Source organism: Carassius carassius, chromosome 45 (assembly GCF_963082965.1).
Source record: "Carassius carassius chromosome 45, fCarCar2.1, whole genome shotgun sequence".
NCBI lineage: Eukaryota > Metazoa > Chordata > Actinopteri > Cypriniformes > Cyprinidae > Carassius > Carassius carassius.
The window spans coordinates 21,745,581-21,864,304 of record NC_081799.1 but is presented as its reverse complement, the minus strand read 5'-3'; the positions used below and the strand labels follow the sequence as shown (position 1 = coordinate 21,864,304).

At 36.7% G+C, this 118,724-nt stretch overlaps 5 protein-coding genes and 1 long non-coding RNA gene across 8 annotated transcripts; 4 read left to right on the top strand and 2 right to left on the bottom strand.

Annotated features, from left to right (window-relative positions):
* Window positions 1–2,886: 2,886 nt before the first annotated feature.
* LOC132127094 (single-stranded DNA-binding protein 2) lies at window positions 2,887–71,364 on the top strand. The gene is made up of 17 exons (XM_059538723.1): window positions 2,887–3,045; window positions 23,967–24,039; window positions 25,485–25,546; window positions 25,631–25,715; window positions 51,495–51,584; window positions 63,047–63,106; window positions 63,463–63,529; window positions 64,668–64,738; window positions 65,739–65,806; window positions 65,913–65,958; window positions 66,096–66,131; window positions 67,415–67,469; window positions 68,119–68,189; window positions 68,336–68,414; window positions 68,703–68,731; window positions 68,953–69,051; window positions 69,882–71,364. Exons 1-17 carry the CDS (start codon window positions 2,990–2,992, stop codon window positions 69,909–69,911), a joined length of 1,077 nt encoding a protein of 358 aa, XP_059394706.1. The 5' UTR covers window positions 2,887–2,989; the 3' UTR covers window positions 69,912–71,364.
* A 1,257-nt stretch (window positions 71,365–72,621) lies between these two features.
* LOC132127589 (uncharacterized) lies at window positions 72,622–82,312 on the bottom strand. Of its 3 annotated transcripts, none has more exons than XR_009427550.1 (3): window positions 82,167–82,312; window positions 81,941–82,052; window positions 72,622–72,874 (listed from the first exon to the last, which is right to left on the bottom strand). It is a non-coding gene; the product is annotated as an uncharacterized LOC132127589 (long non-coding RNA). The 3 variants fall into 3 exon arrangements; XR_009427551.1 differs by lacking the exon at window positions 72,622–72,874 and adding an exon at window positions 80,959–81,134; XR_009427552.1 differs by lacking the exon at window positions 72,622–72,874 and adding an exon at window positions 81,244–81,519.
* Window positions 82,313–86,244: 3,932 nt separating this feature from the next.
* Window positions 86,245–88,177, top strand: LOC132127287 (alpha-2B adrenergic receptor-like). Its single transcript, XM_059539084.1, has 2 exons — window positions 86,245–86,365; window positions 86,512–88,177. Exon 2 carries the CDS (start codon window positions 86,692–86,694, stop codon window positions 88,069–88,071), a length of 1,380 nt encoding a protein of 459 aa, XP_059395067.1. The 5' UTR covers window positions 86,245–86,365; window positions 86,512–86,691; the 3' UTR covers window positions 88,072–88,177.
* A 14,002-nt stretch (window positions 88,178–102,179) lies between these two features.
* LOC132127539 (zinc finger CCHC domain-containing protein 9-like) lies at window positions 102,180–104,502 on the bottom strand. Its single transcript, XM_059539443.1, has 6 exons — window positions 104,357–104,502; window positions 103,526–103,872; window positions 102,747–102,897; window positions 102,557–102,649; window positions 102,406–102,474; window positions 102,180–102,330 (listed from the first exon to the last, which is right to left on the bottom strand). Exons 2-6 carry the CDS (start codon window positions 103,862–103,864, stop codon window positions 102,218–102,220), a joined length of 765 nt encoding a protein of 254 aa, XP_059395426.1. The 5' UTR covers window positions 103,865–103,872; window positions 104,357–104,502; the 3' UTR covers window positions 102,180–102,217.
* A 393-nt stretch (window positions 104,503–104,895) lies between these two features.
* Window positions 104,896–107,262, top strand: LOC132127540 (zinc metalloproteinase nas-14-like). The gene is made up of 7 exons (XM_059539444.1): window positions 104,896–105,000; window positions 105,084–105,130; window positions 105,698–105,779; window positions 105,957–106,071; window positions 106,230–106,402; window positions 106,801–106,882; window positions 106,996–107,262. The coding sequence occupies exons 2-7, from the start codon at window positions 105,119–105,121 to the stop codon at window positions 107,207–107,209; spliced, it is 678 nt and encodes a 225-aa protein (XP_059395427.1). The 5' UTR covers window positions 104,896–105,000; window positions 105,084–105,118; the 3' UTR covers window positions 107,210–107,262.
* Window positions 107,263–107,951: 689 nt separating this feature from the next.
* LOC132127528 (alpha-2B adrenergic receptor-like) lies at window positions 107,952–112,409 on the top strand. The gene has a single exon (XM_059539434.1). The coding sequence runs from the start codon at window positions 109,568–109,570 to the stop codon at window positions 110,936–110,938; it is 1,371 nt and encodes a 456-aa protein (XP_059395417.1). The 5' UTR covers window positions 107,952–109,567; the 3' UTR covers window positions 110,939–112,409.
* Window positions 112,410–118,724: the final 6,315 nt, after the last annotated feature.

Here is a 118,724-nt window from a genome sequence, read left to right as displayed (position 1 = left end):
TAAGTTTTAGGTCACCAGCTTGCATTCCCACAAACACAGTAAAATGTCTGTGATTAACATCATTTCGAGAAGACACTGTGTCCTACGCTGTGAGAGTAAATTTGTTTGATCACATCTCATAATTACTACAAACTTGTCAACACTTGACACTTACCACTGAAACTTCCTGCTCCAGTTGTGCTTGTGAATCAGTCTCTTGTCAATCAACCGTTTAATCATAAGACTCTGGCTCAAGTTGGTAAGCTACAATCCATACAATCATTTCTTTGTAATTCACAAGTCTCCAGGGCTGTCATTCTGTCATAGCAATTGGCGTTTCGTTTCCGACACGCGCTGTACGTGGCAGACCAATCTCTCTACGGCTCTGGACCAATCACAAAGGACCATCTGACCAACAACAGCAGTGAGGGCCCACGGAAAGGAGGGGTTTAGAGAGACTAATTCTTTGAACTGCTTTGCACGAGTCGTTTATGAATTCTTTAGAAATGAGGGCAAATTAAATCTATTTTCTGAGAAAACTAACATGTTTTTTGACCTTGAAAAGAAACCTGTTTTAGGAGACTCATAAAACAATATTAGCAACCTTAAAAATGGCATAATGGGGCACTTTAAGGCCCGATTACAGCTCTAATTCAAACGTGAGTTTTGAGAAGTCTACGATCACAAAAGCAGACATGGTTTTATGTTTATGCTGCGCGATATGCAACGCAATGCTTAAAAAACACAATATAAGTCATTATAATCAGTAATTATGTCCCCAACTGGATGCAGCAAATTCCTTGTTTATAATGGGTTTTATTGTTTTTGTTTTGTCGCGCCCGGGACACACAGCATCACAGTATTGTAAGGTGCGTAATGTTTCCTTCACACGCTTGAGGTATTCGGCCAATCACAACACACAGGATAGTTGGCCAATTAGAGCACACCTCACTTTTTTTTCAGAGCAATGAGTTCAATTGGGGAAGTCGTGGCCTAATGGTTAGAGAGTCAGACTCCCAATCGAAAGGTTGTGAGTTCGAGTCCCGGGCCGGCAGGAATTGTGGGTGGGGGGAGTCCATGTACAGTTCTCTCTCCACCTTCAATACCACGACTTAGGTGCCCTTGAGCAAGGCATCGAACCCCCAACTGCTCCCCGGGCGCCGCAGCATAAATGGCTGCCCACTGCTCCGGGTGTGTGCTCACAGTGTGTGTGTGTGTTCACTGCTCTGTGTGTGTGCATTTCGGATGGGTTAAATGCAGAGCACAAATTCTGAGTATGGGTCACCATACTTGGCTGAATGTCACTTCACTTCACTTCAATTCAATTCAAGTTTATTTGTATAGCGCTTTTTACAATACAAATCGTTACAAAGCAACTTTACAGAAAATTATGTTCCTACAATATTTAGTAGTAGCTTATGGTGGTGACTGTCAGTTTGTGCACGTTTGACAGGATTTTTAGAAAAAATTAATACGTAGTAATACGTTAAGACGTAGTCAGCTAGACGATGAACATTATTAATATTATTGCTTAATTATTATTATATGATGCAGTCACACATGTAGCAATAATTGTTAGTTCTGTTGATTCAGGGTTAGCATCATCTGAGGTCCTCTGAGGGTCAGCATCATCTCTTCTCAGGTGTTCTGGATCCAGACTGAAGCTTGTGTAAATCCTAGTTACCCCGTATATAGAAACAAAATAGAGACATCATTAGCATAGCTGTTGATCCAACAAAGTAAAATTAGTTTTTGATTCACATTTGATCAGATGCAACTACACTCACAATTTAAGAGATACATTATTCGAATGCTTGGCGAAAGAGATGCGTTTTTAATCTAGATTTAAACAGAGAGAGTGTGTCTGAACCCCGAACATTATCAGGAAGGCTATTCCAGAGTTTGTGAGCTAAATGTGAGAAAGCTCTACCTCCTTTAGTGGACTTTGCTATCCTAGGAACTACCAAAAGTCCAGCGTTTTGTGACCTTAGGGTGCGTGATGGGTTGTAGCGTGGTAGAAGGCTAGTTAGGTACGCAGGAGCTAAACCATTTAGGGCCTTATACTGTAGGTAAGTAATGATAATTTGTAACTGATACGGAACTTAATAGGTAGCCAATGAGCTTTATAAAAATCTACATGTTTCAGAAAGGCGGGGCAAAGAGGAGCAACAATGATGTACATTATGTGGAAAATAATCAGTTTAAGGAACCTTAAACCACATAAATGCATTTCGTTAAACAAAATACACAAACAAATTTTATTTTTAACAACGTCATATGACCCCTTTAAGGATCTACTTTAGTTTAACATTATGTAAAATCAATTTGTCTGGAAATATAAAAGTAATCAATTATTATTTTCATTAAAAGCATGTTTTTCAGAAAAAATAAATGATATAAAAATAATCACAGATGTACAGATTTGACTTTGGACTGTACCACACAGTCGTTAATCATTTTAGGTAGCTAGTGTTTTTCTGTCTAAACTGCTGTAGTGCCATTTATCAACTTTTTAGAAGATAAAACAAATTTGATGCAAAACCACTGGTTATCTCTGTACTTCAAACAGAGATGTAATCCCGCACTACCCAAATAATCTTACTTCATTCACCAGTACAAGCACAAACTGAATAATCCGCTCCACATTTGCCATTTCACTTTAAATTTGGCCAGTGACAGTAGAGGGTGTGATTGCTTGTGAGGGGAACAGCCAGTTGTTTAAAATCCCTCTCAGTACGGTTTCAAATTCCCCTCAGTGCTGGGTAAAACGGTGTGTGTGTGTGTGTATGTTCCACAGACAGAGCGCTGGAGATAAGAAAAGGGTTGTGCTTCTGTTGGGGCGGGGCCGAGTAACTGTCACTCACGCGAGTTACCCAACAAAATGGGCGTTCCTTCTCTGCGTTCGATCCAATGAGAGACACCGCTGCTGTAGTCACCATGGTGACGGGGTTGTGTCCGGGGAGGCTGTGATGGGTTGACAGGTGCGTGACAATCGGAGCTCTCTGCAAGCATGTACGCCAAAGGCAAGAGTAACAACGTACCGTCCGACAGCCAAGCGAGGGAAAAGTAAGTTTTATTTATGAGGGGGGAAATCTCTATAATGGAAACAGCGCACGGCCAGACTTTTAACAAGCGGAGGAAACGCTCTGTTCTTCGGATGCTGTGTTGTTGTCTCTGACAGCGCTTCTAGTTCATGCAAGAAAGTTGTGTCAGTTGTCAGTTAACTTACGCGCTGGTAAAATTTCTTGCGTCTAATTAACGCAAACATAAATTAAGATATAAGAAGGCAACTTTATATGTGGACTGTCGATAAAAAAGTACATTTCTGCATCAGTAATTATTTATATATGCATGCAAAGTTGCTGTGTAGCTAATTTCTAGGATTTCTACACCTCAATTTTGTATTGGAATAAGGTGAGTACACAAGTTTGTTTGGCTTTAAAAGAAAAGTGTATGGGAAATACGGTACGTACCCGTTTACGAGTTTAAAAAACAATATCGGCTAGCCAGGTGAGCTGCATTTCCGGAGGGGAATTGTTATTGTTCTTGTTAGCCATCCGTTGTTAATAGAACGACCGCCGTTGCTGTGTTCCATGCGCTCGCGGGAGAGAGTATGTTTGGCGTGAAAAGTTCCATCGCGCGAAAGAGTATGATTGACGTTTCAGCATGAAAGTTCCGAGTATTACTGACCTGCGGGAGATGGAAGTTTTCGTGCGGGGAACGTCAATCATACTCTCTCGCGCGCTGTATGTGCTGTAGTATACTGTACTGTACTATTCTTGCGCTCGCGTGAAGCGCGTCGCGCGCTGAATCTTCTTGTTTAGCTGAGCGCGAATCTCGGATATGAATGGTTGTTAGGAGCCTCCAAAATGACCTCTGTCATGATGATATTTAGGGGCTTTTGTATTTTGTTGTATTAGTGTATTTAGCTTGTCATTGTGGGGATTTTGGAGCATCATCGCTGATGAGATGAGGTTATGGACATGGGCTTATTTAACAAGTGTCAATCCATCAGAAAGTGTCACCTCAACCATAATTTCCTGTTGTCAAAAACTGCTTTATTATCCCCATATCTGCCTTTGATGTCAGCTTGAACGCGCACAGTTTTTTCTTCCTGCTATGAGGCCTTGTCTTGAAATAATTAGCAATTATTGCACTTTCATTCAGGCCAATGTCTTATGGGACATGTGTGGACTTGTTTCAATGAAAACTCTCCAGCATTAGATTTGAGCTTGAGAAAGCAGTTCTGCTGGTTATCAGATTTTCTTACAGCTTCTTGTGCCTTTGAAATGAATTTTTCTGCTGTTTGTGGTTCTTAACTTGTGCTTGGAAAGCTTCAGGATTTCCAAAAAATAATCACCAGTGTGCAACTTTTTGTTAATTTCCAATGTTTTCAAATTTTGGGGTTTTGTCATTTTTATTTAAAGTGACAGTGTAAAATAGAGAGACAATTAAATTAAGAGAAGGAAGGAATGGGCAAGTGACACATCGACTCAAACCCACGTCTCCCATTTGAGCATGACAGAAAACATGCACTAACAGCCGCATCATGGCTCCTATATTGACATTTGTTTTGTCTCGGATTTTGATCTAAAATCCTAGCAGGGCTCCCACTGCCATAGAAATCCTAGAATCAGCATGAATTCCATGCTTAGAAAGCTTGTGAATTGTAACAAAATATTGAGAAATCTTGGAATCTTTTGTTAGAAATATATATTTATTTAGCTATGCTCAGATTTAAAAAAAAATGTTTGTCCAGTGATAATAAATAAAAAAACATCTTAAAATCACATTAGTTATTGGTAAAAAGATTTGGGAACTCTAGCTATTTGATCAGTGTGAATGAACACAATAGCACGTCTGTGTTCTTTTTTTTATGAATGGCCCGTCATTTAATGCATTGGTTAAAAGTGCGGGAAAGGAAAGATGAAATCCCTATGGAAGTTTGACTCATACTGTATGTGATTTTTAATTGCATATTCAGTGTGAATGAAAAGCTTTCCCTGGATCCCAAGGATTAAACTGATATTTAGTAGACAGTTACATGTTTTCCGAGATCTCACAAGCTGGTTAAATCATCTGATAGAACGTCTTTTTGGAAAGCAAATCTCAGCATCAAAAGGATACAAGTGTGATGTTAAGTGACAAAAGAAGCTTTTGACATAATGTTTTATTTGATAGGACGAGCAGAATCAGTCAGTTCTATTTTAACTCTAAAACTGTTTGAATTTGACAACCGCTAGACTGTATGGTTTTGTAGCCACTGCAGGTTTAAAGAGGTGACTGCTTTGAGAAGATAACAGTACCTTTTATCTATTTTCTTGAAAGAAAAGTGTCAAAGAGGATGGTTTGTGTTATATGATAAAGGGAAAAAAGCTTGAAAAGCATGCAAAGCACATAATTAATCTGTTCCATTGTAGATGGAAGCTTTTTTTTTTACTTAAAAAATCAGCAAAACTGATGACCTGTTGATGAAGTTGTTTGCATATTTTAGAACTGATAACCTCAATATGGCCACATATTGGCGTATTAATTGAACTAGCGACTATTTTTGGTCTATGACTGCTATTGAGGTTTGTTACGGTGTTCTATTGATTTGTCCTAGTCTGTCAGATTTTCTTACCTCCAACTAAAACAGTGGGTAGTACAATTCGACAACGAAAAGTGCTACTGTAAAGTTATGGTTTATTAACGTCTACACCTACCACAACCCTAAACCTACTAGAGCTGAAACAACGAATCGATTTAATCGATTAAAATCGATTATTAAAATAGTTGTCAACAAATTTAGTCATCGATTCGTTGCTAAATAACTTTTATTTGCCGTAAGCGGCTCATTTCGTGCATATTTCAAATCTGCGGTGACCAAAGTGTGGCAGTAATGAGCCACCGGAGGTTTTACTCAGCCAGTACAACAGGAGAAGTAGCGAATAGCCAATAGCTGGCCTTGTTTTATGTCACGTGCTTCCCGAACAGCGTCTCTGCAGCCATAGACATCATATGATGTCTATGTCTGCAGCATTCAGCGTGATGTGGGAGTACTTTACATTGAGCCTTTAAAAAAGAAGAGTAACCTGTAAACTCTGCACTACTGCACTGTTTAAGGGGACGTTCACATATCGCGTCTTTTGCGCGCTCAATTTCGTTATTTCCAACACCGCACCGCATCGAGTTAAAAACATTTAAACTTTTCAGAATGCCGCAACCGCACAGCGGGTCATGTGACAAGAACTAACCAATCAGCTTCATCCTTTCCCGTAACAACGTTAAAAGCTCAGTCAAGATGAAGGGAACCGCTGATCATAGTTGTATATGGATTTCCATTTTGAAATAAATTTAGTAGCAGAGCTACTGCAAGCGATTTTTTGAGCTGCAAATCCATTTATCCTTTGCTGAAATATCTGCGTCTTCAAGGAGAGAGCACGTCATGGTTGCTTAGCAAAGGCAGACGCCTCGGGCGCTTCTGCGCGAGCGCTTTGGAAAGAAGGAGAAAGCGGTGCGCCTAGCGTTTTCCACGCGTTTTTAGGCGCGATTTGTGAACGGCCCCTAAGACTTTCATTTGTGCAGATTCTCCAGTACAATGTTGTTTGAAAATGTTTAGTCGTAAAAGCTGATAACATTGCTTTTTAACAGTTAACATTTCAAGCTTTACAAACATGTTCTGTGATCACTTTGTCGTTTACCAGTTCAAAATTCAGTCGTGCAGCCTAATTATGACTGAATGAGAGAGGTAAATGTAGATATTTGAAATGCACTTTTTTTTCTAAGTATTATTCACTGCTCTTTTTCACACAGCAGGTTTTTTGTGTGTGTCCTATTTTTTTTTTCTGGACAACCTTCTGATGGATTTTACTTTAAATTGTGAGTTCCATTCAGGTTTCATGCCATTGGCACTTTTTTTGAAGGATTGTTTACAATTTCACAGCAAAAGCTATAAAGCTTTTTCCCAGTAAATAATAAAATACAATGCACTGCAATTTTATTCTGTTTTATCCTTATTCTTCGTGAAAATATGTTCTGAAAGATTCCTTAATAAGCTTTGTTCAGGATGTTAAACTACTTTAGGAGCTCTAAGGACTGCCATGGTGAAAACATTATTTGAAATCTCCTTGTGAAATTTGCTAGAGTATGGGTCAGTGTTCTGATTGCAGAAGAGTTCGACAAAGGATTACTAACACAATAAAACAACTCCAGGTATATTTTTGATGAGGATATGACAGTGCAAAATGGTTAAAATCTCTTAAAAATCTATGCTGAAGGATAAAGACCATTTATTAATAATTTACTTGGGGAAAAAATGGAATAAAACTCAAATATAAGTACATAAACCGATTAATCGATTAATCGTAAAAATAATCGACAGATTAATCGATTATCAAAATAATCGTTAGTTGCAGCCCTAAAACCTACCCTTACAGTACTGCAAATACAGTAATTATGTGTTATATTCGCAGTTGTAGCTAGAAGGGATACAGCTACAGGAAATAATACATTTTATTTTCTACCAATTAGATTGCGTTTTTATTAAAGTCTACACCTACCCCAATCCTAAACCTACCCTTACAGTAATGCAGATACATTAAATATCATTGTTTATCATGAGAAAAAGGACGCAATATTGATTTGCGCATGCGCAGAAAACCCGGGTAGGAAAATCTGACGGGTAGGACAATGGCCACAGATACTAACAACAACACAAAACTATTTTTTTGTAGTTTTTTTTATGTTTCCCATTTTTGACAACAAAAGAGATGTTTTGTAAGCACTTCTCACATTTAAGGTGGAAGTGGTTCATATATATTGCCAAATGTATGTTATAAGAGACTGAAATTTGGAAAACATAGAGAGATTTACTGCCAACCGAGAGATTATGAGCTGCTTGTGTGTAAAAGGACATAGTGCTGCGCTTTACTCTGAAACATGCAGCGCATGTGTTTGCTCAATTAAGTCACATCCTTTGCAATTTCACAATTGTCATGAGTCATATTTAGGTTTTATTTTGATTCATTGTCCAGCCACATATGTACCACCTAACTCAAATGTTATGTGCAGGATTTGTCTTTGCAGTCTTTCAATCTGTACGCTTCTGGAAACATCCAGGTGTGTTTCAGAATGCAGTTTGTGGTTTCACAGTTTGTCTGCCTGCTGTGGGTATATAGCTGGGTATGTTAGTGTTTGCGTATCTGTCTTTGGTTTTGTGTCTCTCTCTGTCTCTCTCCTCTGCTGATTCTCGGGAGAGCAGACCTCTCTAATATCTCCACGCATTAATATGCAAACAGTGTGGTCCACACAGCAGCACAAGGTTAAGCATGCATGACGAGAGGAGAGAGAAAGTACCTCAGATGCTGTTGGGGAACTTTTGTTTCTCTCCTCCCTGTCACTGCGTGTTCATTACGGGAGACTATTGCATGGTGGAGGAACCAGGCTGTGACATGTTATCTTTTCATCATTGAGACAGGCTATTGAACTGACCTGCTGTCACAGAAGAGTGCAAAGGGGTGTTTTTGTTCTTGCACAGGTTCAGTCCTGAGTGTCCTTTGTGCCTAGGGGTGTGCACAACTAAATATTGACTACTTTCTTGAACGTCTAATCAGTTTTAATAATCCTCTGTAAAATTAGGCTGGTTTTCGGTTTGCCAAACTAATTTCATTGGAACAAAAATATTTATATATTTATAAATTTAAAGTAATATATAATTCTTAAATGTTTTACATTTACATTTAGTCATTTAGCAGACGCTTTTATCCAAAGCGACTTACAAATTAGGACAATGGAAGCAATCAAAAACAACAAAAGAGCAATGATATATAGGTGCTATAACAAGTCTCAGTTAGCTTAAATGCAGTACACGTAGCAAGGGCTTTTTAATAATATAATAAACAAAAGGAAAACAGATAGAATAGAAAAAGAATAGAGCAAGCTAGTGTTAGAGTTTTTTAAATAATTGTATAATAAATAAAAAGAAAATAGATAGATAGAATACAAAAAGATTAGAAAGGTAGTTTTTTTGTTTTTTTTTTAGGAATAGAATTAGAATGGTGAGTGCTAAAGTTAGAGAGTCAAATAAAGTTTGTAGAGATGTGTTTGAAGCCGATTCTTGAAGATGGCTAAGCACTCGGATTGAGTTGGGGAGGTCATTCCACCAGGAGGGAACATTTAATTTAAAAGTCCGTAAAAGTGACTTTGTGTTTCTTTGGGATGGCACAATTAAGCGACGTTCACTTGTAGAACGCAAGCTTCTAGAGGGCACATAAGTCTGAAGTAATGAATTTAGGTAAAGGGGTGCAGAGCCAGTGGTAGTTTTGTAGGCAAACATCAAATGCCTTGAATTTTATGCAAGCAGCTATTGGTAGCCAGTGCAAATTGATAAATAGAGGTGTGACATAGAGGTGTGTTTTTTACTATAAAGTCATTTTTAAATTGTTATAATATTTAAAATAAACATTAAATAATGCATCTAAAAATAATATAATTACAATTAGAAAATGTACATGTAAAATTATGAATTTATTTTAAATTATGTTGGCAAGGCAAGTAAGATTTAAACGCAGCATGCAGTACTAAATTTTACAAACAAATAGCTCTTCTGAGCCAGTATTTAAATCTATCAAAAACATACTGCGGAACAGTAATTTAGTGTGATTCAGCTGGTTCTTTTTTGTGAAGCTTAGGTTGTGTTCACACCTGTCTTGTTTGGTTCGATTAAAGCGAACTCAAGTTCGTTTAACTCTTGTTGTGGATGTTTTGGTCAGGTGTGAATACAGCAATCACATTCGGGTGCGGACCAAAAAAACCATACTAAGTCCCAGCTGAAGAGATGTTCTCGGTCTGGTTCCAAACAAACTCTTGTTTGGTTGAATTGATAACCATAGAATATGTGCGGTTTTGTTTACAGTTTCTGTTTCACTTGCAAAAAGGGCAATGTGAAAGCAAACCAAACAAAAAAAAATCACCAATGTATTTGGTCCAGATCAAAGCAAGTGAACTAGCAGACCTTCCTGGTGTGAATACACCCTAAAACGTATGCTGACACCAGTTAAGTCTGATTCATTAACAAATGACTCTTGTGACCTGGTCCTTTTAATGAATCTTTAAAGGTGCTCTAAGCGATGCCGGGAGTCGTAACTTCTTGTTGACATTCAAATTGTTGTCAAACAAAACGGAGGCTAGCTAGACCCTCCCTCCTCCTCATCCGTGCACTAACCCCCCAAACCCCACCCCCAAATCTTTCTTGTCGGTTATTGGCTGGAACAGTTTGTTATGTTTTGTGGTGCGGGTGAGCCCAGTTTGTGGAGCCTGTGGTGTCTAGAGAGACCCTGTTTTTTTACAGTGTGTTCAGGGGACAAGCAGCTAGCGGATAGTGAGGAGATGTTTGCTGGATGTGACAAAAATGTTTTGGCCTAAAAAATGTGTGACATCACTTAGAGCACCTTTAAAATGCTCTCAAATGTGTCTTTAAACAAATAGCAGATGGATAATATCAAATTGAAAGTCTGTGAATTTGAACTGAATTTAATCATAAATATTTGTAATTACCCATACCCTAATAGCGAAGCTGTCATTTTGTTTCTTGAAAATTCATATCTTGTTTTGTCCCATGAGCCTCTCAGTTGTTCTTTAAAAAATCTGACCACGAGTTGTAAAGTTGTCAGTGGTTGACCTCTCCTCGCACTTTACTATGTGAAAGGTCATTTCTCTGCTGTTGTGCAAGACTTTTCCTTATCATCTAATGTTATGGCGTTGACAGTTTTACTTCCGGATAAAACTCGAAGCGTATCTCATCTGGTCAAGTTTGTACTGCCTTTCTGCACTATTTAAAATGGGATGCCTAAAACTTCTGCTCTTCCGGTGTTATTTTAACAAACCAAGTCATTAGGATGTTTCCTTTTATCTCATCAAGAAGAGTTATTGTTTTGACCTCTTCTCATACAGGCATGATTGAGGAAACCACCTCTTGGTTTTTTGAACCAAACTTGATGGTTTTCCTAGCCCATTCATCATAAAAGATTAATGGTTTTAAGTAATTTTGTCTGTGTTGTCCATCTGATCAGCTTCCTGTTATGTTTATGAACTGTAACTTTCAGAATAAGCCAGAGGGCAAGTCCTGAGTATGTAGTTTTTCATCAAAGAGGCACATGAGATGTCACGGGACGTCACATAGTATGTTGTCTATAGGCACAGCTAAATTTTTATTTATGGCTGTTTTGGATTTTACTGTATAATAATAACACCCGTAAAAGTTCTTGAAAATTGTATTTGAAAAGTAAATCTTGATGTTAAAAAAATATATGTACACTACCGTTCAGAAGTTTGAGGTTGTTAAGACTTTTAAATGAAAAGTCTTATGTTCACCAAGGAAAGGATGCATTTATTTGATAAATACAGTAAAAATTATTTTGTGTAATATTATTACAATAACTGTTTTATTTTGTTAAATATGTTTTAAAATGTAAATTATTTTTGTGATGCAAAGCTGACTTTTAAACATCATTACTTCAGTGTAACATGATCCTTCAGAAATCATTCTGATTTGCTGATTTACTGTTCAAGAAACATTTATTATATAAAAAATAAGGACTTTTTACTGATCAAGAAACATTAATTATTAAAAATGGGATTTTCTGAGTAGAAAGTTGAAAGGAAGAACATTTGTAAGAAGTCTTTTCTAACATTATAAATATCTTAACTGTTAATGTGCATAGTGCGTTCTTGCAAAATTAAAAAAAAAATTCATAAACTGATAGTGTAGGTATTTATAAATGTACATTTATATGAAAGAATAATAAAAAAAAGTTTAAACATGCATTATATTTATTATTATTATTTTTTAAAAATGTTTTATATAATTAAAATAAATATTAGGTAAATTAAATAATGTTAAAGGGTTAGTTCACCCAGATAGCAAAATTATGTAATTAATAACTTACCCTCATGTTGTTTCAAACCCGTAAGACCTCTGTTTATCTTCGGAACACAGTTTAAGATATTTTAGATTTAGTCCGAGAGCTCTCAGTCCCTCCATTGAAACTGTGTGTACAGTCTTCTGTCCATGTCCAGAAAGGTAAGAAAAACATCATCAAAGTAGTCCATGTGACATCAGATGGTCAGTTAGAATTTTTTGAAGCATCGAAAATACATTTTGATCCAAAAATAGAAAAAACTACGACTTTATTCAGCATTGTCTTCTCTTCTGTGTCTGTTGTGTGAGAAAGTTCAAAACAAAGCAGTCTGGATATCCTTACAGTGTCTCACTGTAAGTGAGTAAACAAGATGATTTTCACATAATTTAGAAAGAAAAATTCTAGGCTACAAGCTCCAGTTCTCAAAAATCCCGGGAACCAATGTTCTCTATGTGTTTTTTTTTGCCTTTTTCAAGTGTTTTAACATTTTTAGTTTTTCACTAACCACATAATATTTTTTTTCTCAAAAACACAATCATGTACATACATGCATTTTACATATTATTATAGCCCAGTTTGTGCTGTTTACAGTGAGATTAGACTTTACCCATTCAGATATTGATAAGAAACTGAAAAAAGCACAAATGTCAGGGCATGACAAAACTTCTCCAGGCCCAAAAAATACCCTTAGACTCCAGAGGGTTAAACTGTGTTCCAAAGATAAACGGAGGTCTTACGGGTTTGGAACAACATGAGGGTAAGTTATTAACTATATAATTTTGCTATCTGGGTGAACTAACCCTTTAAATATGAAATAAGTAAATGTTAAATTGAGTAAAAATTTGATTTTTAAAAAAATTAGAAATCAGCTTCATTGTCACATCGATTTGTTGCATTAGTCTTGATGTGAATGATCTTTCACTCGATTTATTAGTGCTTCATTTTATGAATGGATCTGCTATAGTTTTTATTCAATTCATAATAAAGCACCACTTGAATTTAAAGAATGCCACTTTGAAGCAGCAGATACATATGCTCTCGCTTTCGAAAGCATCCTGTTGGATGTGGTTGAGCCAGACACTTCCCTGGATCCTGCCTCGGGGGACATGCTGATGAAACTGTTTGTTTTTGCCTGTATGTCAGTGGCGTCCTCAGAACATTCGGTCTCTTCTCTGCTCCTCCCAGACGAAGGCCCTCCAAGATCCACATCAGTGGGCTTTCAGGCAGCAATGGCCTCTTGCCCCGCTCTCTCGGGGAGGCTGCAAGAGTCTGGCTGTAGAAGATAATGGCAGACCAGGAATATTTTCAGGGAGGGCAATTGTAAATTGGCATAAGCTTTGCCTTTTGCACAGGTGTGACTCAGCTGAATTCTTCCAGACGTCTCACGCTCCCTAAACACAGCGCTGCTACAGTCCCTGAACTCCCAACAGAGTCTCAGAACTTCTTTTGGCGCTGATGTGATTAACTTGTTTAATATTTTACCGAACAGGGACACTATTGCCTAGCAACGGTGGTTTATTTCCTTATTTCCGTCTCCAGGGCACAATCTATTATCTGTGTTCATAACAAAGCTTGACAGGTACTAAATGTAAACCGGGTTGCCAGATTGATCTGGTTTGTCTGGCTGGATCTGTTGGCCAAGAATGGATGGCAAACTTGTGTACGATATGTGGGCTGTACATGATCGAGTCTGTTTTTTCAAACATAGCTTTTCATCATATTCATTTTTGTTAAATGAATATGATTCAGAGCAGCATTGAATGAGCCATCTTGTTTTTTTCCCCTCTTTTTGGAGTCTCATAGTAGATTTGGAAACAAATTTTGTAAAGGATTCCAACTTCTAGTGTGAACTTCTGGTGTGAATTTATAAGGAATCAGTAGAGTTATAGCTGCTCGATGAATCGAAATGAGATTGCAATCGCGATTAGGCAAAAACTGTGATTGTCATGCACATCTTGTCAGTTAAGCACCTTTCTGAGATCAGTAGTAAATGTCCATCTGAAGGCTAGATGGCGCTCTCGGGCAGAAACTTCAAATATGTCTGGCAGAAGAAATCCAGGAAATCCTTATACTGGTAGCTGAATAAACAAGATTTAACTTAATTTATTTAAGTTTGTCTTATTATCATTTTAATTATAACAAAGTAATCGACATAGCCTTTATAACTGCTTATGAAACATGTATGCGTGCCTTACACCCGACTGACGTTATGAAGTAAGTTTGTGTAACTTGAGTAAATTTTTGATGTTTTGTCATTTGGTTAAATTAGTTTTATTAGGTGTTGTTGTTGTTTTATTTGTCTGTTGGCCTATTAGCTAACTTTTTTACATTTTATTTAGTTTGAGCTATTTTAGTACTTTTTAAACAAAACAACAAAAAAAAGAGAGAAATGTTGCCTTGGCAGCTAGCTAAACGAATGTTTTAATATTTAATTATTATTTAGCTAATGTTTATTTAGTTATAAGTAACAAATGTTTTTTGTAGGGATGCACAGAATGTTCGGCAACCAAAGTTATTTGGCCGAAAATAGCAAAATTATGAGCAAAATCTGTGCTGGAACAGTGTTACTCGTCAGTTGCTCATTAAAACTTTTTAGATAAAAATTTTAAAGGCATGTGACAATGCGATATTTGTGACAAACATCTTCCCAAATAATGAGAATCATTAATAAATCTGCTTTTGTCAACAAAAAGAAACAAAGAAATCTTCCTGCAGGTTTCTGCCAAAATAAAAGCTGAGAAAAAGCAATCCATTGATCCATCGACATACCAAACGTTGTTCTAAAAGCAATCCGAAATCCATCTACATTCAGAAATGTTAAAGGGGTCGATGCTGCTTAAAAGAACATTATTTGGTGTAATGTAATTTGTTTATGCGGAGTGTGCTCTGATTGGCCAGATATCCAGTGCATTGTGATTGGTCGAATACCTCAAGCGTGTGACAGAAATGTTTACATATTTGTATGCCCTGTCCAGCCGGAGCTACGAGACATAAGCATAAAACCAATTATAACATGATATAAACATGATTTCTAGTTGTGTCTTCTTTTGGAAGGCCAAACAAAGTAGTTTCGCGTTCTCAACAAAACACTCACCACAGCCTTGAGTGAGCAGAGACAGGCGGTGGGCTTTAGAACAGCGCGGCCAGGGGATTCTACAAAGGAGCGTCGGTTGGGCTTGCGGCAATTATGTGAAGACCCCTGGAATCTGCTTTGTCCACGGTGAATGCCGATCTGGTGATCCACAGTGCAAATTTGATGTATTTCCTCAGCGACTAGCACGGATCAGCTCCAGGCATGACGAAGCGGATATCGTCCTCTTTTGGAAGGCCAAACCAAGTAGTTTCGCTTTCACAGTGAAACACACAGCGTCTATATGACATGACAGCAGTGGCAACAACAATACTACAACAAGAATAAAAGGTACACCTTCTTTGCATGAACATCTGAGTGGTGTTATGCAAATCTTCCCACATAGTGATGTAGATATGTGGGGGCGTGTTAGAACAAGCTGCTTTAGGGGGGTGTGGACGAGTCTCTTTGGGTTTGAGACTTTAGTCTTTGTATCTTTACAGATCTTCTTTATGCATCAAGAGCTTGTAATAATACTTCAAAGAGAAAGGAAAAATTGAAATCGCATCATATGACCCCTTTAATATTGTAATTTTACTGTGTAATTTTTACCTTATTTTGTGTCTATTTGACCGTTTAAGCACCATTAACAGTAAAACACAACTAAATTCGGTACTTGTGAGCTGCTGGAGAAGCGTCTCAAGCACACAGTTATCTTGAAAAGGGAAGATGCAGTAGCACTGAATCATGATGAAATTACAGTTTCACAAAGTTTTCAAAATACTTTGATCAGATAATCTGTATGGACTAATGCTAATTCAACCTACATGCTTTAAAGGGATCCACGGGTATTAAGACATGTATAGCTTAATATACCATAAATGATGTCTCTTACTGAAATATGTAATAGAAAACCCACAAAAGATGTTATGTTATTTTTTTAAAATCTCATAGTTTTATACATATTTTGGACTATGAGGTGTGCCATTATTCTGATGACATAAAATGGTTGCACTCAATGAGCTACTGCTGCTAGCTGATGCTGCTTTTACCGCAACACAAGTCAGAATAGACAACTCGGAAAATAAAATACTGATATGATGACTGCAGCTACTGAAAGAGCTTACAGGTGGTGATGGATATAAGTATAGGCTTAAACCAAATGCCGTACCATCGATTTTTTCCCACAAGGAGTCTAAACACCTCGGATCTCGAGGGAAATCCACTCTGAGAAACTCCTCCAGCGGCCGCAGCATCATGATTAGCGTCAAAATGTTTCAGTAGCTGAGGTCCAGTAAAAGATTTAAAGGCATCGGGCTGAAGTGAAGAAAAAAAGCGGGTCTTTAGAACGTTTTAGTCGTCCAGATGCATCTTCCCATTCTTTTCTCCTCTACTTATCGCTAGGAAATCAGTGAAGTAAAATATTTCTTCTTTTGTTGCCCTCCAAATTACATCCAAAAGCCACACAATGTGGTTTTATTTCAGTATTTTATTTTCTTGTGTTTATTTTCTGAGTTGTTGCAGTAAAAAGCGCCAGAAGCTTACCGAGTGCAACCATTTGACGTCATCAACGCAGAATGCACTGTGCACATAAAATAATGGCGCCCCCCACATTGTAAACATGATGTTGATTTCTTTAAATAACATACATCTTTCACAGGTTTTCTGTTACATATTTCAATAAGAGACATCATATGTGTTATATTAAGCTACACATGTCTTAACCCTTGTGCATTGTTCAAATTCACTACCCTTTCGTTATGTTCGTTAAAAATGTGTCAGATTCATATTTTTTCTCAATTTTTTGGCCTAAATCTGTTAATCAACTTCAGTCCTTATAACAAATGTTACCTCTTCCCAACAGGGAAAACCACCAACAATCAAGAATCTCACACACAAACACTATAATTTGCTGTTATACTCCATATAACTCCATATTCAAGCCAGAAACTAAGCCTTTTTTTGCACAGGCCTTTCTAAAGGGTTAATGGTCCCACCTAGTGATCAACTGTAAAAATAACAAATGTTACCTCTTCCCAACAGGGAAAACCACCAACAATCAAGAATCTCACACACACACAAACACTATAATTTGCTGTTATACTCCATATAACTCAATATACAAGCCAGAAACTAAGCCTTTTTTTGCACAGGCATATCTAAAGGGTTAATGGTCCCACCTAGTGATCAACTGTAAAAATAAAATTTTTTACCTCTTCCCAAAAGGGAAAACCACAAACTTTAAATCTAATGCTGCACAAAAACTAACAATGCATCAAAGCCAATCTTGTTACTAATCTTTGACATGCCCAAGACTGTGATAAAAGGTAAAAAAATATCCAGTCCACAATCACTTTTTAAATTGAAAATATGTAATTTTGTGTTTGTTTTTTTCCCAAATCAGTGACATCATTTATGAACTTGGTAATTAAAGAGTTAAAATCTTGGATTTTTTAAAAACATTTGGTAGTTTTGATCAGGACTGAGGTTGATTAATAGATTTATGCAAAAAAAATTGAAAAAAATATTTATCTGATACATTTTTACCGCAGTTTAATTTAGTGGTTTGGACAAATGTTTAATTTCAATCTAATTGTTGAGCGCTGAGGCATTGGGCATTTCAAACAGGGCAATGTGGAAGTGCCACAGTGTCTTCACTCCAACTACGAATGCCTTACTTTAAGTCATCTCATATACAGTAAGATAGTGTTTAAAGGGGTGGTTGATTGGGATTTCTCTTTTTTTAACAATAGTTAGTGTGTAATGTTGCTCTTTGAGCATAAACGATATCTGCAAAGTTACGACGAAGTTAATGCAAACAGAGATATCGTCTTTTAAAATTATGGCTTTAAAATGTAATAGCTAAAAAATGGCTCATAAGGACTACAAGAAGTTACTTCCCAGATTTGTGACGTCACAAACCCTGATAAACCCTGACCCTAGGAACATGCAGCAAAGTGGGCGGGGCCATGCTGCGCTGCTTTAGAGAAGAGGAAAAGTTGTTGCTATGCACACTAGAGGCTATTAAGTGAATTACGGCATACTGGGCCAGCTAACCAATCTGAGCCCACCGTGTATTTCTGTGGGAGGGGCTTCATAAAAACAGGAAATCATAAGCGTGTTTATAGGAGAAGGGACAGAGTGAGGAATAAAGGTAAATGTGCTAATGTGCGGTCACTGGTGAACAAAATGGATGAGTTACGACTTCGCATCACCCACAGTAAGAGACTTTTGGACTGCAATGTCATGGTTTTCACAGAAACATGGCTACACAGCGACGTACCCAATAATGCTATTGAGCTAGCTGGACGCTACACGTTCCGGGCAGATAGAACGGCAGATGAGATGAGGTGGTGGATTGTGCATTTGTGTCAACAAAGCTTGGTGTACAAACACTGTCATTGTTGGAAGACACTGCTCAGCTAACCTAGAGTTTCTCATGGTTAAATGTAGACCTTTTTATCTGCCACAGGAGTTCACTTCCACCATAATAACCGCAGTCTATATTCCACCGGATGCTAATGCCAAGCTTGCTTTGAACGAACTTCATGCAGCCATTAGTAAACAACATACTGCTCACCCGGAGGCTGCTTTTATTGTCGCGGGTGATTTTAATCACTGCAAATTAAAAACAGTAGAGCATCCTGACCAGTTGCATCACAGTCTGGTATGGGAACTGCTCAGTGGCTGATCTCAAGGCACTGCAGAGGGTGGTGAAAACTGCCCAACGCATCACAGGGACACCACTTCCTGCTCTTGAGGACATCCAGAGGAAACGTCGAGCTCACAGCATTCTCAAGGACTCCTCTCACCCTGACCATGGACTGTTTAATCTCCTGCCCTCCGGGAGGCGCTTCAGGAGCCTCCGGACAAGGACCACAAGATTCAGGAACAGCTTTTTCCCTAAAGCTGTCTCCTTGCTGAACTCTGCCCTCTGACACCCCTCAACACCCCCCACACCACACACACAGACTCCTCCCCCTCTTCAACACTCTGACTGATTTATTTATTTATTCACAACAAGCAAAAAACAGTAACTTGTTATTACTTGCACTACTGTCTGTTCATCCAGGAACACTGAATAATCCATTTGCACACTGAAATATTTTCTATGCACTTTACTGTCCATTGCAATAGTGTAATTATGTTCATATGTTCATAGTTCTGCCTATAGTGTACATACACTTTTACATAATTCATCTGTATAGTATGTTCATAGTACACCTATCTGTATATCATGCTAATAGTATTTAAAATCTGTAAATTATGTCCATAATACTTATCTGTATAGTTATTGTACATATTATAGACCTTGTATATTCTGTACTTACTGCTTATTGCACTTCTGGTTAGATGCTAACTGCATTTCGTTGCCTTGAAGTTGAATCTAATCTAATCTAAATTATTTACAAATTTTACATATACGTGTGTTTTTTAAAAACGAAAGCATTAACAGGTACTGCAGCCCATAAACACAATCAAGCTTAGAAAAAACAGTCAGCCAACCCTTTAGCATTAAAAATATTACCCACAGCACCTATAAAGAAGGATTCCTCATGAGAAATGTACATGATGTGTTTGTGGAAGATTGTCGCACACCTGCCGTCATCCTCGAGTGACCTGATGGAGGAACTCGGCAGGCTTTGTTTGGCTGCTGATCGTCTCAGAGCAGAGAGTTCATTGATGTTTTCCTCGTTTCTCTCATTACTCCGTTCACCCAAACACTCCTTTCATCTCCTGTCCTAATCTGGACCTCCCCACCGTTATGAAAAAAACGTGAAAAAAAGAAATCATGTTTCTCTGTCTGGTGTGTTTGTCTTGAGTTGCATCAGGAAGTGTCTAGGCATAGCTCATCAATATGCTATGTTGGATTGTTTGCCCACTTCCCAACTTTGGGAATACTTTACAAGACCTTTTTATCACACAGTGATGGATATATTTTTTTCTCACACACTGGGAAGATTTTGTGACTCATCCTTTTAAGGCTGAACAGTTTGGGGAAACTTCGGTGTTCAAACGTATACACTTTTATAAGAATCTGTCAGTAACAATAAACAAAAAAAAACAAAAAAACAGTCCTAATATTTAAATCCTAATTTCTTCATTTTTTTTTCAAATGTTAAACTTATATTCTTCTTCTATCTTTTATTTTGGTGGTTTACTGTTAAATAAATATAGGCTTTAGGTTTCAAAGTGAAGCATGGCATTATTTACACACATGTACTATTTTATTATTATTTTAATTTATATAATATATTGTTGTTGTTGTTGTTGTTGTTAGTCACAAAAAGAGAGAAAAAAATAAATAAACCCGTGCTGCATAATTTTTATTATGGTGGACTAAATTAAATGTTTTATTAATTTAAATAATGATCAACTTGTTAAAGTTTAATTCCTTAAATTAGGTTTGTTCAAATCTCAATTTTTGTTCAATATATACTAATGTGTGCTTACAAATACATACACATAAAATATACGTATAGATAGATTGATAGAAAGATATAGATATCTGGCTCATCCAATCAAATATATTGTAATAATGTCTTTATATATAAGCCTGTATGCTTATATATAAAGAAACAGGACTGTGTATTTGATGATTAACATTCTGTTAGCTTCTCTGTTCAGTGTTTCGCAGGGAGACGATGAGTTTTCTATGGAGTTCATTCTGCAGCCCTGCTAGGGGGTATTTTCACTGCGCTTCTCCCCCCGTTATTCCCATCACCATGACATTACCAAAGTTTCTAGACCTCTGGAGTATTAATTGCAACCCACTTTTCCACCCGCCCAACTCCTTTCATCTTCGCTGCTGTTTGCGTCAGTATCCGTAGTTATTATCCTCACCACATAGCCCTGCTCATGCTCCTTTGTTCCCCTGATATTCCTTCTCTCTTTATTCATTTCTATACCTGCGATCGGTCACATTCCACATGATGATAAGAGGACACACATCTCTTTGTGTAAGCTCTGTGCTGGTCGTTCATTGGAATTAGTTTGGTGGCATATTAGTGGCCAGACTCTGTGTGTACGAGGCTCTGGTAATGACAGAAAGGGCAAACTGCTCGTGAAGCTCATTTGCATTTGTACTAAAAAGATGCGCAGTGGACTGTTGGGCTTCTGCATTCACTCACTGTCATTATTGCTGCCTTCATACTGAGATGTTGAGACATCAAAGTTTCTTGATGGTTTGGGATGGATTAATTAGATAAATAAATCCAATAAATCAGCTTTTATTGGTCTTGTCTCTTAATCAGTATCTGACACTCAGGGTTAAGGGGGGTGTTTGATGAACTGTTTGAAATCGAATGCAACAATCACTACTAGTCAGAACTGGCTGAACTCACCTGATCTTAGAGCTGTTCTCGGGTTTTACATGCTGTATTGATTGTCCATTTGATTGTGAAGCATGTTCAAATTAGATTATATGCATAATAGTATATATTGTACAAAAATGATGAAAAAATTTAAATGTAATATGTGTAAATGTAAAATGTTATGAATGTATTGTTCTACATTAGGCCTCAGATATTGATATTTGCTTTTGAACAGTGACAACAAAAGTTTTAATGTTAATTTGTAGATTTAAGACTGCAAGTCCAAAATCATTCGAAACTATTCATCTGCATTTGCATTGTTTTTTTTCAAATATCTGAATAGATTGGACTAGACCAAAATGTTTGTTTGAGCATTATCTAATGAATTATACCACAAATCATGCAACACTGAAAGTGCTGAAACTTTACATTTCCGCACGCCAAGATCATAAATTAGATGAAGAATCTCATAGATTTACATATAAAGGAGGGCCCTGAGCCACATCTATTGATCATAGAGACTTCATTGGACCAGTCAATAAGCAACCTAGCAACCTCATAGCAACAGACCTTAGCAACCACCTGGCAATGTCTTAGCTGTTATATTAACTCATCATCTGGTGCTTGAGATATACGTCTCGCTGAGGTTTAGGATGGGTGTGAATAATTGACATTGAAACACAGAGATGCAGTGGCCTCAGATGAACCGTGCTGAGTAAAGTGATCAAATCTGAAAACGCAGATCGATGAATGAACGTGGACGTCTCTCTCTTCTCCCAGTCACCATGTTCATCATTCAAAGGAAATGGTACTTTTTGGCCTATGCTGACAGGCAAAGTGATGCTTCTGAAGCCTCATTTTGTTTGATAGATTGTTCGGCATCAGGAAAGCTGATCTGCATCTCAAGTTTGTCTTTCTGTGGTGTTCACTGTTCGAGTGCAATCTCTAGCATGACCTTTTCTACACGGGTTTCCTCATTTTTATGACTGCTAGAGAGAAGTGTCACTACGGCTATTAGGTTAAAATAAAATTGTTTTCTTTATGGGTAAAACTTGGCATTTGTTGATTTTGGAAACTTTGACTCCATGTTCATACTTCTGTCTGTGTGATCCAAATTGTTTTCCTCATCACGTATTTTTTCACAGTGTGAACGTCAAAAATCACAATAAATCTTTGTCAATTCTAACATCAAATTTTTTCGAATATCTAGAATGTTTAAAACATAATCTTATGTGAATGAACTTAGTCCCCCATTATCTGCGCTATACCTCAAATCATGCAACACTGTTTTACGTGTTTAAACTTTCAAAAAGTACACAGAATTTGACATTTCTGTCATTTATTTATGGAAATAACTAATTAATAAATCTGTATTAATTCAAACTCAGATTATACCACCATTTACTCACTCAAAAGTGGTTTTTAAACCTGAATGAGTTTTTCTTCTTTTGAACATGATATTTTGAGGAACGTGGAAAACCAAACAGTTGCTAGTTCACAGTGACTTCCAGAGTATTTTTTGCTACCATCAAATTCAATGTGGACCAGCAACTGTTTGGTTACCCACATTCTTCAAAATATCTTCTTTTGTGTTCAGCACAAGACAGAAATTAATACAGGTTTGGGACAACGTGACAGTGAGTAAATAATGACAGAAATTAAATTTCAGGGTGATCTATCCCTGTAATGCATGTTTAATAGGCCTACTGTCCCTTTAAGACTTGCACGCATCTAATAAACAGGCACGTATAAGTATTTCCTTCTACTGTTTACTTTCATTTTAGACATAACCAACTGAGTCTACATGTAAACCTTTGACAGTGTTACCACAAAAGATAACTTTGTTCAATATTCAGGCGCTGTTTGACAGGCTTTAGCGTGCATGCTTCGGGTGTTCGGGTTCCACACATCACACACCCCTATTTTAAATAAAGTACCATATTATTATTCAAAGATTATTGCAAAAATAATAGTAATTATTATTATTATATTGCCACTCATTTAAAAAAAAAGCTTATATGTGAGCATTTCCAACCATAAAATATATTTTTTAATAATATTGTTTTGTTTAGTCTGCATTGATTTGGGGATTTAATGTGTTAAGGCCCATTCACACCAAGCACTATAACTATAAAGATAACGATAAAGACATAGTTCTAAAAATCGTTCTCAATATTAAAGAATAGCAGTCCTCACCACAGCTATAACGATAAAGACACAGAGAAACGATATCATTGAAATCACTTTCAGAACGATCTTTTTTCAGCTTATTCAATGATAAATACATTGACAACCAATCAGAATCAGTCCTGCTGTAACGAGTTTGAGAATTTAGCAGCAGACGGGTGTGCGCTTACAGACGATAACGTTCGCTGATGTGGACGCTAATATCGTAATCTTTAAAGTTATCGTTCTTGGTGTGAACTGAGCTTTATGCTATGTGAAAACTGTGAGTTTTATCATTTATTCATTCATTATTTATTATATTCGCATATTTAATTGTAATAATTGCGTTTGAACAGTGAGACGTTTTAATTAAAAAAAAATTCTATTTAAGACTGTAAATCAAAAGTATGAAGCCTTTGAAACAATTGAGCTAAATTTTTTGGGATTATTAGCATTATTTTCTTAATATCTGAAGAGAAGAGAAGAGAAGAGAAGAGAATTAATGAGATTGTTTGTGTGTTTCTCTGTGTTTTACAGGCTAGCGCTCTACGTGTACGAGTACTTGTTACATGTAGGAGCCCAGAAGTCGGCACAGACCTTCCTGTCAGAGGTGAGCCAGCGGGGGGTTTATTTAAGCTCCTTCTTATCGATGTGCCATCCAGGCACGCGGCCTTGTAAGCATCGGCCCGCCCCCCTGGGGCTCCGGCTAATTTAATTACACGCAAATGATTTGCTGAGCAAGCAGGACACATTAGATGTTTGGTGTCCACTTAATGGGATTGGAGGAGAGTCAGGAAATCACTGTAAAAACGGCCAAATTGTTTCAGCAGAAAGGATGGAGCGGTGCTTGCATGTTGATGTTCATCACCTCTTCCTGCTTTTATGAAGAAAAGCACATGTTCGCTTTGTTATATCAGCTGCTCACAATCCTGTGTTTTATTTGCGATGTAAGGCTTTTAAGGAAGATCACAGTCATTTATGCCTGAATGAGTTTATTTCAGTGTCACTGAGGCATTGTGGGATGGATCTATGTGAAGGAAACCATGACATTTCGAAGTACCAATTTTTTATTTATAGTCTCACCATTATTTGCATATGAGTCATACACACTTAAGAGTACAAGCCATCTGAGAAAATACAATAATACACATTTAGCACACCATTTCTGATTGTCATACTAATTCCAAGGCTGTGCCTATCACAAGAATGGCAGAAGTTGCCTGATATATATTCAGATTTGCAAGGTTAACTTGTCCACACGTATCAGACTAGACTATTTTAAGTGAGCTATTTGTATCTAGAAATGAGAAGTGTGTTTAAAGCACAAAATAAAACAGCAGGTTTGTTCCAGTTTATATGTAGTACAAGTAATGTAAAACATACACTAGTTCGGCACTAGTGGGTGAATGTAGTTGAAATTATTATTTTTATTCAGAAAAAGGACACACTGAATTGATTGAAAGTGACAGTAAATTTCAAATAAATGCTGTTTTGAATTTTCTCTTCATCAAAGAATCCTGAAACAAGTATCACGGTTTCCACAAACATATTGAGCAGCATAACTGTTTTAACACTGATAATATTAAATGTTTTGAGCAGCAAATCAGCATTTAAAAATGATTTCTGAATTATATATTCAAATAGAAAACTAAAAATATTTCACAATATTGCTGTTTTTAAAGTATTTGTTTTATTAAATAAATGCAGCTTTGGCGAGCAGAAAAAACTTCTTGACCCCAGTAATTAAAAAAAAAAAAATCTAGAAATTAAAATCCCATTTAAACCTGGAAATAAACAATTTCAAAAATAAAAATTTTGCTTATGGTATAATTTGGTTTAAATTTGACCCGAGTTGGTATTCATTTGAACTCCACTGTGTTGCTAACATTAAATTAAACACAGATTTGTGGACTAAAATTGGACTTGCCAAATTTTGACCAATTAATTAGCTTGGCTGACTACAAAACACATTCTGGTGGACATTTAGCCTAATGAAGGGAATGTAGTCTTACTGTGAATCGAGTCTTACAGTGTATTTCTCACATCTCTATCCAGATAAGATGGGAGAAGAACATAACGCTAGGAGAACCTCCAGGATTCTTACATTCATGGTGGTGGTAAGATTCACATTGTTAAATGTTTGTCATGTGCTGATGTGTTATTCATGGCAACTGCTTCATTCACCTCTATGTGATTTGCAGTGTATTCTGGGATTTATATTGTGCGGCACCTGAAAGGAGAGAAACCTGTGAGCATTCCAGTGAAGCCAAGGCATTCCACGACTATGTAAGTTACTCTTACAGTGCATAGATGGATAAATGTGTGGTATAGTAGTTCAGCTCAGAGCCGGGACTGACTGACGGATGGATGGATGGAATGTTAGAACGCTAGAAAGATCGATGCATGGATAGATCGATAGAACAGTAGATAGATAGATAGATAGATAGATAGATAATAGATAGATAGATAGATAGATAGATAGATAGATAGATAGATAGATAGATAGATAGATAGATAGATAGATAGATAGATAGATAGATAGATAGATAGAACACTAGAAAGTTAGACTGATGATGGATGTTAGAATGCTAGAAAGATAGAAAGATGAATGAATGACAGATGGATAGAATGCTAGAAAGATGGATAGATGGAATACTAGAAAGATGAATGGATGTTGAATGGATAGATAGATGAATGGATGGATGGATAGATAGATAGATAGATAGAACACAAGAAAGATGGAAGGATGGATGGTTGGATGGATAAAACAATAGAAAGATGGATGGATAGATTGATAGAACACTAAAAAAGTTAGATTGATGATGGATGGTTAGTAAAATGAATGGATGATAGATGGATAAAATGCTAGTAAGATTGAACTCTAGAAAAGTGGATGGATGGATAGGAAGATGAATGGATAAAACACAAAAAAAGAACACTGGAAAGATGGATGATGTATAAAATGCTAGAAAGATGAATGGATGATTGATTAAAAGATGGTTAAAGGAATAGAATGCTATAAAGCTGGAAAGACAGCACACTATAAAGATGCATAGATGGATATAACACCAGTGTTACAGTATATCCATCTATGCATCTATCCATCTGGATGGATGGAGCACTAGAAAGATGGATGAATGGATAGAAAATGGATGGATGGCACACTAGAAAGATAAGGGGTGGATGGATGAATGGACAGATGGATAGAATGCTAGAAAGATAGATGGAGAGATGGATGGATTTATGAATTTTGACCAAGCGGATGTTCATCAGCTCATTTGAGATTTGCAACACAATGCAAATGGTATTTCCCATGAGGCCTCAGTTTATCAGAGCAATGATGTTGTGGCTTCATTCAGTGCACTGCAGTATTCTGAGTAAGACTAAATGCTGCTGGGACTTACAGGAAGGAAGCGTGATTCAATTTCCTGTGTACCTCGGGCTGCTGGTCACCTTACGTCTCATAAACAAGAGCGCAGAGGATCTCAAGTTTTGCTCGTGTCACCTCAGAGGGTGATGTAAACGTTCAATTATAGACCCGACTGCTTTCCCCTAAATGTTCTGTCTGCTGTTGTGTGCATCTCAAAAGCGCAGTTTAGAAGACTAGTAAAGAGCACCGCTATGCCGAAGATCACTGGTTTGGCCCCGAACTCATTTCTCTTTCCAGCACCAATTAGCTGAATTTCCTCTGAGAGCGTCTGGAGTGTAGGCACAACAGGAGTAATTACAGAGAGCTCGAGATTCTCAAACGAGAACATCTCTGTCCCATACATCGCCTGCTTTCTGTGACTAATTGCCAATGTACAGCAAATTCGCTTTAAAGCTGTGATGCACCATACCACATGACTAAGGTTTTAAAAACTCAAAATTGAGTATTGCTTTATAAATACAAATTTCTGTTTTTTATTGTTAATAATTCAGCATTGTGCACACATTACTCCTAAAGAGAAAAAATATATATATATTTTTATCATAATGTAAAGACTTTTCATATGATGTCATAAATCCTTTTTCTGACTCTATACTCTATACTTTTATTATACTGTAATACCTAATAGACTTTTTACAGTTTATATACACCCACTAGGCCATTACTTTTCAAAAGTTTGGTTTCTGTTGCTAGACACACACATTCAAAAACACACATACACACAAAAGTAAATACAGTAAAACACTCATTCTGTGAAATATTATTACGATTTAATTTGCTGTTAAAAAGAAATTATTATCAGTGTTGAAAATATTTAATAATTGTTTGGAAACTGAGATTCCTTTTTTTCAGGATTATTTGATTTTTTTTTTTTTTTTTTTTTTGGAAATATACATTTATGTATCATTATAAATATATTTACTGTCACTTTTGATCAATTTATTTCATCCTTGCTAAATAAAAGTTTTATTTATTTATTTATTTATTTATTTTTTTTTTTACAAAAAAATAATCCTACTGAACCCAAACTTTTGAACAGTAGTGCAATTGTCAGTCCTCCAAAGCAATTTTTCTTACTAAATATCCTATTTAATTCCAAAATATGTAACGTTTGAAATAAAATAGGTTGTGAATGCAGTTTCATGTCGACTTGCAGATGTTGCTTGATTTAGTTTGGTCTGGGTTGCACATATGCTTTGTTTTTCCAGCAGTGTAATAAAGTTGCACGGGGGAATTGTTCTCATCCTGATTTGGAGGATATCAGAGGCTCAGGCAGACGTGCAATGCCGTCCTACGTGCCAGAGTCAGCGCCGTGGCTTTTGTGCTAAGAATAAAAGCCACAGCAAGGGGGAATAAAGCCCTCATCTCTTCCCTCTCACCTCTCCTCATCCTCCCTCAGGGAGTGAGAACACATCCAAAGAGAGCTTCCTAGAGGTCACTTTCTAAGAAAAGGTCAAAATGTCACCTCTCTCTGTGAGTGTGATGGGACGCTTCTCTCTCTGGCTGTGTTTTCAGTGCCAGAGTAGCATACTGCTGTTTGGGAAGTGTGTACTGTATACTGCCTACTGATTCTTTGCAATTATGCATTTGGCAGATGCTTTTATCTAAAGTGACGTACATTGCATTCAAGGGAACACATGCACATTTTACCAGTATTTGCTTTCTCTGGGAATTGATCCCATGATCTTGGAGATGCCAGTGACATGCAGTACTGTTTAAACTACAGGAAAGTTTTTTTAACAGATTATATAATTTCAAACCGATTACAGTCCACTTATATTTCAGATATAACCAAAATAGTATTTTTTTCTTTCTTTTTTTATGCAGTTTTGTTTTAAAATGATACATTTTGTCATAATTATTTGTTTAAACTTTCCTAAACACATGCATTACATGTAATTTTAACTGTCACATATATAGTTATGAACTAATGATGAAAAATACTTTTAAAGCATTTATTCATCTCAGTTAAAAGTAATTATAACATTTACTAATGCATTATTTAAACCCAAAGTTATATTTAATATTATAATCTCAAATGTCTCTCAAATGTCTTATTTCACATAAAACTACTGATTTTTAAACTCTATTGTAAAAATTAATTGTGAATTCTTAAGGGTTTCGCAGACGTTTAATGTTAACTATCTTTTAATCAAAACATAAAATTGTATCTCCGAGGCGTCCGTTACAAATTTTCCTTGTGTGTTAACGTAATTATGACTGTCGAATGTCTGACTTGACTCTTGGTAATGTATTTTGCCCCACCCCCAAAATATATGATTCGACTATCAGTCGAATATCGGCAAGATTCGAAAATTCCTATTTGACTATGAAAATCCTTAGTCAGGGACACCCCTAATAAGTAGTAGGACATTTTGAACTCTGAATTTTTAATTCATAGTGTGTAGTTCACGTTTATATCAGATATGCACTAATTTTTTTTTTTTTTGTCATTCAAATTAATATGATTTTCTTTTTACATTTTCTTAAAAACTTTTTTTAACGATGCATATAGAAAACTTTTAGTATGTGATACTAAAACACACACACACACACACACACACACACACACACACACACACACACACATATATATATGTATATGATTTTCATATGCAGATATTTAGCAAGATGCTGTTGTTGTTTTTTCCAGTGCATATTGAAAACATGGTATGCAAAAATATTATGGTTAGTATGGTGGTATGGCATTTTTGCACTTGAAGTCACAGGGTGGCTTCTGCTTTTTGGCCTCGGATGGCTTCCTCCATAGCTGCGGTCTTTGACCTGGCCCCGGCATTAGCTTGCCTTGCATCAGTTCATTTTCAGCATAATGATTTCTCTGTCGGTGGTCACGTTAATGGAGTTAGTATAAAACCATACATGGACACGCCGGCCGAGTCTGTTTTCCCTTCATTACACCATGTCACTGTGTTCGTTTGGGCTGTCGGGGAGTTCTAATGCACTCCAAGGGCCCTGCGAGTGCTGTTGAATGCAATGCTAATTGATCCTTAGGCAGATATAAGGGTTTAATGCGATCAAGACTAATGTCCCATAAGGACGCTGGCGCTGGTTTCCTTTTTTGCGATAAGAGCCAAGTGTGTGGTTGTCATATGTAGAAACAGGCTCTAGGATGCTCCTGATACTGTTGTTGCTCGTGGGTGTGCATCACGCGAGCTAGCAGAAGACATGTCATGTGCCGAGGCCAAACCAGACAGAAAAGGAGCCTGGCATCCCCCGTTTCATTCATTATAAGCACATTAATATAACCTATATTCATCCTGGTGTCCATTCCCGTGGTTATATCATGATAGTAAAGTCGATTGGGATATGTAACATGAACTTGCTAATGCTCAAAATAGAAACGGTTTTTACTTCCAACCCCAACCAAATGTGATCTTTGGAAACCTAATTTGGTTTTCCATTGATTGACCACAATCATATAACCGATAGGGGAGCTCATTTCTTAAGTGACGGTGGATCATCTGAAATAAGTGTTTATGTCACCACGGCCATTGACTTTGTATGCAAAGAAAATACTATAGAAGCCAATGGCTACCATCAGTTCTCTGGATACCTACATTTTGTGTTCAACAGAAGAAAGAAACAACTTGAGGGTGAGCAAATGATGAATTTACATTTTTTGGTGAACTTTCCCTTAAATTTAAATTCAGTTTGCAAGTCTGCATCTTTTTTGCTACCTTAATACAAATTAAATTCAAATTCAAGAGCTGAATTTAAAACAGTCTCAGTCCAATTCTGAATGACACAATCTTGATAAGCTTAAATACATTGTGACTAGGGGTGGCACGGTTCAACTTTTTCGGTTTGTTTCACGGTTTTCGGTACAGTTCGGTATGTGCTTATGGAAAAACTATACATTCTAATAAAAAAAAAAGAAGAAGAATATTCTATCCAACTACAAGCAACAGCAAAGATACAAACAATAAACTGTGATTTTCAGTTTTTTTTTTTTTTTTGGCAGGTCTAGCATAAGTTTTTAGGTACAGAAATGTAATAAAGTAATCAAATGTAAAACAGCATTGCATATTGGACAAGATTATTCTTTATTAAAGTTATAAAAGCTTTTTAATCAAGAGCAGTGAGTGATTTCTTTGTTGTTGCTGTTCAATTAATATAAAGACTGATACAATGGCCTCCGTTCTGCCGGCTATGTCTGCTGTAGGATACTTACCAAGACAGGCAGTTTTACATAATTTTGGTCTGAATTTGTCCATTTAAACACAATACTTCAGAGAGATCTTATATTTGCGCGCGTTCTGAGGCGTGGGTTTGCGCGCTTCGGATGAGCGCATGCACAAATCTTCTCACTGTGCGCGCGAGCTCGCGTCTTTGGCTCTTAAATGTTTAAACTGACAAAGCTTAAATGAGTTTTGTTTAAAAACATATTAACGTGTGCTGTTCAAGTCTCATCTGTGCGCGTGCGCTTTCAGCACCCTGATGATGACTGCTCATATTCATTCACATTGAACAAGAGTGAATGGTTTGTCCAGAGTTTTTTTTCTCATCGCTATTGTTGTAATGTCTGGGAATCCAGAATGCGCATCCATCAACAGAAACATATATTAACTGCTATTTATAGCAAACCATATTACAGATGCTTTGGATTTAAGTTGAACCGCGGTCCCAGCGAGTACCGAACCGTGTGTGGTGAACCGAACGGTACAGGTTTTTTTCAGCGAACCGTGCCACCCCTAATTGTGACCAAACAATTTGCTACAAATAATCATTATACATCCTTTAAGCAAGCGGCATGTTATATTTCAATCTGTCTTTAGTTTTTGTCTGTTTTCTTTTCCCAGACCACCATGTATGAATCATACTAGCAGTGCCAGAATGGTGTTGGATCTGTGGCGTGACAGTTCAGGACACATTGAGCTGCGGTGCTCATGTGGGAAATCCTCTCTTTGGTTTCCTATTATTTTCTGTCCTCCTCCTTCTGTTCTGTAGATAAAAAGTGTCCCAAAGTGTCAGGAGTGTGCAAGCCGTGGGGATTTGATGCTTGTCACACATTTATGCAGACTGTGTCTGGATTTGGACGAATAGAGTGCGTGTTAAACCTCTTACGATCTGCTTTTGAAGTATGTAAATCATATATGGTTTGGATCGGCACCATCACTTCTGAGTTTTCAGCATCCTTTTGAGTTTAGAGTCTGGGAGGTTTCCTCCCATCTTAAACAGCTGGCTGCTCAAACCACAGAGAGACGGCAAGCTTTCAAAAACCCCCACAATAAAGTCAACTTCTCCACAGATCAAAGTCGACGTGCCGCCTCTTTGCCCCAAGCATCCTCATCGGGTTTTTTCTCCACAGATTAAAGTCTGGCAGGAAAATCGGCCTCCACAGTATTCACGGCTGCTTTCTTTGTCGTGGGCTTTGGGAAAGGGACAGACGAGACTTTGGGATAAGCTTTGGCATTTTCTCTTTCCGCACCTCCAATCTGGAGCTACTTGAAGGAGACTGTTCATCGTCGATGTTTACCCAGCATTCAGCCCACCGTCTCTGGGTTCGGCTGTTTGTGCGGCCCTGTTCTCTGGTGCATCACTAAGCTCTACGCTAGCCAGCACTCAGCTTCCTAATAAGCAGGAGAATTGAAGATTGAATTGCTCCCGGTTTCCTGTCGGGCTCATGTTGCTGTGATTTTAACTGGATTAAGACTAAAAAAATGGCCTGTTCCGAGCCACGCGTTTCGGACACATTTGCTTTGAGTGCACGGCCACCCTTGTAATACGATTTCCGAATGGCCTCACTTTCTTTTGATTGTTGTTAAAATGCTTTCTGCATTACAAATGTTTTTCCTGTCTTGGCATTATGCATCAGATGTTATTGTCACACACAATCCCAGATATGCATTTCGTCTTTGTCTGATCGCACGCTCTGAAATTCAGCATATGCTCAGCTTCATGAAAAAGGGTGACTGCTAAATGGCTTAAATTTTACTCAAACTATGCCACAAAAACTTGTAATTTAAAAATGTTTGGATACTTTGGCACAGATCAATACTAAAATAGTATTGCTTAGAGTAAAAGTTTTTTTCCCCATAGCATTGTAATGTTTGTGTAAATATTCAGAAATTGAGGTCCTTTATATTTTTATTTAATTTTATTTTCCATGAATTTTTACATGAATACTTGATTTTGCCTAAATAAGAATACCTATAAAACCTTATAGATTAATACATTTTAGCCAATTTTATTTATCTTAATGATTTCCTGGTCTTTTAATAATTTTGGACTAAATGCCAAATTTGAATATTTAATATTTCTATTCATTGGTAACTTCAATAATATTTCTATTCATTTGTAACTTCAATAATAATATATATATAATATATAATAAAATGAGTCATATTGGTATGATTTATCTATAGTATTATTTTAGTGATTTATTTATTTAAAGTATATATAATATAGTATTTAATAATGTTGAATTAGTTCTTGAATTTTTATTAATTTTAAATTAGCTTGTAGTTTTTTATTTAGTTGTTTTCATTTTAATCTTAGTTCTAGTAATGTTATGTTTTCAAACTCTTTTCAAACTTTTTTAATCTAATTGTTTTATATTTAATTGTATTTTTCATTTACCTCAATTCTTTTTTTTTAACAATAGCAACACTGATTTAAATCTATATTAGATGACTTTGTGGTACCCAAATTTGTATTTAGAATGGCAACAACTCCACTTGCTCTATTTTAAATGAATGATTTTGAACTTTCTGGAGTTTTAGTTTGTTGCTTTAATGTTTTCTAAGCAGAAGAAGCTCTGAAACTTTTGCTGCAGTGCTGTATGAGTGGTGTAGGTTGGCAGTACGAGGCAGCGAGTCAGTATTTGAGCTTCAGCTGCCTCTGCCTGTGTAAATGATGAATGAGCAGCGAGTCGGCAGGCTGAGGAAGAGGAGGCAGGCGGCCATTTGCTGCCTGACAAGCTCCTTCATAATGCAGGATAGGGATGCCGAATGGGATTTGGGAGATGCAGGTGGTCTTTTCTTCCCTCTCTAATTTTTTTCTTCTTCTTTCAGCAGTGAAGAAGATTCATTTTTAATGTATCGGGAGCATGAGCTCCCCCAGAAATGGAGAATTAAGGCAAAATATGAAAAATAAAATCCCCACTTCACTGAATCTTCTCTGGCTACACCTCCTAACGTGAGCTGAAGTGGAATAGAGAGATGAGAAGCCGATAGATGGGAGTTCATAATTTTGCATATGCTTTGAATAAATTTGCATCCAATAACACCATTGGTTCCTCTAAGACTCACTTTCTATAATTAAATACTTTCAATATGATACAGTCCTTAAAACCAAAAGGCAGTTTTGATGCAGTTTGTTTTGACTTAACCTCGCTTTTGAAGAGTTATTTAGTACTTTTTAGTCTTGTTTGTTCATACTTAGGATTAGAGATTCGAACAAACCCCAAATCATCATGTTTTATCAGAAACCAATTACTTTTTAAAATCTAGTTTGATTATTTTTAAGCATATTAAGTATTTATCAACATTTAATGTTTTGAATTTGTGTGTTTGAAATGACTTTTACATCCTTCGGCTCTCTGGGATTCAGTGACGGTGCATCTGACAGCATGCGTCGCCCCAAAACATCTCCAGGAGGCCCTGCTGAATTAATTAGGCATCCAATTAGTGAGGTTCTGCATATTAATCAAAGCAGGATATGACACTGAACAGATTTCCATTGATGAGTGTTATGATTGTGACATGAACGATCATAATGACATCAGTACGTTGCCGCACTTTGAGTCGCAGGAGTCGTAGCATGACGCACAGGCACAAAAATGCCTTTAAACAATCCATAACTGCTGCTTTATTGACATGCATTTACTAAGTCTGCATCAATGATGCTTTCTTTTTTTAGTCGAATGATTAAATCAAGTGCTTATTGTTGTACTTGAACATAAACATATAATAGTATATGTTTGGGGATGTCCATATTTTTATGCACTCTTTTGTTTAAATGTCACCTTTGACTGGGTCTGCACCACGCCAGGGTTATTACAGAGTCTGTCGGATACACCTCGGATCAGCAGAGCCTCATGGGAGGGATTGGGAGAGACGTGGATGTAATGATTGTGTATTTCTGAGGATATGCTCTCTTTGATGGATGCATCTGTCTGAATCTCGGGCCAATGACACAGCGATTTTTCTTTTTTTCCCTTTCTCCTCAAACATCCTCAGAGAGAAAAAAAAGAAAGAAAGAAATTCAATCAATCAGTCAGAAGGAACTGGAAGCCTGTTTCCACCACAGTATAAAAATAAATTAATTGTCACTTTTTGTCATTCTATTCTGAGTTTCTATCTCACAATTTAGACTTTTCTCTCACAGTTCAGAGAAAAACAACAACTCATAATTGCAAAATCTGAGAAAAAAATATCAAATGTAAATAGTGATGTATAAACTCGCCATTGTGAGAAAAAAAAGTCATTAGCAAATTAGCAATTAGCTTTTAGCGGAAATAAAAAAAAACTTACATTTACATTTAGCAGATGCTTTTGTCCAAAGCGACTTACAAATTAGGAAATTGAAGTAATCAAAATCAACAAAAGAGCAATGATACGCAAGTTCTATAACAAGTACTTGTTAAGAACAGCACAGATAATATAATAAATCAGACATATTCTTTACATTCACTATTTTTCACATTGCGTTGTAGGTGGTTGCGAGGCCGTTTGGTGGTTTATAGTGCATTTCTTTGTGGTTTCTAGGGTGTTCTGTGTGGTTGCTAGCGAGTTATGAGTTCGATGCATCACTGATGAAGTCGTAAGGAACTTTGGCATTAATTGCAGTATCGCTGTGGCTCGCTGAAGTTGGTGTTTCTGCCAGTCGCAGCGCTGCTGTGTTCAGTGGTAAAGATGGGCTGCTGGCAGGTGCTGTGGTTTGTGTTCATATTAGAAACAGGCCTTTTTCCAGCTGCTCCCATTTACTTCTAATCTACAATCTAAGCAATCTGGCATTCTGTCACAGATACAATTCTAGTCTATTCCAGTCAATGCTCCATTCCTGCAGAATGTGCCCTGGAAATGAGCTGTTCTCTGTCTAGACTTCTGTATTTTCTATAAAACAATTGCAGCTCTGTTTTTCCCGCTATAGAAAATAAACTATTACAATCAGTTCATCTTACTTTTTGTATGATGTTTAATGATTTGGTCAGACCTCATTTAGAAAAAATAAGAATATACCATGAGAAGGAAAAAGATAAATGAGATCTCTTTCATATGATGTTTGAATTGTTTCTCCATGACAGAAATGAGGTTTAAATAAAGAGCAAATGGAGAGCTTTTAAGTTTCTTATCTTATTGTATAAGCCATAGGTAAAAAATAATAAAAAATCGTCTCCACAGGTTTGTCTCTATATGTGACACGTGTCATTACTACTCATTTTGTTATTTTATTTTATTTTACTTTACAGTATTTCATTTTAAAGCCAACAGGAAAGAAAAAAATAAAAGGCAGCTTCACAGATTTGTTTTCTGCTGAGACACATTTATTTATTGGTTTGTTTATTTTTAGATCTCAATTTAAACTAACGTTTTTAATTTTTAAATTGTTCTAAGACTAAATCATATAATCAAGGCAGTCCAAATCTGCACTGTATTTGAGCAGTTGCCTCATTTGTGATGAATTTTATTACTCCTAAAAATGTTATATAAAAGAATTATGATAAATATGTAAAGTCTGCTAAGCTATGAAAGAGCAATCTCTGAGCTATAAAGTTTTCCACAGGGTGCTACTTTATTCACACTCACATGTATAAATGGAGAAAGAGGAGGCATATCTAAGAGTTAATGATATTTAAGGGAGCAGTTTTACAGGCCAGCAGCAGTAAGGCAGTCCTTGAGCCGCATCCAGACCTCTGATGAACTGATAAAACACTGGAGTGCACATTCACGCTGGCGCCGAAGATGGCACAGCCCTGCCATGCAGACGTGGCCAGACCCACAAGCCACAAGAGCACCATGAGCTCACGCTGCAGAGAACGGGACAGGCCCATTTGCTGACTAACATCACCAGAGTTGAACTATGGGGCATCTGCTGGACTGAATACCTGTCTTCTTGAGCCCTGAAGGCAAGTTAGAATCTGGAAAGATAAAACCGAGATCAGCATGAGTTTGGAGGGACGTATGTGAAGAGCATGACATTTTTAGTTGAGCCCAATCCAACCCCACCCAGAGGAACCACCCTTCTGTCACCCCACATGGCCTCTGTTGTAGTTGGTGCCAGAGGACACACCCTTCAGTTATACTCTTAAATATCACCTTTTATCTCAGATGTTTGTCCTAAAAAGAAAAATGAGACAATTTTTTTACACATTTGTCTTTTCTTGAGACATATTTGACATAAATAATGTTAGTATTTTTATTTTATTTATAGCATGATTACTAGATTTTCCAAGAAACAGAAGTGTGTAATCAAAGATGTCAATATAAACTCTAACATTTCTCATCAAATTCTTCCGAATAATCTAAGCTATGCAGTCTACTTTAGCAAACTTTTGGCAAAATCTTGCAGCAAAAAGTAGCTTCCAAAATGGTCAACAAAGAATATACTTGTCAAATTTGATTTCATTTGCAAAATGTGTGAGGAAATATTTGGACCTAATGTGAAATTTCAGATTGCTTGGACTGGATTTTGTCCACTGAAATTTGATGAATAAAAAGTAAAAAATAACCACACATTAAGAGTATAAAGCTACAGTATTAAATGGATGTGAAGTGCATAACTCAAATCATTTTTCTTGGCAAAATCTGATGTGAAATATTTGAGTTTATACTGAGACATTGGGGGCAATCTGAGCACATAATGAGATACTGAGTCATCTATTGAAAATCTAGAGGATTACTGAGGCCTTTTATTTTGAGAAAACATCTGAGAAGCATTAGAGTCTTAATTTGCTCTTCATCTTGTATAGGAGAACCGATCGAGATACTAAAGTGATCCCATTTGTGATTTTTCTTTCTTGTGTTGATCCTCAGAGTTCACCCTGTATCGTCCTCCTATGTGGTTGGATTGAAAGCCACAAAGCTTATGAAACTCTAAAGGAAATAAATGTTCAATTATTGAAGGCTTTCCCAGGGTGAAACATTTGAGAAGCACAAGGGTCTCTATTTGAGCCTCATTGTTGTCTAGGAGCAACAATTGAAAAATTAAAGACGTTTAATTTAGGTTCCTGTGTTCCTGTGTTGATTCTTAAAGTTAACATTTAAGAATCAACAGTGTGAAAAGTACTCTCACAATTTGAAAGTATTGAAAGCCACAATGCTAATGAAACAAGGAGGCTTTTTTCTTCAGGAGAAACATCTGAGCAGCAGGGTTTTTTTCTGGGTCTCATTGCTGGAAGAATCTAATTTGTGATTTTTATTTCCTAAGTTGATTCTCAAAGTTCATCCTTTACCAACCTCCTACCAGCCACAAAGTAATTGTGATGACAGCCACAATGCTTAAGAAACTTTGTTCTTCTTTCAAAAGAAACATCTGAGAAGCATCAGAGTCTCAAATTGCTATTTTTCAGAGGAAACAGTTGAGATGTTAATAAATCTCTTTTCTTACATTATGTTGGTTCTCAGATGTGATTGCATTGAGACCTAAAATGCTTATGAAGCGATAAAGAATGCAAATGTAAAGGTTCTTTCTCAGGAGAAACATCTGAGAAGTAAGATGGCTTCTGTTTGAGATATCTGTGCAAAGAATGAGATATTATTGAGGCATCTATTGAAACCCTAAAAGAGTATTGAGATCTTGGTCCTCAAGAATACATCTGAGAGTTTCAGTTTGCTATTCATTTCGTTTAGGAGAAACAATTAAGATATTATATAGACGTCTTATTTATTATTTTTTTTTTTCTTTTGTGGTTTCTCAGAGTTCACGCTTCATCGACCTCCTGCTGACCACAAAGTGATTGGAATGGAAGCCACCACGAGTGGCTCGTGTTGTCAGAAACCACACGACGGGTTTGTTGTGGTCACGCGTGTGACATGTCAATGTGCAGACGATACTGTATTAGTCGGCTGTAATTGCTTTAGTCGGATGGAGGAGTTTCCACACAGTGCGGTTTATTTCGGGCGAGCTCTTGGATCTTATTCCTCGTCTAGCGTTGGTGGACCTCCAGGGAGGTGCAGTGCACTGGAGCCGTTTCCTAGGCAACCTTTTTTTTCATCTGGGCTTTGAAATGAGGACCTGATGTGATTGTTAGCAGCTTGGGCTTGTGCCATTTTAAGTATGCGGCTCTGTCTTAGCCTTCACTTCCCTGAAACACCATGACATCACGATTCCCATGACTGACATATCGTCTGATGGAAGCACATTAGCGCACCATCAATAGGAAGTATGCTTACGTAGGGGATCAGTGATTCATAATACATTTATTTTGTTTTGTTGGGAATCCATGTTATTATGCGAAGGTATATTTTTAATGACATTGGAATCGTTTTTATTGGCCATTTGTGGTATGTTCAACTGAAGTGCATAATTATATTTCAAGTGCGATCATCATTTACAGTCACTAGCAATCAATTTCAAGCAAGCTTCACTGTTACTATTAATAAAAAAGGACAAATAAATCATATCTAAGGTATAGAACACACTAGTAACCACTTAGCAACCTTAGCCTTACCATGTATCTATTAAGTTACAATACATATGTTTTACTTTAGCTGTTTTGCGACTGCAAATGTGTCTCCGGTGCAGGAGGTGTGTATATTTAGCATTCACGTTGTCATCTTGTTTCTCTCGTTTGTCATCAAGTTTCTCATGTTTCCTGTTGTTGGTTGGGTATTTGATAACAATTGGCTTTTGGCTGTTGACATTCAGTATAATGGTCATTCAGTATAAATAGGACAGGTGTTTACTGCACCTTTAGATTCTGTTCATGGGCCCTATTTTACTGCATATTTATTTAATTATGCAGCATTTTTTTTAGCAAGTTTTGGTATAACACAATCATTTTTCACTTTCTATCTCACCCTTAGAAATAAACAGGCTGTTTTGGCCACTGGACCATTTAATAATCTCTGTTATGAATGGCTAACCTCTTCAGATAAATGATTAACAACGCCTCCACTAAAGCTGATGAACATGGTGTTTGTGTTTTTATGTAAACACAGATGGTCATATCAGGAATTTAACAGTAAGACTGTTTTTTAGATTTCTACTTGCTTTGCCAACATTTTTACTGGCACTAATACAAGCAATATTTTTTTGTATTATTATTATTTAAATTTATATTTATGTATTATTTTAATTAATTCATTTGTTTATATATTTTTTTAAATAAAATATTTGTGTATTATTTAATATGTGTTTTTAAACGAAGATATATAAAAAAATTGTTTGTTGTGGTGAGAAATGTTTAAATTCCTTTTGAGATAATGAGCAAAATTTCAGCACAGAATGAAAATAAATATAGAAATAAATGAAATATTTAAAAATACATACACAAATATATGTTGTTGTTGTTTTTTCTTTTTAAAGACAGTTTGCAAATATGGTTTGCAATTGCTGAAAATCAAATAATTACTATAATTATAAAGGAATCAATTCATTGTAACTTTCAACCCTTTCTTACTGGTACTGAAACTATACATTCTTTGAATTAAAAGAAAAAAAACTCTATGGAAGATCAGTCAGATCATTTTCCCTCTAAAATTAGTTGACCCAAAATAAAAATTTGATCAGTTACTCAACCCGAAGTTGTTTCCAACCTGTAAGTTTATTTTTCCTCCTGAACCCAAAAGAAAATGTTCTGAAGAATGTTGGTAAGCAAACAGTTTTTGGTAGCAATTGACCTCCATAGTAGGGAAAAAATACTGTGGAAGTCAATGGCTACCCGCAACTCCTTGCTTGCCAATGTTCTTTGAAATATCATCTTTTATGTTTAACGGATGAAAGAAAATTTGAGATTTGGAACAACATGAAGGCGATCAAATGATGACAAAATTTTCATTTTTTTAGTGATCTCGTTAAGTTTAAATAGTTGGCAAGCCAAGTTCACAGACAAATGTCACAGGAAACTGAGTCCAAAACTAAATAAATTAAATCAAAATTAAAAAATGTATATTGTGCTAGACCAATAAGGCAAATGACTTTATTGAGCCCTGATATATTAATAAATTAATGTTTTTATGTTGTGAACATAAGAGTACATCAGAAAGTACAATAGATTTCTCTCTCTCTGTATGTGAATATGAGCTCAGATGAACTTTTTACATTCAGCTGAATGAACCTAAGAGCAGATACAATGTCAACACAGAACAGCAGGAGGAGTTCTCGCAGTAATCGCATCTTTATTCCGATCTGAGCCGTTAATCGTCACTGCAAAGGCATCGCAGAACGTTGACAAATGTGCGTCGAGCACTCCTGCCAAAACAAAGACGGAACAGACTTCAGGCCAGCAGCATTGTCGGTTTCCCAGGAGAAATTTCCAGTCCAAATGTTTGTCCACTCATACAGCAGAGCTTGCAGCCAGAACGGGATGCTTAATACTGTTCCCTGTAGCAGATTTGCCTCCTGGGGAAGTGCAGTGGGGTAACCATTAGCCCCTTCATCCCGTCCCAGGACCCCATGCTGGTGACCCAGACTGTGTGTTATACCGATTAAGAGGCTTGATTTGAGGATTGCAGAGTGGACCCCAAATCTCCAAAAGTCCTTAACTGACCCCAGGTGCATCATGGGAGGCATTTGTGTGCTTTTCTCATGTTAGTCACTTCTACAAGCAATTCAGTTGCTAATATATTGTGGTCTGCCATTTTATGTGGTAACAGATGGATGTTCATGGCAGGCTGCGTCCAATGTTCCCAAACTACTAAATGGGAACAGTAATGAGAAAAAAAGTGTTTTTAATTAATTACTTTATATCCAAATTTCTTGGCTGGATTAGTTTGAAGCTCCACACTTTGACACTCTCCATAACATTTGTTGTTTTGCTTTTTTAACACACTATATTACAGTTTACAGAAAACATAGCCTGCCGTAACAGCTTTATGGAGTGACTAACTACATATAGTGATGCTACCAACTACATTTTTCAGTAGAGCGACCACAGCTTATTTAACTAACATATACAACTACTTTTCTAGCAAATACAAAATGCTACTTTTTTTTCTTTTCAAACAGGTGTCCATGCAATATTGTAGAGGTAAAAATTTGTCCAAATAAATAAATAAATTGAATTATTATTAATAACTTAATAAAATAAAAATATAATTAATGTTATACAAATAATTTATTAGCATTATTATTAAAAATAAAAAGGATATATCCAAGAAAATTATGAAATTAATGATAATATTAATAATAATAATAATAATAATAATAATAATAATATATAAAATTATTTATTATTACAATAATAATTTAATTAAATTGTTACATATATGTAAATTTAATTCTTAATACTTAAATTTTTATTGTTATTATTATCTATTATTACTACTACTATATTATTGAATAATAATTATATTTGAATTAAATTAATTGTAATAATAAATAATTTAATACATTATTATTATTATTATTATTATTATTATATTCTTGTTTCAGTGAATCCACCTTAAAATATGTGCAAATAATTTGTAGTAGTATAGTATTTATAGTATATAGTATTTATAGTTTATAGTATTATAAAATTACAAAACAATATTAGGGTACTATAACAATACTACTATTTTCAAGACAAAATGTGTAAATTACATTATTGTTGTTGATGATGATGATGATAGCCAAATTATTATTAATATTAATTTATTTAAAAATGCATTTATTCTCATTCTTTTCTGTTTTAAATATTATTAATTATAATTGTTATTACTGTTGTTGTTGAATTGTTTAATAATACAAAAATGTTTTTAGGGGCCAAGCACCGAAGGTGCAAGGCACCTATTGTATCCGTTAGCGTAATTTTTTTCTTCCACCGCAAGTCTATGGCAGCCCATAGAACCAATTGTGGGAAAGTTGTATAATTTGGCTCACAGATAGAGGACAGTCCCAACATTAACTATAGCAAATTTGAAGTCTCTAATTCCAACTCTCTAGCGCCACCACTTTTCCAAAGTTTCAATATTTGTATGCTAATAACTTTTGAACCGTAAGCCAGAAAAAATGATAATTCTTTTTTCCTCTAAATCCTTGGCTCATTCCAAGTCAATTTAACCCCAAAATTCTAAATTCTAAATTTTTTCTATTTTCAATTTTTCGAAAAACCTAGACGGTTAGTCCGATTTTCACGAAAATTGCCTCAGATCATTTTCAGACCATGCTGAAAAATGAAAAATGGCAAAAAGTTATGGAATTCAAGTTGATTTGTCCAACTGTTCTCGAATGACACGTGAACAAATTTGACGAAAAGCACGCAAAAATGCACGTGAGGTTATATCTCGGCAACTGTTTGGCATATTGAGACCAAACTTGGTGTGTGTTATAATAAGCATGACCTGAGACTACCTACAGTGTTTCCACACAGCGCCACCTAGTGATCAGGAGATATGAAAAATGCATATTTTGGCTTTTAACTTCTGAATGGTTTGGCCAAAAATCACACAACTGATCTCTTTAGATTCAGTAAGTCATGTTGAGTCGAATGATATCCAGATTTCCCGTATCAGCCATTTTAGGCATCGGCCATTTTGAATTATGTTTTAAAATGCTGTATTTTTTGAACGCATTATCGTATCGTTACGAAAATAATTACAAAAATATTCGGCTCCATGCCCTGAAGGTACTCAAAAGGTTTGGTGGCAGCGCCACCTTGTGGTCAAGAGTTATAATGGAATATCTAAAAAATGCTAATAACTTTTGAATCGATTAAACTATTGAAATGAAAATGGTCTCTCTATATTGTTTGCGTAATGCCGAGAACATCGATTTCAATTATGTCAAAATTGGCCATACTTTCTGTCCGCCATTTTGATTAATGTTGAAAATCAACTTTTTCGAACTCCTCCTAGACGTTAGTCCGATTTTCACTAAATTTGACGCGGATCATCTTCAGACCACAGTGGCCAAAAGTTATGGATTTTGTGTCTATATACGAAACGGTTCTCATTTAGCGCATCAACGAATTTGCTGGACCGATGCCAAAATGCATTTGAGGCTGTATCTCTGCAAAGCTTTGACATATTTGCACCAAACTTGTATCTGTTATTGTACCCTAAAACTGACCATTCAACATAAATTTGGTAACAGCGCCACCTATTGGTCAAGAGTAATAAACCATTAATTAACCATGAATAATTACACTTTTAAAAATGCAAATAACTTTTTAATGCATTAGCTTATTGCAATGAAACTGGACTCAAAATATTCCCTGGCTTATGCCGACAACATAGATATTAAATATATCAGAGTAAGCTGAACTTCCGGTCCGCCATTTTGATTTATGTTGAAAACCTACTTTTTCAAACTCCTCATCAATCGTTGGTCCGATTTTCACCAAATTCGAATCAGATGATCTTCAGACTGTGATGACACAAATTTATGGATTTTGTGTCGATAGACAAAACCATTTTTCACATACCTCCGCAACGAATTTGAGGCATCATGCCAAAATGACACTTCAGCCTGTATCGCTGCAAGGCTTTGGCATATTGACACCAAACTTTGTGTGTGCCATTGTCATCTCTCACAGAACACGCTGAAATGATTTGATTACAGCACCACCTCTTGGTCAAACGTGATAAGCCATTTCATCATATTACTAGTGGTTCTATTATGATTTTTCAACCATTTCAAGTACAATCATCATAAAAAAGCTGTAATTGCTCACTGTTGCATTTGGTGTGGTCCTTCATGCCATGCTTAGCTCCTAAATTTGCTGCTGGAGTGCTTGGCCCCGTAATTGCTGCCTGCAGCTATATTTTATTACTATTATTATCAGTAACCAATGATTCAATTGTAAATAATTATTTTTTTACATTCAGAAATGTAAAATTACAAAATATACTTATATTATACTACAACAATACTAATTTGCTTCTGTCAGTCAGAGAGTTTCCTACTGACCGTTATGTTTTGGATGCACTCATGTTGTAATTTAGATCATTCCTTCATGAAGGTAGCTTATGCAATTTGTTCCAGGGTTTTGATGACAAACTGTAAGTAAGTAAATTTTATTTATATAGCACATTTAAACACAGCGTAGCTGACCAAAGTGCTGAACAGAGTATTAAAAAAATATATAATAATAATAATAAATATATATAAAATAAGAATAAAACAACATGGAAGACAATATACTAAAAACACAGTACTAAGATTAGATTAAAATGCCTGGGAGAAAAGATATGTTTTCAGCCTCTTTTAAAAAAATATAATAGAAGGTGCTAGACAAATATCCAGTGGCAGCTGATTCCATAAGCGAGGGGCAGCAACTGAAAAAACTGATCAGCAGACCTTAAGGATCTACTAGATGAATGTGGGATAATAAGATATTTTAAATAAAAGGGGGCTTGATCATTAAGAGCTTTAAAAACAAACAAAAGAATTTTAAACTGAATTCTGAAATGGACTGGGAGCCAATGGAGTGATGTTAAGATTTCTTTGCTCTGGTTAACATCCTTGCAGCTGCATTTTGAACCATCTGGAGGCGAGAAATGGTTGACTGAGGAAGGCCTAAATACAAGGAGTTGCAATAATCTAAACGTGATGTGATAAAAGCATGAATGACCTTCTCCAAATCTTGAAATGACAAGAATGATTTAAGTTTAAAAATAATCCACAGCTGATAAAAACTATTTTTAACAACCTAATTTTTTTGCTTGGTTAAGCATAATTCAGAGTCCAAGATGACACCTAGGTTACTGACCTGAGAAGAAACTGAGGGGAAATGATTGCCAAGTTCCTTAATAAGCCTGTTTCTCAATTTTGGGGCACCAAAAACAATAATTTCAGTTTTAGCTTCATTAATTTGAAGAAAGTTATTTTTTAACCATTTCTTGACATCATCAAGACAGTCCAACAACTGTTGAATGGAATCAGCAGCTTTCAATGGGATTGTAATGAATAAAACCTTCATATTCATCCGGAAGAAGGAGGTGGGAACCGGCGGACAATCAAACGAAGCTTTAATAATTCAAAATAAACACAAAACAGCGCACCAGCCCCTCACGGACGACTGGTGCGCTCAAATAAAACCCAAAACACAACTAAAAGCCCAGGCCTGGTCCTCTCTCGTCCTTCACTGTCGTCGCTCCAGTTTTATATCCTTCCATCTCCTACGTGGGACTCGAGACCGGCGGTGGGCCGCAGGTGCCACTGATTTGCCCAATCACTGCCGGCCTCACTCGTGTTCCCACGTCCCTCGGCCCCGCCCCACTCGCCACATACCCCCATCGCCCCTCGCAGGCCGGGGGGTACCCACGAGACTGCGCTCTACCCCCCCCCCCTTCCTTCGGGGGGGACCGCTCACGGGAACCTGCGGGAACCTGGGGGTAGGACAGACGAGGCGAGAGAAAAGGAGATGGAAGGAGGAGCAACAGAGACGAGAGAGGGGAAAAAAAAAATAAAAAATTCTGGTTCCCAGACGCACTGCTGCTCGGCCCTCCACCGGCTGGGCGATCTCCTCCGCGGTGCCTGGCGGTGGCACTGGACGGCCCTCGGCGGACGGCACGACACCCCTCCGCCGCCCGGTGGACGGCGACGGCTCCTCCGGTTTTGGGCAGCCGGCAGGAGTCCCCCGTTCCCTGCTCCTCCGGATACCTTCACGGAGGCAGCAGGCTCCGGCCCCCTGGCGAACGGCGCCGACTCCTCCGCTCCCTCAGGGAGGCAGCCGCCCCTCCCTATCGTGGGCGGTCGGCAGCGAGCTCGCCCGTCCCCGGCAACTCGCTCCAGTCCACCGCCTCGAGCGTCCATGGCGGCATCCTCCTCGCCAGCTCGATGGCACCGCGGCTTCACCACAGCGGCGAGGGATCTTCAGCAGCGCGTCCCTCCTTCTCCCGGGCTTCGGCACCACTGTAATGATATAACCTTTGTATTCATCCGGAAGAAGGAGGCGGGAACCGGCGGACAATCAAACAAAGACTTTAATTACAAAATAAACACAAAACAGCGCACCAGCCCCTCACGGACGACTGGTGCGCATAAAATAAAAACCAAAACACAACTAAAAGCCCAGGCCTGGTCCTCTCTCGTCCTTCACTGTCGTCGCTCCAGTTTTATATCCTTCCATCTCCTACGTGGGACTCGAGACCGGCGGTGGGCCGCAGGTGCCACTGATTTGCCCAATCACTGCCGGCCTCACTCGTGTTCCTACGTCCCTCGGCCCCGCCCCACTCGCCACAGGGATATACAACTTGGTATCATCAGCGTATAGATGAAATGAAACATTGTGCCCTCTAATAATATTCCCTAATGGAAGCATATATAAGTTAAAAAGGAGCGGGCCCAAAATGGAACCCTGAGGGACACCACTAATAATGGGAGCTGAAGAAGAGAAAAATTTGCCCAATGATACAGAAAAGGACCTGTCTCTAAGATATGAAGTGAACCACTGTAAGGCAGTACCCTTGATACCAATCAAATGCTCTAAACGCCAAAGAAGTACATCATGATCAACTGTATCAAATGCAGCTGTAAGATCTAGTAGCATTAAAACAGCATTTTTACTGGTCAGTAATCAGCACAAATAAGTGCCCACAAGTAACACCGATGAGTTATGAGTGTCTCTGATATTGATAGTGGACCGTCCGTTAGCGGTCCAGCGCTCTCCAGTCACTCATTCACGCTCCCTGTCGCAGGTAATTGATTTCATTAATCTGTGCTAATCGGGAACACTCCATAACCACCAGGAATCAAGTGGACAGCACAGGTGGAGGGACTCTTGCGGCAGGCTGTTAAGTTGTTAATTGTCAGAAGTCCTTTAATTAACATTCTCAGACTGGACACAGGAGGATGGACCTGCCAATTGATGGCAAGGGTCTGGCATACAGGGACAAGCTCGAATGGTTGCAGTACTAGAAAGCTCAAGCGATTGGGATACCCATAACTGCTCTGCCAAACAGCATTCATCAATGGGATCTGTGCTCCTGTTGACAGGTTTTAAAGCTAAACCTGTGCATAAATAGTTGTTAAGCTATACCCGGCATGCCGAATATGCGTCAAGCCACGCTGTTTTAATCCTTTTCCGTCTCCTCTTAAATAAACTCCCAGCAGGATGTGCATTTTATCAGTTCCCTCACAATTCCAAGAATGGCGTTATTACACTCAGCACTTCAGGCTCTCTGTTGCAAGAATGTAAAGCTTACAGGCCCATTACACTTAACTGAAGACTTAAGAAACAGCTGAATTAAACCCAAGGTGCCACTGAGCCAAACGGTAACTGTAGTCCCTGAAGAGTAACCACTCAATAATTCATAATACAAATTCCTTTGCCAAAAGGTGGTAGGTTTACAATAGGTGGGGCAAGTTTTATTTGCACCCAAGCTACATCTTAAGTGCCTTAAAGGAATAGTTCACCCAAAAATGGTTCGACCATTCATATATATATATATATATACAGTACAGACCAAAAGTTTGGAAACAGTCTTATGGCATTAATTTTATTAACACACGATTGACGTAGCACGCTTTTTCTACTTAAAGTACTAATTTAAGGTACATTTTTAACAGATAAAAATGTGCAATTAAATTGCAATTAATCACGAGTTAACTCATTACAATTATGTCTGATTAATCGCAATTAAATATTTTAATTGATTGACAGCCCTAATATATATATATATATATATATATATATATATAAATCAAACATATATAATACAATTATAGATTTAAATAATTATATTTATTATTTTCATTATTAATTTTTAATTATAAATTATGCTTTTGTAATTTACAAAAAAATTACAGAATAAAATAGTATTGAGTGTTGTTTAATAATATTGAAATTTAATGAATAAATGTAAACGTTTTAATCTTAAAATAATTTATACTATTTATGTATTGTTTTTTTATTGTAATTATTTCACTCTAATTTATATTTATGATATATAATGCCTTCATCTTGACAGTGTTGTCCTATTTAGGACATTCTGCAAAACTGGAATTAATAGGATTGAAGGATGAGTGCATTTTGGGGTGAACAGTCCGTCTAACTGTACAAGAGAGAGTCAGTGAATCTCTAGATCAAAGTGATTTTCAGCACATGCTGTACACAGCATTCAATATTCAGTTGTATTAAAAACACCCGCTGCAAATCCATGTCAGCCAAAAACGTAAACACATTAGCTGCAGCGGGTCACCTTTAACGCTTTTATCAGCTCGTTTTTAAGACAGTCAGACATCTTTTCTTATTTCATTAGTGCCATTTTGGTTTCCCGAATGGGATGCACGCTAAATGAAAGTTACTCTAATCAGAGGCCAGATTTTATTAGCGTGCCCTCGGCGGCGAGGGTTTTATGACTGACTGTGGACCCGTGAAGAGCCGAGGGACGTTAGTTTATCTTTGTTGGTAGTTTTGATAGAGTGCTTGCTCAGCACGGAGGGCATTAGGCTCATTATTGTGCCGCTGCTATCAGGAGATGAGACTTCCGCATTACTACAGGAAAACACAATATTCAGCCCCTCGCTGTGGGATCTTATTTACTACCACAAAAGATGGCTTCGGCATCGATAAAACGGCGTGGATGTTTGCGCCACTCTCGCTCAGTTGTGATTTTTATTACATCTTGTTGATCTAGGTGAATTCTATTTTCATCATGTAGCTGTCTGGCATTAGAAAACGCTCCTTCTGATTCGTACATCTCCACCATCAATTTGCCAGCAACTTCTTTGTTATTACTGGACGGATGTGAGTGCATTTCCCCTGCTCATTTCCCTGTGTGCCAAGGGTAATCAGACTGTTGTGTCTAAGTGTGTGTGTGTCTCTGCATGTCAGTAATGCTCCGCGCACACACACACACACACACAGTCTCTAGTCGTTGGAGCACAGTTGGTGTTGGCACTGCAGTCGTCCCGGTGTGTGCCAATTCGACCCAGAGCTGTGGCACTTACAAGCCCCCTTGTGCTAGATAAAACATTGCAGTTTGTCACTTGATGGCTGTTGTCAGATGTCAAAACAAAGATTTTGCTCATTACTGAACACACAGACTTATCATGTACAGTGTTAACTGTAACTAAAAGCAGAGATGCCACTAACTTAACTGCATTTTTCAGTAGTGTGACTGTGGCTCGGGTGTTTGCAAAACAATACAGCTTTTCCAGTACTTTTTTCAGTGAGAAGCGATTGTTGTAAAGAAATGGTTAAAAAAAGTCTTATGTTTTGAAGCAAAATATTTACTACAATGCTGCTGTTCATCACTGTGTGTTTTAACACATATATATGAAGGTATTTTAACAGACATGTTTATCACATTTATCATATTTATAAGTTACATAGGAACATAATCATATTTTTTATATATAATAAATAGTAATAATAATTATTTAAAATATAATAAAAATATATTTTATGATTTTACACACACAAGTTTGTTTTTGTGAAAAGTGGGGACATCCCATAGGCGTAATGGTTTTTATACTGTACAAACTGTATATTCTATCACCCTTCACCAACCCTACCCCTAAACCTAACCCTCACAGGAAACTTCTCATTCTGTATGATTTATAAGCGTTTTGAAAAATGGGGACATGGGTTATGTCCTCATAAGTCACCCTCTCCTTGTAATACCTGTGTCATACCCATGACATTATACAGAGTTGTGTCCTGATATGTCACAAAGACAAGAGCACACACACACACACACACACACACACACACATACACGTGTTTAAATTTAAAGGTTTTGAATAAATTTATAAATGCATAATATTTTTAATAAAGTAGGCCATTATTATTTGTATTATTATGATTTTTCATAGTTATTTATAAATAATAATGATAAAATAAAATGCATTTGTATAATACATTTTGTATAATAAGTAATTATTATTTACATTTAAAAACGTAATATTCAAATATATATATACATAATTGTGTAATATTTTTAATACCATGTTAATTAAGCATGCACACACATTATTTACTTTATTATGATGATTCATTGTCAATTATAAAATCAACAATAATAATAAAATATATAAATAAATAACATTTATATAATAATGTAATACATATAATTATTTATATTATATCTATCAAGCTGTAAGTACAGACTTAACCAGAGGGAGACCTAAGGTCAACATGACGACCCATCATCTATCCATGTCTGCAGACTGACCCATTCTCTCCTAGTCTAGCACAGGAACCTAAACGGCCTCCTCATTAGCTCACTGCATGGGGTGTGCGGACGCCCGTGGCTCTCAGCATCCTCAGACAGAGTAATCCTGTCTCATTTCATGTGTCTTTGGCCTGCCATCTGACCTCTACCATCCCTGACTGCTTGTTTGTATTTTTCAGAGGCGGCAGAGTTTTTTTCAGACAGAAAGCCAGTTCTTCTGGTGGTTAGCAGCTGTTGACAGTATGCATGTGTCTGTCTAAGAGATTTTGGCTTCCAGGGACTGTTTGTTTATGGGTGTATGTGTTTGTCCTTGAGTGGTGAATGACCATCAGGGTGCAGTGTTTGGGGAAGCACCGGTGGCTGCATGTGTGTGTTTAACTGGAATTGTGTGTGTGTTTGTGATTGCAGAGCGCAGCAGCAGCTCCGAGTCCTGTCCTTGGAAACATGCCCCCAGGAGAGGGTATGCCGGTTGGCCCCGTTCCTCCGGGCTTCTTTCAGGTACACACACATTAATTTGCTACATAGCCATGGAGCGCTGTGATCTTAACAGTCTTATTTGCCATATATATAATGAAGTTTAAAAAAATAATATGCTTACTACTATGGATGGTCAAGTAGACGACATTGCATTGTGGGAATTCTCTTATATATAATGGGAATTGCCTTGTATATGTCTTATATATATATATAAAACATATGCATACATGAGCGGTCAAAAGAGGCGATGTGAGGGTTAATTGTTCCCTGCATGTCATGTGTGTAGGGCACCGTTTTTATGAGAGGAGAGGAAAGGTTGAGAAAGCACTCCAGGTTCATTTTGAAATGTACCAGATTTATATCCAGAAGTTGATATACAGTTAAATGTGTTGGTTTACACACAAAGACAGGTGTGCTTCTAATAAGTCCAAGAATAAAATGACTAATTCACTTAGCATGTTAAATTTGATTTACAGAACTCTTTTGCTGTTTTTTAACAGTTTGGACTTGAATAAAGAGAGAAAACTTGCACATAACTTTTTCACAGGCATTTTGTTTTCATAGTTGGATATCATAATCGTTATAGGATTGTCTAGCTATATATCGTTCATCGCAGAATCGTGATATTATCGTCATCGTGAGCCATGTATCGTGATTCGTATTGTATGACGACGTACCCTGTGATTCCCATCCCTATTTTTAAGGCTCATGCAGTCTTAAACTAGCCTGGTATGAACCTGTTTTTTTTCTGGTAGTTTGCATGCGAGTCAAATAGTATAGGCTTAGATAGACAGAAAATAACTTGTGTGTGCACACTCACTCACTTCTCTTCTAGTCAACTCTTCAGATCTTTGACTTTACCTGGAACTTATCCACATTCTTGCTGGATTTTAGGATGAAGGATTATTTTTAATTCTGTCTCAGTGAGCCATAAATGCACAGACACTATTTAACTGAACAGAGATGACATAACTGAATCCAATGATGAACTGCCTTTAACTATCATTTTTGCATTATTGACACTGTTTTCCTAATGAATGTTGTTCAGCTGCTTTGACGCAATGTATTTTGTTTAAAGCGCTATATAAATAAAGGTGACATTGACATAACAACATGTTAAAATCCCTCGGACATTAACACAAGCGGAAGAAATGGCTGACAACGACAAAGCACACACCTGTGGCCTTTTTCTGAAAGGCTGAACTGTTTTGCACGTGGTGCGATTGTGAAGTCTGCTTCAGACAAAATTACTGTGGTCTGAATTCTCAAAAGAGAGGTTTTCTCCTCAAAAGCCCGACCTTTGACCCACGTGACTCCAAATAAAGTGTGGCATGTTTTCATTTTGATCTGGTGTGGCTGTTTGTGGACTTGAATCACCAGTTTGAAAGAAAGATGTGCAGATGCGACGTGACGCTTTGACCCAGATGCACCGAACACTCATTATCCAAGAAGAATGGAAACATCATCTAGAGTCTATGTTTACCGCCGCAGTTTGTGTAACTCAACACCTGTGTTGACATACGAGGTATTGCTTTAGACGAAGAGTTCTAATGAGGCAGATCGTCCCCGTCAGCTGAAAGAGCGCTCGTAAAGCAGCCGTCTTTGTGCATAACGTCACCATGATAAGGAGCTGTGGTATTTGACGCCCAGTGTGTTATAATTGGTTTGATTAAGAGCGACAGGATTCCAGCAGCCTGACTGACTGAAGCAGATCTCCAAGAGTGTGGCGGGGGGCACAGGAATCCCCTGCAGATCGCTAATGGTGCTTGTCTAATAGAACGATAAGCTAAGAAGATCAAATCATCTTTCTTAAGTGGCTCAACAAAGGCTCATCTGCCTCCTGTGGTTTCTGACGGGAACAGTCTGTCTTGGTTGTCAACATTTAAGTTTGCGGTGCATATACAGAAGCATGATCATCGCAGGGTTAAATAAAACTAAAAAAAAAAGGAATTCATTGTTTTAAATAAAATAAACATTAACCAAAATAAAATATAAAAAACTTATTTTATTGCAGCTAGATGCCAGGCCAATTGCATATATACATTACATTTCTGTATAATTATTTTGTGTCATTTGTATCGAATTTTTTGGATCATTTTTAATGCATGTATTATTTATGAAACCAATGAAATGCAAGAAAATAGTTGAAAAATATAAAAGAAAATTACTCAATCGAAAAAAGTTATTAAAGTTAACTGAAATAAGGTAAAAAAAAAATGTGCATCTAGTCAAGACAACTGCATGTATTTTGTATAATTACTTTGGATTGTTTGACTATAATTAATATATATGCATTATTTTTGAAACCTCATACTATTGCTGGACAATTTAAGTGGACTGAATTTTTTTTAATAAAGATGTTAAAATATGTAAAAGAAACATTTGATTTTGCGCCGTGTTGACAGTTGCAGGGTTGTTGCAGGGTTGTTATTGTTAACTAAATAAAAAAATTTTTGTAAAAATGGAAATGTTAACTGTAATTAAATTAAAAACTGCAATAAAATAAAATATTCACAATTGAATTAATTTAATTTTAGCTAGTTGCGAAGCAAATTGTATATACATAAATGTTATGTATAATTCTTTCATATTATTTGTATCAAACCCTTGCAAATGTATTGAAAAAATATAAAAGAAACCTTATATTTTACTCTGTGTACACCTTTGCATGATTGAGTTGTTATTATAAACTAAAATGAAAAATATTTTTTTTACTTAAAAGCTGACTGAAATAAAATATATAAAAACATATTTTATTTCAGATTGTTGTCAAGAAAATTGCATGTATACTTAACTTTTATGTATAGTTCTTTTGTATTATTTATCTAACATTTTGCTAAAAAATTTAGATATTGATTTTTTTTTGCATGATTGTCACAGGGTTATTACTGTTATCTAAATAAAAAAATCTTACTTTTACTGTAAGTAAAATTATAGTATTAGTGCTAAAACATTATACTAACTTAAGTAAAACTAATAAATAAAAATTAATAAATACTAAACAGGCATATTAAAAAATGAAACTAATAAACAAAAGCTATAATACCATAGTATATCAATGATACTAATATAACACAGGATTTTGTATATTAAAGTAATAGTTCAACCCCAAATACATTTTTTTTTGGGGGGGGGGGGTACCCAGTTTAACTGTTTCTTTCTTCTGAACATTGAGAGCTCTTTTCCATAATGGTGGCTATCAAGCTTCAAAAAAAACATTCCACGGAAGAAAGAAAACCATACAGGTTTTGAACGACATGAGGGTGAGTAAATGATGACAGAATCTTCATTTCTTTTTCCTTTTTTTTTGTGAGCCAACCATTTAAAGTGCATTGGCCATGTGTTAGCGGAGTGCTGTAGCGTTACAGATGAGCTTCAGGCCAGCGGGAGGGCTCTGGGACCACACATGCGCAGAACGAGCTGGAGGATGTTGAAGTCGAAATGATTCCAGGAGAACGAGAGCAGAAGAGCAGCAAATGCATTATTAAAGGCGCTGCATCCGCATTCCGCTCCATTCCAGCCTCTCATCTTTAACTTTCTCTACACTCCCACTCTCTCCTCTCTAAGAACACTGAGGTGTGTCATTTCTCACTTAAAGATGCTATTGTCCCCTGAGACGTCCTGTCCTGCCCTAAAAATGTTTTCTCAAAGCAACACCTAATTCCCAGCTGGCCCTCGCCCTCCAGTGCCCCGTGACTGATGGCATGACTTAATCTTACTTTTTCTCTTGGAAACAGTTTGCATCTCTATTCAAGACGGAATAATTTTTACATAGCATTTTTTATATTTTTAATGCGTGAACATAGTGTAAGAACTAGTCAAGCAAACAATGCTATAGTTGTGCTTAAGTGCATAACAATTGACCTGTAGTTGCGTTTCAATTGCAGATTTGTGCAAAACCTTTGCAATATTTTATAAATAACTATTGCAAAATGGTTATGCGATGTTATGCAACTAACACTTAATTATATATATTCCTTTTTTGAATTGCTTGAAATACCACCTCATGTGAGCGTAAAAACTTTTTTTGTGATATATGAGAGTTTTTGCGAAATTGACGTGTTTCCATTAGGCGTATTTTTAATTAGCAATTTAAATTGGAAACGCAGCTACTGTTTTTAACAAATAGCCCTCTTTCATGATGTGTTGTATTTATGAGAGAAACTACTTCTTTGTTCATCAGAAATTGTTTGGATCATTATCATTGGATTATCAGTTTCAAGAACAGAGCAATTTATGTTTGAATAAAGAAATTTGTAGTTTGAAAGTAGCTTCCTGAGCCCCGCTGGGGTAGTAACAAACGCGTCCCCCTGTGCAATGTGGTCAGACGAGGACAAGCCTTTAATCTTTAAGCTCGGTATGAAGAAATCCACAGATCCGTCTGGCTTGTAAAGTGAATGCAGGCTGTTGAGAATGCATATATATGAGATTTGCTCCTCAGATGTCTGTAGAGGTGGGTGGAAGTTTCAGTAATTCAGGCAGATGGTTTGTCAGTCAGGTGTACTGCGGCTCACTGTCTACTGCAGCACATCTGCCTGTGCTGGAAATCATTTTGTGTCAGAAACACTCATTATATCATCCAATTCATAAACTTTATTCTGGGCTTTCAGCTTTAAAGCATTCAGACTTTAAAGTGCCATCTGGTTAATCCATGTTTAATCAGCAAAAGCAATCAGAATGTGTATGTTAATGCATAAATATATACATATTAATATATATAAATGCAAAATGTTCTACAGCAGAACATGTGTGATGAGACATGGCGCTAGCATTGTTGCATTGTTGGGGTTTTAATGATGGAAAATATGATAAACGTAGAATGCCCTGAGCTGGTACTGAGCGTTTCGAGTAAGTTTTTCAGTTGTTTTGTCTTTATCATAGTGATTCAGCCTCTGCAACAGTCTTTGTCTGATTTCCAACAAACCATCATTAGATCAAACACGGAAGTTTAGCGTAACAGTGCCCCCCAAAGGCCCGAGACCCACATGACACTGTCACTTTTACTAACTTCACTAGTCTTGTCATTTTTGCTTTAATGTATTTAAATCAACTGGTGTTTTCGTGATTTTTAGTGGCTGTATTAAGTCTGCTCATCAATATGTCCATGTTCCACTAACGCGTCTCAAAGCACCACAGTACTTTTTATTTATTTTGAACATTATATCTATTGTTTTATCATTTCAATCCTACTTTGTAATTTTTTTGGGCTAAAAAGTGTGCTTGCACTATTTTAATGAAAATCATAATTTATTACTTTAGTGTATGAGTTTCTTTTTTCTGCTGAATCCAAAAGAAGATTTTTTGAAGAATGTGGGTAACCGGAAAAGTTGACGGTAGCCATTAACTTCAATAATATGGAAAAAAAATACCGTCAATGGGTACCGTCAACTGATTGTATACCTACATTCTTCAAACTATGTTGGTGGGTTTTTTTTTGAACAGAAGAAAGAATCTCATACCAGTTTGGTACTACATGAGGGTGAGTAAATAATGACAGAATTTGAAATCTCCTATTAAGTGTCTAAATACATTTTTGCATCACTTTGCACTCTTTGGATATCAGTGATTTGTCTCTTTGCCTTCTACAGAGCCGTACAGGAGAGTGTCCAGCACTTAATATTTCATGTGCGTAATTTGATGTAACTTGATAACAGAGAAAGATGGTACAGCAGCAGGACTGGAGGCCTTAGAGATCCATGTCCTGCTGATTAGAGTCAGAGTGAAGCATGCTGGGTATTACTCTACTCTGAGTGTGAGATACTGCTCTTCCACCAGACTAATGGAGATTATTTACCCTAGGGATGCTTCAACATGCTCTGGAGTTTATCCGTGGGTTTTTGCAGGAGCTAAGCAATGATGTGCCAGACTTGCAGACAGAAGAACTTTCAGTGGATATGTTGGGTCTAAAAGCTTGTCACTGGGGCAGAACTTGCAAAAGTGTGCATGCTGTATCCTTTAACATCAGCCTTAAATGTGTTTATACTTAATCTACCCATAGAAGGAACATTTCAGGGCTTTGAGGGTGTTAATTAAGAGTGCAGCGGGTGTAGCTTTGAGCTGACCATTTCTGATGGTATTTCAAGTTAATGTTTGTTTATTAATTTATTTATTCACACATTCCCTAAATATTCATAACATGCTTTTTCATAATTTGCTCATAATTTTTTACTTTTATTACTATTTTGGAATGGGCAATATATATTGATATTTCTGAAGAGTGCATGTATTCATATGTATTTTATTGTTATATTATATTATATTATGCATCTTATTATTATGCATCATAACAGTATAAAGTTAAGGATGAATGATTGGTATATGTTAATTTATATTATATTGTGCATTATATACATTAAGTTTTGATGTCTTGAAACATGTGCTGTTCAAGATTGAAGGAATGGTTTAAAACAAACAAACTTTTATAGATTTATAATATTAGTTGTCAGTTATTGACCAGTTATCTGAACCCAAATTACTATAGAATGTCAATGCATCCTTGATATGATTCTCTTAATGCATGTTCACTTTATTTCATTAATAAGTTGTTAAAATAGACTAGTCTACAGGCACGTACAGACACGCTCAAAATTCCAGCCTTAAGCCGGATCACCTTCTTTGTGCCTTTTTTGCCAAAACCTGTTAGAGAGATGAATGATTGTACCGGTGTGTTATTTTTAGAAAACTTAAGCCATGAATTATGCAGTGGACAGATATTAGATTAGATGAATGGCCTGTTCAGTTTCATTCTGGCTTTTAGATATTAGACCTGGGCAGGTATTCATGAAACATCATAGACTGGAGTGTGTTTGTGGTCAGCAGCAGTGTGTATATGTGTGTGCGTGTGTATATATATATATATATATATATACACATATATATATATATATATATATATATATATATATATACAGTACTTTGAGGGATTTGGTTCTTGATCAGCATGGCTTGTAACCTGAGGGTAGTAAACATGGGCTGAGAATGTACTGTCTGCTGCTTCTACCAGTAAGGAGACCTTTCTGTTCACCTCAGTGCAGTCCACAGACCTCACTCATCTTTTATTAAAGAGGACAAATGCAGGCCTCTCACCTTCGGTCCATAATTAATCAGTGACTGAGGTGTGCAGGAACACAGTGAGCATGTCAGACAGCGCTGAGCAACCGAGCCCGATCCCTGAGCAGATGTACCGCTTCTCACATACTCTTACTTTGATCCAGCTCCCACCAGAGAGACAGACACGTCTAGGTACATCATGATCCAGATTTTAGCAGGGTCTGTTATCAAATTCTTCAAGAATTACTGTACAGCTATACTGTCAGCTTAAATATTATGGAGCTATGATCAAACTGTATGTATCTGAGATCATTTTAAGACTTCCATAAAACGTAACTTAGAACTCCAATCATTCTTCTGAGCAATAAAACTATCAAAATGTACAAGTGTGCAAATTTTACAATGAATTTAGAGGGTTGTTTATATATATATATAGAGCTGAAACAACGAATCGATTTAATCGATAAAAATCGATTATTAAAATAGTTGTCAACTAATTTAGTCATCGATTCGTTGCTAAATAACTTTTATTTGCCGTAAGCGGCTCATTTCGTGCATATTTCAAATCTGCGGTGACCAAAGTGTGGCAGTAATGAGCCATCGGAGGTTTTACTCAGCCAGTACAGACGGAGAAGTAGCGAATAGCCAATAGCTGGCCTTGTTTTATGTCACGTGCTTCCCAAACAGCGTCTCTGCAGCATTTAGCGGGATGTGGGAGACTGGGAGTACTTTACTTTGAGCCTTCAAAAAAGAAGAGTAACCTGTAAACTCTGCACTACTGAACTGTTTAAGGGGACGTTCACATATCGCGTCTTTTGCGCGCTCAAGTTCGTTATTTCCAACACCGCACCGCATCGAGTTAAAAACATCTCAACTTTTCAGAATGCCGCAAGCGCACCGCGGGTCATGTGACAAGAACTAACCAATCAGCTTCATCCTTTCCCGTAACAACGTTAAAAGCTCAGTCAAGATGAAAGGAACAGCTGATCATAGTTGTATATGGATTTCCATTTTGAAATAAATTTAGTAGCAGAGCTACTGCAAGCGATTTTTTGAGCTGCAAATCCATTTATCCTTTGCTGAAATATCCGCGTCTTCAAGGAGAGAGCACGTCATGGTTGCTTAGCAAAGGCAGACGCCTCAGGGGCGCTTCTGCTCGAGCGCTTTGGAAAGAAGGAGAAAGCGCCACGCAATTTTAGGCACGATATGTGAACGGCCCCTAAGACTTTTATTTGTGCAGATTCTCCAGTACAATGTTGTTTGCAAATGTTTAGTCGTAAAAGCTGATAACATTGCTTTTTAACAGTTAACATTTAAAGCTTTACAAACATGTTCTGTGATCAGTTTGTCGTTTACCAGTTCAAAATTCAGTCGTGCAGCCTAATTATGACTGAATGAGAGAGGTAAATGTTTAAAGATATTTGAAATGCACTTTTTTTCTAAGTATTCACTGCTCTTTTTCACACAGCAGGTTTTTTGTGTGTGACGGTCCAATTTTTTTTTTCTGGACAACCTTCTGATGGATTTTACTTTAAATTGTGAGTTCCATTCAGGTTTCATGCCATTGGCACTTTATTCGAAGGATTGTTTACAATTTCACAGCAAAAGCTATAAAGCTGTTTCCCAGTAAATAATAAAATACAATGCACTGCAATTTTATTCTGTTTTATCCTTATTCTTCGTGAAAATATGTTCTGAAAGATTCCTTAATAAGCTTTGTTCAGGATGTTAAACTACTTTAGGAGCTCTAAGGACTGCCATGGTGAAAACATTATTTGAAATCTCCTTGTGAAATTTGCTAGAGTATGGGTCAGTGTTCTGATTGCAGAAGAGTTCGACAAAGGATTACTAACACAATAAAACAACTCCAGGTATATTTTTGATGAGGATATGACAGTGCAAAATGGTTAAAATCTCTTAAAAATCTATGCTGAAGGATAAAGACCATTTATTAATAATTTACTTGGGGGAAAAAATGGGAAAAACTAAAATATAAGTACATAAACCGATTAATCGTAAAAATAATCGACAGATTAATCGATTATCAAAATAATCGTTAGTTGCAGCCCTATATATATATATATATATATATATATATATATATATATATATATATATATATATATATATATATAGTACAGACCAAAAGTTTGGACACACCTTCTCATTCAAAGAGTTTTCTTTATTTTCATTACTATGAATTCACACTGAAGGCATCAAAACTATGAATTAACACATGTGGAATTATAAATGGAATTATATACATAACAAAAAAGTGTGAAACAACTGAAAATATGTCATTTTAGGTTCTTCGAAGTAGCCACCTTTTGCTTTGATTACTGCTTTGCACACTCTTGGCATTCTCTTGATGAGCTTCAAGAGGTAGTCACCTGAAATGGTCTTCCAACAGTCTTGAAGGAGTTCCCCGAGAGATGCTTAGCACTTGTTGGCCCTTTTGCCTTCTGTCTGCGGTCCAGCTCACCCCTAAACCATCTGGATTGGGTTCAGGTCCGGTGACTGTGGAGGCCAGGTCATCTGGCGCAGCACCCCATCACTCTCCTTCTTGGTCAAACAGCCCTTGATGCCTTCAGTGTGACTCTACAATTTTCATAGTCATGAAAATAAAGAAAACTCTTTGAATGAGAAGGTGTGTCCAAATTTTTGGTCTGTACTATATATATATATATATATATATATATATATATATATGTTTGTGTGTGTAGTTAATTATGGATTTTATTATTTATCTATCTATCTATTTATTTATTTATTTTAAAAGTCATGGAAAACAGTTTTTGAAATTTCCATTGAAATTTCTGTGGTGATCAGCACTACATAATTTAACTAGATTTTGATCTTGTGTAACTTTGTGAGAGAACTGTTCTTTTGAATCAGTTCTTTTGAACCAGTTCAGTCAAATTGTTCTCAATGATTCATTAGTGAATCAATATTAATCAAAATGAACATTTTCATCAATCACACTCCTATAGAAAGTGTGTGAGATCCCTGAATACATGTGAAATTTAGATCTGATAAAGTACTAGATAATGTCAGTATTTATGTTTTATCAATGTATTGAATGATATGAATCCTAACAGAAAGAACTCAAGCAGCCTGCTGTTGCTATGGTTACTTGCTTAGAGGATCACGACTCCTGATAATCCACACTCTGAATCTGAACTTTCTCTTACTTTTGTGTTTGTTGAAATGTTCCTTATGTGGTCTGAAGAATTAAATATGCTGAGTGTCTGCTTTTGAAGACCCTCCACCTTTTGTTTGGACTTGAGTGCTTCTGTAATTCTGGCTGTATTTTATAAGAGATGCACATATATAGAAATGTGACTGAAAATGCATTGTGTTTGTGTTGCGTTCAAGGCACAACAACATCTCTCTACATTTGCATTCCATTTGATGAACAAAGAGCTGCATTTTCATGAAAACCCAGTGAAGGCGTCCAATTTTCACATCATAATGACTGACTCTGAATGAACCTATTATTGCCCTTAATTATCGATAGATGTTGGCCCAAAAACAGATTGGCCACTCGCCTGAGCTTTGATCTCTGAAATAAGACGTGACCACCAAAGCCTTGTGAACTGAACAATTGACACCTTTTAACTTTTAGGGACACATCACTACATACATATAAATAAAATGTAAAAATAATAATAATAAGTATATTAATTAATTCTACTACTTTTTAATCATCAAAGAAACTTGAAAAACGTGCATCATGGTTTCCACAAAAATATTAAGCAGCGAAATTGTTTTCAACATAATATGAAATGTTTCTTGAGCAGCAAGTCAGTACATCAGAAGGATTTCTGAAGATTATGTGACACTGAAGACTGGAGTAATCATGCTGAAAATTCAGCTTTGCATCACAGGAATACATTACATGTTAATATATATTCGATTAGAAAACACGTTATTTTAAATTGCAATATTTCAGAAGATGTCTGTTTTTACTGTATGTTTGCATAAGAGACTTTCTTCAAAAACATTTAAAAAAACGTACCGACCCAACCGTTTGTTCTGTAGTGTGTATGTTTTCATCTCGTCTTAGATACATGTAGTATGTTTCCTTTGTCATCAAGGTTTTTTTTTTTCTTAATCTTACTTCAGATGTGGAGGTGGGAAATGGCCTCGTTCGGTTGGATGCTTGGAAATAATTGTTTTCTGTTCTCCTGAGACTTTCTCAATGCTATTGATTTACTCGAGCTTTAAGTAAATGCCCCCAGAGCTGAAGTAAAGCTAGTTCACTGTGTACTGATCTTTAAAAAGACCCAGTTCAGTTTGGTCACTGCTGGCTATCTAGCTGGTGCTTTTAGTGACTGTTTTAGTGAGCCAATATATAGCAACATTACTCAGTTACTCAGCTCCTTACAGTAGGAAGTTGCTGATTTCATGTGAGATCTCTTCTTTTTTTCTAGCCTTTCATGTCGTCACGTTATCCTGGCGGCCCCAGACCTCCTCTCAGAATACCCAACCAGGTGCTTTTCAATTTCAGTTTAGTTTTAATACACAATGCCATCTCAATATAGAAATACAAACTCATAATGGAGTGATTGGAGCTTTAAATGTTTTATTTTAGTCTTGTCTAATTGACTTGCTGTGAGTCATGCTAAGACTTTTCAGCCAAGACTAATATTTCCCTTGAATAATATATTTTTTTCCTATTCCTGTCGCTTAAGGCTATACATTTTATTTCCAGTCAGACTGCATGAATGTGGTATTTTGGGTCGTGATCTAATGTCATAGCCCAAGGGCACCTAATGGGCCTTATCTACTCCTGCTTGGAAGACGTTGACGAGTGTATGTTAATCTGTACTGTATCTTTCTGTTTCAGGCGTTAGGTGGAGTCCCTGGAAACCAGCCGTTATTGCCCAGTGGTATGGACCCTTCAAGACAACAAGGTTTGCATGCAATTAAACCTAACAATGTGAATCTCACAAGGAAATATTTGGGTCATATTTAACACCTGAATCAAAATGTAAAATAAATTATAATTTAATAGAAAAAGAAGCCTATTTTAGGACCCTTTTGTCCATGATGACATTATTTTCATAACAATTAAGCACTTTCCCCCCAGAATTCTCATTATCGTAATGTGGAAGAAAAACAAAACTCATTCTCATTATGGTAATTCAGTAATGAAAATCAAGTCTAGACAAATGATTGTTTTATTTTTTAATCATCATAAATTAAATATTTTCATGCTGTTTGAATACGTTTTAACGTTGATGTTGTTGTTTTTTCATGTTAGAGCAATTGATTGATGGTTAATTGTCATGAAAAATTATGATCCTAAAAAAAATATATGTAATTTATATAATATATTAATATATTAATATATTATTAATATATATTATATATAATATATCTAATATATTATTCCATATTAAATATCCACTTTTTTATTATAGTATGTATATTACTATATTTGTATTTTTATATTAAAATGTGAAATATATTTAGTAACATTATTTTTGGAGGGGGTGAATTTATTTAATTTGTTTTTTACTTGCCAGTTTTCATGAGATTCACACACACACATATATATATATATATATATATATTTCATTTAATATATTTAATGCAACCTACTGTATACAATTTTCGGGAGGGATGAAATATTTTTTGCCACATTTTGTGACAGGTTTCATCAGACTCCCCTTAAGAAAAAATTATAACAAAAGAGGCAATATATATTACCACCAAGATATACATTATCATATCAAAACATATGTAACATACTGTATGTAAAACAATGTTTTGGAGGAGGATTTTATTTTTTAACCTTTCTTGATTTTTTTTTTTATCATCCGTTGATTCAGTCATCACATGAAAAAAAATTAAACGGTAAATATTTTACCAGTTTAAACATACATTATTATTGTATAAAAACATATTGGAAACATTTATTTCTCTGGTAGGTGTTTTTTTTTTTTTTTACATTTCTTTTTTAAATGTTTTGGGCATTTCTTGACCGCTTTCATGAGATTCTACTAATGCATTTACCACAAATTTCCATCTGATCATTTGATTGGACAGGTCATCCAAATATGGGCGGGGCAATGCAGAGAATGACTCCGCCCAGAGGGATGGTACCTCTTGGGCCACAGGTATGACCATCACACCTGTATGTTTTGATCTCTCTAGGGCTGCCATCGACTAAGGATTTTTATGGTCGACCAGTAGTCATTCATTTTAAGCATTATTTGACAAATCTCACATTTATTAATAAACCATTTAAATCATTATAATGAGCCATTAATTGCCTACATAAGCCTAATAAGTGCGCAAGCACATCCATAAAGCTTGCCACAAAGCACCGGCAGAAGTAATGATTATGTGTCAGTGAAAATCAGTAAGGAGACTGCATTAACATGTTAATATTTTGATAAACTAGTGCTTTCTTTCTTTTTGGTTTAAGAGATGAAGTCGGTGACACTGACTCGTCATCTCCACAGCAGTGTGTGTGCATGTTTCATACAGATTACATAATCTGAGAATTTATTTTCCTTTTGAATTGCTTAATTAGAAAGTTCATTCACATTTCACTCTGTCTAGATATATTTTTAATGTCTGTAAGGCAAAGATATACACAGAGTTTCGTGCTCAAGTTCACAGAGACCGAGGCAGCAGAAAGCGCATTGTGTTTGCTTTCATTATTTTACAAAAGCGTGTTTTGTTGTTATTGTGAGTGCACACAAACGAACGTAGAGTCTTTACAGATTCGAAAAATGCATCACTCTAATCTGTATGACTAAAAATGGCATTATTTCAGGAGTAAGTGAGTACAACGGCGCATCCATCTGTCATTTCTCTAGGTTAAAATTAGATTGAGCAGCCATGTAAAGTTGCTCATACTTATGTTTTTCAGATGATAAGCCATATTTGAGGTCGATGAATGGTAGATTATCGTCTGGATGTCCTGCCCGATGTACAGTATTACCAAAGATTAGCCGTTAACCATTTTATTTTCCTGCGACTAATAAACTTTTGGTTGACCAAGTCTCTTCTGGTCGACTGTTGATTAGTCGACTATTAGGGGGCAGCCCTAGGTCTCTCATCTAAACTATATGCAAAGACAATTCACTACATTTCTTTCTATGTTTCCAGGCATATGGAGGAGGCATGAGACCACCACTCAGTGCTCTTGGGGGTCCTGGGATGCCTGGGATGAATATGTATGTACTTCCTATTAGACTAACAAGTACTTGCCTAACAACAAAGATTATTTCCTACTTAGCCGTACAATAGTCAATGAGTACAACACGGCTTCTTCTATTACAGGGGTCCCGGAGGAAGACCGTGGCCAAATCCACCAAATTCCAACTCGGTGAGTCATTTCTCCAATCAGTCATTGTGAAATGTCAGCCACTACAGCTATAGGTAAATGTTTGCACTTAAAGAGCATCAGATTTGTTGACGTTTTCTCTGTTTTGTCTGTCTGATCGCATCCACGTGGCATTTAAGATCCCGTACTCCTCGGCATCTCCAGGGAGTTATGTGGTAAGTGCCATGACCCTCTCCATTTACAACAACCATGAATGCTCACGTCCAGCTGTTAGACATGCATCAGATCGCAGATAGTTCTGTGACCTCAGTCATGGAAGCCAGTAAATGTTGTTACTAGTCTTTACTAGAAAATATTTAAATACTGTTTGGTCAAACGTTTTTTTATGTTATTAAAAGACGTCTCTCCTGCTCACCAAGGCTGCATTTATTTAATAAAAAATACAGTAAAAACAGTAAAATTGTGAAATATTATTGCAGTTTAAAATAGCTGTTGTCTATTGTAATGTATTGTAAAATGTAATTTATTTCTGTGATGCAAAACAGAATTTTCAGCGTCATTACTCCAGTCTTCAGTGTCACACGAATCTTCAGAAATCATTCTAATGTGCTGATTTGCTGATTATTATGATATCATTTTGAAGTAGAAAGACTGAAATTGTATTTTCTATATAAATTTATGAGATGTAAAATGATAAACAAATTTAAGTACTGTTTTAGAAAAAAAAAAAAATAGGTGCATTTTTGCTTAAAGCATAAAAATGATCTGCCAAGGAGGTCAGAAAAAAATATCGTTTTTTCTTTGAATTCCGTTTATTGTTCTCACGCCATTTTTTTCTTGTTTTAAGCATAAACTCGCTTAATTTTGATAGATTCTTTAAAAACATAAAGCCTCGAGTCATTTTGCTTCTAGCAAATGTATTTTGATTTAAGAATGTTTAGACATTTGTACTGGATATAGTACAATATTATATCATGTAATATATTGAATATGTATATTTGTAAAAATGAGGCACATAGCTTGTAGAACGACATCTAAAAAACAGGTAAAAAATCAAGTGAAAATCTCACACAAATAGAAATTGCCAGATACACTGAAGCACATTTGAGATACCCGTTGTGACTAAACACGTCATTTTAAGACATTTACACAAGATATTCTGTTAAACCGCTGTCAGTAACTCCCGGCTGAGATGATTTGTGGAAGGGAAGCTGTGGTAGCTTACTGAAAGCAGCCAGACAAGACGAGCTGCTCGGGAAAGCAGAGCCGAGTCAGCAGAGAGGAGGAGAGATAATTAGATTTGGGAAGAGGGAGGATGAAGCAGATATGCCCAGTGCTGACCACAGCAACAGCCTCAGGCCTCTGTCATGAACCACACACACACCCACACACAGGACTTCACATTTACACCTGTACATGCCAGAAGTGCATGCAAATATAACTCATTAATCTGTGTTACATGAGATTCAGAACAATATTTGTCTTCTCTATTTCTCAGGGTCCACCCGGAGGAGGAGGGCCCCCGGGGACTCCCATCATGCCTAGCCCTGCAGGTAGGACTGCAGAAGATAGTTTTTCTTGCAAAGTTTAATTTAATTATGCATAGATATATTGAGGGGGAAAAAATCTAATAAAATTATATATAATATAAAAAATACAAATTTATACACACACACACACACAGACACACACACACACACACACACACACACACATATATAATATATAATTTATATATTTTTATTAAATGTATTATATTTAATTATAATAATAACACCTTTATATTATATCTAACAATACAATTATTGTATTATTAATTATATTATTAAACAAATATTTTGTTTTATGTTCATGCAAATAATTTTTTTATTTTAAATGCATTTCTTATATTTGTGTATATATATATATATATATATATATATATATATATATATATATATATATATATATATAAAATATTATTATTATTATTATTATTATTATTATTATTATACCAATAGCATTATTTTACTTAAAAAATATTTGATATATTTTTTTCATTTAATCATTTCATCATTTTTAGTTTTTACAATTATGAATATTTATTTACTTACTTTTCTCTGTCTTTAGTGACCAAAAGTGTCCAAATACATTTTCCAGCCATATCAGTTGAGCATTGGCTGAAACTTTGATGCACTTGTATGTTTGGCTCTTCCTCTACAGACTCGACGAACTCTGGAGAAAATATGTACACCATGATCAACACAGTGCCGCCCGGAGGAAACAGGCAAAATGTAAGAGAGCCTGATGAGTTTAAAATATTTACACACATGCATCTCAATTCATATTGAGCTGCATTCGTTCATTCTGTACTTACTGACAAAACTTCCTCTGTAGTTTTTATAATAACGTTAAATGAGCTTGTGTGTGTGTTTGACAGTTCCCTATTGGTCCGGGTGGAGATGGTCCGATGGGCGGCATGACAGGAATGGAGCCTCATCACATGAATGGATCATTAGGTAAGAGCTTCTTTAATACAAACAAGCACTTTACAACTTACTCTTGGACATCTTTGAGTGCTGTCCACTTACTTTGCTTAGAGAGTATCAAAGCATGTCATAATTCAATGTAAAATAGCAGCTTTCATGCTTGATTTCCTGATTTGTTGTCATTTTTTGTCTTGCGTGATTATGCCACCTTGTGCTCACTGAAGATTAATCATGCATTTTAAAAGTACTGCCTTTGCAACTATGCATCTACGTACAGTATAATTAAAAAGTCCTAAATCTGTATTTTTATTGCTTTAGGGTCAGCTGACATGGACAGTATGCCCAAGGTAAGAATTGTTGTTTCATATTTTAATTAGGACTGTCAATTTGTTCATATTTTTATCAAATTCATTACATGATAGATGGGCATTTTTGGCTGCTGTTTCTTGTGTTGTTAAAAGTTCAGCTTTTATTATAATAATTATTATTAAAATGTTTTAAATTGACAGCCCTAATCGTCATACACAAACCTTACTGGACTGAACAATCACACTATCTGTCTGTACAGAACTCTCCTGGTAACCTAAGCATGAGCAACCAGCCTGGGACTCCTAGAGATGACGGAGAAATGGGCGGAAATTTCCTCAACCCTTTCCAGAATGAGAGTGTAGGTCATTTCCTGTGTGCTAGTGCATTTGTGCTAAAAGTTTACTCAACCTCAGGTCATCCAAGATGTGGAGGAGTTTGTTTCTTCATCAGAACAGATTTGCAGAAATGTACTGTAGCATTGCTCAACAATGAATCCTCTGCAGTGAAAGGGTGCCGTCAGAATATGAGTCCAAACAGCTGATAAAAATATCACAATAATCCACATGTGATCCATAGGACTCCAGTCCATCAATTAATGTCTTGTGATGAAACACTGCATGTTTGTACACAACAAAGCCATCATTAAAGCATTTTTAACTTCAAAAGTCCTCTAACCATAATATTACTTTCTACAGTTATAAAAGTAATCTCTTCCGAATCAGGAAAGAAATATGCACAGATCAAGCACCATTTACTAACGAACACAGTTCTTGGTGGATTTTGATGTGAGAGGGCGACAGGAGATGGACTTTTTCACTGAATGAAGTGTTATTATGGATTATAGACTTGTATTTTGGCCAGAAGCAATGGTTTGACGTTAAACATGTCCAAATGGGTCTGTTTATTACAAACATGCAACTTTTCACTTCTCAGGATATGGAGATTACTTGTGGATTATTGTGATGGTTTTTATCAGCTGTTTGGACTCTCATTCTGACGGCACCCAACAGATCCTCTGCAGTGAGCAAGTGATGTAATGCTAAATTTCTCCAGACCTGATGTAGAAACACTCTTAGGTCATCATGAGTTTGAGTCAAATTTCAGCGGATTTTCATTTTAGTGTAAACAATTCCTTTAGAGTTCTTAAAAACCCATTCAAACTCTTCTCTAACTCTGATGTCTTTGCAGTATTCTCCAAACATGACCATGAGTGTGTGAAGACCTCATTTGGAAATTCCACCACATGACATGGAACTTGTGCAAGCGCGCTGTAGCCAGCCCTCTTCTGCTCTCTGAAGAATATGGGTCCAAGCCTCTCCTTTCTCTCTCCTTCCTTCCTTCGTTTCCTTATTTCTTCAAATGTCATTCTTTCACCTCCTCTGCCGCGTCGCATCGAGAGACAAAGCGAACCACGCTGGGCTGAGAATGACGAATCAACAGCCTGTCTATATTTACGTGTGTATATATGTGGGTGTACATTCAAAATTACATGTGCATGTCTGTATGAAAGGACATATATTGATCCTAAAAAGAGAAAGACGATGGACTTGAACTGTTTTTAACTAAAACAAAAGCATATTTTCATGAAATATGATGTAAATTGACAGATCTCTGTAAACGGATTTATTGCAGGAAACACTTATTGAGATGCAGTGGGGGTCGAGTTCGTAAAATGGCAGAATCGTAATTTCCCAGCGAGGACGCACTGTAATTGATTCATGATCATCTTTTTGTGTCATCGATGAGAGAGTTTGATTCGTATTTTATTGAAACGGGTCGAGTTGTCGTTAACGGAAATGTGTTTGTAATTCCTGCTAACGCCTGTAATTTATCATTTCCTACTGCATTCGGCCTTCTCGCGTCTGTGCTCCTCAAACGCAGTCCAGTCTGATCAACACCCTGGAGGTTTTGTTTGTATATACAGGAGATTTATTTTTCAGGACGATGCCTACGAAGAACAGCCATTCCATACATACACTTAAAAAAAATCGTAACTGAGAGGAACGTCCTCCGAAACTGAACTGAGATCGTCGAACTAGCTTCAGTTACCGAAGAATATTTCTGTCATATTTTCAAAATGCTCCTAATCATGTGACGTACACAGATACGTTTACTGCTCTTATATTACGACATTTTCTTTGTGAAAATCTTTGCATGTGAATACAGGAAGTAAGGACTGTTTTTTTTGGAAAAAGGAGACTGGTCCATTCAGAGGAAGGGCACATGATGGGAATTATAATTCCATACATCTGTCACTCTAATAATCAACTTATTTATACAGCCGTTGTTGTGTCACCCGGAGAAACTGTGATTTGCTTTGATTTTTTTTTCAAGTGGAATTATTATTATTATTAATGATGTTATTATTGCGGAATTTCTAAAGAAAATGTATGTACATTTTTTATAGCTTGGGGATCTGATTCATCTGTGTCTGTGTGAATTATTTAAAATAATACTGTATAATAACTGAGGTGTTTTTGTGTTTATTTGTAATAAAACTTGCCCTTTTTACCCCAGATTTTCTCCTGACTATGAGAAAGACCCCATCATGAGTGTACAACATTATTTGATTTTGTGAAGTGTTTATTTTCTACCTTGTGTTGACTTTTGTAAATACACAGAGAAGTTTTGGATATCCTGTACTGATATAAAGCTTCTCATTGCTGTTTAACAGACTCACAAATCATTTCGCTTGTGTGATTTTGTATGCATAAGTGTTCATTAACATTTTTTTTCTGTTTACGTAAGAGAAAACATACAAATTGTAGTTTTTTATAATATATAGATTAACATTTTATAATATTTATGTCCAAATGGTTAAGGTTTAGCAAGGTTAGCCAGTTTATTAGTTAATAGTCTTAAATACAATTTGCACTAAAGTCACTGATACTATTTTGTTGATTTGATTTTATCTGTTTGGTCAGATTTAATTGCATTATTTATCATTGCATATTGGTTTCCGGTCATGCCTACAATTTTAGATCAGTTCAGGTGCGTTCACTTCAGTAACTAAGGTTTTAAAAATCGCTCTGTAGTCCATTCTTACCCAGTAATCACAACCTGTAGGCCAGTTGGTGGAATCATTATGTCTATTTGTACAGTTTGTTGCTACTATGACATCAGTTTTATCTGTTGTTTTTTCGGATTATTATTTCATCATTTTAAATCACCAAATATAGTTATTATTAATATTAAATATTGAAATAGTTTATTAAATAATTAGAATATTTATTATTCTATTCTAAATGATTAAACATGAAATTTACATTCAGATATGATCATTATTCAATTATAATTTGTACATATTTAAACTAAAATAATTAAACTTATATTTTAAATTACATCAAATATTTGATTTAGTATTTTAAGTCAAGTTTAGTTTTACAGTGCTTTATACAATTCAAAGTGGCTTTAGCATAAAGTTGTGAGTGTAACAAAAATCAGCTTCAGGAATCAGTAGTGAGTGACAATGACACCTTTTACTTCTCTGGTCTATATGTCCCAGTTATGGCACTTTTCTTGCCCTAGTGGGACATGACCATTCCCTTTCATGGTTTTTGTGCAATGACCACTAAATCAGCAAATGTTTCCATTTATTTCCCTTAATAATATGATGCTAAAGCAGTAAAAATTTCCTTTTCCCAAAACAACCTAGTGTTTTATCAACCCATCAGAGTAGGTTGAGATAAGCAGTCACCTTTAGGCTATGAATGAGGAAGGTAACTAGCATCAATCCACCTTTTACCCACAAATCTTGTGTGAATCCGTATTTCTCCATTAGTGAAGAAACGTGGCTTGAGGACGGCACATATCAGTGATTTACACGCGTCCTCTCTTATATCTCCTTCTTGTTTCTGCTCCAGTTAAACACATGAAATATAAATAACGATTACAAGCAAATTTGCTTTGTAAATTTGTAAAGTTTTTATCATTTCTTCCTTGAAGCTGAAAGACATGCAGGAATGGCATGTGTCATGGCTTCCATGGATGATATCCAGTTTGAGGAGACTGTAAGGTACTAGAATGCGTCCTATATCACATAAATGAACTTACTCACCATCTTGCCATCCAAAATGTAGATGAGTTTGTGTCTTGAACAGATTTGGAAAAATTTAGCATTAAATCACTTGCTCAATAACCTCTGCAATGAATGGGTGCCATCAGAATGAGAGTCCAAATAGCTGATAAAAACACAATGATTCAAAAATATTTCACAAACACGGTCCATCAATTAATGCTAAATCTGCATGTTTCTAAGAAACAAATCCATCTTTAAGGTGTTTTAACTTTAAACCATCCCTTCTGGCCAAAATATGCATCCATGATCCATAATAATGCTTCCTTCAGTGAAAAAGTCCATCCTCTATTGTCCTCTCACATCAAAATCCACCAACATATTTGCTTAGATCCGTTTTGTACTGTTTTAGCTTGTAAATGGTGCTTGATTTGTGCATATTTCTCTCCTGATTCAAGATGACCTTTTCATAAGAGAAGGCAATATAATTGATATATTTCAGCCAGAAGCAGTGGTCTAAAGTTAAAAATGTGTTAAAGGGAAACTCTACCCCAAAATGAAAATGTTGTCATTAATCACTTAATTTTTTTTAAGTTTGTCTTCGGAACACAATTTAAGATATTTTGGATAAAACCGGGAGGCTTATGACTGTCCCATTGACAGCCAAGTCCAGGAAAGTATGAAAGGCATTGTCAGAATAATCCATGTGTCATCAGTGGTTCAACCGTAACATTATGAAATGATGAGAATACTTTTTGTATGCGAACAAAACAAAAATAACGACTTTATTCAACAGTTTGTTTCCTCTGTGTCTCTACACTTCACCGTAGCACCATTTTGGAGATTATGAGCTGAACGCAGGCAGTGTACGCTCTTCTGAGTCAGTCACGTCACAAGGATACGTTTTCTACATGTATTTATGCTTTCATTTGAAAGAAAACAGCGCATCTGTGTAGTGCATCTCTGTATTTCAGGGTTGGGCAGGTTATCAATATCAAAACCAGAGTGAACAGGCCTTTTAACACAAGCATGGTGGTAATATATGGAAGCGTATGGGTAGCAATATTCAATTTGGGATGTAATATGTAAAATGACAATGCATTTCTGTATTTACATTTACATTTTCCAATACATTTGTGCAACGTTTGGTGCAAAATGAAAATGAAAATTAAATTACATAATTTTAATTTGCCATTTCATACACCAGTTTTAATATGTAAAATGAAAACTAATTTTAACGCTTTATAAGTTGCAAAATTAAAATGAAAATGTATTAAAGAAAAAATTGAATATGTATAACATGTTCAAGCAAAAACTGTGGCAAAATTATCATTTAAATGCTTTTTTTCTTAAATGCATTAACACTCACAGTCAAGACATTTATGATTGCATTTTCCTTCACTGTCCCGCAATGAATGTAGCAAAATTCAATGTGCACATTGAAAATGCATTCCAAGCCGATCACGTGTCCGCCCCCTCCCGCCATGTCAATCACTGCGTGAACAAAGCGGGGCTTGCAGAAGGTCAGAGACTCAAATCTCAAGAAGAGGATTCAAGTGAGGGAAAATGGTCAAGAAAGTTGGTCCTTGTAAGTTTTGATCATTTCAGTTTATGGCTTTAATATTTAATTCGCACGGGTGGGCGGAGCTGAAACGCTGTTTTCATCTGATTGGTCGAATCGCTCCACCTTAAGCACAGTCTTTTCTTTCTTTCAGGCAGAATAAGAGTCAGTGCGAGTGCAGCACTGTAATGTCTGAAACCACCGCTCACTGTTAATTAGCATAATATTTGAATCAGATGTAGCTGGGCACATAATTCGTGCTGCTGAGACCTGCAAATTATTTCTAGGTTGTAGTATTGTATGAATATTGTCCCACTGATAAATACAGTGCAAATAGTTCTGTCTCTTTGGAAAAAAGTGAAGTGGAAATAAAAATCAGTAATAGACTGAACTGTCTATTGTTTTGCCACTGTAAATGTCACATGTCTGTAACATTTACCACTCTCATCTTTTAAGTCATAAGGCACTAGGTATGTGTGTGTGACATTAATAATTCAATTAAATTCAAGTTTATTTGTATAGCGCTTTTTACAATACAAATCGTTACAAAGCAACTTTACAGAAAATTATGTTTCTACAATATTTAGTAGTAGCTAGTAGTTTGTGCACGTTTGACAGGATTTTAGAAAAAATAAAAAATAATAATAATAATAATACAAGACGTAGTCAGCTAGATGATGAACTATCAATATTATTAATTAATAGTAATTATATGATGCAGTCACACATGTAGCAATAATTGTTAGTTCTGTTTGTTGATTCAAGGTTAGGATCATCTGGGGTCCTCTGAGGGTCAGCATCATCTCTTCTCAGGTGTTCTGGATCCAGACTGGAGCTTGTGTAAATCCTAGTTACCACGGGATGTAAATCCCGTGGCAAAACATAGAAACAAAATAGAGACATCATTAGCATATCTGCTGATCCAACAAAGTAAAATTAGTTTAACCCAAGCTAAAGAATAAAAATGCAGATGCAACTACACTCACAATTTAAGAGATACATTATTCGAATGCTTGGTGAAAGAGATGCGTTTTTAATCTAGATTTAAACAGAGAGAGTGTGTCTGAACCCCGAACATTATCATTATCATTATCAGGCTATTCCAGAGTTTGGGAGCCAAATGTGAAAAAGCTCTACCTCCTTTAGTGGACTTTGCTATCCTAGGAACTACCAAAAGTCCAGCGTTTTGTGACCTTAGGGAGCGTGATGGATTGTAGCGTGGTAAAGGCTAGTTAGGTACGCAGGAGCTAAACCATTTAGGGTCTTATAGGTAAGTAATGATAATTTGTAACTGATACAGAACTTAATAGGTAGCCAGTGCAGAGACTGTAAAATTGGGGTAATATGATCATATTTTCTTGACCTCGTAAGGACTCTAGCTGCTGCATTTTGGACTACCTGTAGCTTGTTTATTGACGAAACAGGACAACCACCTAGAAGTGCATTACAATAGTCCAGTCTAGAGGTCATGAAAGCATGAACTAGCTTTTCTGCATCAGAAACAGATAACATGTTTCGTAGCTTGGCAATGTTTCTAAGATGGAAGAATGCAGTTTTTGTAACATTGGAAATATGATTTTCAAAAGACAAATTGCTGTCCAATATAACACCCAGATTTCTGACTGTAGAGGAAGTAACAGTACATCTGTCTAGCTGCAGATTGTAATCTACAAGATTCTGTGTGGTGTTTTTTGGTCCAATAATTAATATATCTGTCTTATCCGAATTTAATTGGAGAAAACTATTTGTCATCCAATCTTTTACATTTTTAACACACTCTGTTAGCTTAGATAATTGGGAAGTTTCATCTGGTCTCGTTGAGATATATAGCTGAGTATCATCAGCATAACAGTGGAAGCTAATTCCATATTTTCTAATAATATTACCAAGGGGCAACATGTATATTGAAAATAGAAGGGGACCTAGGACGGATCCTTGTGGCACTCCATATTTTACTGATGATAAATGAGATGACACCCCATTTAAGTAAACAAAATGGTAGCGATCGGACAGGTAGGATCTAAACCATCTTAGAGCCTGCCCTTGAATACCTGTATAGTTTTGTAATCGATCTATGAGTATGTCATGATCTATGGTGTGGAACGCAGCACTAAGATCAAGTAAGACTAGAAATGAGATGCAGCCTTGATCTGACGCAAGGAGCAGGTCATTTGTAATTTTAACAAGTGCAGTTTCTGTGCTATGGTGGGGCCTAAAACCTGACTGAAATTCTTCATACAGATCATTTTTATGCAGGAAGGTGCTCAATTGAGCAGACACAACTTTTTCTAAAATTTTAGACATAAATGGAAGATTTGAAATAGGCCTATAATTTGCCAGTACATTAGGATCTAGTTTTGGTTTCTTAATAAGAGGCTTGATAACCGCCAGCTTGAATGGTTTTGGGACGTGACCTAAAGATAACGACGAGTTAATGATATTAAGAAGCGGTTCTTCGGCTACAGGTAACAGCTCTTTTAGTAATTTAGTGGGTACAGGATCTAATAAACATGTTGTTAGTTTAGATACAGTGATAAGTTTATTTAGCTCTTCTTGTCCTATATTTGTAAAGCACTGCAGTTTATCTTTGGGTGCGATGGATGAAACTGAAGTGTTAGAAGCTGTAGAATCTACATTCGCTATTGTATTTCTAATGTTATCTATTTTATCAGTGAAGAAATTCATAAAGTCATTACTATTTAACGTTGGTGGAATATTTGAATCAGGTGGCGTCTGGTAATTTGTTAATTTAGCCACTGTGCTAAATAAAAACCTTGGATTGTTTTGGTTATTTTCAATGAGTTTGTGGATATGCTCTGCCCTAGCAGTTTTTAGAGCCTGTCTATAGCTGGACATACTGTTTTTCCATGCAATTCTAAAAACTTCCAAGTTAGTTTTTCTCCATTTGCGTTCAAGACTACGAGTTACTTTCTTGAGAGAGTGAGTATTACTGTTATACCATGGCACAGTACGTTTTTCTCTAACCTTTTTCAATTTGATGGGCAACAGCTTCTAATGTAGTAGAGAAAATAGTGCCCATGTTGTCAGTAATTTCGTCTAATTCATGTGTATTTTTGGGTACAAATAGTTGAGTTGAGTAGAGTTGAGATAGATCAGGCAGGTTATTTGCGAATCTTTCTTTGGTGGCTGGAACAATAGTTCTGCCCAGACGGTAACGCTGAGACATATAGTTAATATCAGTTATATGCAGCATGCACGATACAAGGAAATGGTCTGTAATATCATCACTTTGGGGTACAATATCTACAGCAGTAAGATCGATTCCATGCGATATAATTAGATCTAGTGTATGATTAAAACGATGAGTGGGCCTGGTGACATTTTGCTTGACTCCAAAAGAGATTATTAGGTCAGTAAACGCAAGTCCTAATGCATCATTTGTATTATCAACGTGAATATTAAAATCTCCCATGATTAGCGCCTTATCAACTGTAACTAGAAGGTCTGAGAGGAAATCTGCAAATTCTTTTAGGAATTCTGTATACGGCCCTGGTGGTCTATACACAGTATCCAGAGCAAGAGATACATTAGATTTCTTTTGCATGTCTGACAGTGTAACATTTAGCAGAAGTATTTCAAAAGAGTTAAACCTGTATCCTGTTTTCTGGGTAACATTGAGAATATCACTATATATTGTTGCGACACCTCCGCCACGACCAGTCTGACGGGGCTCATGCTTATAACAGTAGTTCGGTGGAGTAGACTCATTTAGACCAAAATAATCATTTGGTTTTAGCCAGGTTTCAGTCAAGCAGAGTACATCAAAACTATTTTCTGTGATCATTTCATTTACAATAACTGCTTTGGGTGTGAGTGATCTAATATTTATGAGCCCAAACTTTAAAAATTGTTTTTGTTCATTTACTTTACATTTTTCTGGTTTAATTACGATAAGATTTTTTCTAGATCCTACATTATATTTTGACCTCACTATTCGAGGAACAGACACAGTCTTAATAGTTTTTACAGCGCAAGTACTTTTATCATTTAAGCGGGTGGAACAAAACTCATCATAACAGTTATTAGAGAATTGTCTTACTAGTCACATGGAGCGAAGTGTCCTGGAGATGTTGTCAGAGAGCAGCTCCGCTCCGATTCTGCTGGGGTGTAATCCATCAGCGCGAAACAGCCTAGGACGCTCCCAGAAAAGATTCCAGTTATTAACAAATAGCAGTTTCTGTTCTTTACACCATGACAACAACCATTCATTTAAAGCAAAAAGTCTACTGAACCTTTCGTGTCCTCGTCGATACGTGGGCAGTGGTCCTGACACGACGATCGTCACCGCGGGCGTCGTGCTGCGAACCGTCTCGATCAGGCTGCTGAAGTCCCTCTTCAGCGTCTCCGTCTGCCGCAGCGTGGTGTCGTTAACCCCGGCGTGAAGCACGACCGCTCTGGGGCTCTCGTCGGCCTTCAGGATCGCGGGTATCTGCAGAGAAACATCGAGAACACGAGCACCAGGCAAACAATGAGTGTGCACTTTACCTTCGGCTAACGTAGCACTTACGTGTCGGACGAAGGAGTCTCCGATGATCACAGCGTCGCGTCCTGTCTCGCGGAGGGGAGCAAAGCGGTTCCGGATGGAGATGTCGAAGGCAGGAGGGGGAGAAGTCGTCGCCCGGGACCCGGCTCGCGTCCTCCGCTGTGGATGCACCCAGGGTCCGTGGTGTCCCGGCGTCGCAGTGAAGGACATCTGGGAAGATCGCATCCTGGGTGCACCGGGCCTGTGCAGAGAAACACACGGAGTAGACGTGGTGGGACTGTTAGCAGCACGCTGTATACTTACCTCGGACTTGTGAGCGTCAGCCCGGGATGATTCCAGCGCGGCTCTCCGCTCTCTCAGCTGGGCCTGCCTCACCTCCAGGTCGCGAATCTGCTTTCCCACGGCCTCGAGCTCGAGCTGCACAGAGTGGAGACATTCATCCGCCATTAAAGCAAGTAACAGTGAGTACAGCAGTGGTAATGTGTGTGAATAGAGTATTAGCAATGTAAGCGCAGTTAGCTGCAACCACGCTTGCTGATGCTAACGGGCTAAAAGCTAATAGCGGACCCGGGAGATCAAAATAAAACTAGTGATAGCGAGGTGCTCTGATTGTTTTTGTTGTAGAATACAATAGAGGATATATTCACACGTTATATAAACGGAAACGATGATGTATAAAATTGATTTTTGAGTTAAAAATAGTCAATGAAAAGAATATAGTGACGGAGCTCAAACGCAGTACAGCCGCCAACAACAAACAGGAAGTGACGTCTCATAATAAATAATTGTAAAAATTAATATTGTTACATTTCTGAAATAAAAATAGTAAAATTAGCTCTATGCTGCTCAGTGCTCCTGTGGCCTACCCCAGAGCGCCCACGCGGCTGTAGACGGTAAGGTTTTCTCTTGGTTCTGAATAAATGCGACTTATATAGCCTATGTTTTTTTCCTCGTCATGACGTATTTTTGGACTGATGCAACTTATACCGAAAAATACGGGTAACATTATTATTATTATTTATTATGAGAGTAATTGACACAGACTACAACTTTAATGTTTCACCAAATTCAGCTCAGATCTTCAGACTCATCTGACTCGTGTTGCTGTATAACTGGCCAGACTTACCTTCCCAAAAAAATCCTATTTAATTTTATTTCATAAATGTAACTATATTTATTTCCACTTTACTGTTATCCAAGGAGATAGAACTATTTGCACTGTTTTTATCAGTGGAACAATATTTATTAAATACTATAACCTAGAAATAATTTAACGAGGTCTCTTGCAAGTCGCAGTAGCACGAATTATGTGGCCGGCATCATCTGATTCAAATATTATGCTAATTAACAGTGAGCGGTGGTTTCAGACATTACAGTGCCGCTCTCAAACTGACTCTTATTCTGCCTGAAGGAATGAAAAGACTGTGCTTAAGCTGGAGCGATTCGACCAATCAGATGAAAGGAGCGCTTCAGCACCGCCCACAAGGGCGAATGAAATATTGAAGCCATAAACCGAAATTATCAAAACGTACACGGACCAACTGTCTTGTCCATGTTCTCTCACTTGAATCGTCTTCTTGAGATTTGAGTCTCTGACCTTCTGCAAGCCCCGCTTTGTTCACGCAGTGATTGACATGGCGCGAGGGGGCGGACACGTGATCGGCTTGGAATGCATTTTCAATGTGCACATTGAATTTTGCTACATTCATTGCGGGACATTGAATGAAAATGCAATCGTAAGTGTCTTGACTGTGAGTGTTAATGCATTTAAGAAAAATAGCATTTAAATGATAATTTTGCCACAGTTTTTGCTTGAACATGTTATACATATCTAATCTTCTCTGTAATACATTACATTACAAAAGACTTTTCTTTCAAAATAATGCCAACTTTTTGAAATTTCAAAATGTAACATGGTTTCAACAAAAATATTAAGCAGCACAACTGTTTTCAACGTTGGTAACAATAAGAAATGTTTTCTGAGCAGCTAATCAGCATATTAGAATGATTTCTGAAGGATCATGTGACATTGAAGACTGGAGTAATGATGCTGAAAATTCAGCTTTAAATCTCAGGAATAAATTATATTTTAAAAAATATTTAAAAAGAAAATAGTTATTTTACATTGCAATAATATTTCACATTATTATATCATATTAATGTATTTCTAATCAAATAAACATAGGATAACAGACAAACATGTGCATAGAACTTCTCTCTTGCTTTGACTTTAGGTATGTAAAAATATAATATTCACTGATGTCTATTTCTGCAGGTGTCTCTGAAACCCTTGGACGGTCAGGGCTCCGTAGAGGAAATGCTGGAATATTCACTAGCTTCGGACAGACGACAACTCAGTCTCTACAATGAAGAACCACATCACAAGGACTATCACAAGCTTCAGAAAATGGGTTAGCACTTTCCTTCAACTCTGTCATTAAATTAGTATATAGCTGTGCCTTACGATGGTGTATCAAGAGATCTGCACGCTATTATGTCACACCTCACTTTACTCCAGGAGACTGTACTTCTAATAACTTAACCAAACAAACTTGATTGGTTGTTCATTGGCAATACATCCTGAAAGAACAAATGATGCAACGTTTGATATTAAAATCACTGCCCAAACACACTGAGTGTCTCCGGTGGGAAGGATCCAATGATAGAGTCAGCCAGAGGACAGACTCGAGACTCAACAAGAGTGACTTGGCAGTGTGATCAGAAGTTCCAGTCATGAGTCTGTGTGCTGATGAAGTACATGCTGAACCGTATTTGATTACATTTATTGGTGCCGTTGTCAATAAAAGAATTCGCATGGCCAGGTCATTTCTGTACTGAAAATCAGTAAAAGTGAAAACTTTATCTTTAGATCCCTCATTGAGAAACATACCCAACATACATATTCCCAGAAAACACATTCTGTACTCAAGAGATGAGGGACCAATACATACTGCATGCTACATACTGCTATATACCCATTATTACTGAGCAGGACAAGCCTTCTGTTCATGTAACATCTCTGCCCTCTTCAGGGGTATTTGGGATATAACAACCTGGCAGCTCTCAGTCTTAACTGGAAAGCCAGTAACATCAATAATAAGGTCATCACTTTGTTTTTTCTATATGATGCATCTATGTCTAGAATGTGGCTAGTGTGCTGAATTTACTTGTGTTTTGCAGGTAGGAATCAATGTGCACGAGGATGCTGATATGCTGTGTTTAAAAGTTGAGATTAAGGTCAAAACAACAGCTTTTCATGTTTTCTGGCTGCTCGCCGGCCTGCGGTTACAACCACAATGGGGGGAAAACTATTTGTAGGCTTACAAGTTTATTGCACCCCTTTATCTTATGATTGTGTTATGAATTTTGCAATTACATAAAACTGTTTCTTACCATCCTTCCATATGTCCTCCAGGAGCTGTGAAGAGGTTGAGAAAACAATTTATCACATTAAATGCACCACAGTCAAAGAAGCAAAAATCTGGATTTCATGGTTCTGTTTTCTAAAAGACAGCCCTGCAAAGATGGGTATGATTTCTACCATTCTGTTTTGGATACATTTTAAAAGAAATAGTACACCCAAAAATGAAAATTTGCTAAAACTTTACTCATTCTCAGGCTGTCCAATGTGTAGATAAGTTTGTTTCTTCATCAGAACAGATTTGGAAAATTTTATAGAACTATAAAGACAATTGTGATGATATCTATAATGATATATTAAATGATATATAGTTGTAGTGTTAGAATTAGAACAATTATTTAATTTTGCAGTTTATTATTTTTTGTCTTTGGTGTCAAGGGGTCCAATAAAACCATAAATATCTATGGCACAATATACATCTGACTAAACCTGCATACAAATGAGTAAACCTGCATTATCATCTCTTCAAAGTGTCTTTGTCTCAGTGTGGACAATAGTGTAAAACAGAAATAAATATGGACGTATACGCATGTAGACAGCCTCAGAGACTGCACAATTATTTAAACAAAAACTGAGGTCACAATAATGTCTATAATGAATAAATATAATAATCATGAAAATTGTAAATTACAGCATTGCATGCAGGTCTTAAGTTCTGCATTTAGAGTAAGCTTAGAAAAGAAAAGATTATTATAAAAATACAGATTGTTTTAGATATGTAGATATAGATATTTAGATATGTTTAAAGAAAGATTATCATGCTGAAAGAGATTGTCCTCTTACATATGAGGAATTCATAAAAAAAGGATATTCCCATAACACCAAAGGAATTTGCAACTGTTTTGGTGTGATTTCTTCTGTATGTTGTTTAAAATGCAAAAAAAAAAAGAGTTAATTATCAACAACTTTCATGTCTTTCACCAAATCACTCCCCTGTTTCTCCTGTAATAATTATAATAGATCAATAAGAGCCCTTTTCCAGAAAGATGTTGTTTCAAAACCAAATGTAAATGCATATTGGAATAAATTTGTGAGTGATGTTGACTGTAAAAAAGTCTGGCTTCTGCCCAATCGATATCTCTTACCAAACAAGGTGAAAGAAGTATCCTTTAAACTTCTGCACAGAATATACCCTGCTAAACATTACTAAATTTATTTAATTTAATGTTAGCTATAGCTTTTGCAAGCTGAAGCCAGAGACAGCTGTTTGTTTATTTTGGCCCTTATGTGTCTTCTCTGTGGAGGAATGTACTTGACTTTATCGTTGGATGGAGATTTTATTTTACAGTGGAAAGATGTTCTTTTAGGCATTAATGTAAACTCCAAAGATAAACAGACCTACAGTACATTTATTTTACATTTTTTATTTTAATGGCTAAATTTCATATCCATAAATTTACATTTTCAGGTAAAAAGCCATGTTTTATAGCATTTAAAAATGAAGTGAAATATTATATTAAATCTGTATTACCCTCAAAGAAACAAAAACTATTCGAATTTTGCAAGCAAGTACACTTTTTAATGTATTCCTATAATTGTGTTTACATCTACCCCTAGCATTAAAAAAAATGTATTGTTACTGTATGGATTGTGTAATTCTGTAAAATAAAATAAAAAATTCCCATTGTCTTGATTCTTTTGATAATTATTGTAACACATAGTGTAATGCGTTAGATCAATGAAATAAACTACATAATCACATTTTGGAGAATGAGAGCTGCTTTCGTTTAATATATGATAAGGTTAAAATAAATGTATTTACAGGTTCTCAAGTCCTCAGTTTTTGTTCTTATAGTAGTTTTTGTTTTGTCCAGTAGGTGGTAGTCACTGTGCACTTTTTTGTTGGATAATGTCAATGGAGTCTGTAAATGTTGGCAAATGATGCACAAATGTTTCGCCGGATCACAAAACAAGTCATCGGGGTATTTTACTTTTTTTTTTTTTACATTGAGTTTGATACATCATCTGAAAGCTGACTAAATAAGCTTTCCACTTATGACTGGTTTTGTTGTGCAGGGTCACATATACGTACTATTTCATTAAGTCAATTCTATGATATATTTCAGTGTTTTTCTTTTAGGTTCTTAAGTAAATTTGTGATCAGTATATGCTGGTAAAACTAAATTAAATCCACTCGTCTTGTTAGGAGAGCTGAATCTGTTGCAGTTTATCTGATATAGTTTTTTTTTTTAGTTTTCAGTTCCATTCTCAGACATCTTTTGCATTTACTAAAAAACACTGGGTTAAAAACAACCCAATATTGTTTGTTATTAACCCAAGGGCTGGGTAAATATAGGACAGAACCCATCTTGGGTTAATTTTACCCAGCAAATTAGGTTGTTTATTTAACCCATAAGGGGTTGATTTAACCCAGATAAAGTTTATTAATTTTTACTATATTACTTGCTTATTTTTTACTTTATACATTAAATAATGTTTACAGATTAATTTAAATCCTCTAAACTTTTCTAAAATAATCCACACAACCACTGGTTTGCATGTTAACTTCCTTTATTTTCCTTTAATTATAATTTACAGCATTGTTTATATCGTTTTTAATAGGCTATACATATTGGCCGTATTTAAACTCGTTTAACAAACAATAAAACAAAAATTTAAACGTTAAATAGAAGTAATTTACGTGTTATTAACCATTCTCTGTTGTTCTGTTTCCACCGTAACTGCGCTGCGTCGAGCTGGTTCTCCAGTAAACAACTCTGAGGGAATATTTGTATTCTGTATCTTTATGAATAAAATCGTTTATTTTATGCAAAGCATCAGGCTTTTCCATCATCCGAAAAGACCGCGACACTCGTTAAAGTTCATACCACTCGCCTGTATGTTGCTCTGAATAAAATTGAACGATATTCAGCACAGTAATGATTTTATAGATACAATAAAATGTATACAAATCTGTATTTTACAGACGAATGCATCAGTTCGATGGCGCTAAGAACTGCTCTCTCCAGAAGAGAACTAAATCCTCGTGATAAATAACTCAACCGCTGGGTTAAGTCTGGCCCAGGATCTGAGTAATACAAAAACTACCCAAACATTGGGTTGTTACATTTGATCCAGGAGCTGCAAAACAACCCAAACACTGGGTTGTTACGTTTGACCCAGGAGCTGGGTAACACAAAACTATACCCAAACACTGAAAAAATAACCAAAAGGCTCAACCCAGCATTTGGGTAAAAAAAAAACCCGGATTTTTTAGAGTGTTTGATCTTTAACTGTTGCACTCGTGCATTAAGCGCGCATGAACGTGGCGTTATTAGAAACTTGAATCCTTTTTTTATTATTCTACTTCAATGCGTCTCGTGTGATGCTAATGTCTGTGTCAACGGCCCCTTAGATTTCAGTCAATATTAATTTAACTTTCTGTTTTGCGAATATTTCTCTAAAGTTGTCATGTTTATTGCGCTTAGAGTCACTTACAACGTATGTAGAAAAATTACTCTATTATAAAAGGTGACTACAGGTCTAACCTCGAAACGCAGAGTTCACTCCAGTGACTGATGCGCAAACTTCTAGAAAACGTCTAGAAGAAGAAAATTTTATAAATAAGAAACTAATGTAGAAATACATGGAAGGACTTACATTTTCGAATTCTCTGTATATTTGTATTCTGTTGATACTCTTGAAATTTATTAAATTTTAAAATAATGAAAGCAATAATATAAAGTCATAAAATTGAACATTCCTTTGTGGATTTTTCCCTTCTGTGACATGGAACTGTTTATGCAAAAATGATTTGTCTTTACAATATTTGGTATTTGATTAACTGTAGTTTTGGCTTGGCTGGTGCGTGTGTATGGAGACTGTGAACCTTTTCACGCATCTTGGAAATTTCAGAGCTGTTCGGACACACACAAACCCACAGAGCTACCATGTTTGTATCATTTTTATGCTTCCGTACTCTACAAATGTACCTCCCTATCTTTTACCGTCTAAAAACCTAGTCTAGTGTTTTGACGCGCTAGTGTCCCTGTGCATCTCCAAGCGCGTGTTTGTTGAATTACTTAGGCTGCAAGAGCTCGCCGTCTCTATTTTTTTATTTTTTTATTTGTTTGTTTATTTTTGGACTTGCAGATCGGAGCACATATATGAACGATATATCTAATATATTAAATATATCATTGTATTTAAAATCCGTTTGACTTATGCTGGGGTAAGTTAATGCCGTGATTTTTAAATTAAGGACCAGTTTTGCAGTTAGGTTTCATTAGCTGATTGATTTTAAATTATTAACTTGTGAAATAATCCCCTTAAAATGCAAATGCGAAATCTTGATTTGTAGTGTTTTTCCCCTTTGAGGTTCGAGAAAGGAAGTACCTGGAGGATGTCATTCTCTGATTGATGGAAAAACCCATTTTAGTCATTTCACGATTTTCAACTATTTTCTAAAATAAATCAGGTTTTGGAAGGATTAATTTAGGATTTAAGTCTACTTCAAAGACTTATTTTGGACTTCTCTGTCTAGCCTGGAATTTCAATATGGCCACAACACTACATTCAGGAGAGACTTTGAAAAATCTTAGTTCTGAGGTTAAAGCATGCAGTTCCAGTTGTTCTTATTCTCCTGAAACCACAGCTGCATTTGCCACCTCAATGACGCTGATCATGCTCTTCACCATCTTCGGGAACATCCTGGTGATCATCGCAGTCCTGACGTGTCACTCTTTACGAGGACCTCAGAACCTTTTCCTGGTGTCCATGGCTGCAGCAGACATCCTAGTGGCCACATTGATCATTCCGTTCTCCTTGGCCAATGAGCTGATGGGCTACTGGTACTTTGAGTCATTTTGGTGTGAGATCTTCTTAGCGCTGGATGTGCTCGTCTGCACGTCTTCCATTATACACCTGTGTGCCATCAGCCTGGACCGCTACCTGTCCATCTCCCGGCCGGTGCAATACCCGACCCAACGCACCCCTCGCAAGATCAAGGGGGCCATATTGTTGGTGTGGCTCATCTCTGCGGTCATCTCTTTCCCCCCGCTGGTATCCATGAATAAGAACCCGCAGGTATCCAGCAATAAGACCCTGCTGGCAAAGGATGGTGGCGGCCCTCAGTGCAAACTCAACGAGGACCCCTGGTACATCCTGTACTCCTCCATTGGGTCGTTCTTCGCCCCGTGCCTCATCATGATCTTGGTGTATGTTCGCATCTATCAGATTGCCAAGAAGCACACTAGATGTCATCCGGGAGAGCCGAGGAAAGACTCTGCAGGTGGTGTGCCACCAGGCCGAGAGCTGCAGAACGGGAAAAAACAGGGAGGTGTTGACCCTGTGAATGTCCCTAATATGACTGGATCCAGATTTAACACTGTAAACCAGCCTCAACCACCAGTAGAAAGTCGGCAGCTGATGAAACATTCAAGGATGTACAAGTACAACGAGGACAGTTCAAGCTCCGGCTCTGATGTCGCAGTAGTTAGAGGATATAATGCCAACGGGACAACCTCCAGTGTGGGGGAGCTGGAGCCTGGCCACCAGACATCCACACAAACCCAAATGTACAGAAAAATCATCATAAAGTCAAAGGGCAGCAAGCTGGCCTCTTCAAACATGAAACCAGCAGGAACTCAGAACACCAAAAGGAAAGCCATCATTATCCGTGAGAAGCGGTTCACATTCGTCCTAGCGGTCGTCATTGGGGTTTTCGTTGTCTGCTGGTTCCCGTTCTTCTTCAGCTACAGCTTGAAAGCCATTTGTCCAGAGGCTTGTAAACTACCAGAGCCACTTTTTAATTTCTTCTTCTGGATTGGCTACTGCAACAGTGCCCTGAACCCACTCATCTACACCATCTTTAACAGGGACTTTCGTAAAGCCTTCAAAAAGATTCTGTGTAAAAAATATAAGGACTCTTCTTTATGAACAGACAACACTGGGGAAAAAAGGGTTTCATAGGCCAACAGTAAATTGGCATTTGATTTCTCTAAAGGAGATCCTTGCAGAACCAGTTTGTTTCTGCAAGTTTTACATCTGATTGTTAATAATAATAATAATAATAATAATAGTTTATATTCCTTGCATAAGAAACTAGCAATTGCAGATCAGTTTTTTTTTTGAGTTATAAATGTTTTGCCATGTCAAAACAGTGCCACAAATTGGCAAAAAAAGAGGAAGACCATTAGGATACTGAAGAAAAAAAAATATTTAATTGAAATTGAAATTATTTCTGTTTGTGACATTTCTAGTGTGCATTCAAAGACAATGCAGCTCTTTCTTAGAGACACCTCTGGCTCCGCTACATTATGAGATCCCAGAGCTGGATATGAGAAGATTTCAGAGAGCTTCACCTCTGGAAAAGTGCCAGAGCTCTCAACGCAGAGAGAGGCTTTGCTCTCTGGTGTGAGAGAAAATAAAGCTAATGCATTTAGCTAGCTTTAAAATTTAATCCAAACACCCTCTGTTTAGATTAAAAGCATGATTTTAACTCAAATTTTTGCTGGTTTTCCGATTTTAACAGATTTTTGTGCTTGATCTCTATTATTGCTTAATTTGTTGAGTTCTTATTGAAAGTATTTGCCATTGTGTCTGTAGGCTGATGTTTTGGGTAATTAGAACCCCTTCCAGTGTTTTCTGTGTCTAAAGAGAGAGTGGCAATTATGTAAATTAATTGTGCACTTAATAATGCCTCTTGATAATTTTTTTAAATTTTTACATTTTTTCATAAGAAGGTTTGTGCACTTTAATTTAGCTTCTCAATGATATTAGTGACTGTGTGAGTGCAGATAAGTAAATCTCGCCATGTACTCTTGACAATAAAACTGCTTCTCAGAATTTGGTTCCATTAAGTGTCCTGCTGAAATGAACTGTTGTTGTAAAGCAAATATATTTGTGAAAATAAATGTACATTTGAATCATCTGCTTCTTTTAGAGTAATTTTTGGCAGCTGATGTGCAAGTTGCTAATGATTGTTCTCAAATATTCATGAAAGTTTTTCTGGCTGGCTGTTATGTACTCTGTTATATTATGCACTCATTGTGCCATCCAAAAATCACTTTCAAAGACTTTTACATTAACTGTTCCCTCCTAGTGGAATGACCTGCCCAACTCTATCCGAGCATCAAGAAATGGCTAAAAACACATCTCTTCAAACATCTTTATTTGACCCTCTAATTCTAGCACTTTCTTTTCTTTGGATAAAAGTGTCTGCTAAATAACTACATGTAAATATGCTTTTAAGCAAAATAATAATAATAATATATTTAATTTCAATTTCCCCTAAACATTTTTAGTTTTAATTACACTGCATTTCATGTAAATGAAATGTTTAATTAGAAGACAGTGTGTGAATATAGTGTTAATTCCTCTTTTATGTCTCCTTGCATTTTAGATACATACACATAAAATTATGTAAAAAACCCTTTTCGGCATTCTTGTTCTCTGTGCTTTAAAAAAAATTCATGCTTATCTGAAAAGTCATCTGATTGTGTCTCAAAAACCACAATAACATGCTTTAACATATTATATGTTTTACCTCAAAAGATATGCATGCTGATTTTCTGTGGCTGAGTTCTGTGGCAAATTTGAAGTTCCTTCATGCAGTTTATTAATGCTCATGCAAACCTGAGGTCATCTGAGGACTGAACACATAACCATCTGTATCTCCATGACACTTAATCCCTTCATTACATCTGTGACAAAATCTGATGTTTGCAACTGTTCATATTTTCATCCATCAAGTTGCGTGTTTATTTTGTGAAATAAATCACTTGATATCACAAAGGGAAGCATCATTTCAAATGATGCTTCCCTCTGCAATCTCAAGTGTCCCTTCCTCTTTTTGAAGCAACAGAAGCAGATGCTGCCAAACAGGCAGGGTGGCACGTATATGTACACATACTTAAAAAGGCAAAGCTGATTATGAGGGCTGCTGGATTCACTTTTACAATGACAACATCAAATGTTTATGAACAAACCAATTTTTACCCTTTTTTTCTACATGCATGCTTTTATATGTCTGACTACTTTTCACCATACTAATTAGAAGTGTGGCATTTTCAGACAATTTGCAGTACTTAATGCATTGTGGGGCTGGCGTAAAAATTAAAATTAGACCATCAAAAGTGGTTGTTTGTTACTTGAAATGGCATTTCTAACTACACTGTAAAAAGTGTGCTCCTTTGGACTTGGGCTTGTAAGTAATCAGTAAGTAACCACTCAAAACACCCTAGCAACTGTATAGCAATGTGCTAAACAACACTGATTGCACTTTGGAACAACCAAAGTCCCTTTCAAGGAAAGTATGTTCACTCGGCAGCTATATTTGTAATGAATGTTGTTTCTTATGCTCAGATAGTTCTAAAAAAGCTTATTCTTCAGGCTAGACCAGCCAATACGCATGCACAGTTTTTATGTGCTTATGACTGTGCATGTGCATTGGCTGGTCTAGCCTCAGGTTTCTATGGGAACCAGATCTAATAATGGCCACTGCAGTGATGCAATGACTTTACGAATCAGTGATTGGATCTTTCATTTCTTTCTCATTCTTTACTTTGCAAATTCTCCCATGCATATATCCCAAGTATAGGAGTGAACCTTTTTTGTATTTCTAAATTCTTTGAAACATCATAGATTTATGCTACCACTCATATTATTCACATGTAAATATATAATTTATGTTTGCTTAGTTAAAATATTCTGAGATTCTTAGCCCTATTATAAAGCCTACTTAAATTTGATATGCAAATGTCTAAAACATATAATTTTCCCTAACATGATCAAAATCTTCCTGAAAAACTGATGTTTTTTATCAGTGAATCTGAGAGATGCTTACTTTCACATCCAGATAGCGCCTTTATCACAGACTGTTCTTGAGATTCACATTAGAGGGGGTGGCTTATCAATATACAGTCCAGCCATTCGTACTCTGTCTCTGGCCTTGCACACTTTTACAAAATGCGTGGACACAGCTCTTTCCCCTTTTAGAAGCAGATGGGAATCTGCATTATGAATTACCTTGAGGGCTTATGTTTTCCAGAATGGAGCAGGAACTTCTTGCTAACAGGTCCAGGGGACTGTTATCGATTTGGCCCAAAGCAGGCTTGGATTTCGCCAGAATACGATTCAGTGGCTGGCGGCGTCATTCAGATTTGAGACTTCTCGTCCCCTCGAAGTTTTTCAGAGGATGCTTGGCCTCATGTCAGGTTACCATTCCATTCTTGGTGTCTGGGATATTTTCATCTCAAGGAAACCCACTGCTGCATCAGAGCTGTGGCCCCTTTGAAACCCCCTCGTCTGTTTTAAACATGCGTTCACATTGGGACTGACCTCCAGAAGGAAGGTTGTTATGACAGATGTCTCCAGCTCGGTTTAAGGACAACTGTACAAGAGCAGACCAGCATTTGGCAACCTGGAACAACATCTGCACATCAACTGCCTTGAGAAAATAGCAGTTTTTCTAGCCCAAAAACCTCCTTACCAGCCTTAAGAGGGCACCACGTCCTGGTCCGCTCAGACAACATGACGGTGGTAGCCTTTAAAAATCCTCAAGGTGGTGTTAGTTGGGTGGTTAGTCTAAACTGTCAGACTTAGATCAGACTCTAAGCTACACTGAACAAAATTATAAATGCAACACATTTGTTTTTGTCCCCAATTTTCATGAGCTGAAATCAAAGATCTAAGACTTTTTCTATGTACACAAAACACCTATTTCTCTCAAATACTGTTCAGAAATCTGTCTAAATCTGTGTTAGTAAGCACTTCTCCTTTGCCAAGATAATCCATCCACCTCACAGGCGTGGCATATCAAGATGCTGAATTTAATGTTAATTTCTCTACCATAAACCATCTTCAAAAAAGCTTCAGAGAATTTGACAGTACATCCAACCGGCCTCAAAACCGCATATCACATTTATCCACACCAGCCCAGGACCTCCACATCCAGCATCTTCATCTCCAAGATTGTCTGAGACCAGCTACCCAGACAGCTGCTGCAACAATCGGTTTGCATAACCAAATGATTTCTGCACAGCCTGTCAGAACCCGTCTCAGTAAAGCTCATCTGCATACTCGTCTTTCTCTATCTCTGTGTGCCCTATCATGGCCTATAGGCTCTATGCATGACACAGTTCCGGGTTCGCGTATACTAGGCTACCAACTTCCCGTTTATACACGGACAGATATGGCTCTCTTTATAGTCGCTGTCTTCAGGATTTACCTCGTCACACAGTAAATGACATAAACCGACTCGTAACAACATCATGTGCCGCTCTCAACAGCAAGCAGGAAAAGGGATTTAAAATGTATATCGGCAGCTATATCGACAACTATGAGGGTAAGTAGCTAACGTTATCATACTGTATTGTAATCAAGAAACTGACGTGACTGAACTTGTTAACGTTAGCTATTTTGTTTCACAATACTCTAATATACTAAAACAGACAAACTAGCACAGTGTAAGAACGAGTGTAATCCAGTTTAGAAATGTATGTTCATCTTTTTCCGTAACAGTGTCAATGATAAACAAGGTGACAGGAGAGGTCAGTGTGAGGGCAGTCTGTCATAGATCCATGAGGAAAAATGAAAAGCCACCTGAATTGAAAGTAGGGTGACTAGGGTCAATGTTAGGGTAATGGTTAGGCCTGCTGATAAGTTGCCCAGCTGATAAATAACATTATCTAACTGTACATGGTAGGGCTGCACGATTATGACAAAAATCATAATTGTCGATGATTCCCTTGAAATTGTAATAGCGATTATAAATTACGATTAGCACAATTTACATTCCTTTTCTAAAGCATTAAGCCTCAAATATATATATATATATATGGTTTCTTCACACACACACACACACACACACACACACACACACACACACACACACACATTTGAGCTGTAGAAAGAACAACACCACATCTTAAGCACACAGAATAATGTAAGTGAACTTTTTTGGATGGGTAAGCCTATATGGCTCTCATCTACAATACAACCGTATGCTATTATTAGTTATATTTTTCTCTTGTTAACAGTTTAGCTCTTAAGGGGTATTTCTCATCTAAGCTTCTATTTCTCCCTAGATGGTGTTAAAAGACTCGAAACCTGTCATTTTGGCGAGCATCCTGTGTTTCGGGGTGTGCTTTTTGCAACCATCTCCATATATATCAACCAGCACACTTTTCACAATTAGGCATCCCTGCTCTACCCCCAGTGCACAGTTGAACAGAAACGGAGCAGACCTGGCATAAGCCAAGGACCTTGGTAAGTCATCTGTCTGTCATGTGAATTGTACCTATGCACATGTAACTATTGTGATGCCATGTCAAAATGTCTCATTGCTGACAGGGGTGTTAGGCCAGGTCCGGTGGGAGACATGGAGGTCCACAAACCCCAAAATTCTACCGCTGTTTGTGTGAGGTGAGACTATATTACCTTTAGTTTAAGCTGTGTTGATGTGGTTAATATGTATGCAGTTAATATGCTGCAGTTTTTTTTTTACATCTTTTCACTTAAACATTTTCAGAAGTTCTCTCTACAAAGCACACACGGGGCAATGCCAGATCTTGCCACATTGAGAGTGGCAGAAGTATATAGGGACTTTCCCCCTTTGCTTTCACCTCTGGTAACCACCTCGGGCATGTCAGCGGACGTCCCATTAGTTGGGGCTGTCCAGGCCGAGAGTGTGCTGTCATTTCAGAAAAAACTCTACCTACTGAAGTTTTTGTGTGTTTAAGTCATTTCAGATTTCAGATGTTGCTTCATTTAATGACTGTGAGTGTGGCGACATACCACTGGTGGTCTATTCAATTAACCTGAAATTATTATACAGTATTATATTTATGGTTTATGGTATCTTATTTAAACAGTATTTACATATATACTCATGTACATCTATCTCTCTCTCTCTCTCTCTCTCTCTCTCTCTCTCTATATATATATATATATATATATATATATATATATATAGATAGATAGATAGATAGATAGATATAGATGTACATGAGTGTAGATATGTAAATAAGACATAACTAATCTCATAAAATTTAAGGAATTGATGTTTGCCTACAAAACCACCACTGGCTCTGCACCCATTCACCTAAATTTGTTACTTCAGACTCATGTGCCCTCTGGAAGCTTGTGTTCTGCAAGTTAACGTTTCTTGATTGTGCCATCCCAAAGAAACAAAGTCACTTTTAAATTAAATGTTCCCTCCTGGTGGAATGACCTCCCCAACTCAATCCGAGCAGCTGAGTCCTTAGCCATCTTCAAGAATCGGCTTAAAACACATCTCTTCCATCTTTAATTGACCCTCTAACTTTAACACTCACTATTCTAATTCTATTCTTTAAAAAAATCTAACTACCTTTCTAATCTTTTTGTATTCTATTTTCTTTTCATTTATTATGCAATTGTGTGTGAGTAAAGATCTCTAACACTAGCTTGCTCTATTCTTTTTTTTTATTCTACCTGTTTTCTTTATATTATATTATTTAAAATCCCATGCTAGGTGTACTGTGTTAACCTAACTGAGACTTGTTAAAGCACTTATATATCATTGCTCTTTTTGTTGTTTTTGATTGCTTCCACTGTCCTCATCTGTAAGTCGCTTTGGATAAAAGCGTCTGCTAAATGAATAAATGTAAATATATATATATATACATACAAACACACATACTATACAAGATATACAATATAATTCATATACCTATTTATTATAACAATACACATGTATATATACATATCTTTATAAAGCATTATATTTATTGTATTATTCAGTTATTTACACTAAACAATATTTACATACACATACACTATATTTATACAATATATACCTATCTATTATATTACATTATATATACACATAGTTATACAGCATATTATATATATATATATATATATATATATATATATATATATATATATATATATATATATATATATATATATACACACATACACACTATATTTATACAGTGTATACCTATCTATTATACTACAGTACACATGTATATACTATATCTTTAGATTTTTGTTTTTTTTGTGTTTTGTATTATGGAATTATAATAAAATATGTATAAGGAAACACTGTCTTAGTTTTGTCTGTTCATCAGAGGTATGAATACAGAACAGAGTGTGAAATCCTGTTTGCTCCAACTGCTTCTACATCTTCCATCTCCCTTTTTAACTCCTCGTTTTCATGTAGAACCATGTCCACAGCTGCAGCTTCGGGAACTGAACAGTAATCATGTCTAGTCCTCTCCACAACAAAGTCCATATCTTCTTGGTCTACATCCGAGTCAGGATCAGGGGTCAGTGGTCTCTCTCGACGTTCCCAAACACTCAACCTCAGCGGCTGCTCCTGGTAATGGTTCCACTCAAACAGTGTAGGGAAAACACCTTTTTTTTTCAGACAAGCCCCTTCCATAAAGTCAACAGGTCTGAAATGAACGCTACACAACTTTGTTTTTTTGTTGACTTGGAAGTCATCTCTCCTGATCTGAACGAGACACTTTATTTCTGAGATCCTCTTCCACTGGAAATGAATGGAAACTCACAATCGAGTTGTATCTTGCCGACACAAAGCATAACGGCACACAACAATGTTCCGATCTAGGTCGCATTAGCTTTTGGTATCGGAAAACATTTTTCTCCATGGTTAAGATGCCAAAAACTAGATATAAGAACAACTAGAAATGTTTGTCGCTGTTAAGTTTCGCGCCATACACAAGGTTATCGCATGGGTTAGCGTCAGATAAATACGGAACCAGAAACTGTTAGCCCAGTAGAGAGTGTAGTCGGAAACACGTCACAATTCCCGCTGCATAGAGCCTATTGTGGCCTCTATCACTATCTGGCCTATAGTTGGCCCTAACAAAATTTGGCCTATCATGGCTTCTCTCTCTCTGAGGCCTCTGTGGCCCATCTCCTCCACTCTATAAGCTAATACTTTTAGTTATAGTTTGATACATTCTTTAATGCTTCATATACTTAAATTATGGATAATTAAATCTTATCTGTTCTTTTCTTTTGTCCATATGTTCTAGGATCTTTTAATAAATACTTTGTCTGGTGGGTATTTAATTTTCTTCTTCATTTTGGGGTAAGATCTGCCCTGCCTTAGTCTTCCTGCCTAGAATCTACAACGTATGATTCAAGCTACAGATGGGACCTACGCCAAAACAATTCTGTTCTTTGTATTGGTTTTGTAATAAATACCTTTGAGTTTTATCCTCACCTCCTGAGTCTTTCTGGTAGAACTAGAAGTGAAGAAAGATAGCCTCGCATCAGCAGCATCTGGAACAAAAAGCTGCACTTGAACACACCACACAGACTACATCTGACTGCAAACTAACACGCATGTTCTTCACCTACGTGAAACGGATTAGATGTCTTTATCAGCAGCTATCAATAATATATTCTATATTTGAAATGTAAACAAAGCAGTGCTTGCTTACCATTTTGAAAATCAGTAAAGTTAATAACTTCCCTCATTTTAAGCGGCTCATGTTGTTATAAACATACTGTATTCACATATTATGGTAGGATCACATAACATTAGAACAGTCTGTGCCACCTTCATTTACTCACCAGTTTTCATCACTTTCGCTTTAATTATTTGGCACTGAATGATTCACTAAACCAAGAATCACCCTAACATCGCTAAACTGACGCTCACCGTCACTATCGGCAGCTCCTTTGCCTTTTACACATTTTGAGTACAAACCTCCTCTCTCAAACGAGGGGCATGATTTGATATGTCTGGCTCTTGCTGTGGAGCCTTCGTGTTTGGCCCTTTGATGGGAGTCTTTACAGATTCCCATGAGAGTGACTACCACCAATTTTGTAGGGCAGAGCCCCGTCTATGAGATGCCTCTATTCCCTTAAATGGCCAGTCTTTTCTGACTGGTGTGCAGCACCTATCTGCAAGAGCTGTTGGATGAGAGGATCACACCTTCCGCACTTCCAGCCATCACAGCGAATCATGAGGGGAGATTGAATCTACCTCGTTCTCATACTGTGCTGACTTTGGACTTATCCATAGTCCTTAGGGCCCTACGAGGCCCTCCTTTTAGCCGTTCCAGTCAGCTGGTTTTTGGGTCACTGCCGACCTTTTGGATTTAGTGCCAATCAAGGGAATGTGCAACCTACAAGCACTGTCAGTCAGTGCTTCATCCCTTGAGTTTGGTCCTAAAGACTGTAGAGTCGTCCTTAAACCAAGTCACAGCTATGGGCCTTAAGTGCTCTCCACTCATTCAGAGCACAAGTTAACGCCCTTCTTAACCCAGAGGATGAGCAGGCAGGGTCCCAATTCACTCTTCTCAGTTTGAGCTCTTAGAGTGTATGTTGACTATTGCACTGGATAGTTGACGCTATAGCCCTGGCTTAGACCTTAATGGACTCACAGTGTCCAGTTGGAGTGATGGCCCATTCAAGCCATTCAGGGAATGGTCTTCTCCTGGGCTTGGTCCAGTGGAGTTTCAATTGGTGATATCAGTGCAGCAGCCAGTTGGTCTTCACTGCCTACCATAGCCAGATTTTACAACTTGGACATTTTTACATGACTTAGCCAACAGCTAAGTTTTTTTTTTTTTGTTCAGCTACACAAACATGAATGAATCATGAACAGTCAGTTATCTGGACTCTTATGTTCAGTCAAAAATCTGTCCTTTTATGTAAAAATGCTGGGTTCATTTGAACATTAATTATTTCTTAATGAGGTGCTGGTGTTTGGCAAGAAATAGCCAAGGGCAGGAATGCAAGGGGAATAAACCAGAGATACAGAACAGGATGTTCAAATGTTACTGTCACTGACATGAGAAACTTTCTCATGAAACTGAGGTGTTTGTGGGTGTTCTGTGGTTTGTGTTTCTGCGACGAGAATATAGTTCTGAGAACATGATATAAATTTCTTCGGTGATGTTTATCAGTAAAACTGAAAATGTTTTATGATGATGCCAAGTATCTCATGGGACAGTACTCACCACAAAAATGCTAATGTCTGTAAATACCAATTCACATTTATTTTGTTTTAATTTTATTTCTCCAGCGGGTTTTCAGTTGAAACATCTGAGACAAACTTGATACTTAAACCCAACTGAGAATTCCAGCTTTGAAGGAGCATCCACTGAGATTTCTTTTGGGCTTATAGCACTTTTTCAAAACATGTTTTGTGTTATATTTAGTTTTTTTTTTTGTATATTGTTTGTGTTTGGACTCTTTGCTTTGAGTATGCACTGCATAATTCATTTGAATATTTATACAGTAGATATTAACTATATGTACTATATGTATGCTGAGCTTTCATGGGCAGCCTAGAATATCATGCATTTTCAAAACAAAATAAACTTTTTTTATTGTTGAACAATAAATAAATAAAATAAAATAAAACTCTTTGTTCTCTTGCTCTGGATCATTGTTTCTACACTGGGGATTCTTTTCAACTAACTTTTTTATAAATTCCAAACAAGGTTATAATCATGTCTAGTCATTGTTTTGAGGAAAATATAAAGACCAGACCACTATGATAATGGTAATGGAACTAAATAAATGAAGGGTTGAAATGTGGAATAAATTAAAAGAAGACAAAAATGTTTTTTTTTTAAATCAATCTGAACTGCAAATTATATATATATATATATATATATATATATATATATATATATATATATATATATATATATATATATATATTAATATGCACACAATTTTAGTTGTATTCCTAATATGGTGAGCAAAACAGAAAAAAAATGCTATTGTCACAATAATTATGAATTACATGAATCACGTAAATGAGAGTTGAAAAAAAAAACACAGTGAAACAAACACCTGGCTACTCTTTTTCATATGTATTTGGAGACTGTATGCAACCAGAAAATAACTAAAAATGAAACAGGATGTAATTGAAGTGCAGACTTTAAACTTTATTTCAAGGGGTTGAACAATAAAAAGCTTAGGAATTACAGCCATTTTTATACAGTCTAATCTGGCCTTGTATTTGCTCTCATCTCATCTCATCTTTGACAGTGACACATCCGCCTCCTGGAGAGTTTTCTCAGAATGTACCAAACTGTTGATCTGATCAATGTTCCTGCTATCTCTCTGATTGATTTGTTTTGTTTTTGAACTTGTATTGAGAGATCCTTCAACCACATGATGTGGGTTCACAGCAACAGCATGTAAATGCAAACGGCACACTTAGAATCAACTCCAGACCTTTTACCTGCTTAACTGATGTAGAAAAAATGAAAGAATAGCCAATGCCAGTCCATGAAACTTGAGTCAGTTGTACAATTATTTATGGTCCCTTGAAAAAAAAATGGGGAGGGGGGGGGGGGGGGTGTACACAGTGAAGAGCTGTAATCAACTTTTCCTCCAATTTTGAATTTTGATTAAACCAACCTCAAATTAAAGCTCAGAGTGTCCACTTTAAACCAAAAACATTTGAATGTTGTGATCAGCTGCTAAAACTAAAAAGTGTGCCATTTTCTATATATATATATGGACCTTACTGTATCTACCATAATTTTGATATTATTTCCTACTCAAATAGAATGTGATTTCAGACACAGCCATTGTGTTCTAGTAGTTCTTCATATTAGTGCTTGTAGAAAAACAGAACGATTCCTTACTGTATACATTCTGCTATATACCCAGTATACATACTGCATGCTGCATACTGCTATATACCCATTGTTGCTGAGCAGGACAAGCCTTCTGTTCGTGTAACATCTCTGCCCTCTTCAGGGGTATTTGGGTATAACAACCTGGCAGCTCTCACCGTCTTAGCTGGAAAGCGAGGCTGGGAAGCCAGTAACATCAATGATAAGATCATCACTTTGTTTATTCTATATGATGCATACATGTATGTCTTGCATGTGGCTAGTGTGCTGAATTTATTTGTGTTTTGCAGGTAGGAGTCTTCAAAATTTCAAAAAGTGAAATTTTATATATTCTAGATTCATTACATGTAAAGTAAAACATTTCAAACGTTTTTTGTTGATGATTAGAGCTTACAGCTCATGAAAGTAAAAAATCTAGTATCTTAAAATATTAGAATATTTTCTAAGATCAATAAAAAAAAGGATATCCAAAACATAAAAGTTCAAGTTGTAATGTTATGTTTAAAAGAATGTTCATTCATGCACTCAGTACTTGGTCTGGGCTCCTTAAGCACAAATTCCAGCATCAGTGATGTGTGGCATGGTACTGAGGCATCAGCCTGTGTCTCTACTGAGGCATCAATGAGCTTTCAGTTTATCTGTATTGTTGGATTAACTGTTTCTCATCTTTCTCTTAAAAATATCATAGAGATTCCATATGGGCTTTAGGTCAGGCATGCTGGCTGGCCAATCAAGCGCATAATATCATGGTCAGCAAACCACTTGGAAGTGGTTTTGGCACTGTGGGCAGGTGGAAATCAGCATCTCCATAAAGCCTGATGGAAGCATAATGTGCTCCAAAATCTCTTAGTAGGTGGTTGCATTAACTTTGGATTTGATAAAACACAATGGACCAACACCAGCAGCTCCCCAAATCATCACTGACTTCAGAATCTTCACACCAGACTTCAAGCAGCTTGGACTCTGTGCCTCTCCAGTCTTCCTTCACTCCAGACCTTGATTTAAAAATGAAATGCAAAATTTACTTTTATCTGAAAAGAAGACTTTGGACCACTGAGCAACAGTCCAGTTCTTTTTCTCCTTAGTCCAGGTGAAAAGCTTCTGACGTTGTTTCTATTTCAGAAGTGGCTTGGTAGCACTTTTCCTGAAGACGTCTGAGCGTGGTGATTTTCGATGCACTGACTCCAGCTTTAGTCCACTCCCAGTGAAGCTCTCCCAAGTGTTTGAATCTGCTTTGCTTGACAGTACTGTATTCTTAAGCTTGCGGTCATCCCTGTTGCTTGTGCAGCTTTCCCACCCAATTTCTTCCTTCCAGTCAACTTTGCATTTAATATGCTTAATATGTGACTTAAGCTTTTTGCGGAGGTTGTCAGTGATTGTCTTCTGTACCATTAACAAGTCAGCAATCTTCCCCATTATTGTGGTTTTAAAAAACAAGAGATACCCGGAATTTATATTGTAGGTATGGTCATATAATGAAACACAAATATTCTAATATTTTAGTATACTGGATTTTTTACTTTCATGACTTTCCACAATATTCTAATATTTTGAGATGCACCTGTACATCCTTCCATATGTCCTCCAGTAGCTGTGAAGAGGTTGAGAAAGCAGGTGAGGAGGAAACCATTTATCACATTAAATGCACCACAGCCAACACAATCACAGTTAACAGTTGAGAGACAGCAATGTACTACATTTCATTTCTGGAGGAAGATTTGCTGATTTGTAAATTAAAACGAATTTCTATTGCAATATAAAAAAAAAAAGATTTGTAAAAAATGTATTATAATTGTGCATACTTAGTTCTGTATTATACTGCAGAATCAATGCTTTATGGACCAGTTTATAGGTAATACTAAAATGACTTTTTAATTTAAAAAAATGGTATTGATGAGAGTTCAAAAACCCATATTCAGTTTGATAAACCTGTAAGTATTATTTATTACTTTTTCTTACTATAAAAGTATTTATTAATCCTTCCGCTCTTTTATGACATTATCCATGTCTAAACCTCTTTTTTGAACCACATTTCTCAGAGAGGACTAGCAGCACCAAACCACAACCAAATTTTTTTTCTGCATTACATATGCAGTTTTATTTTTTTACCACTAGACAGCCAAAAGCAATGTGGCCAATACACAAAGCACACTACATAACACTCTTTTATAGAGTATAAAAAAGGACTATAAACTGTAACTGTATTGTAAATAAATGCTGCTTTTTTTCTTTCTTGAGCATTTAAATGAGAACAAAAATTATTCATAATTAAAACAAATTTCTAAGTCATGCACATATCATGAGGACCTTTAATAACAAGTAAATGATCTCACAACCATAACAATCACTTTTGTTTGTGTCTACAAACATCCGAGGTAAACAGTGAATCATTGGTGTGTTCATGCCTGGAGAAGTTAAATAGTCAATTTCTATATTTCTCCTCAATCCGCTGTGGATCAGAACACCACCACTTTGTCTTTTTTGGTTTGTGCTTTCTTCACAGGCACGTGGATGTCCTCATGGTCAGCGCTGATTCTATTGGACAGCCGGCCGAGTGTGATGGAATTAGCTGCCAAGATGAAGTTTGAGTTTATTTACATGCTTCTATTTCCAATTAAAGAAGAATTAGGACTGAGCGACTCACTTGAGTTCTGGTGTTCAGGACAATCTTTCTGAAAGTGTTCCACTGAACCACAAACCCGACAGCAACCGCCTACAAGAACAAAACTCCATGAGTGTTAAAATTCTAATACATTTAGTATTTAGTTTAATATATTTAGAGGGACATCACTGACCTGCAGCATACAGTCCCTTTGGGTTGTCAGGACAGGCTTTGGACAGATGTCCAGTCTGACCGCAGGTAAAACATTTGGCATATGGGTAATTACCTAAAAAAGAGTTGCATTAATTCAATGAGGCATAGCAGGTTTGATCATTTTATTTTATTTTCATTTTAAGCATCCAAACGTCTCATTCAACTCGTACCCATGGCAGGATCCACTTTAGCACGACATCTCTGGATCTCATGTTCGGTAGAACCACACCGGTAACAGATCCCACGACCCATCTCTTCATCATTATCCGCCTCTGGGCAGTCAGTGAGACCATGACCAGGCTTCCGGCAGTTGAAGCAGATCTAGATGGAAAATATGAGAATATACTGAGAGATATTTCATATTTAGACTTATTGATGATCTATGGAAGCTAATTTCCGCTTATTCAAATCTTAATTTCTTTCTCACAATTCTTTTTTTTTTTTTTTTTTATTGGGACAGGACGGTAATTTAGACAAGAAGTGAAGTGTGAGCGAGAGAGAGGGGATCAGATTGGGAAAGGTCCGTGAGCCGGGACTCGTCTATATTGGTGCCGACCACATCTCAGTTTATTTCTTACAATCGTGCATTTTTATTTCATTTCTTAGTTTATATCTTGCACTTCTGAGTTTTACTCAATTTTGAGATACATCTCGCAGTCTTTTATATCTTGCAGTTTTGAGTTTAGATCTTTCTGATTTTTTTTTTTATTACAATTGTGAGTTATATATCTCGTATATAAAATTGCATGTTTATATCTTGTAATTCCGAGTTAAACTCAGTTAATATCTCAAAATTGCCAATTTGCCAGTGTGTATATATATCGCAGTTGTAAGAAAAAAAAATTAAGAACTGAAAACGGAATTGTATCAGTTACTGTTTTTATTGCATTATTAAAAAAAGTATTATATACTCCCATTGTAATCATGTTACATGCATCCTGCTCCTCACCATATTGTTCTTTTTGGTGTTTTGCCTCTTTATCCGTCTGTTCTCTCGTCTCGCGTCTTTCTTCAGGGCTATTGCCACATCTTCTCTCAGATCCTGGTCCGCGGGTGACTGACCAGTCTGCTTTAAATACTCCAGAAACCCGTTCACATCGTCACTGTCATGCTTCCGTTTCTTCTTTGTTGGGTTGTGTTTCTTTTCGCCCGGCCCTTGTTTGATGTGTCGGCCACTGGCACTGGTTCCTGCTACTCCAGCATTCCCGCTCGCCTTCAGCTGCTTCCATGGTGTGGCGTCTGCTGCTCTGTGTTTATGGACGTTGTTCGCTCGAGCCCACCTCGTCATTTTGAGTTCTGTGAGAATGAGGGAATATGTTCATGATCAGATGAATAACATATTTACTATACAAACAATTGTAGCCACAGTTTCTGTCAATACCAGTGCCAGTCCATATACTGACACAAATATTCAAAATGTATCATGGAACTATAGAAGTGTCATGGCAATATACCATGTGTTCACCATGAAAGTGCTTTGATATACCATGGTGAATATGGTAAACATTCAGCACCATGGTATCAAAAGTCCCTGTCATAACATACATACATACACACATACATACATACATACACATATATACACATATATAAAAAATATATCGAAAGAACATAACTATTACACATATTTAAACCGAAATGTATCTAATTTAATTTGCCCAGAAACAAAATTGTATAGGCATGCATGTCGATAAATAAGGGATATTTCATATTTATTATATTAAATCGTTGTATGTTTTCAGATAGCACGAATAATCATCATAATTTTTGGAAAAATTACCACGTTATTTCAAAATAGGCAATCATCCGGGAGATTAAGCTCTGTAAAATATTTCTGGTTCGTGGAACTCTATCTCTTGTAACAAAAACTATAATCAATTAAAAGATTTTATACGCTCACCACAAAACGACTATCTTCAACTATCAGCTGTCAACAAACAGTTCACGAGTGTTTTTTTTTTTGTCCTACCATTAAAACAGTCCGGAATGAAACTACATCATGAGCGTTTTTGGTTCCTACAGCTATAGTAAACGGGATCTCATTGAAGTTCACACATCTAATTGTCAATCAAGAGCCCCAGGTGGCCAAATGAGTAGCAAATCTAGGACGTGTTTAAGAGGATATGTTTGTCTAGTTGTTTTATATAATACTGTCCCTCTTTCCACAAGTTAGTAACGGTTTAAAATGCTGTGGTTTGTTTTACTGGTCTCATGGTTTTCTGAAGGTACGCTGATCAAACAAATCTGTCCCAAGTAAATCAGAAATTAATTCGATTCTACATCAAAGACCTCTGAAGGAAAACTGTGCAGCTTTTATTTTAACAAACTAAACTTCTGTGACCTGATCTCTTTTATCCACAGGATATGTTAACTCACTGCAGAGTGGACCGCCTCATCTGATAAAGACAAGTGAAACGCAGCTTGGTGAGACATCACCCCACCGCATGATTGATCAGAACCAGAACCTTTAGATCTGATGTAATGTCTTTTATCAATGTCTTTAACAGATTTCGAGGAAGACGTTGCTGTACAGGAGGGGGATATGTTACTGCCAGTAAGCCCAAATCTTGTTTTATATTCACGATCGAGACTAGAGCTAGATGTCTTTTAAAGCAAGGTAACTTTTTGTAAAAGATTACACTTTATCTATGTTTGTTTGTAGATTTCAACATGTATCTTTTAAAGACAAAAAGTTTCTCAAAATTAGTTTTTCTTTCTTTAGCTGAGCCAAAAATCTTCACTTAAAGGTATAGTTCACCTAAAAATGAAAATTCTCATCGTTTGCTGACCCTAAAGTTGTTCCAAATCTGAAGGTGTATCTTATGTTGAGCACGAAAGCCGATATTTTGAAGTATGTTGGTTACATTGACACTTAGCCATTGATTTCCATCAGATGTGGGTAAAATAACATGGAAGTGGGTAAATAACAATTTTCTTTTTTGGATGAACTATCCCTTTAAGTTTGACTTGCATCAAAAAATTATGTACATCACATTCTGTTGTACATAAACAAAATGAAACCAGTGCTTACTTAATATACAGTGTTATGCCTCATTTGCGTATTTAAGCAACATTCCAGAACACTTGCAATACAAAAAGAGTTGTGTCTGTGTTTCTTTAGACTGACAGGAATGCAGTGAGTCAGCTGTGGGCTGAGGTGAATGGAAGTTTGTCAGTGCCTTATGAAATTGATCTTGCTCTTGGTGAGTTTTCCTGCGTGTTGCTGTGTTTTCTGCAGATGTGACCCTAATACCTTAGTGTTCTAGTGGAATAGTCACCGTTTCAATGATTCGATATGCATGTTGTGTGTTTAAGTAATATCATGTGAAGATGCATTGATATTCAGAAGTAATGTTTCTGTGTTTGTTTGTGGTCTTCAGAGGACAGGACTAAAGATATTCTTAAAGCCTTAAATATGATTTCCGAGAAAACATGCGTCAGATTTCATCCACATGCTAATGAAACCGACTATTTGCACTTTGAATACGGAAAAGGGTGAGTCACAGATTTTTTTTTGAAAAAAAAAAATCCTTTATAGGGAGTGTAATTTAATGTCTTTGTCAGGACACATTTGCAGGATTTTTTTTTTTATATATCTTTTTTCCACCTAGCGTCATCACCGACTATCTAATCTAGTCTGTTGTTTTCTAAAGGTGTGCATCTTATGTTGGGTGTTTGGGGGGTGTCCAGTCTCTTCAGATTGGGCCAAGATGTACGGTTGGGAACATCTGCCACGAGATCCTTCACTCCCTCGGCATTTACCATGAGCATACCCGATATGACCGTGGTGATCATGTCACTATACTTGAGAAAAACATTGCCTCTGGTACAGTATGCATACTACCACGTTAATTCAGCATTTCAGTGCAATTAAAAAAATTGCTAAAGGAATTCGTCATAATTTAGAGTAGTACTTTTAGTGTGCATAATTTCAGTTTAGTGTGGGATCATACTGTTGCACTTTTGCATTATTTTACCATTTAAAATAAGTTTAGTGTAGGTTTCTTTAACCGCATTTGTTTAGCCTGCAATGTGAAGTGCTGTAATGATCAGGAAAAAAATGCCTAGTTTTATTGTGGAGTGGAAAATGGTGAAATGCAGTGATTGAGAAATGAACAAAAAACATTCTCAAAAGCCAGATTGTAGATTGGGTTTTCCAGCAAGGTTTTCATCATGTTGATAATTCAGAGGCCTTAAAGTATCAAATATGTTTCTATTTTACAGGGAAAGAGATAAATTTTGTGAAGAGAAAGGGGAACACCCTCGGTCTGAAGTATGACCCGGAATCTATCATGCATTATGGAACGTAAGAGTTGCAGTCGAAACATATCCCGAAATAGTTTGCATGGCTGTCTGGGTGCATGATGTGCTTTCGATTGGCTGAGCATTCCATTGGTCCTGATTTCATTCTGTTTGCAGCAATTACTTCTCTAGCAATGGAATGCCCACAATTGAGCCCAAAGAGAATGGTGTAAAGATCGGCCAGAGGAGTCACTTGTCTGATCTTGATGTGCAAAAGATCAAGAAGCTGTACCACTGTGGTACGTCATATGTGCACATTTATCATATTCTGGTTACCATAATACCTGTGGATATTATGGTTCCCTCATTAAAAATCTCATTACCTTATTAAAAACATCAAATAGACTTGTTACTTGAAATTAAAGGTTATGTAGATGAACTGTAGATGATTTGGTGAAATGTAGCATTGCATCACTTGCTCACCAGTGGATTCTCTGCAGTGAATGGGTGCTGTCAGAATGAGAGTCCAAACAGCTGATAAAGCATTTAAACTGAAAAGGGAAAATAATTCAAAATGTGTATGAAATCTATAATGGGCTCTCAATGCTAAAATAACAATAGGAATGTAAGAAATTGAGATTAAAATTATTTAACTAAAATTTAAAAACCTCAGTTGCAGTATAAAAAATGGAAAGCTGTATATGGACCAAGAACTGACCTGTCAAATGCTTTAATGACCAGCTAGAGTTCTGACAGCTGAGAGGGAGTGAACTGAGTCAATAGCTGTATCTCTAAAAGACCTGCTGCACTTATTTATTGATTTTATCTTTGATTTGCCATTTGTTCTGTGACTTTGACATTGAGATTTCCAGATGCGCTTCCTGAATAAATCTGCTTTCTTCATTTCAGACAAGGATGAAGCAAAATCTTCAGAGGAATTTTAAATCTAGGAAGAAAAATAAAGGTTTCAAAATCGAAATGCATATGTCCCAAATTTGTATGTTTTGTCCAGTAGGTGGTAGTCACAGTGCGTTTTTTAGGTGGAACATGTGAGCCTGTGCTACCAAAAGGACGTATGAGGCGCAAATGTACCGATAGTACCATCTTCTGAAGATCAGTTTGTGTTTTTCTTAAGTGAATTTGAGTTTAATTTCACAAGCATGCTTGCTAATCACAATCCATTTTCCTTATTCGGTTCATCTGATATAGTTTTATTGTATTTTATAAAAGCAGTCTTCATATGCATAGTGATTCTAGTCAATTGTATGCTAAGTTACCTTTACATGTGGACTTTTTAAATAATAGTATATGGGTGTAAGTTTTTAGTTTCATACGCCAGACCTCTTTTGCGTTTACAAGTGGTACTCGTGAACCTGAAATCTTCTTTATCTTTTAAATGTATATAAATCTAAATTCAACTAAGGAAGAGCAGGGGAATGATGTTGCACAAATCACTAGTACAAGTCTCACTAATGGTTCTTTCACGAATAAACCGTTTTTGCATACTGCTTCGTTTTTGTTTCCCTCCTCTTGCAGTAATCCACTTTCAATTGCTTTGGCACTTTATCCCGTAAGTTGTAACGTTTCATTTTAGACGCGGTTTCCGTTTGTTCCACTAACAATAAAATAATAATAAATTGCAGGTTTATAAATTGCACATCTGGCTGATAACCCAGAGGAGGAGTGATTCTCTGACGTGACGTCACGAGAAGAGGGTATCTGCGTGACGTCATGGCGTGCGCGCTCAGTGAGACTCGAGTCCGTTCACCACTCCGGTGACTGCTGCGCAAACTTCTAGTCAGGAAGAAGAAAATTGTATAAGAATAAAATAATGGAGAAACGAAAACAAGGACTTAAGTATTCGAATTCTCGTTTTTTTTTATTCTGCTGATATTGAGGAAGTGTCTTTTGTAAAATATTGAAAGCAATAATTCAAGTCTAACCCTTACTGGAGCATTCGTGGAATTTCCCCCACTTATCTGACATGGAACTGTTTATGCCAAGATCATTTGTCTTTACAACATTTGGTATTTTATGAACTTTAGTTTTGGCTTGGCTGGTGCGCGTGCTTGGAGACCGTGAACCTTTTTACGCATCTTGAAAATTTCAGAGCTGCTCGGACACACACAAACCCACGGATCTACCATGTTTTAATATTTTTTTTTATTTTTATATGTTGCAAATTTACTTGCCTATTTTTTTTTACCGTCTAAAAACTTTGTAAATTGTTTTGACGCGCAAGTGTCCTTTTGTACATCTCTAAGCGCCTTTGTTCCATTGCTGCAAGTGCACGCTGTCTTTTTTTTTTTAGACCTCAAGATCGGAGCAGATATATAAATATATACTATAGAGCCTTTTTGTGTAGTTTGGGTAACTAATCCAGTTATTTAAAACATTTGACTTATGCTGTGGAATTTTTTGTTCCTTTTTATTAAAAGTGGCCGGTTTTGTAGTTACGCATGTTACGTTTTACTTTCTGATTTTTTGAATGATTTACTTGTGAAATAGACGGACTACAGGACCTCCTTTTAAATACAAGTGTAATATCTTCATTTGTAGTGTTTTTTCTTCTTCTTTTAGTTCGTCAAAGGAAGCGCCTAAAGGATGTCATTTGATGTAAAGACACATTTTAGTCATTTGACTTTCACTGATTTTCTAAAAGAAAGAATGCCTTTGGAAGGATTACGCTAGGATTTAATTCTATATCAAAAACTCCTTTGCACTTCTCTGTCTAGCCTGGAACTTCAGTATGACTGTGATACATCCTCCAGATGCAGCATGCAGGTTGGGAGCAGGAAAAAATCTTAGTTCTGAGGTTAAAGCATGCAATTCCAATTTTTCTTATTCTCCTGAAACCACAGCTGCATTTGCCACCTCAATGACACTGATCATGCTCTTCACCATCTTCGGGAACATCCTGGTGATCATCGCAGTCCTGACGTGTCACTCTTTACGAGGACCTCAGAACCTTTTCCTGGTGTCCTTGGCTGCAGCAGACATCCTAGTGGCCACATTGATCATTCCGTTCTCCTTGGCCAATGAGCTGATGGGCTACTGGTATTTTGAGTCATTTTGGTGTGAGATCATCTTAGCACTGGATGTGCTCTTCTGCACGTCTTCCATTATACACCTGTGTGCCATCAGCCTGGACCGCTACCTGTCCATCTCCCGGCCGGTGCAATATGCGACCCAACGCACCCCTCGCAAGATCAAGGGGGCCATATTGGTGGTTTGGCTCATCTCTGCGGTCATCTCTTTCCCCCCGCTGGTATCCATGAATAAGACTCCGCTGAATAAGGATGGTTGCGGCCCGCAGTGCAAACTTAACGAGGACCCCTGGTACATCCTGTACTCCTCCATTGGGTCATTCTTCGCCCCGTGCCTCATCATGATCTTGGTGTATGTTCGCATCTATCAGATTGCCAAAAAGCACACTAGATGTCCTCCGGGAGAGCCGAGGAAAGACTCTGCAGGTGGTGTGCCACCAGGCAGAGAGCTGCAGAACGGGAAAAACCAGGGAGGTGTTGACCCTGTGAATGTCCCTAATATGACTGGATCCAGATCTGATGCTTTAAACCAGCTTCAACCACCAGCAGAAACTCTGCAGAAGATGAAACACTCAAGGAGGTGCAAGTACAACGAGGACAGTTCAAGCTCCGGCTCAGACGCCGAGGTAGTTGGGGAAAATAATGCCAACGGGACAACCTCCAGTGTGGGGGAGCTGGAGCCTGGCCACCAGACATCCACACAAACCCAAACATATCGCAAAGTCATTGTAACATCAAAGGGCAGCCAGCTGGCCTCTATAAACATGAAACCAACAGGAACTCCAAACACCAGGAGGAAAGCCATGATTGTCCGCGAGAAGCGGTTCACATTCGTCCTAGCGGTCGTCATTGGGGTTTTTGTTGTCTGCTGGTTCCCGTTCTTTTTCAGCTACAGCTTGCAGGCCATTTGTCCAGAGGCTTGTAAACTACCAGAGCCACTTTTTAAGTTTTTCTTCTGGATTGGCTACTGCAACAGTGCCCTGAACCCACTCATCTACACCATCTTTAACAGGGACTTTCGTAAAGCCTTCAAAAAGATTCTCTGTAAAAGGTGTAAGGACTGTTTTTTTTAAAACTGGACAACCCTAAAAAACAGTGTCATAAAGTGTCATTGCTCCCTCACAAAACTGGTCAGGGTCATTTTACTCCAGTATTTCACCTATAATTTTAGCCATTTTGGTGACAAAAAGTCCTTTCGGCCCAAACTTTACCATTATTGACTGCATGTTGTATTTTTAAAAGTTGCTATACACCCAATTACTTTTGTGTGACTTGTTCTCAATGTTGGAACTTTTTTATCAGTATTTTTATATATCAGTTGAAAGATTGAAAACTGCACCTACAAAGCCTCTACTAACAAAGATCATTTGATAATTAGTTTTTCTTGCCAAAGAAACTAGCCATTTGTAGATCATTTTCCTTGGCATGTTCAGGATTGTCTTTGAGTCTTTATAAATGTCTTTGCATGGCAGGGATTTGGAAAGAGCATGTTTAGTTACTTTATTTTTGTTCTTTAGTTGTCACGAAGCAAAAAAATGCAAGACTATTTTATCTCTTAATTTTGGGGTGAAAAATTACCGGTCCATGATTTTGACTGGATTTTGAAAATCATACAGATAAATACATATCTGAATTTCACATAATGGGTTCCTCTGTATCCAGAATTTTAAAGAACTGCTATGTACTATTCTTTTGAGTGTTTGATGACTAACATTACATCAGCAGTTCCCTATCCTGAACTGAGTGGATATATAACGGCACACATTCCATTCATTTTTGTAATTCATCAGCTGAGGTGCCACATCAAACACGAGGAACTCTCACAAGATTGTGCTGGTGTCTCTCCAGAGATGCACTGTGACAGCCAGGATGTTGTTTGTGACATTTCTAGTGTGCATTCAAAGACAATGCAGCTCTTCCTTAGAGACACCTCTGGCTCCGCTGCATTGTGAGATCACAGAGCTGGATATGAGAAGATTTCAGAGAGCTTCACCTCTGGAAAAGTGCCAGAGCTCTCAACGCAGAGAGAGGCTTTGCTCTCTGGTGTGAGAGAAAATAAAGCTAATACATTTAGCTAGCTTTAAAATTGAATCCAAACACCCTCCGTTTAGATTAAAAGCATGGCTTTGACTGACATTTTTGCTGGTTTTCAAATTTTTACCAATGAATAACATGGAATTCCTGGATAAGAGTGTGCTTGGTCTCTGTCATCACTTAATTTGATGGATTCTGATTGAAAGTAATTGCTGTTGTGTCTGATCCTTTGGGTTATCAGAACCTCTTCCTGTGTTTTTTGTGTCTAAAGAAGAGAGTGGCAATTATGTAAATGAATTGTGCACTTATTAATGCCTCTTGATAAGCCTTTTTTTGTGTGTGTGTGCTGTCATAAGAAGGTTTGTGCACATTAATTTAGCTTTTCAATGATATCACTGACTGTGTGAGTGCAGATAAGTAAATCGCAGCATGTACTCTTGACAATAAAACGGCTTCTCAGAATTTGGTTCCATTAAGTGTCCTGCTGAACTGTTGTTGTAAAGCAAATATATTTGTGAAAATAAATGTACATTTGAACCATCTGCATCTTTTGCTGAGTAATTTTGGCAGCTGATGTGCAAGTTGATAATGATTGTTTTCAAATATTCATGACATGATAGTTTTGCTGGCTGGCTGTAGCCATTGATGTCTGTTAGCAAACTTGAGTTTTATTTTTGGTTTAAATGATGTTAATGTCGTCAATTAGATTGGTTGGAATCATCACAGGCTTGAGTGCCTATACAGGTGCTGGTCGTATAATTAGAATATCATCAAAAAGTTGATTTATTTCACTATTTCCATTCAAAAAGTGAAACTTGTATGTTATATTCATTCATTACACACAGAATGATATATTTCTTTTAATTTTGATGATTATAACTGACAACTAAGGAAAATTCCAAATTCAGGATCTCAGAAAATTAGAATATTACTTAAGACCAATACAAAAATATTTTTTGAAAATAGAAAATATTTTTTGAAATTGTGCCCAAATGAAAAGTATGAACATGAAAAGTATGAGCGTGTACAGCACTCAATACTTAGTTGGGGCTCCTTTTGCCTGAATTACTCCAGCAATGCGGCGTGGCATGGAGTCGATCAGTCTGTAGCACTGCTCAGGTGTTATGAGAGCCCAGGCTGCTCTGATAGTGGCCTTCAGCTCTTCTGCATTCTTGGGGATGGCATATCACATCTTCCTCTTCACAATGCCCCATAGATTTTCTATGGGGTTAAGGTCAGGCGAGTTTGCTGGCCAATTAAGAACAGGGATACCATGGTCTTTAAACCAGGTACTGGTTGATTTGGCACTTTGTGCAGGTACCAAGTCCTGTTGGAAAATGAAATCTGCATATTCATAAAGTTGGTCTGCAGCAGGAAGAATGAAGTGCTCTAAAACTTCCTGGTATACAGCTGCATTGACCTTAGACCTCAGAAAACACAGTGGACCCACACCAGCAGATGACATGGCACCCCAAACCATCATTGACTGTGGAAACTTTACACTGGACCTCAAGCTACGTGGATTGTGTGCCTCTCCTCTCTTCCTCCAGACTCTGGGAACCTGATTTCCAGAGGAAATGCAAAATTTACTTACATCATAGAACATAACTTTGGACCACTCAGCAGCAGTCCAGTGCTTTTTGAAGCGAGACGCTTCTGATGCTGTCTGTTGTTCAAGAGTGGATCGACACAAGGAATGCGACAGCTGAAACCCATGTCTTGCATACATCTGTGTGTAGTGGTTCTTGAAGCACTGACTCCAGCTGCAGTCCACTCTTTGTGAATCTCCCCCACATTTCTCCAGTGTGCGATTATCCCTATTGCTTACTATTTTTTCTACCACAAATTTTCCTTCCCTTCGCCTCTCTATTAATGTGCTTGGACACAGAGCTCTGTGAACAGCCAGCCTCTTTTGCAATGACATTTTGTGTCTTGCCCTCCTTGTGTAAGGTGTCAATAGTCGTTTTTTGGACAACTGTCAAGTCAGCAGTCTTTCCCAATTCTAATTATATGACCAGCACCTTTATATATTTGGCCATGACTTGATGTTGCTCACAAACTGAAACATTTGAATTTTATTTGTGTTATAAAATGTTTAACATATATTTATTTTATATTTAAATAGATTTTTATAGAAATTCAAATGTATATTTTAATGTATTTGATTATTTAAATGTTTATTTTGAATATTAATTTAATTTAATTTAATTTTATATTAATTATAATTGTATAAAAATGAAAAAATCCACTCATACACCTACCCTTTCTTTCTTTCTCTTAGACTCTGAAACCATGTTTCTGTTATAAGTTGTTTGCTACTTTGGTCTTCTAAGATCGATGCCACAGACCTTGAACGCAGGTCTTATGACAAACCACCAGGGACGTGCACAGACATTTTGAGGGGCAGGGGCTCAAGTGAAATAAAGGGCACTTCTCATAATTAGTTTTTTTTTTAAACAAATATATGTATATATATATATATATATATTAACGCAACTCTGACTTCCTTGAAAAAATAATAATTTAAAAAGTGAATTAATTTTATCTTCCTCAAACTCACGCAATTGTTTAATTTTCAAAAGATGTCTACAAAATAATCAGTTCACAGAAACCATGGTCTCCTTTGTATTCACTAGGTTTATAGAGCAGCAAAGGAAACCATTCCACAATGTGCATGTTTTGAAAACATTTTCTATGCTACTAGTTTCAAGTATATATGAAGAGTTCAGATGCAAATGCCTCTAAGTGCCATCTGAAATTTTCTTATGAGCTTTTTTTGTCAAGCTCGTATTTAAGTTCAGTAATTTAACTTAAATGACAATTAATAGGTAATTTTCATTGCCAGTAATGTGAAATAAGTGAACATAAACATACAAGCTTGATAAAAATGATCATTATTGAAGGAAATTTCAGATGGCACTTAGAGGATTTTTCATCTGAACTCTTCATATTTAGAATAACCTAAATCAAACAGAGGGGCGTGTTTTACTAATCATTTGTTTATTTTTGCACAAGGCACTACATCGTTTTAATTATTTTGGTGTTATCAGAATACAAAACACTTTAAAATTAAACTTACCAAAATAATTGAGTAAAAATTCAATAAAAGCCAATAGTATGTATTTGTGGTGGTATGGAATACTATTTTATAAATGTTTCGAGGAAATAAAAAAAGTTAAATTACTTAAATAGTTGATTTATAAATATTGTTATTTTTAAAGTTTAATGTTAACTCTACTCAGTTTTATTTATTAATGTACCAGATGCAGTTACTCAGATTTACTACATTTTTTAGAGTGTATCCTCCATCTGTTTGCATCTGTAGATTTCTTCTAAATTCACCAATTTAGATTTCTAAATTTCAGGGGGAAAGACTCTTGATGTAAGTCAAAAACTGGGGACGTTCTGTATGCAAATTAAGCGTCAACTAGTTAAAATGCGCACATTTGCATCTAATTGACAGAGAAATGCAGGTAAATAGGATAAACAAAATAACTAAAGCATATCACCTGGTGGTGATATAGGCTTATTTTATTAACTTATTTTATTACATGGCTTGGTTGAATTCCAATGTAGAATGCGGTCTGTTATAACCAACAGACCGCTGTGCGGAGTATAACAGACCGTTGCCATGAAAAACAGAGCGTTGCTATGGACTCTCAGGATTCTAACCGTAGAGACGGAGCGGACTATTTTCTTTAGCGGAAGCAATACATCGGGTTTAACAACCTGGGGAGAGGGAGAGGGAGCGCTTCAGAACTCCTGACCTGATATTTAGATACTATATTTCAATAAATATATTTGTTTGACAGGGAAGCTGTGTGCAAACAGAAATATATTATTTTTCAAAAAGAAAAAAGCATCCCAGAAAAAAGGGCACTTTCTCTCCAGGAATAAAAAGGGCAGGTGCTCAAGCCCCCTTTCATGTCTATGTGTGCACGTGCCTGCAAACCACCCTTTATCACATTCTACATTTTACCTCAAGAGATATGCATGCTGATATTCTGTGGTTGTTAGTGCAACGCTGAAGTTCCTTCATGCAGTTTATTAATGCTCATGTAAACCTGAGGTCTACAGGAATGTATCTAAGGAATGAACACACAACCATCTGTATCTCCATGACCCCCTTGAATGTCTTCATTACATCTGTGGCAAAATATGCTTTTGGCAGCTGTTCATATTTTCATCCATCCAGTTGCATGTTAATTTTGTGTAACGATGCTTCCCTCTGCAATCTCAAGTGTCCCTTCCTCTTTTTGAAGCAGTAGAAACAGATGCTGTCACACGGGCCGGGGTGGGGGCGTATTTGTACATAGGCTTCAGAAGGAAAGATGCTGATTATGAGGGCTGCTGGATTGACTTTTATAATGACAACAACCACATGCTTATGAACAAACCAATTTTCAAAACCCTTTTTTTCTTGCATGCATGCATATGTCTGACTACTTTTCACCATACCGATAAAGAGCCGTGTGGCTCTTCGATCAAATCTGCAGTAGTTAATTATGGGGTGGACATTGAAATTAAATTAGATAATCAAAATGGGTTGTTTATGGCTTGAAGTGCCAAAACTACATTGTAAAGAGTTGTAGGTCTCCACAATCACTCTAGGCGGTGTTTACAGACTGGATCAGAGCCTCTGAATGGTGCTTTGTAAGCAGACACCATTAAGAGCTGTTATCTAAAGCATATGAATTTACTTCACAGCTCTAGTTATCTGGACTAGCCCCAGTAGAACTGTGTCCTGTCCATTTATATAAATAGGTTGGGTTCCTTTTTACATGCTGGATGTTAGTCTTTTAGGTACTGTTGTACAGTATGTGTATTTGAGTCTGTATCATTGTGTGTACCTGCCTAGGGATTGCGGATGTAAATTAGCAATATTGCTATAATCCATCTTTTTTACATTTTGTTTTACTACAAATGTTCATTAACATGCATTGTCCCTATCGATTGGCAAGAAATGGCCATTGGCAGTAACGTGAGGTGAATAAACTAGAACAGGATGTTCAAAGGAAGCCGTCACTGATATGAGGAACTTAGCTTCTCTTTCTAATGAAACCGAGGTGTTGGTTTGGTGGAGGTTTGTTTCATATTCAGAGAATGTGATAAGAATTGCTTCAGTGTTTTATAATTATGCTAAGTGTCTTATAACTTTATGAAAATATTGTGAGTGATGATGTTTGTAAACATCATCACTTTCCTGAATAGCACACACTAAAGCAATGCTTTTTTTTTTTTTAAGTGAAATAGGAAAAATTACAGTTTATTTTTTTTCCTTAATTCCAAGTTTTTAGTATGAAGTGTAATGCGTGAGACACAAGCGCACTGCCAAACTTTTGCAGACAACACTAATAAATAGCACTGATTGGCACTGCCCACGCATACTATTACTGCTATTAAAAAGCTTGGACCAGGGTGTATCTTCTGACACATGATCTGCCTCACAGATCTCACACATCTGTCACCGCAGTGAAAGAATGAGATAAACTGGTGTAACTCGATCACAATGCTTACCGTTTTTGTGCATGCATTAGATGATTGCAGCAGCCAGTCGTTTGATGGGTGATGGTACCACAGGTTGGCCTCATGAGTCAGTCATCCCACACTGTTCACACTACTGATTGATGTCCATTAGAAAGAAAACACTATTAATCAAATGCAGAGGTAGCTTATTTGAACATAATGTACCTTTTAACAGCTGTTATACAACAATTCATCATCTCAAAAGCCTCGATGAACTAAACAACACAAGACTGCATCGATCTTTTGACATATTGCACTTTCATGTGTGATTAAGACAATGCTAAATGCTTAAAGTTTGAAAATGTTACATATTATAGCTTTTTTTTTTGTTCGATTTTTCATAGCTATGGAGACTTAATGGAGATATCAGTTGTGTTTTGTTTCAACATGAACTTTGTTTCCGATGTTTCTGCTGAAAATCCTGAGAAGAAATAAAAATCTGATAATAGCTGACCATTCAAATGGAAAATTTATGCTAGAAATCATTAAAATTGCATCCGCTATGCTTATTTGTCCTGAATGATAAAGTATATAATCATAACCTTGAGTAAATCTCAACAGATGCTCAACAGTTTTAACCAAGCTTACAGTTTTTCTCCATTGGTTTTGCTCATTTCTTGAAACATAAATTACATTCTGAAAATTCTAAGATCATTTGGCAAAACAGTCTTACAGTTCAGCACAACACTATAGCTCACTTGCAAAATCTATATCTCCCAAAACTGTTCACTCATGCTTCAAAACTAAATTCCTTTCCCATGTAAAGAGTCAGTGCCACGAAAATGGCAAAGATCCTTCTCAATTGCTTTGGCTCATTTCTTGAAGCAGACCGGACGTTCTCAACACTCTTGGTGCTTTTGCCAAAATAATGTGGATGGTTCGGCACAACACCGTGGTTCACCTGCAAAAGCTCATATCTCTCCAAAAACAATTCACTCATGTGTCAAAACTAAATTTCATTCTCATTTAAACAGTCAGTGGCCCCAAAATACTTCATCCCTTTGGCATTGTGTAAGCACTGCAAGTCAAAATGATTAGATGTTTTGTCACTATAGCAGAGGACCATTGAAATATCCCTCATGTCAACCTTTCAGTCTTAGCTCAGTCCTTTATTGACAATGGTTACTGTACTGTTTTTGTATAGCTAACAGAATACAATTTTGTATAAAACTGAAAAAAAGAAAAAGGATTTTACACGAGGATGTGAGGGGTCTCATTTCCTTCCAATGCCATTATTCTTTACAGTAGCGTAAAAAAAGAAAACATCAAATCAGTCATACAGAAGAGTCATATACTACA

Bases quoted from the DNA above. Each gene is read 5' to 3' on its own strand.
- LOC132127094 (XM_059538723.1), top strand. From the start codon at position 2,990: ATGTACGCCAAAGGCAAGAGTAACAACGTACCGTCCGACAGCCAAGCG. The intron at 63,107-63,462 runs GTGCTTTTCAAT...TTTCTGTTTCAG, and splicing joins CTCTCAGAATACCCAACCAG to GCGTTAGGTGGAGTCCCTGG. The intron at 64,739-65,738 runs GTATGACCATCA...CTATGTTTCCAG, and splicing joins TGGTACCTCTTGGGCCACAG to GCATATGGAGGAGGCATGAG.
- LOC132127528 (XM_059539434.1), top strand. From the start codon at position 109,568: ATGACTGTGATACATCCTCCAGATGCAGCATGCAGGTTGGGAGCAGGA.
- LOC132127539 (XM_059539443.1), bottom strand. From the start codon at position 103,864: ATGACGAGGTGGGCTCGAGCGAACAACGTCCATAAACACAGAGCAGCA. The intron at 102,650-102,746 runs GTACGAGTTGAA...ACTCTTTTTTAG, and splicing joins TAAAGTGGATCCTGCCATGG to GTAATTACCCATATGCCAAA. The intron at 102,475-102,556 runs GTCAGTGATGTC...TTGTTCTTGTAG, and splicing joins AAAGGGACTGTATGCTGCAG to GCGGTTGCTGTCGGGTTTGT.
- LOC132127287 (XM_059539084.1), top strand. From the start codon at position 86,692: ATGGCCACAACACTACATTCAGGAGAGACTTTGAAAAATCTTAGTTCT.
- LOC132127540 (XM_059539444.1), top strand. The intron at 105,780-105,956 runs GTGAGTTTTCCT...TGTGGTCTTCAG, and splicing joins TGAAATTGATCTTGCTCTTG to AGGACAGGACTAAAGATATT. The intron at 106,883-106,995 runs GTAAGAGTTGCA...TTCTGTTTGCAG, and splicing joins TCTATCATGCATTATGGAAC to CAATTACTTCTCTAGCAATG.